General features: G+C 35.8%; 3 protein-coding genes and 1 long non-coding RNA gene across 5 annotated transcripts; 2 read left to right on the top strand and 2 right to left on the bottom strand.

Annotated features, from left to right (window-relative positions):
• The first annotated feature begins 10569 nt into the window (after positions 1-10569).
• Positions 10570-22151, top strand: LOC146158166 (cytochrome P450 1A1-like). 2 transcript variants are annotated; one of them, XM_083385537.1, is made up of 9 exons: positions 10570-10984; positions 14156-14354; positions 15077-15178; positions 16389-16542; positions 17384-17599; positions 18738-18927; positions 19561-19775; positions 20284-20499; positions 21146-22151. In XM_083385537.1, exons 1-9 carry the CDS (start codon positions 10834-10836, stop codon positions 21461-21463), a joined length of 1761 nt encoding a protein of 586 aa, XP_083241663.1. In that variant the 5' UTR covers positions 10570-10833; the 3' UTR covers positions 21464-22151. The 2 variants fall into 2 exon arrangements, with proteins under 2 accessions (XP_083241663.1, XP_083241664.1); XM_083385538.1 differs by lacking the exon at positions 15077-15178.
• A 5464-nt stretch (positions 22152-27615) lies between these two features.
• Positions 27616-69349, bottom strand: LOC146158167 (ubiquitin carboxyl-terminal hydrolase 47-like). Its single transcript, XM_083383982.1, has 32 exons — positions 67135-69349; positions 59325-59509; positions 56164-56306; positions 55513-55620; positions 54510-54631; positions 54077-54189; positions 53521-53653; positions 52658-52727; positions 51492-51605; positions 50734-50930; positions 49417-49539; positions 48693-48784; positions 47900-47955; positions 47110-47228; positions 46152-46278; positions 45175-45300; positions 44690-44787; positions 43701-43802; positions 43063-43182; positions 42040-42181; positions 41131-41388; positions 39914-40114; positions 38906-39034; positions 36785-37687; positions 36376-36497; positions 35664-35798; positions 34825-34943; positions 33515-33647; positions 32753-32941; positions 32082-32212; positions 30385-30494; positions 27616-29278 (listed from the first exon to the last, which is right to left on the bottom strand). Exons 1-32 carry the CDS (start codon positions 69301-69303, stop codon positions 29163-29165), a joined length of 7005 nt encoding a protein of 2334 aa, XP_083240108.1. The 5' UTR covers positions 69304-69349; the 3' UTR covers positions 27616-29162.
• Positions 69350-74250: 4901 nt separating this feature from the next.
• LOC146158168 (exosome complex component RRP43-like) lies at positions 74251-85091 on the bottom strand. The gene is made up of 8 exons (XM_083384037.1): positions 84927-85091; positions 84791-84854; positions 84373-84492; positions 83786-83891; positions 83246-83388; positions 82731-82851; positions 81775-81881; positions 74251-75345 (listed from the first exon to the last, which is right to left on the bottom strand). The coding sequence occupies exons 1-8, from the start codon at positions 84978-84980 to the stop codon at positions 75242-75244; spliced, it is 819 nt and encodes a 272-aa protein (XP_083240163.1). The 5' UTR covers positions 84981-85091; the 3' UTR covers positions 74251-75241.
• A 956-nt stretch (positions 85092-86047) lies between these two features.
• LOC146158169 (uncharacterized) lies at positions 86048-87312 on the top strand. Its single transcript, XR_014494729.1, has 2 exons — positions 86048-86610; positions 86683-87312. It is a non-coding gene; the product is annotated as an uncharacterized LOC146158169 (long non-coding RNA).
• Positions 87313-118311: the final 30999 nt, after the last annotated feature.

Here is a 118311-nt window from a genome sequence, read left to right on the forward strand (position 1 = left end):
TCAACTGTTGGAGTGACGACATATCCTTTGGATGAACCCGGGGTCGACCTGGCTTCCCACGCGGGTCGGATCCTTCCAAACATCGATCTGCAAACAAAGAAACAAACAAAACATATTCGATTTTTCATTGTGACGTCACGATTGTTGCTTTGTGGTTTGGTGACATCACAAAAAATAAAATGTTATTCTTTAGTTTTTGCGCTAATTGTCGAGTTTTGAAGAATTACATCAGAATAAAGACACAAAAAATATTCGATTTTTCATTGTGACATCACGATTGTTGCTTTGTGGTTCGGTGATATGACAAAATAATAAATGCTATTCTTTAATGTTTAAGCTAATTGTCGAGTTTTGAAGAATTACATCACAATAAACACACACAAAATATTAGTTTTTAGCTAAAGTACCAACTAAGTTCATTTTGTTTATTAATTCGAAATATTTGTTTGTCATTAACGCACATTTATTTTATTTAAGGGACATGATGAAAGAAGGTTTATTTTATTTTGTTTTGCCAGTTGGGTTAATCACACAGTTTATAATGTGACGTCAATGAATTGTTACGTAACACTTTACGTCATAGTGCACATTTGAGGTCAGAGATTTGATAAAACTTAGCTGGTCTTCATTTTTCGGAGTAAAGCTCCATACCTGGTGCCTGCAAACACAATTCAGCATTGTTACAAACATGATCCAGCATTATAGGGCCATTTAGTGGTTAGCTTAAAACCCATTAATCACATCATCGTAAAAACATGCGAGGGTTAATAATTAACTGGTTTTATAACCCGTTTTTTGGTTTCCATGGTTTGTTATATGGCGCGGCACCTGTTACGTGTGTATCAACACAGTAAACACCTAAACTTGTTAATTGTCACAAGCATATAATCTCAAAGTTCCACTATCATTAGGAGTTATTACGAATTGTTAAATAGGTTTTAAGACGGCGATAATTCTAAAGTGTTTTTGTATTTCGAAATTAATGTAGTTATTGTCTGTTTCTTTCTATCTTTTTCAGGTGTACATTACCACGACTTTATTTCGGTCATTTAGAGCATACAATGTTAATGTAGCCTGTGCGTTGCGAGCGACATTCGCTGCCCGAAGCGATGGCCACTCGGGCGAGATAAGTGGGCGCCAAGTCCAGTGTACTGTTTATCTTAGAAAATTCCTGCTGGCCTGGTCTGCAGGTCTTTGAACGACTGATGGACTTTTTTGTGTTTCTAAATTACCAACTTGGCCAGAAGTAGAATTGTTAGCGTGATGACTTTGCTAAATTGTATTGCATTTTGTGCTATATATTTGAGAACGATTCGGTTCTACTATGCCAGTTTTGATTCGTGGTTATTGCAGTAACATGTTATGATTTGACAATAATATTGTAAGTAGATTTGTGTAATGCTGATATTAATGCTAACTCTTGTTTGTGATAGTTATTAACGCTCATCTTTTACACTTAACCCAATATATACTAAAGAGATACATTTGTGTTGTTTGATTATTCCTAAGGACAGAATAGAATTTATAATTACCCGGATAGAACTCACTTAGCGACTTTAGGTTTTGTTACTTATTAAACGAATATAGGATACTACCATAAGTTTCTCAACATAACCAAAAAGTCGCTACATTTAATTGGTGCCCTCGAGTCTTTGGTTGTTTTTGAAACACTAATTGGAATTCGGGTAATATTGTGCAATTGAAGGTTGAAATTTTTGGAAAAAAAGTGCGAAAATTTCGTGGTTTTTGTGTTTGTTGAAAATTGAGTTTTTGTTCACTCTGTTTTTGCAAAGTCATGGAAAAGTCAAGTTCAATTTTGTCATCGCTAAAGAAGTCGATTGTGTCGAGCGATCATTTGCCAAGCGTTTCAATGCAGGAACAAAAAGTTCAAAGTTTGATAGCAGAATTCGAGCAAAGCAATCTCGTTGTTTGTTTAAAATGTTTTTGGACAGATTTTTCGAAATCATTGATAAGAATTAAAACGAAAGAAAAATTGATCATATTGTTTTAAATTTTTTGAGTTTTTGTAAGAAAGCATTGGTTTTTGAGTTAAGATTGTTGTTTAAAAAATAATTTGGAATATTTTTGCGTTGTTGCAGTTTGATTATTTGAGTTTCAGAATAAGATATGATAGAAACAAATACTGTTTTCGTTTATTGTTTTTTTTCAAATTGGGTCCAAGGTTTGTCGGACCGTTTAAAATTGCAAAGCTATAAAGATAAAAATAATTGAAGATTGGGAATACATAGGTTTACAATCAGCATCGCGACCTTGCGATAGCAATAACGATTTGCGCTGTCTTTTGGTGCAATGAATATAAACCGATTTTCGAAATTGAAGTTGAAACGCCGATCGTGAGATCTGTCAAATCGTAAGTGTTTTCTGTTTGTGAGTTGTTTGTTTTGTCTTGTCGAAATTGTTTTTGTGTTCGTCAATGGTGTCGGGTCGTTGCCCCCCATATAAATTAAAAAAAAAGGTTGAAAATACTTTCCCTTTCAAATAAAAAAATATAGCCGTAGGAAGGACTAGGGAAGTTCCTTTAGCGGCGAAGGAGGTCGACATATCCCTCCTAAATTGTAGTGCGGCGGAAGGGTTGAAAGGATCCCCTTAGACGCGCACTATCTTTTTGCATATTTATGTGGTAGGGCCGATAGCCTCACATGTGTTAAAATAAGAGATGGAATATTCCTCTTAGTAATTAAGTGTCGAAGACGATGACGGGAATTCCATCTGACGACAATAGGACAGGGATTGTCCTCTTAAGACTTAAATGTCTGATACTCGTGGGCGAGTTTGAAAACGTGACAAATTTATGAGCGGTTGAAGTCCTCTAGATGTCTGACGAGACGTCGTTTTTTTTTAGAAGGGATGGATTATGCCCCTTTAGAAATGAGGTCGTGGACAGGTGAAGGGTTAAGCCACCTGACGACTAGATAAAAAAACGTGACAGCTGTAGATTTGTGAATTTTGTATAGTAGAGAAAATGCTCAAACAGGTTCTTTTGCATCCTGAAAGTTTTGACCTAAGGCCTGATCAACCTTTTGTAAAAGCGTAGGGAGCAAGCGTAACCTGAGCAATATAAAAATATAAACTGATATTAAAAATAAAAATATAAACTGTATAAATGTACGATAAATGTATCTTTGTTTCGGGCATGACGGAGTCGCTGACCCCGTGTGTCCATGATATAATCACTTGTTTTGTTTGGCAGTTTTCGTCTATGAAGAAGGTTTTGTTTTCAGAATAGGGGTGGTTTTAAATATCAGCACAGCAGCCATTTACAAATGTGACGGTCGCCGATGCGTCAAGCTTTCATGCATTGAAGATGACAGCAAGAAAAAATTCTAAGTGCGGTGCTCGAATCTTACTTTCATTTGACTTGCGACAGCCTTATACAGGTCGCACGAGTTAAAGACTTTCTTTCAGACATTTTTGTCATCTTTAAGTCAATTGCCAGGAGGTGGACTGAAGTTCATCATCAAAAGGGAATTACAATGCTACAATAGACAACGCCAATTTGTCAAATTCCAGTTGGGTGAAAACAATAAACGGTGTCATCAAGACAGCAAATATTGCATGTGAACAATTAAAATTCAACTATTTTTGATTCTAGAGAATGGTCAACATATAAATAAGCTTTACATGGTGATGTAGAAAGCTATCGATGTAAAATTATGAAGATAGAAATATTTTCTAGTGGTGTTGATTTCAAAGGGATAAGGGATAAATAAACATTTGCGCTAGGAATTTAATGTTTAAAGAACAGCTTGATAACTTGTAATTTTAATTGTGTTTTGTTTTTTGTTTAAAAGAAGTTCTGCTTAATGTTTAATTATTAAAATCTGTTTATATATTTCATTGGTAAAGGTAAAGAGTAACTTGTTTATGCAGATTTATGTTAAAAATCATTGTGTTAATTCCACGATTAATATTTTCATGTCAAATGTTTTCTTAAATTGCAAAAATTGTTTGTTTTTCAGAAGTATTCGTACACTTTGGATTAGTCCAGTGGACTACGCCGCGTCTAAACCACTGCAACCTCAACTAGTCGCTAAATTCACCAGGTTGCAGCCTTTTTTCATTTGCGGATATACTCACTGAGTATATAAAAACATCGGGACTTTGAGATTGCTTGGCAATAAACCCCCAAGGTTCGGTTGCAATTGAGATTGGCAGCTATACAGCTCAACCCTCAACCCCCAACGAACACAAGCCGTGAACGAATTTAAACACCAGTCGAGTGTGCACTTCTACAGCAGCTGGTTCGAGACATTTTTGTCGCTTGAGGCCATCAGCGTTGGACGAACATGGCCTTGGCTCCCATTCGCTGAACAGGAGGCCATTCGTCATTCCAATTAAAGAAGTTGATCTCGTGTACAGTTGGAATCGCTGCAGGAATCTTTGGGAAAACCTACTCACGGTTTTCGCCAAATATGGAGCACCGGCTGCGACCATCGTCATGCTTTTTGTACGACTAAGATGCAACCAGACTTTTTCGTCCAAGAGACAATATCACATATTACGCGACATGTAATATGCATTTTCGGCAAAGGTTATTTTTTAGACGGCAATAGTGTTACGTGTGTATCAACACAGTAAACACCTAAACTTGTTAATTGTCACAAGCATATAATCTCAAAGTTCCACTATCATTAGGAGTTATTACGAATTGTTAAATAGGTTTTAAGACGGCGATAATTCTAAAGTGTTTTTGTATTTCGAAATTAATGTAGTTATTGTCTGTTTCTTTCTATCTTTTTCAGGTGTACATTACCACGACTTTATTTCGGTCATTTAGAGCATACAATGTTAATGTAGCCTGTGCGTGCGAGCGACATTCGCTGCCCGAAGCGATGGCCACTCGGGCGAGATAAGTGGGCGCCAAGTCCAGTGTACTGTTTATCTTAGAAAATTCCTGCTGGCCTGGTCTGCAGGTCTTTGAACGACTGATGGACTTTTTTGTGTTTCTAAATTACCAACTTGGCCAGAAGTAAAATTGTTAGCGTGATGACTTTGCTAAATTGTATTGCATTTTGTGCTATATATTTGAGAACGATTCGGTTCTAATATGCCAGTTTTGATTCGTGGTTATTGCAGTAACATGTTATGATTTGACAATAATATTGTAAGTAGATTTGTGTAATGCCGATATTAATGCTAACTCTTGTTTGTGATAGTTATTAACGCTCATCTTTTACACTTAACCCAATATATACTAAAGAGATACATTTGTTGTGTTTGATTATTCCTAAGGACAGAATAGAATTTATAATTACCCGGATAGAACTCACTTAGCGACTTTAGGTTTTGTTACTTATTAAACGAATATAGGATACTACCATAAGTTTCTCAACATAACCAAAAAGTCGCTACAGCACCTACCCATCAAATCTCGACAGGCTTTCAACATATGAAGTCGAAATCACCAAACAAATTATTACCAAGAGCTTCATCTTTTCTCCTACAAACCTTAAAATGGACAATGTCGATTTAAAATATTGTTAATTTGTACGATTAGGCAATGCCTGAAACGTAACTTGTATACGACGAAGATACTTTTACCGAAATTAAACTGAAGGTTTGTTAAAATTTAGGAAATTTTTCACGGGCTAGTTTAATTAGAAAAATAACAACAAAGTAACGACAATTAAAAACTCAGACTTCTCAGCCCTTCTGCGTTGGCTTCATTATGCCGACTTTGAGCTATTTTAGGATATATAAACTCACGATAGAGATATAGCAAACGAGACAAAAGTGCTCCAGTACAATAAAGTTAGCCTCTATAAATGTTGTAAACAAGTCATTATGAAATGACTTGAAACCCAAGTTAATATACTCGTACGATTCTAGTCAAAAACTCAACTCAAACTAAAAAGTAACATAAACGAAACACAAATAACGCAAATTGTTTCATGTGCGAAAATTAGGACAAATTACCCATTTTATTAAAACAAAAGTCTGAATAAAAACACCTTATTTCAACCCAAATCATTCGTCCGAAAGTCTTAAGTCAAGTTACGTCATTTTACTCAAAAGTCTTAAGTCAAGTCTTTGACTTAAGTCATTACAACCTTGGTCTCTATCTATGCCAACGGTTATAGTGAACTCTATATGCAACGAATATGTAAACTTAACTTTTCTGCTTTAAAGCTTTCACTAAACACTTAAACCACACCAAAAACAGTGTTTCACAAACAATTTGCGTTTTACTTAGCCTTCTTAGGTCTCAAAACGCTGAAGTTGGCAGCAAATTAGTCTTATGCAATATCGCAGCCAAACCTTTTTTGGTCTGTCCCTCTCTTTGTACAACGCGTTTGCCAAACAGGCGGAATGCGCGATTTCCTAAACGGCGATAAACATTGGCACACACTAAAAAAAGGAGGCCCTTTCATTCTAGCCATTGTACTTTACCTGTTGACCAATAGATTTAGTGCAAGTAACGTGCGGCAGTTTTCAATGGCGAGATGTAGTTAAATTGAAAACTTGACGCGCGCCACATTGCTTTTATAAAGAACAAATTCAGAAATATATAGTTTTACTGTATACTGCAAGAATCGCACTAGAGCAAATTTGAAATAAAATGGTTGTTTGACAAATACCTTCACATTACACAACAAATATGCAAAGTATAAATGTAATGTATATGACAAGTTGAAGACAAGTTTTGTCAGGACTATTTACATTTTTCAAATTCGCATTTTGAAATACTCTATGACGCTACAATTGACACTCTATGACGCTACAATTGTGTAGAATCTAAATCTACTCACTGTAGATTGTATTATAGAACATCTCTATACCTTTACCTAGCGATAAGTATTGCTCTTACTGGCCAACACAAACAAACTGGGCGGTTTCATTTGTTTTGTGAAGTAAAGTCAAACTGCAAATCACTTTCTCTGTGCATTTTTTTGGTTTTATTTTTGGTATTGTCGTCGTCTGTATGATTTCACAACAACTAGTCACCACTTTATGCAACCAAAGTTTATAAACCTACCTTTACTACTGTTAAGATTCTACTAAAAACTAAAAGCTCGTCAAGGGCAAAGAAAAACAAGTAAATTCAAAGAAAATTCGCACTTGACTTCGCGCATCTTCGGTGGCGTTTCCTTGTATGCTTTTAGTCTAGTTAAAGCAGTTTCTTCAACCTTTTTTGGCGGCGACCAAATTTTAAGCGACACATTCGGTAAATATTAAAAAAAAAATTAGCAAAAATTCCTAATTACTTTGTACTTTAAGTGTCGCACAAATAGACTTTTGAAAAAGGAAATGTTCGCGTAAATAACCTTCAAAAGTTAAACACAAACTCCGTCAGGAATATTTACATTTTTCCAATTCGCATTTGTAAATAACAAAATCACTCTTTTAAAATAACCATAATTTCATCTCAAACGCTAAATACACGCTATGGCGCTACAATGGTGTAGATCGGTGGTTTACTTTTATGTTTCGTGGCCCCCTTTGATAGACTCTCAACCCTCGTGACCCCCTACTTATAAAAAATACCTAGAATTGTATTTAAGTATTTTTACTTGTTTTGCTTCTCCACGTTTGTAACAAATACAGCCATTAAATTAAGTCCAGCGAATGAATGCACTTCCTACTTTCTAATACATTAACAGATATATATTTCACTTCAAATTATCTTAACTAGTAGTCATTGCAAAGCTCATTTTTGTACTTCGCCAAGGTATTTTGTTTTCCGCTCTGTTTTACTTTGAGCCAAGCGAGTGTCATAACATAGTTACACGTCGAGACGATTTGTGGATTTTGTTTTTTGCACGCGTGATCAGAAAAAACCCAACTTGGCAAAGATAGTTATATCTGCGAATTAAACGCGCATTACGACAGCCTTCTTGCTGAGTAGTGTGTACGAATCTCGAATAGACACAAAAAACTGGAGTCAGCTTCATTACTCAGCATCATTGCAGTCGTAAAAGTGAAAGTCTTTGTTTTACAACACCTGACGTATTCACGCCGATCGAAGGTTTGTATTTTTCCGCGAGAAGCTATCCATAGTAGCCTTCTCCTAGCAATAATCCAACAAAGTTAACTGGCGAGTATGGATCTGCAAAGTAGAATCCAAAGGTATTCTACAATAATAGTTTTCGAATCTAGAATAACGAATTCAGAATATCGAATCACAAAAAGCTTTGAAAAAAAATATTTTACTTCTTTTTCGGGGGGGATTGACAAATCAGCAATTAATTGTTAATCTAATTGATAACATAATTGTAATCGAAAAATTAAATCAAACTCAAAAATAAACAATAACATAAAACAAATTATATAGGCCTAAACCAGATTTGTGAGTGCAATGAAAACAACTTTGTGTTTTAGTTATTTAAAAAATGTGATTTGTTAATTAGGCAGTTAAATAATATGCTGCAAAGAATACAAAGTTGATGCGTTAGTATGACTTGACAATTACGCTGTGCATAACCTCGCTGAATATTGACTTTAAGTTGACCTTAAGCGAACTTTTACGACGGAATGTTTGTTTTGCAACGCTCTCAAAGGAAATCTCTGTACCCGGCATGACAGGTTAGTTGCTCGCCCAACAGCATTTGACGAACACCTACTGATTAGGTGAAGGTTATATCGGCCAGTAATGACCGCCCGAAAAACGCTAGCGAGATATTTTTCCAACTTAATGAATTAGATTAAAATGCGACTAATTCTAACTTAATTTGTATTTAACCAAAAATGTTACTTTGTCCAACGGCGTTTTCGATCTTTCAGTCGAATAAAGAATTCGAATTAATACTTTTTGGTTGAACGACTTTACCGTGTCAACTAGAATTGAAGGTCTCCGATTCCTTACGAAATGCAATTTCCGCCAAAATATTTCATAAATGCGATTACCTATCAAGCTTTGCATCTTGAGCAACATCCACCCAACTTTTAAAACAATATAAATGCAATGTATGCTTTTTGCGCTTCGTTCGAATTTCCTACTTTATTCCAGTGCAGCCATTTATACAGAGCCCTTATTTTAAGCGGCCAATGCGTCAATTATCCTTCTAAGGCAGAGGTAGGCTACTTAACCTTTTTTCTTGCTACACCCCATTTAAAAAAATCTCGCGACCCCTTCGAGAAATGCTAAAATAACAAAACCATTGTAATTTTAGTTTTATACAAGTAACAGATAACACAGTAACACAATACCAAATGTGGGTTAGTTTTACATTTAACTGAGCAAATAAATAAATTACAGTAATACATTTGTCCCCCTGGGAAGTTTTTCAAGGTCCTGTTTTGAAGCAAAGGTTTTAACAACTGAGCCAAATAACCACATTTTTTACGCACTTTTGCGTTATTTACTTCAGCTTTAGTTACAATAGCACAAAAGTGGTATCGATAACAACACTAAGGATTACTCGAGTTATTGAGTCACCTTATGATGTTAACTGTGACTTAATATGTAAGTTTTTTATGCCCTTCTCTTCGGGTCCGCCCCTGCAACATTTTGCCGCTGTGAGAAGTTATTTTTTGCTGGTGGTTTGCGGCAAAATATAGTTGGACCATGTCCTAATTGAGCTCAAAACGAACGAAAAGAGTTTCGTGCGAAGCAGCTTATTGCGGTTTGCAAACACGGGATTTCCCCCACATTCTTTATTCTGCGGTTAACAAACCAGTTGCTTATTCCTTCTGTTCACACGCACAAAGAAAACAGACAAGTTTTTATATGCTGGATGAACATTGTATTGAGAATATCCAGATTCACAGTAACTCATTTACTATTTAACTAGTTGACGTTTTTACAAAGATACAAGATTAAACCAGCCAGTTGTTAAACAGATAGAATGGAAATCTAGCAATTTAGGTCAGACACTATTAAAAGATCTTAAAAGACCAATTTGAATGAGATATCGGACGATGCCTTTGTTGTCGAAATATATATAGATATCTTTTAGGATCTTTTAATAGTGTCTGACTCGATTTTACTAGAGTATTCTGAAGTTGCTGATCAGGAATTAAGGTCAACGTTTATCTTGCAAGGGTCAAGGTGATTTCCATTATGACATATTCAGTGCAACATTGTTAAACGGGTTTCAGGAGAATAAAGTCAAGCTATAATATATATGACGGTATGCTGTGATTGCTGAATTACATTTTAGCAAACCAGCTGCTTATTGCAGATGTTAAGACTGTAAAGATTGAAATACGCTTTATTGAGTTCACTACAGTTGGCAAGTTTCCTTGCAAAACGTATAACAATAATGCGAGCCTGGTTACTGGCCAAGTTTAGTTATGCAGACTTGCCTGCCGATACAGACAGAGCTGTGGTTTGTCAAAGCCTAGTTTTACAAAACGCTGTTATCAAGTTTTGTGTACTGTGCGTCGTAGGCTTACGACAACATGTTCAAACACGCTGGTTTACATTCAGTAAATAGTAATAGTTCAGAGCGTGGAGTTGATTTTTATGAATTGGTGCTGCAATATGCACAGTCAAAAAAGACAGTTTATGTTTGAGTTTTGCAACGTTTTGTTTAGTGATTATTTTGCATTTTAATATCACAGACGTTGACTTTATTTTTCTACGCATATAGCCTGCAGCTTGTTTAAGTCTGGTTAACGCTAAATATTGTAGACGTGACGTTTGTTGTAGGTATGTTTACAAAACAATTATATTAAAAACAAACAAGTTATATGAAACAATGTAGCATAGGAACTTTTTGATATATTACCGGCGTAAAAAAACCTTGTAAAAAAAGGTTTTACGATTGAACTGACTGGAAGTTCAGTCATTGCATAATAAATTGTTTACAGCACTAGTTATACGTTTAGCAAACAGTGATATTAGGTGAGTTTAATTCTTAACTAGTACCAATGCAGTCAAGGGCATATGAAATTATAAAAGATGCTCTCTATTTCTGGTGCGATCCGGCAAACCTACTTATAACTGGAGTACTTTTACCCGCCATATTTTTGCTGTTCTTCTGGAAAAAGTTGAGACCCACTGACAATGACGTGTTCGAAAGTGAGTATATTCCGAACCATTGGCCTGAAACAATGTATCGGCATGTTTAAGCTTTAAACCAGGGAGTCGAACCGAATTCAAACCGCAACTTTATGAACCGATTTTTCATCAATTTTTCTCAAACAGTAATCGAACCTTAACCATTTTTTGGCGGACTTCCTGCTTTAAAGAGATGATAACGGACTATAGATTTTACCGAACCTGATTTGGGTGTAACTTTATTGTTTTTCAAATTGCCCTAAAAACCAACACTGATTGTGAGATTGGTTTTACGCGATATTACTAAACGATTAATTGGTGGCTTTATACTCGTGGTTCTCAAACTGGGGTCCGCGAGGCACCTAACAAAAAATCAAAACGACACTCCTGAAGAACAAAATTTTGTGCAATACAAGTTTCTGGTAACTTTTTAAAACCAAGCTGATGAGTTGTTTATTCACGTTATGGCACGCTTTAAGTTAAACTGTCCATTGTGACGTCATAGTGTTGCGTTGTGCTAATGAGAGTCACGTTTTTACAGCTTGCTGCGCTGTCACTGTGGGCTGTACGGTCACGGTTTTAAAACTGTTCGTGATTGCTTCACACAAATAAAGTGATTCGTTAGAGGTTAACATAGCCGAACTTATAGCAAAGAAGCAAGTGCACCCATCCTATTGATACCATTAAAAACAAATGTTATTTTGTGTATATTTTTAAGGGACCGTGAGCAAATTAAAAAGTTGCTGAGGGACCGTTGCGCAACTTTTCTGAAAAAGTTTAAGAACCACTGCTTTACACATTACTAAAACCACTCATTGTAGCCCGTTACAAAGTCAATAAACTTTGTAGTCAGTTGTTCAACAATAAAATAGGCGTCGAACAATATTAACACATAAAAAACTCGCCATATATAGTGACAAATGTAAACATGTGTTCGAAAGTTCAACGGTACATATCAAATTAATGCTTTGATTAAAGATCTTATTGCTGGTTCAAATTTTCACAATAAAAACTATAGGCTAAGTTTTGTCGGTCTGATGATAATATATAGCGTATATGTCTTCTGCACTGAAATAACGTATGACATCGCCGTAGGCAAGAAACGAGTGCCTAATTTCCACTTATCCTTGTCATTGTAAGCTCATGTAGTTTCCAGCCAAAACAAAAAAGTAATGTTGGGAATCGTTGCAGAAGTGTAACTTGAAACTGTATTAATGTATAGGTTAAGCCAGTGGTTCTCAACCGCCGGTCCGCGGACCGGTGCCGGTCCGCGTCAACTTTCCTGCCGGTCCGCCAAATATATTGCGATCTTAAATCTCAACTACAAAATGCAAGATGCTGAAGGCTTGTCCATCAAATTTAGAACTTCGCCAGCTTCGTAATTTGCAACATTGTGACGTAACATAGAGTTAATGGTCTACGTTGGACTTTATCGCAGGACAGGGGTGTCCAACAAGCGGCACGCGACCTAATAAAAAATGGCACGTCCCCCTAAAATTACTTAATTTGTTATTCAGCCAATTATCAAAAAATACCTAACTTTTATGCATTCAATTGCCATTGTTTAATCACAATATAAAACAATCGCTGCAATCACGACCTAACAATTACTTCTAATACTATAACATTATATTGTAGTGGAGAATAGCATTCACATAACTATAAAGTTTGGTGTGAAATAACAAAAAGCAAAAGTCAGCTCACCGACGGACATTTAGATGCAGTAATGCGCACTGCTAACTACACGTTTTTATTATTTGTAAAAAAAATGCTTTTATTATTAGAAAGAATTTGTTACTAAATCGTGGCACGGGAAGAAGTTATAGGTTAAAAATTGGCACGCCGGTATGTTTGAGTCGGACGTCCCTATCGTAGGACACAATGCAAGTGTTGTGCCCAACTGTCAACCATGTATAACACGTATGATATCAAAGAGACAGCAGCAAATTGCTCATTGAATTTAAGTTTCTATTCTTTGCTTTTAAGTTGCATACCTTTGTCATATTTGCATTTTGGGTTGATTTTGATTTTTGAAGGTCCACCGGTCCGCAAAATTTGTTTTGAAATTTTACCGGTCCGTAAGATAAAAAAGGTTGAGAACCACTGGGTTAAGCCATATTTCCCTATTTTTAGGTTTTACGAATTACAAACATGGTTTATAGATTCTTAACAGAACATTTTGATATGTATTCTTAATTTTGTAAAACTTGTGGAGAAAGATACACAGCATCATTTTTGAAATAGCCGTTCGTTAAAAATGTGACAGGTATGTTAAAAATGTTTTTGTGTGTCTTTAAAACTGAACTTAATCAATGTAGAGACATATTCTACATTTTGATGCTACATCACTCTTAAATGTAAGTCTTTAACAAGGTACAGTTGTGTTTTAATTGGTTAACTCAGCAATCAATCTCAAAACGTTATAATGTTAACCGACATAAATCTCCATAAACGCCATCTCGAACCAATCATATTTTATTAGCAATGACTAAGGGGATTATTTTTTGACATGTCAAAAAAAGTCAAAACTTTGTCAAAACTTACGAACGGTATACACAAGCTTGCAGAGTTAACCACCCAGGCCTAGTTCATCGCATTAGGTTCATAATAATAAGCATTTTCATAAGTTTTGCATAAAATCGAGGAAAAATATCTGAGTTGTGTTCGACCGGTATAGTCAGTAAAACATCTAAAAAGTGTGGTTGACGACGCGAAGACACTTATACAGTACATCAAACAACAATATGTTGTCAAACAACAATATAATAACAATATGTTGTTTGAATCAATGCATTTCTACTATGTCAAAATTTTGTCAAAAAAATATATTTCTAGGTCAAAATTTGTTAAAAGTTCTAATTTTTAAGTCAAAATTTCTCATTTTTCAGGTCAAAAATAATCGCCCCAATAATGATAAATTATTGTGCATACAAATTTTCTTTTCTTCGAATTTTCACTAAACCATAAACCGGTGTATAACAGTTTAAAAAACATTGATCAATGTGCAAAATAATAAAATAAACACCAATCTGCGTGCATAAAACTTAAAAATAAAACACAAACCGGTATGAACTAAATCTTAATTGAACACGGACCGGTGTGAATAAAAACCTAAATAAACCAAAACCGGTGTAAATAAAACCTTAAATTAACACGAACCGTTGTGAAACATTTTATATTTCCCGCACATAGGTCACGTGAGCGATGAACCGCTGACGCACTTTCAGGACCTGCCCTCTCCACGGGGATTTCCCGTGCTTGGGAACGCGGCGCAGTTGGGCGCCGAACCGTACCGCAAGTTGGCCGAGTGGGCCGAAACCCTGGGACCCCTGTTCCGGATCAGACTGGGGCAATCGGATGTCTTGGTAGTGACCGGACTCGACCTAATAAGGTGAGAGGTGGTTAGTTGTAGTTTCAGTTTTGTTAATGACTTATGGGACTCCAGTCATAAGACCGACATTATAACAACATCAACGTTCGAATGAAACACAGTTCAGAATAAGACGAAAATGGTCAACGTAAGGCGTATACAACCTTTTCCTTAACCCCAAACCCCACTCATACCCCTTTACTAACGAAGCAAATAATTTTAACCCGAACCCAATTTTTAACCCCGTCCAAAACCCACCCCAACCCAAAACCGCAAAAAACAATCCGATGTCAAAACAGCTGCACCATAACTAGTTACTAGGGCAGCCAAAACTCGTCACCAAAAAGCTGATGCCAGATGGGTGTCCGCAAATAGTCACATAACCTTCCTCCGCAGTTTTACTAATTGTTTTGTCCATTTAGTTCTTATTCCGAAGAATTTTGGACTAATCCCGACACGTTTAGGGCTTATTTAGACGATTTTCTGTCGTGGATATTACTGCGTTTTTGGCTTGACTATGTCGTTTTCAAATTACAGATGTAATTTTCACCGTGGGCATAAAGCGGTAAGCACAAAATGAAAATAAAATTAAAATTTTTTTACCAGATAAAGCTATATATATATATACCATGTATATTATATAAGAACAACCCAGTTAGGGAGGTCTTATTAAAACTGGTGAACCTAAGAGTATTAGCTTAAAGGGTTTATACTGATGTTTTGTTTTTTCTTTTATTGAGTAGAAAAGCAACAACAAAGCAGTCCAGCAACTTTGCAGGAAGACCAGGACTTGAAACCACCAAATTGATTGCCTCTATTCAGAGCATTACCTTCGTTGATTACAGGTGCTTGTTGTCCCAAACGCAATGTTGTGAACAAGCTGTTGTAGTCCAGGCATTTAAAAACTAACTCAAATAACAAAGTTAAGTATTTTGTGAAATAACTTCAAGTCAAATAGTTTGTAAAACCAACAAGTCAAGTCGAAGTCAAAGTCATCAATTTGTCAAGTCATTATTCGTGCAAGTCAGCTTCCAGTCAAGTGATTGACAAAATTAACTATTAAAATTGGTAAACTCATCCGTGTATGAGAAATATCTCAATTAAAACTACCACAAACGCCACATATAGCTATCATAGTGGGAACATCAAAGCCAATACAGAATCAGGGCTGTGGAGTCGGTTAAAAATAATCCGAGTCCGACTCCGGTCAAAAAATAAACCTGACTCCGATTCCGGTCAAATGTGCGATTTTGTCGAGTCCCAAGTCCGGCCCTGACTCTACAGCCTGTCAATTCACGCAACTAAAATAACGTGGATATTCAGCAATTCACTTATGCAGTGGTTCTCAAATTTTTTAAAAAAAATTACGCAATGGTCCCTCAGCAACTTTTAATTGCTCACGGTCCCTAAAAATATACACAAATAAACTCAAAATAACACGTTGTTTTTAATTGTATCAATGGGACGGGTGCACTTGCTTCTTTGCTATCAGTTATCTTAACCTCTAATTTACGAATCGCTTTATTTGAGTCTAGCAATCACGAACAGTTTTAAAACCGTGACCGTTCAACCCACAGTGGCAGCGCAGCAAGCTGTAAAAACGTAATTCTCACTAGCACAACGCAACACTATGACGTCACAATGGACAATTTAACGTAAATGAACAACTAATCAGTTTGGTTTGGAAAAGTAAGTTGCCTGAAAGTTTTATTGCCCAAAAAATTATCTTCTTTAGGAGAGTCGTGTTGATTTTTTTGTTAGGTGCTTCGCGGTCCCAGAAAATTGTCTCGCGGACCCCAAAAGGACCGCGGACCCCAGTTTGAGAACCACTGACTTATAGGGATGTCATATAATTCATCCACTCACTATACATGGTTGGAAATGCTCACCATGCTATTCCACCTTTACAAATCAGTTTAAAAAATTTGGTACTGCGCATGCGCATACCGGACTCGGGACTCTGGTAGTTTTACTTGGTCTTCCTCGAGTCCCGAGACCGACTCCGACTCCGTAGCCCTGATAAAAACGCTCTTTTGTGTTATTTTTTTTAAACAGTGAGCGATTGATGAGGAACAAGAAATGTGCCATTGAGGCCCTTAAGCTTTACACAACGGGAAGGGATCCAACAAAGCGAAGCGTTATGGAAGAATGTGTGTTAAAACACGCAAACAACATGGTCGATCAATTGCTGAAGCAAGCTTCCAAGCAGGTAATGACTAAGCAAAAGGTATTGACACAAATTATTCCATTGCATTGTTTAAAATAAAAACTAAGAAACGTGGAACTATATAACCAGTCTTGTATTGATATCTTTACAGGCTAATCTTGGCCCGAGGGCCGTAGTTTAGTGAACCCTGATTTAGGTCATTGAGTTGTCCCTTCTACACCTTAGTGAATGTTTTGACTTGAAATGACTTAAATATTTTGGTTAAATTAATTTGACTTGGACTTACCTAATCTGGCTAAATAGTAGCACGGGTGACGTTTAAAATTGATTTGTTATTTAAAATATGTACACTGTAAGCGTTTGTCTAATATTTTTTTTTTTTTTTTATGTTTATACTGAAAAACATACACGTTAGACACCTAATTGTCAATAATTTTCAAACCTGTAAATTGGCACACGGGATAAAGTAAGTAACAAAAGACAAAAATAAGTTTGTTTAACTTTAAAAAATGATCAGGCATTTAACTAGTTCTTTAAGGTTCCTTATTTTTAAATACCGTATTAACTGTGGTGATGACGTTTTGTAAGTTGCCAAGGTCAAGTCTTTTTTTTAATACTTTGGTGTTACTTGGATCTTTTTAACAAGTAATTTGGTCTTGACGAATTAGATTATATTTTGCAAAATGACGCAACTTACAACAACACTGCAAAATAATTTTAATTAGGTTTTGTCACTTGGAATGGGACTAGTCATGCTCACTCGTTGACATATATTGAGGTTATGCGCAGATAACAAGTATATTTAAGTATTTTTTAACTGCCTTAACAACGACTAAAATAAATTTTGTTATTTATTAACAAAACAAAATCTGGAACCTTCTAGAAAGGTAATGCTGTCGATCCCCAACCTTCCGTTATGAAGGACTCGATCAACGCAATCAGCGAGATTTGCTTCGGTCACTGGTTTGACCTTGACGATCCGACCTTTGATATGTTCATCAACATGAGCAAGGAGTTCGACAGGGCGATGGGTGAAGCTCAGCTGGTCAACTTCTGGCCCTTTTTGAAACACGTTCCTTTGCTGGGAAGAGGCTTTGCGGTACGTTTATGCTTTGTGTTTGTGCAATAAAAGTTTGTTTGATTGCCATACAGTTTTGTATAACGAGTCAATTTTTGAATATCTAAATCACTGCCTAGTCAATTGCGAACTAACTGAACTGTATTTGTGAACTGTATTGGTGCAATAAAGGTAAGTTTGATTGCTATACAGCAGTGGTTCTTCAACTGGGGGGCGTGTGAGGTTCACGAAGGGGGCGCGAAAAATTGACAAACTCTGTATGAATTACTAAACATTAAGGCAAAGTAATATTTCCCTGCTACTAATCCTCGAATTAAACATTTGACATCCAAAAAACAGTTACATCCTGCGCATTAATGCAACTTACCTGGAAATAAATTGCTGTATCGCTTTATGCTTTTCGATTTTGAAACAAGGTGGGGCGCGAGTTTTGTTAAAATTGTGAAAGGGGGCGTGCATTAAAAAAGTTTAAGAACCACTGTTATACAGTGTTGTAAAATAGGCAGTGTTGCAAGCAAGCCAATTTGAGAATACTCAAGTCCCAGCCAAGTAAATTGTGAACTAACTTAAGTCTAAGTATTTTTTTACGAAAAATTGTAGGTCAAGTCTTAATCCAAGTCAAGACAAGCAAGTCAAGACAAATTGTGGTAATGTCACTTAAAAAAACCAAAAATAGTAAACTAATAAAACTGCTAAACTCGTCTGATTAAGAGCAATAACTCAACCGAAAAGCAACGTATAGCAAGTAAATAGTTTTATGCGCAAAAATTGAGATAAATAGCTCAATTTTACAATAAAATGTTAAAAAAAACACCTAACTTCAACCTAAGTCATTTGACATACTGACCAAAACGCCAAGTTAAGTCATTGGCCAAAAGACATAAGTCAAGTCAGGTCATTTTACCAAAAATTAAAAAAAAACATTGACTTAGGTGTACTTAAATTAAGTCACTGACTTAAGTCATTACACTAATGTTGCTATCTAAGGAAGAATTCCATCCATAGTATGGCTGTAAGAAAAAGTTTTACAAAAATAGCCCAACTTATTACAATCAAAAGGATTCTGCTTATCTTGGTTAGCCAAAATTAATCGTATATTTACCTTCACTCCAGTAAAAAAAAGCTGTAAATGGTGTTAAAACTAATTTTTCGTCAGCAGAATCTAAAAAAGATCTATGATGAATACACCAAATTCATTTTTAAACTTTTGGAAGATCACTGGCGTACTTACAACCCTAATAAACTGCGAGATCTTGTCGACTGTCTCAAGTATCAAAGCGAACTGCTTACTTCTGGAAAAGAAATTTATAATGCTGAGGGTGCTGCTTCTGATGATGAAGACACAGAAGGTTAGTGGGTTCCTCATTTTGTTGTGAATTTTGTGCAAATTAGGATATGCTTCTAGTTTTTTGATGCGATCTCGTATTTATTATAACATTCGACCAATTGAAATCAAAGTTTTGTCTCTCTTCAGTTAAGAACATTGTTCAAAGTAACAAAGAAAACTTACATTTTTGATGTGTGTCCTAGATCCCTAGACATCGAACAAAATGTTTCAAGCATGAATGCATTTTTGAAAACGATAAACAAACTGGTTTATTGTTTAAATCGTCTCTACCGAACGTGAGGCATTTTTAGATCGATAATCCTAGTATCAAACAGTAACAGCATTAACAGGCCAAAATTGGTCGTTTGTTGTACAACATTCACCATAAAACTATCTTTTTAATTGAAACAAATTTAAATGCGACTGTTTGAAGTTGGGTGCTGATGTATAAACTTTGCTTCCAATGTTGTTTGGTTACAATATTGCTCTATTAATAGATTCCTTTGTTTATAACCATAATTACGCCATGATTAAAAATTCTACTTTAATATTAAGTGCAAACAAAATACGGCTTACATCCTGATAATCTTCGTCGCATTTCTGCTGCCAATTATGCTAATGCACCGTTCTAATAAAATATATTTTTACAATCAAGACAAGGCTTCTAGACCAAGTCAAGACGCAACTACAAACCTTATATCACGTGACACGTCGGAAAACACTCAAAGTCAGCAACAATGCTCTAGCCTCCTGGATAAAAACGCCAACTTCGCGGCAGTCGACCTTTTCGGTGCCGGCTTCGATACTGTCCACGTGACAATCATTTGGGCCTTTTTCTATCTTGCAGCGTACCCTGAAACTCAGACAAAGGTAGAATTTATTCAGGCCAAGTCGATTTCAGCTGTTCATTATATCACCAAATTTTTTTAGGATCCTCTTTTCACACTTCATTGCACTGTAGTCAAAATAGTCTCTAACTCTTTTTATGAATAATACCCTACGTTGTAAACAAGTGATTGCAAAATGACTTGAGTCCCAGTTAAGCCATTCCGAGTCAAGTCAAGTCCTTGTTATAGAAAGTAAAGATCACCCTACTGAAACTAACTCGATTACGAGCAATACCTCAACTAAAAACTATTAAAAAAACTCAACATATAGCAAGCAAATTGTTTTATGGAGAGCAATTAAGATACTTAACCGAGTTTTATAAAAAATGCTTAATGAAAACACCCCATTTTAACTCAAGGTATTTGTTCGAAATACTTTAGTCAAGTCAAGTCAATTGAAAACAGTGAATTGATTGACTTAAGTCATTACAACACTAATGATAACCAACCACAGTATTTAGACTTTGTCTTACCGCCACCTTGCGGTTTAGATACGAGATGAGCTTAGCCGCGCGGTGGCGCCAGACGAGGATCCGACGTTAAGCAAGCACGGTCGTCTCTGTCCTTACACCATGGCTTGGATATACGAGGTGCTTCGTCATGTCGCTATAGTTCCCTTGTTCGTTCCACATCAGACCACCAAGGCAACCGTGCTGGAAAACTGCTTTGTACCGAAGGGAGTCATGGTCATGTTCAACTTTTGGCAGGTTTACCATATTTTAGTCTCTTTGAACAAACAAACGTTAATTCGGTTAGTTTACAGCAGTAGTTCTCAAATTTTAACAGACCGTCTGGAGGTGTACTGACTAACGATAACGCCACATATAGCATGAATAACTTACCGAAGTACAGTATGGTCGAGGTCAAACCTCACCTCAGGCCAGTTGTTCTTCTAGCCTGGCCTTGCTTGCATCATATCCTGAATAAGATGACTGGTTTCGTTAAGCCAGGGGTTCTTAAACTGGGGTCCATGGACCCCCTGGTGGTCCGTGAAGTAGTGTAAGGTGGTCCATGAAGGCCTAATTGAAATATTAGTGTACATTTAAGAATTAGTTTTTAAAAAGGGTTAAATTAATAATAATAAAACGGTTTTGCACTGAATGTAGACTCCATTACACTTTCACATTTTTTCAGCGGAATCAGCAGATTTCTAAAGTTTATTTGTAACATTACGGCAATTTATGACGTCATCTCTGAAAATTGCCTGACAACTGTGGTTCACGCTAAGCAAGAAAACAACCTTAGGGGTCCGCGGTAAAAAAAGTTTAAGAATCCCTGCGTTAAAGCTTTACAGTGCTTGCAGTATACCAAGTTGACCATTTAACGTTTACAGTTGTGCCTTTTGCTCAACAGACAACGCGTGACCCCAACTTATGGGAAAACCCCGAGGAATTTCGGCCCCAGCGATTCCTCTACACCGACCCCGAGACTGGGGGCTTCAAATTGAGGGGTGAAGCCACCAACAGGGTGATTGCCTGGGGCCTGGGGCTACGTCAGTGCCCGGGGGCCCAGTTGTCCCGGCACCAGATCTTCATAATGCTTGCGACCATCGTGAGGCGGTGTCTGGTCACTCAGTCAAGGCCGGGATTCGAACCCGCGCACCCTTGGAAGATCGAGCTGGGTTTGTCGCGAAAGGCGGCGCCGTTTAGAGTCAGCATTATACCTTTGTAAATACGCATTTGCAGGAGAGGCTTTCTAAAGAACAAAAATAAACAAGCTTGTGGGTTAAATGTTCACTTCGGTAGACTTTTCTGCTTTTTATGCTACCATTAATATTGTAGTTCAGTTGGGGCTCGAAATAATTCATTAACTGAACTCTAAAACATACTTTTGCTAACAATGTTAAAAATACCACTGAATATAAACTGTGCTTGAACTGCAACGGTGCAACATTTTTCGTTCCATGGATATTCGCGTTTATTCTAGAATCTATGAACCCTCTATATTCCAGTGGTTTTTAACGAGGGTTCACACGCCCTACTTTGAGTAATATCTATAACTATATGGTTTGAAAATTTCCCCAGTAGAAATTTAGTTAATTTTGGAAACAAAGTAAATAAATCTGCTTGACAATGTCCATCGGGATACTTTTTGATAGCGAAACGTGGTAATAAAGCCTTAATTTTTACAATTGGTCACCCCGAAACAAGCAGTCAAAGTCATCAGTTACCCAGTCATGTAGTTATCAGAACAACTACTGCGTATTTGGCTTTATTATGTCGCTAGTCTTACTACTATAGTGTTGTAGATTTTTTCCGCTTAAGGTATTGCTGCTTTTTAGGTCTTATTGTGTGCTCCCTTGGCGGCGACACAACCCCATTTGAACAGGCCGATTGCATAACGTCCGTTTGTATGTATGTCGACTAACACTTGCAGAACAGCGTACATAGCGAAACTTGCGAAAACTTATTTACCCGTGAGTCGTAAAAATAAAAAATAAAAAGTTGTAAAAGTCACGTGATGTTTGTGTATTGCACCTGTAGGCTGCACAACAAAGGGGTCTCTTTATTCAGAGAGTAGACACCTCTTTAAGCAGAGCGTGAAACCCAATGAACGTAAACTCCATTTTATTGCTGCGTCTACCCCAATGTTTGGTAAGAGTCCGGTCAAAACAGGAATGTATTCCAGAGTTAGCAATAAGATGTTTTATAAGAAAAAAATCGAAATACAAAAACAGGAAAAGGTTTCGAGCAGTATGGTTGGAGGTTGTAGTAAGACTAAGAAATATTAAACGTTCAAAATGATGCCTACTTATGTATGGTTGCACTGAATATGTGAATAATGGAAATCACCTTGACCCTTGCAAGATAAATGTCGACCTTAATTCCTGATCAGTAACAGCAAAATACTCTAGCAAAGCTAGCAATTCAGGTCAGACACAATTAACAGTTCTTAAAAGAAATATGTGTATATACGAATGAATCATTCGAATTAAGATATACTGACGATGCCTTTGTTGATGAAATGTATAGATATCTTTTAGGATCTGTTAATTGTATCTGCCCAGAATTGCTAGCTTTGCTGAAGTATTTTGCTGTTGATTAACTAGTGATATAATTCTCCAGTAAAAAGCGTTTATATAATATGCATAAAGAAATACTGGCGGCGTGTTTGCGATAAAATATGGTTTGTATTGCAGTGGATTAGATAAGCCATTTTAAAAAGACTTAAGTTCCACCTCAAGTCATTTGTTAAACAACTTAAGTCCAAGTCGAGTCTTTTTGACTAAACAGGAAGCCAAGTCAGGGCACAATTAGAGCAAGTCAAGGCCTTGTTATAAAAGTCAAACGTTAAAGTAGGAACACTTTAACGTTATATTTGTACTTAAACCGCTTTTGATTCCATTATCTTGGTTATTAACGCAGTATTCATAAATATAAACTACATCACCGTTGCTGCATCTTTGACGCTTATTTACTTCTCTGAAGCCTCGTCTCTTAGACCTTTGCTCGGACCCATTGCTTTGTGGCAAGCCATCTCATTGTGGATCGCTCGAGCGTAGTCCTTGTTTATCTGTTCAAATTTGTAAAATGCTAGGTTAACACAAAAAATGTGACCACACCTCGGTATAGGGTGTAGGACACTGTTTCTCAACCTTTTTTCTTTCGTGGACCATTTACGTTGCAAAAAAATTCTGTGGCCCAATAAATTTTTATGAAAATAAAAACTGTAAAATAGGTTTAGAACAAAACACAGCAGAAAGTATTGCAAAACAGATTATTTATTTAACCGTGCATTAGTGAGATACTTGTGGCTGAACAATTTACATTCCTTATAATTTCCTCCCCAAGCCATTATTCCTGTAAAATTAAATATAGTGACACAAATTAAACCTAGTCTAGCTTTTTTATTAAATTGGTCTGTGGCCCACCTTAAATGTTATGGCCCACTGGTTGAGCCATGGCCCACTTGTTGAGAACCGCTGGTGTAGGATATTATTAGTTTGTATAAGTGATAGCCCATACCTGGGACTATCGAAACTTGACCGATACTTAAGTTATATCGGTGGAAATCTGATATTATATAAATGACGTTTTTGACAAAAATACATAAAATACATCATGCATTTTGCATCACGTTTAATGGGTTTACTTTATTGAATAGAAGGAAACATGTTTTTAGTTAGGTAAGAATCCTGAAGCACCCAAACTGTATTTTTCCCCTTTTTGTTAACTATACGTAGGCATAAAGGCAACAAATGTTTAGCGCTCCGCACGAATATTGAGTAATGTTCTAAAAACTATTCTTCAAGTTGAAATACTCACATCGGTGCTTTAACTGTTTTCTCCGTTTAAAACCTTTAACAACCTATTATTACCTTCGTTCAACCCAGAAATAGAAATGCACAAAAAATGAAAGAACGTCACAAATTTACGTCATACGTGAAAAGAATCGTAAGTGCTAAAGAAATCGAACCTAAATGCATTCGAGGGAGAACGTTCGCGCGAACCGCCAATTTTTTTGCATTTATTACGTTTATATTGACAAATTATTTATTTCGAGTAGCCGTGAAATACTAACCATATGGCAAACAAGTTGTGAGCTATTTACCCATGCCAACAGCCGTACGGTTCGTCAAAAACCATCGTACAGGTTTGCACCAAGCACAAGAATCATATAATGACCTTATCTATCTTAAACTTTCAAGTTGTAGATGTGTCAGTTACCATATAAAGTCAGGATCTTGCGAAATGGTCTTTAGCAGGAAGAGGTTTTCTCAATTTGTGTCAACCTATAAACAATAATATATGATTCATGGGAAAATAATTTGTGTTGACATAGTTTAAACAGGCAAACATTATACATTATAGAGGGGGTGGCCGTGTGCTCACCTTAGATAGGCCTATGCCGTGTACAGAAAGTAAAAACACTAATAAGTAGTTGCTTTGTAAAGTGATATAATTGTTAGGATTTTATGTGTGACTTCAAAAAGAGCTCTATCGGGGACTTTGCCCTGCTGAAAGCTTAAAACATACAACTTAGGTTAGCATAATTCAAACGTATGTACTGTATATTCTACAATTGTGCCACACTAATGTTAAACTAATTTACATAAATCCCGTATACCGTTTGTTCGGTTTAGATCTGCTATACACTTGGTATATGATATACCCGGTTGAAGAACACTGATTTAGATTAGACTTGGACAACAAGATTTGTCTTGGCTTTTTAAAATTATATTATAATTAAAATTAAATTATTTTTGTTTTCCTAAATTAGATTGGAATTAGACCTAATCCTTGAAAACCAGAATTATGAAATAAAATTACATATTATTATTCACAATGAATTTAGTTTAATCACTTTAATATTTGTGCGCTTATTTTTTATACGTTTTAGCATAGCATATATGCTTTCCAGACTAGAAAAATTCCGTTGGACAAAATAGCATTTTTGGTAAGACTTGAAATTTGATTAGAACTAGCAATTCCCAAACTAGATTAGAATTAGCCGCATTTTGCTCTAATTCATTAAATTAAAAAATTAGAATTTTCTAGTTGTCTAAGTCTGCTAACGATTAAACCAAGTACAGAAATTAGTAAACGGAAAATCAGTTTGTCTGCATGTTATATGACAAATATATTTCGCTACTAAAAGCATCATCAGTATCTAAAAACAGAACACAAAACAAATCTAGATGTAAAAAATTAATCCAACAGTAAAAACTCAATTCACAGTTGATTTGAGTTTTATTTTCAGGAACGGAATATGTTTATCATATTTAAACATCCAAACAAACTGATTTACGGATTAAGTTCTGCACTAAATTTAATCTTTATCATTGATGTGCAACCAGAATCGTTTGTTTTTCACCAGTCATTCGGATTCAGGCAGATTCTGTTATTCGAACGAAAATTCAGGTTATGTCCGATAATACCAAACCGGAACCAATATCGGTACCAAGTGACAGTCAGTGACGTAGCCAGCCGAAAATTTTGAGGTGGGCCAAAAAGTTTGAAATTTTTTGTTTAGCTTTTGTCATTGTATTAACTGCCGTAACGAACACAAATAACAATGCTAGCAAACCGTTTCGAGCAGCAACTGACTGAGTGTTAACGCAATACTAAAATACAGTCAAAGAGGAAAAACTGTCTAAAAGTAGTAAAAGTACATTAATGTATAGTAAACGTAATATTAACTACATCGTTTGTGACGTAACAATGCATGACAATTACAGTGTGGCATGCCTGTGATCAAATGTTGTGGTACTGCTCCTAAATGCTACAAAACAAATTATTCAGAGTAAAATATTTATAAATTTTGGGGGGCCATGGCCCCTCAGGCCCCCCCCTGGCTACGCCTATGGTGACAGTATCGGTACTCGCCCGATACTAGGGTGGTATCGGTGCCGATCCAGTATAAATATAATATTGGATTTTAGAATCGGCGTTCGGATCTCATTTTGCTTAAAATACAAAAACCTGTTACAGTTATCAATATTTTATCGCACAGCTTTGAAACAGACGTAACATTTCTAAAAACATGGCAGGCCTAGATTTAAATTAATAAATTATTTCTGCTTTAGACGTAAAGCAAATGCAAGTCTCTTAAGCACGATTTGTTTGTTTGCGCACAAAGCTTAGTGACATGTCGCGCGTTTATTGGCCAGAACAATTTTCAAAACACGGGAGGCGGAAAAAAGGAAAACGACACTTTTACGAGAAAAATGAGCGAAGAAAAGCGGCCGACGGTTCAAGCTACGCGCACCCTATCTTACAACAGTGTGACGTAACAATACAAAGGCAGGTTCTGGAATTCCCAACAAAGGAAAATTCGCTTGATGCATTTAAACTTTTTCGAATGCTACTCTTCAAAAATAGGGCTGTGGCAAATAAGAATTAAGCTACCACAAAGCTGATTAAATAAAACAAAAAGAAATAGGAGTTGTTTGAATGTTACAATAGTTACATTTTAAAGATTTAAATTGATATATTTAAGATTTTGCTCGGTACTGTTGGTAAAAAAGTACAAATCACACATTTTATGAACTTTTTGTGATATAATCATGGCTCCAGCGTTAAAGTTTCAGCAAACACAATCGCCAAAACGGGATGCTGCAAGTTTTTTTTCTGTTCAAAACTGTATCTACAGGAAAATGCATAGCACTGCTAAAGCAACATTGGGAAAGTCCATTTTGTGACGATTACGAGCTACGTATTTCAGTTGGTTAACTCAACCAGCGGTTCTTAACCTGGGGCAATTGGGCCCCGAAGGGTTAAAGGCAATTTTAAGTAAATTTGAAAATATTATAACTGTTTTTCACCAGGGAAACGCACAAACAATAGCAAAGCCTTCAAAAACCTTAAATTTTTACAACTTGAATGTGAAGTATTGTGACAACTGAGTTGTTTTAGTATTAATTGATTGTAGGTCATTACCCTTTAATTTTTGGGTAAGGGAAAAAAAAAACGTTAAGAGCCACTCGACTCAACAAAGCAGGTACAACTCACTAAGCGTGGTATTTTTAAAATTGCCTCTTTCAAAATCACCTGTTTGTGACGTAACAGACCGACGTGGCGACCAATGGCTGGAGAGAATATACAGGGCGTGAAAAGTGTTTTCGCGGCAAAAGAACGCACGAGCAAGTAAAGAATACGGGTTGGACAAAGCTGGAAATAACACAAACAGCAAAAAAAACAAACAAGTTTGCTGCGAAGTAAAGGCGTCGGCGAGGGGAATATTACAGCAACAAAAAAAACTAGCTTTATCAGCCGAAAAAATCAACAAACAAAAAAACACTGGAAGTACGTTTTGGTCGTATTTTTTGGTTTGTAAGTTGAACGCAAGGTTGTTGGTTAACAGGCGAACTGTAGTAATGTGCACATTCGTATAAACCAGTGGTTCCCAAACTTAAATTTTTACCTGGCGGACCCCTATTTGCTTCCTTAAATGACGGAGAAAGCCATTTGTTTATTAATTGAAAAAACTAACAGAGCACCATCTTTTACGTTTTACAGTACTCGTACAAACACTTACATCATATGTTATATTACTCACTATTATTAAAACCCAATAATAAAGATCAGCCCCTGGTAATATAATCCACCAGCCCATGAATTTAGAAGATGTTACGAGGTAAACTACCTCACGGTTCCCAGTTTGAGAACCACCGGTATTAGCTGTCAGACCATCAACTGATTCAATGAAATTATGCTGCCCCTTAAATTTACACCAAACAAACACAGGGCCGAGCGAAATTGCGACCAGAATGGGAAAAAAAGGTTTTAAACGACTTTTAAACCCTACTAATATCAACGAATCTTCCATAACAATGTATCTTTAATCTTTTTAAAGATTTATTTGTATATTTCACAAAAACTGTTACGGTACTTTATGTTGCTAATTCCATTGTGTTATAATCGCAAAGACCCGTTTTCCAGTTTTGTTTTTTTCATTACTGAGGTCTGAGCAATTAAACTTTCACATTATATGTGGAAATTCAGCAGGATGTTGGAGAAACAAATGTAAAAAATATATGCACCTGCTTTAAATTCATTTGCGTCTCTTGTATATGAGAAAAAATATTCTGCTGATTAATTCGGCTTGGCGCAATTTATTCATAAATGATAGAGAAATTATGGAAGGCATGTTATCAATGATTACACAATTTATGAGTTGTACATAGCAATCCTTCAACTTTATAAATCTATAGTTTTTACAAATTAGAAAGTGCATTTTAAATTCATTTCCAAAACATTTATAGAATAAGATTTAAGTATTCATGAATACTTCGGAAATCGTTTTTTGATTTATAAACGAAAGATTTTAGGCAAATTTGAAAACAGACTAAACATCGTTTTTCTTCGGTCATTCATGAAACACAAAAAACATCTTTTCTGCAGCCAAAAAGTCGGCACAGATATTTTTAGGTGGACGGAACAATTAGCACTGGGTGCATATGATCAAGTATCACGTGAGAACAAACCATTCACAAAGGGTGACAGCTGTCGTGTGATCACGAATTATACCACGAAAACACAATGTTGCGTGTTCGTGAAAGCTATGGTGTCTTCACGAAACATAAGATATGAAGCAATTGCGCGATCCCGAACTCGCGTCTCATGAGTCACGCATGTTGTCACTCACTAAATCTGTCACGTATTTCACAAAACCATCACGAAAAACAACATGTGAAGAGCAAAGCCATCACAAAATTACGAAAGCTGCTACGTAATTAGCAACCATTACGTCACCTTGTGATTAGCAAGCCATCAGGTCATCACGAAAACTATCGCGTGATTGGCAACTATTACGCCAATCACAAAATCTGTCACGTGATTAGCAAAGCCATCACGTAATCACGAAAGCTGTCACGTGAACACGACTTGTGTTTAGGGACCAACAAAGTAATTTAGCTGTCTCATGTAGGTCATAGTTCAGTGGTGACGTCACGTTTTTTTGGAGTCGGTGACGTATCGACCGTGTAAATCTTCAGCGCCCTCTCGCGACGATATGAGATCGGACGAGTCGGAGATGACGGTGCACCTGGAAAACAAATTTGGATGACGTCACAAATGTAGCAAAGTATTTCGGTGACGTCACACGAATGACAAGGCATTTGAATGGCGTAACAACTATACAAGACCTGGGCAAAATCCGGCCCGCGTAGCAATTTAATACGGCCCGCGGCTTACTTTTTATCAAACATTTTTAATAAAAATATTTCTTGTTTTCGTAATTTTAGAATATTTTATTGAATAAACTATACATGCAAGGCATCCTCACTTATTCCTATACTCTTACCAGCTTGTCAAAACTAAAATATTTGCAGTTATCTTTCCAACGGAATAATACTTTATGGTGTGTGTATTTCAAATCCCTTAGACTTGATCCGGCCCGGCAAGACATTTTTTATCTTTCATGCGGCCCCTTGTAAAAATGAATTGCCCACCCCTGAACGATACAAACAAATTTAATGAAATTCGACGTTCAACATGGAACCTGTCTGGCATCACAAGTTAAACAAAGGTTGGGTTACTTTGACGCGTAAGTTTCCGTAACCCTAAACTGCACAAGGTTGGGAAAAAGGCAAATAAAAAATAAAAAAACGACCGACTTTCCTTTTAGAATCAACCTGGAATAAGAAGTTTCTTTCCAACAACAGAAACCTACTGTTCATCAATATGGTGAAAAACAAACGATTCTGGTTGTACATTAATGATAAAGATTAAACTAATTACAGAGCTTATAGTAAACCGAAAATCAGTTTGTTTGGATGCCATATGATAAAAATATCTCGCTATTAAATCATTATCTTATGCGAGTTATGTACTTAGTTAAATCTTCATCAACTTGGGATCTTTAACATATATTTTGTGTTTTATTCTTAAAAAATCGACACCATTTGGACAAGCAACTTTAAAAAACGCTCGATTACTCAATATACGACTTTGCATCACTTTGCCACAGAGCACGTGGTACCTTGCTTCCATATGGATCAAAGTATAACTTAACTCCAAACTAGGATTTTTTTTTAAAATGCCTAAATAAGGCAAGAGGTTAGCCAAAAACTGCCTTTATAAAAGAAAAAAAAACACACAGCGGAAAGACGCTTGAGAACTGGCATAATAAAAATAAGCAAATATACTTACTTGAAGATCGCTTGCTGCTAACGCAACTTGTCGAGTCAGACTTCAACTCTTCACTCTTAATACGATTCCTTTCTTCTTCGGGACATTCCCTCAATTCCTCAGTCTTATCCCTAAAATAGCAAAACGGGAATTCAGTAAAAAAATTTTTTTTTACGCATTTGCATATCTGGTAATAAAAAATCCAAATACGCAGTAATAGCCACGATAGACTAAGATCTAAATCGTCTGAATAAGACCTAAATAGACAAAATAACGCCTGAAACTGTATGACGAGGGACGTTTAGAGGACGTCGGCCTTGTATCGGTCACTTTTTGGGATTCAGTCAAAAATAAGTTTTCAGGCTTAGGGATATCTGGTAATATCGGATCATATCCCATATCCGATACTGAGTGGTAGTATCGGTACTTGTCCGATACTAGGCTGGTAAAATAGTAGAACGGCAATTCAGTCAGAGATAAGTTTTCAGGAATTTGGATATTGGTAATATCGGATCGGAGCCGATACCAAGTGATATAGTATTGATACTTGTCCTATACTAGACTGGAACGGGATTTTGTCACAGTTGAGTTTTCAGGGTTATTGATATCCGATAATATCTGATCGAGACCGATAATCGATAACCGATGCCACGTTGAGCTTTTTTCGTCCGATACTAGGGAGGTGTAGGTACCGATCCGATTTTAAACTTTCATGAGCATTTTATTCAAAGTTCTTTGGTCTGTGAAGAATTAATTTTATTTTTTTAGAAAATAGATTGAAAACAACAAAACGCAACTACACTTCTTAACGCTGAAGCGCAAATATGGCTTAATTAACACAAAAAATTTTGTCCTAAATCATTTTTTATCGGCATAAAAACGAATTGTCGGACATTCCGTTTCAGGTTATTCCTAATTTACAGCGTGTTTTTGTACCGCGGGTATTTTTTTTTTAGTCTCGCTATTCTGACGCGAAAATCTTTGAAGGGCTTCGCAAGCCTTCCTAAGGTACCCGGTGTATATATTAATGGGTGCTGTTCTTTGGAAACTATGGTATTCGAGGGTTGCCATACTATTATATGAAAAAATAACTATACATTTAAAGATCTTTCATAGAAAAGTTGTATGTTTTTTTTTAAGACACTCGACAATTTTGTTCGAAAACAAAAAAGTATAAATGCCATAGTCAATACAAATAAAAATATTTTTATTTTTTTTTACTGGACTTTCAAAACACATAATTCAAGCTGAAGATAAAACAAAATAAAAACTTTTTTAAAGACTTTTCAATAGGTAAATCAAGTAAAAGACATTCAAAAACTTTTAAAGATTCAAAGACTTCGCGGCCTGTATTCAGTTTTTTGATAGACTTGTTTAATATTTGTAATGCTGTCGACTCATTTTTGAACTTATAATATAAAAAATAATTTTAGTGATGAAAAAGGCATTGATCATAAAACAAAAAACAACATAATTATTTCAGAAATATTATACAGTTGACCTAAGGCTCTGTCAGAAAACAACAAGGAGTTTTCTAATCTCTACAAAATACCTCCGGCCGCATTAAAAACAATAATAAAAGCTGTTGGTCTTAAAACCATCAACAATATAACTATTTGCGAAGTACTGTATATATGTTGAAGCTAAGAAACAACAAGGAGTTTTCTAGTATCTACAAAAACAGTTTTAAGATAACAATAGCAGCAGTTGCCACTTACTTGTAGAAGACCACAGTCCCATCGTCCGTGAGGTGCAATGAGTAGGTGTGTGGCTTGCGTTCTGTGGGAACCCAGTCCAACTCTTTGTGGGCGTCCAAAACACTGATGCGGTAAGGGAACATGCCGCGACCCTAAGGGAGAACGTTTGACTTGGTCATTAGAAATCGTAAAAAAGGTCGTTTCTCTTTTGATTATTTCATTTTGCTCAATTTAATTTTACTTGGTCATTAAAAAATGCAAAATAGCGTTTAACATGGTCATTGCAAATCGCAAAAATAAATTATTAGCTATGATACACAAATTAAAACAAAAGTTAGGTTTGAATTTTTTGTATGAATTTTTAACACGCACAGTATTACAACATGAAAAAAGTTGAAATGTCATAACTGTGTTATATAACAGAATGCATGTCTGTTAAAAAAAACAGCAATGAAAAAAATGCCCTGTAATTCCTCAGATTCTTAATACAGCAAATAACACAATTAAACCAAAAAAATGGAAAATTAATTTTTCAATTAAAGACTGTAAAGTGTACACTTGTACAGGCTCTTAAAACTGTGCATAGTTTTACCCAAATACATAAAAATAAATAAAAAAAGTGGCATGCATTGCACTCAAAAGTACTAAGCATACGACATTTTAGGCACCTTGTTGCAATAAAAAAACCTTACCTTCGCAACTTGAATATTCTCTTTTTCAATGCCGCTATGTTCGGCCAGTCTTTCGCGCACGTGGTCTGCGGTGTAACCGAGGTAGGACTGGGACGGGTCCTCGTTTAAAACTACTTCGTGGAAATCGTCGAACTGGAGTTCTGTAGGACGCCATCGTCTACACAACAGGACTAGCTGGGAACGCTGCGTCTAAATGTTACAAAAATAAAAATACACATATCTAATAAACCATTAACTAGAAACCCTGTGTCCGCGAAACAGAGTTGTAACTCTGTATATTTTGTATGTTAAATTCAAGCAAATAGCACAGTTCGAAATTTGCTAACATTTATTTAATGTATTACTTTCCTTTTGCGCAACTCGGTTTGGGCAGGGTATGAGTTCGAATCTTACCAGAGGTTAGTTTCACGAACAGGATGCTGCAGGCAACAGTGCTATGGTTGTTTCTCCACTGCTCCCCTATTCATCTTTTTGAACCACTAGACCTGTACGCATATGATTCTAAAACTTACCGACCTAAATTTTATGGCTTTGCAGTTTGTGTTGAAACGGGTATTGAGTTGTTATTTAGGTTCGGTTCGGTTCGGTTAGATTTTTATTGATTCTTTACGAACAAGGATAAAAGTTTAATCTAACGATTAAAAAAACGTTCCCCTAGGCTGGTTAAATAAAGCAAGCGTACACTGTATAAGTTAACCTGGTGATTTGGCAATATAAGTCGAAAAATTGGCATAATAATAAAGTCACGCTCCAAATCAGTACCTTAGGTTCAGGTCCGCTTAAGAACTCCACGAAAAACTCTAGGGATCCGTAAAGACTGATGTCGACTCCAAAGCGGTCTTCTGACAGGAAAACCTGACCTGGACTCCTCCAGGACTTTTTGCGGATTCGGAGTCTGGTGGAAAGAATATTTCGAATATGATTTATGGTGTGTGTTTTATATAAAGTCACTTTTTAGTCAAAATAGCCTGGCAAACCGCCACAACACTAGTTGCACGCTTACAGAGCAACATTGGGCTACGAAATTCTGCACAAGTTCTGGGCATACATTTTTAAGTTAAACTAGTGTACGAACTTCACATAAAATGTAAATAAAGTGCAGTAGGTTCTCAAGCCCCGTGCAGCTGGAAAAAAATACGCTTTGGAGCGATTTTCACGCTTTGCTAAACTCAAGCCCAGTGCAGCTATAGAAACACGTTACGTTTTGGGGCGATTTTTACGCCCAGCTTGGCTCAGCGCAGCTGTAGTGAAAACAATTTCACGCCTAGTGCAGCTCAGATCCGCTAAGTGCAGCTGTAGTGTAAACGGGTCCTAAGCCTAGGTACAGACTTTCCAGTAAATGGCCTGTCTTGCGTTTAGGTCAACAGACGATTCTAAATCACGTCGAAGTTTCGACGTTATATACCAGGGGTGGGCAAATGTATTCAATGGAAGAGCCATTTGCAGAAAATACAAGTACCAGAGAGCCTCAAAAATATTTCAATACAAAAACGCAAAATAATGCAAGTTCAGCAATAATAACAAAATTGTAATATTACAACACGGTAATAACAAAACAATACGCACAATATTTATCAATACCAGTCTTTTGTTTGATTTGCTAATCTCTGAAATATTAGCAATGAAATTGCTTGACTTGCAACTAACTTCAGATTCTATGTCTAGTGTTACGTCATAATCGAAATACTGGCCTAAGTAAAGAAATAAAAAAGAGAAACGTTTATAAACGGTACTCTTGGTAGCCTTAACAATTTTTTTTGAATTTTACGATTGGACTAGAAAAGCCACAAAAAACATGCCGAAGAGCCGCATGTGGCGCAGTTTGCCCACCCCTGATATATACGTTACATGCATGACCCGTTTTGCAACTCTGTAAAAACTAGCTCTACAATCTACATTAAAACCAATTCAGTAAAAGTTTGGTAACTTACAATTTCTTTAAACTAGTTATGGCCGAAGTAAAGTAATGTTATTGTACGGTTGTGCGGCATTACCCCGTGTTGCAATACCCAACAGCCATAAGCTCAAAACATTGAGAACCACTGATCTACAAGGAGTTCACGAGTATTCACCTGTCTGGGTTTGTTCCCTGGATGTCGCATTGCTCAGCGAGATCGTTACAAAGTTGTTTTCTCGCCTCTTCGATCGTCATATCGCGTTGGACGATCCAGTTCATCAGAGGCTTGGCAGTCTTAAAGGAAAATGCAAGAGATTAGGGAACGAAAACTATTCAATGGTGCACGTGGATATCTGTAATCTGGCCTATTTTGGGTCGCACCAAACAACAAGACTGACACAACAATAAATTAAATTTATTTTTACAATATATTTGACAGTCGTTTAAATGTGGTATATGTAGTATTATTTCTAAATTCATTGGTTAAACAAGCAAAATTATCGTGTTATATTGCACAAACTGAAAACGATTTTAAAATTACTATTCCGTTTTTTTATAGTATAACACTGTTCAAATAAAGTCACTCTAGAACGGATGACCCACCAAATAATTACGCGATACTTGTGATTCGACCGAGCCGAGTGAACAAGCCCCAAACTAATCTATAGTCATGCTTACAGCGTAAAACCAAGGTGATACTTTAAAATGCTATCCAATTCAAGTTCGTCATGATAAGTTGCAACAAAACGAGTAACTCGGATACTTGTTACTCGCTCGAATAGAATATTTAGTGCCTTTGGCTTAAATTTAGAAAAACAGCTTAAAGCAACAATATCTGCCAATCGAAAAAACCCTACTCAAATTCTTGTTCTCATCATCATTTAATACTCGTAAATCGAGTAAAATAAATTGCAGCTCAAACAAGCAATATATCTGAAAAGAATTTAGTTTTACCTTTTTTGCATACAATGATATTTTAATAAACTATGGCTGTTACTCGCTATTTCTACTCACTTCTTCTTCGGCGAGTTCGAGTTGGAAGAGTTTACATCTATACTCGTCCTTGCAGAGTGCGCGGCCGAGTCGGACGATAAAGTGAGTTCCGTCGGTTACGAGTTTAAAGTCGTCGGTCAGAGTGAACATTTCAACCTGTGAGACGCAAAATTACGACGCCATTAATGATCCGATTCTGAAATATTTATTTTCCAAACAACATTTGAGGGTGATGCATTTGAAAGTGCTCTTACAGCTTTACTCAAATAATTGAACTGCAAAAAAATTGTTATCAACGAAAGAAAAAAATATGGAATACTTTTTCACCACTAGAATTTTTACTTAATACAAAATCAAAATTATATAAGTTGGGTTACCATTAAGTGCTTAAATTTATTATTTTTTATAAAATTTGGTTATTCTCCTAGTTTTTACACGTTAAACGACTTGCTCATTGCATATTGCGTGTTGGTTATTTTTAGTCGAGTTACTGTTCAGTGTTCATACTTAAAGGCATTTAACAATTTTATCAGTTGAACGTTTATTTTGATGTCAATGACTTAACTGAAAGTTGACTTGCTCCAATACCAACTTTGACTGAGACTTTAACTAGTGAGTTGTTTTTTTTTTGCAAAAGATTTTACTTGTATTTATAAAGTCATTTCAAAATAACTTGTTCAAGTCATTTTCAAAATAAGCGAGTTTAAATATTTTATTAAGTTTAAGGCCTTACCTCCTGTCCGCTTGCGTATTGCTTGTAGACACAAAACCTCCGCGTCGGTGTGTCCACTAAATACGCTAGGTGGCGCTTCAAGGCAAGGAGCGGCATCCGCTTGTCGATTTCAACCGTGAGCACTGGAGCGGAACACAACAATCGGTTTAAAATTTGAAGGTAAACATCGTAAACAACAAACGAGGTTTGCCAAAAATACACCGTGTTGGCAAAATTTAGATATTACAACGCAAAAAATAGTTGTTCAGTGCTGCATATTTTTTTACTTTGTTTTTATACTGCTTTTAGTTTTTCAATCATTTTTACAGAAAAATTAGCAATATAGAGTTTGAGCATACACTGTGAAAAGAACATCACACTCATCTACCTCGATTCAAGACCAGCAATAGCAAACAAGTGTAATATTCACCTTTGCACATGACGGTTTCCACCGCGTCTACATTCTTGGCCACCGACGCTTGCGAAGCCGCCACCACTTTAAAGAAGAAGCTCTTGTGGCTGGGGAAGTCCCCGGTGATCCCCCAGCCCTCGGACGAGTTTGAAATGGTTCTCTCCCGCAAGGTGGAGCTGTTGCGGTTCCGGTTCTTCGACTGGGGGTGAACGGGATCAAAGGCAGACCCCTGGGGCGATTTTACTCCTGTTGATGACGTAGAGGGACCACTGGGGGTCATTTCGTCCAAAAGCGGGACGATCGTGTCCATCGCTTCCCCGTTATCCGGGTCCGCTTCCGTTTCCGTAGTTTGCTCGTCGCCGTTTACCTGCTTCGGTGAATGACCAGGACTTGAAAAGGAAAAGGACTCTGGCTCCTTACTCGCGTCGAAGTCGTCGTACACGCCGCAGGATGGCGCACACGAGCTAGCGCACTGCGGCGTCTTTATGACGTCACTTTCGTCTACCCACGCGACGCTCTTCACCGGCTCTGACGTCACAATCGGCTTTTTCATGCATCCCTGAACCTTTTTCGCCGCCGGGGCGTCCCCTGTTCCCTTGCCGACGTCACCGTCTAGTGTGACGTCATCCGTTTTGTTGGTCGTGACGTCATTATTTTTGACGTCATCGGCGTAGAGCAGCGCCTTGTCGTAGTGTGAAGTTCCGGGCCTCGCGCACGCCACCGCGTGGCCGGGATAGCGCTTGGCACCGGGGCCGGGGGGAATCCCCGCGGGCTCGGGGTCCGTGTAGAAGATGTAGTTGGGGCCGAGGGGGTCGGGGGCCAGGGTGGGGAGACGGTCGGTGGTGTTGCAGAGGGTGTCGGTGCTGTCTAGGGTGGAACATGAAGTGCTGAGGCTGCTGCCTTCGCTAGGGTGGGAATCACCTGTGACGAGAAGTTAAGGGTGGATTTATTTGAGCGCAGAGAAGCGTAACGGGTTTACAATATGAGGACCACTGGCGTGAAGCTTAAGATCGGCATTGGGATTTGCAGGTCATGATTATTTTTCATATAAGTTTTTAAAAATGACTTGTTTACAACACTGCCACCCTCAACTTACTAATTAAGCTAGGGTTTAACAGCGACATTAAAAGTTATATTTAATTGCAATAAATCGACAATTCTATAAAATCTAAAATCTGCTTTTGTCAAAATTTAACAAAAATCAGAACCTACACCGGCGACAAACCGTTACAAGTGATATACACTTCTTAAAATTGACAACTTTAACAAAGCCCTGTTTGTTTGGGATCGCCAAAACTTCAGTGGTGGCAGTACACACCAACAACATTAAATTTAAAACTGCTGCCAAACTTTTAAATTTAAATCTTGTTCGTTGTCGTGGTTAAGCATGTTTGTTACAAAAAGATCACAAAAGTCCAACGTTTTCAAAGTATTAAAATTTAGCAGCCTTGCTAGGGTTGTTCTACTATCCACCCGACCTACTCAAACGTCGACCAAATTTTATAGCGACCCGTACTTTGAGAAACACTTGTATAAGACGCAACCAATTTACCGCCGTGTTTGTATGGGTGAAGATTCTACGAAATGTGAAATCTGCTTTTGTCAAAATCAGGGCTGCGGAGTCGGTTAAAAATAACCCGAGTCCGACTCCGGCCAAAAAAATAAACCCGAGTCCGACTCCGGCCAAATGTAAGATTTCGTCGAGTCCCGAGTCCAGCTCCGACTCTACAGCCTGTATTCCGCCAATGTACGCAACTAAATTAAGGAGGAGTTTCTGCAATACACTCATATTGGTGTCATAATCGACCCACCCGTATTACATGGTTTAAAAATATTTCACCATTTGCTATTACACTTTTACAACTTAAATTTTGCCGCCTTAATAGTTTGATACTGCGCATGCGCACGTCGGACTCGGGACTCGGGACTCGGGTAGTTTTACGCGGTCTTACTCGAGTCCCGAGTGCCGACTCCGGCTTCGCAGCACTGGTCAAAATTGAACAAAAAACAGAACGTACACCGTGGCAAACCGTTATAAATGCTGTACGGTTGTTTTTCAACTTATTTCACACTGAACTACACCGCACATGAGGAAAAATCACTATGACATCACACCACCTATGACGTCATCAATCTCACCTTGCGCGTCATCGTTGTCGCGTGACGTGTCGTCGTCGAAGTCTAGGTCAGTGGAGCCGGGTCCGGAATGGGTCGAGTCGCCATCTTCACAGCGAAGTGAGCTGGTTGGGGAACCCGCAAGTGCGTAACCTGAAGTACATTGAGATGTTAGACCAGGGACTTTTTTTTACCGAGGACCACTAAAATTTTTATTTGCTTCACGTGGACAATAGTAGCCAATAAATTTTAAGAAATTACGTCGCAATATAAATAGACTTCAAAAATCTGCTGCTCCGGCCAAAAAATGTGAAAGCGAAATGGAGTTCAGGTACATTCAGTGCAAAAATGGTTTATTTTTAATTAAACTTTTTTTATTAAAAAATAGATTACCTCTTAAATATACATCAATATTTCAATTGGGCCTTCATGGACCCCCTAAAACTAGTTCACAGACAGTTTAAAAGCCGCTGTGACCAGATCAGCGTTTCTCAACCGTACTCCTCGACTCATGTACGTGGACTTTTTTTTTAATTTATGACTTTAGTAAATATATCAAAATCGACAGGGGCTTGATGTAATAAAAAACACCTTACCCCGTAATTATTTTGTGATGTCCCAAGAAACACCTTATCGTGGCGTAATAACAAACACCTTATGATGACGTCATACAAACACTATATCGTAACGTTATATAAACACTATATAGTAATGTCATAAGGAACATCATATAGTAATGTCATAAGAAACACCTTGTCGTGATGTCATAGAAAACATTAACGTGGTGTAATGACAGACACCTTATGATGACTTCATAGAAACAATATGTTGTGACGTCATAAGAAACACCATATAGTGATGTCATTATATACACCTTACCATGACGTTATAATAGACACCTTATCGTGACGTCATAAGAAACAACTTATCGTGACGTCATAAGAAACAATTTATCGTGGTGTCATAAGAAACACCAGTAAAAGGTTTTGTCAAACATAATAAGTAAACACTCTTCCCCACAATTATCCTTACCTTCAAGTCTTTGTTGAAGCTGGCCTTGGAAGTCGGACGAGAGATGCGAGAATCCTGCTCCGTTGTCGTAGCTATTGTTCCTCCTTCTTTCGGGAGCCACGATATTCTCCTGGATGTCTCCTGGTGGAGGTCCGGAGCGGATCTCGCCCTCGCCCAGCTCCGGGGTCCTCCAGAAGCCCCTGATCTCGTTCTGAGACATACCTAGGGAAATTGGAAGAGTTGAGGCGCGAACCAGTGACCTTTGAAAATTGCACCAATGCATTGGTAAGGAGCGTCAGATAATGGAATTTACGAGAGTTGTGAGTTCAAATCTCGGCATGACATATATTTTATTAAGCAGATAACAAGGAATTGATACATTTTTTTAACAGAAATTACAATGGAATTATGCTTTTAAGGTATGTTCTTATGAGTGCCTCTGAAAGACAAAGTTTAATGGTATGTAGCTACCAAACGTACACCAGAATTTGTATTAGGCTTCTTGTGTAAAAAAAATCGGGCGTTATTAGCGTGAAACTATTTAAACTGGAAAATAAACTATGGCAGGTCCTATTAGATGTTGCTTATAATCGCCAACAATCAAAATAGGTTCAAATGACTATGAACAAGGCGAAAACGCGTGCAAATTAAGGTATAAAGTTTATTAGTTTAATTAGGTTATGTGTCAAGCACATATAAACAGCAGAAAGTTTCTTGTGTTAGTGAAACAGTTGTACACAACACCGCTTTATCAGGTCAAAGAAAGACTTACAATTATTTCGCATTTCGGTGTTGAAGTTAGGAAAACTTTGAAATCGCCATTTTGTGGTAAATCTTTACAGAGTTTGTCGTTTTATACTTTTACAATGCCTAAACTTCGGGTGAAAATTTTTGAAAAACGGCAATTTAAATTGAGCATATTTTAAAAAGTTTCCAGGTTGAAATAAACAATGGATTACAGGAGGCCTTACTTATAATTTTTTTTTCTTTTAAACGCTACAGGACCCAAGATTTAAAATTTTTACGGGGGATGTGACTTATGTAAGGATGTGACTTATGTATAAGTGGCAAAGGCAAAAAACACTGTTAAAATGAAGGCAGGTTGTAACCATTTCCAAATTTGCAAAAAAAAACACATGGGATGTTGCGAAATTTATAATAAACTTTTGCAGAATTTTTTCCCGGTCACACATTTTATTCAAACAACACTCCATGCAACAAAAAACATTTTTATTTACTGCAGTCGTTATTGGAATGGCACCCATCAGGTCCGTTGCCCCTTATGGGTGAAACAGGGGGTTCCGTGACCCCGTCGGGGGCAAATTCTTCGCTGCCGGGGGGAGGTGCCCCGTTGGCGCTGCTGCCACCTAGTGAGCCGACCCCCTCGTCGCTGGAGGAGCCAGAGAGGGTGCGAGCATCTGAAGAGGATTTGTCCTTGATGTCAGTGGTGGGAGATTGTTCGGTGTCTTTGGATGGCGAAACTGAATCGTTGTCTTCTGTTAAAGTAAAAAGAATACTGGGTTGTTTAAAAGAAAAAATGGCGAGTAGTTTTAAAACAAATCGGTCTGGGTAAATAAAAAAAGGTCGAGTCTTTTAAAACTAGAAAATACGAGTCACTCTAAACAAACATGACCGAGTTGTTTGAAAATTAACATGGTCAAGTAATTCAGTGTTGGGAGATTGCTCGATGTCTTAAATAGGGAAATTGAATCGTGGTCTTCTGTTAAAGTTAGGAAAAATACTGTGCTGTTTTTAAAAGCAAAATGGCGAGTAATTTAAAAATAAACCAGTCTGGGTAAATAAAAAAATGGACGAGTTATTTCAAGAAGGTCGAATCCTTTGAAACTCGAAAAGACCACGTAATTTAAAAACAGAAAAATCATACATATTTTACCTTGCAAAAGAGAAAGGCATTTTAGAATATTGGTTTAAAGAAAGGCATTTTACGATAATGGCTTTGTAATAAATACAAGATTGCTGAAAGTTATTCTCAATTATGGTATTTAGCGACCTTGAAAATAAATAAATAAATAAATAAATCGGGCATTGGTGTCGGTCCGAAAATCGATTTCGGTCGATCTCTAATATTTACACCAAGAGCCGAAATCATAAAGCAGAAGACACAAATGTGAAGAAGTAATGTTAACCTGCTGGAGGAAGTGCGATGTTGATGGTGATGATGTTCGCCATCCGATCAATGATCCCCCAGAGGATCGTGTCCTCCAGGTAGATGGGATGTTGCTCTCCCACCAGACGGGCGTCCTCTTCACTCAGGATGTCAACGAAGACCTGGAGGAGATAAAAGGAAGAAAGAATGAGATCCTTGAAAAATGGAAAAAGAATCATGCAGGAAGGCACAGCAAAACGAAAGCGATGGAAAACGAGGCGATAAAAGCATGAGATTTTGGAACAATGGGAATTATGCAGGATAATTGTTTTTTTTTCATACGAGAACACAACAAAACGAATGCGGTCGAAAAGAGGGTCAAGATAGAACACATGTCAGAAAGCGGTGATTTCGCAGGGAGGCATTTAAAGACAGCTCGGAATTCGGGCTTTCTTGAGATAAAAAAAGCATGAGATCTTGGGAGAATGGGAAGGGAGAAAAAACTGTTGTTGAAACTTTATGCCGGGGTACGATTTTCTCACCCGCTCAGCAATGCGAATGCAATTCGTTCTGGGCGAGTTCCCCTTAGGCTAAAATTAGTAACACTTTCGTACTATTTTTGCCCGTTTTCCCTATGAAAACCAGCCCAGCTTGTGGTGAGGTTCGAACTCACAACCTCTGCCATACCGGGATCGTCGCTCTACCAACTGAGCTGGGCAGGCTCCGAAGGTAGCACGTCCAGAAACTGCCATACGGTGAGGTTTGTCTAGCCTTGCTCAGGTTGGATGACAATTCCAAACTGATTTGGCAATAGCTTTCCTAAAGTCCAGTGCAACAAACGGCATCCTGAAACTATATTTCCCTATTGGTATGCTAGTAATCTTATAGATAGAACCAAGATTAAAATAGAATGTCGCCTAATAAAAAAAACTAATAATAAAATATACAAGTAATAAAAAGGTCTTAACCCTATTTATAAAATTGTTATTTTTCTTCTCAAGCCAGTTAATTCCTAATGCTACGTAGGAAGCTGTTGTTTGTTGCAGTAATACTAGAACCTTACCTTTGCGCTTCTGTAGAATCCCTCCTGCTTTAGGGTTCTGTTGATGGACTGCATGAGGTGACATTCACCGCTGTATTTCTCGTAAGCGACAAGCAAGCGGAGGGGTGAGCAACGAATTCGCTGCAAAGTAGATCGCGTATGACACAGTGTTGTAATGACTTAAGTCAATTACTTGACTTAAGTGCCCTTAAGACACTGTTTTCAAATGACTTGACTTGACATAAGGCGTTTGGACAAATTACTTGATTAGATTGAAGCCTTTTTGACCAAAATGACTTGACTTGAGTTAAGTCATTTCAACAAATTACTTGACTTGACTTAAGTCTTTTGAACAAATTACTTGACTTGACTTAAGTCTTTTCAACAATTACTTGACTTGACTTAAGTCTTTTGAACAAATTACTTGACTTGACAGTCTTTTTAAAAGCTTACAAGCAAAATTGCTAGAGCAGACAAAAATATATGTTGAGAAATTGAGCCACAATAGTTTTTAAGACTTGTGTGAGAAAAAATTGGATTTGGCAATATAATAAAATGCTTTTAGTGAAGCAAACCTCTCATCTATATGAGGAAAAGTTGTAAGTCACAAGGCTAAGCAAATAACATTTGTTTAAATGCAGAAAAAGAAGTCAACTTACCTGAGCGATGTTGCTCTTGAGTTGCATGACTGTGTGGCGCTCAGCCGCCCTTATTATGATTGGGTCGTAGAAACACATATTGTTGGGGTTGGCAACATAAACCTGGAAGATATAACAAGGATTGGGTTTAGTTGGGTTTATTTTCACTTCAGCAAGATCACCAAACTATGGCCCGCGGGGTCAATTATTCCGGCCGGCGGCATACTTCCTTAATGATGACGTAAAGTTGAATATTTTATTGTCTAACGCAATTCAAAACTAAATTTTAATGAAATTTAAAATTGTATGACAATTTATTAAGGTCAACTACAGTTGTTACTGCATAGCTGTTTACATTTCCTTCGTATGAGCATATTTAATGTAATAAAGTTAAAGATATGTTTTTATCCAGCCCGCGGTCGCAAATCCTAAAAGTTATCCAGCCCTCTTTATGAAAAAAGTTTAATGACCTCTGAGATCGAGCAGGGGTTCTTAAACGGGGGTCCAAAGACCCAGGTTGTTAAGTGGACTAGTGTTAAGAGGTCTATATCGGCCAAATAAAACCTTTTATTACTAAAAAAATTGAATAAATTAAAAAAGAAATTGCATTTTTCTCGAATACACTTAAACCAGTGGATCCTAACCTTCTTATAGCCGCGGACTCCTTCAACAAAAACCTTCGTGTAAAGATTCGTGTATAAACATTAAAAAATACCACAAAAAGAAGACGCTATATGTGAATTAATTGTGTCCTTTAGTCGTATTTCGGCAAAATTGTGTACTACTAATTTATTTCGGCAAAATTGTGTACTACTAATTTATTTCGGCAAAATTGTGTACTACTAATTTATTTCGGCAAAATTGTGTACTACCAGCGAATCGAAATTTACTATTCATTTAGGACTCTTCTGATTTAGCCGAAGAATATTGATGAAACAAAAAAACATTAAAAAATGCAAAAGGGGGAATTACTACAACATTTCTTCCACTCTCAAAATATTGTACTTTACCTTTACAGTGACGCCTCCCGGTTCGTAGATTTCGAATCTCTCACCAAGCTCCCTCGTCTCCAACAGAAGATCGAACAGGTACGCCGTGCGCACTCCACCTGTGACGTAACAAAACAGAAGCAGATAAAAAAAAGTAAGCACTCTATGAGGAGGTCTTAACAAGTTAAATAAGACCAAATTAAAGTAAGTATTCTATAAGCAGACAAAAAAACGTTCTATGAGCATTGAGCAGGTTTCAATGAGTTGAATAAGAGCAGATTAAAAAGGTATTCAATAAGCAGATTAAAAAAATAAGTGTACTATTAGCATTAAGCAGGTCTTAACGAGTTAAAGAAGAGCAGATTAAAAAAGAAAGTATTCTATAAGCAAATTGAAAAAAGTATGTATTCTATGAGCAGATTAGAAAAGTAAGTATTCTATGCAAAGATTTTAGTAAGTTACGTACGAGCAGATAAAACGATAGTTCAAAGGTGAAAGAGCCTTACCCAGCATCTGGCTGAAGGTGTTGTGTTCCATATCGTCCCTCCCGATATCGTACGACCGATCAAGAACGTCGTTGATGTGATCGTACTTGACAAGTCGGCATCGCTCCACCGGTACCACGTTCGGGTCTGTCGATATAAGTCAGTGACGTCAAGGGTATGACGTAATCATGGGCGGTTTATGACGTCAAACGTAATGGCGCTTGTGCTTAACGCGTTAGAATGGGAACTGTTTGGTCTATGTAACCAAGGTAATGAAAATCGAACATATTGTATGCAAATCAACACGATTTGGACACACTAACTAAAATACTGGAATATGTTTGCCATTTTTCCAGCTTAAAAAATGGTATACTGTTAAAAATTCCTCAAATGATTGGTTAGTATTAGAACGCTTAGTTCTGTTTCTGTTAAAATTTTGATGAGTTTTTTCAAAATCCTCCTCATATCCTATGTCTGAAAGCGTTTTTTCAACCATTCTAATTATGGGCTTGAAAGTTGTGAAAGCCACGAACAGTCTGTTTCCACCAACGTGGTTCGAAAAATTCGATCGGCCATCCATTATTTATTCGCTAAGCAGAACGCGCGAGTAAATTACAAGGACAAAATAAAACACTTGGCTAAAAAAAGGACGCAGCCTTTTTTGATTACGCTTCGTTTATGAAAAAACTAAGTATTGCCTTTGATGATTTCCAAAAAATATTATAAATTCCAAGAATTATTCTTTATACCTACTTCGTTCATAGATTGTGCTACGCTAATTCGTTTATCTTTGTTAGCCACAAGTTTAAAAACCACCGACTTCAAAACCTATAATAATAAGAAATAGGTCACCAAAGCTGTAAAACTAACACTATGTGTTTTGCCGCGAAAAAAAGGGATTGAGAAACACTGCTCGACAACGCCTTCAGATCATGGCGGCTATAAACTATCACAGAGATACCTTGGGTACTAGTAATGAGAGTTCACGCTTTTCTCACCTAGTTTGAGCAGCAGGTGAGCTTGCTTAACCGCTTCGTCGAGCTCAATGTCCTTGTGGAACTCGAACGTTTCTTCCACTATCGATTGAACTTGGCAGCGGAACAGAGAATGGTGGCGACAGAATAACTAAACAAAACAGATATAGTTTAAAGTATAATAGCTGGAGGTTGTAATTAGACGTAGTACGAATATCAAAGCCCATAAAGAAGTAGGAAACATTTTGTAAACGTTTCTAATAAATCTTAATGTAATGACTGGAGGTTGTAGTTGGATGTAGAATAAATATCAAAGCCCATAAAGAAGTAGGAAACATTTTGAAAACGTTTCTAATAAATCTTAATATAATGACTGGAGGTTGTAATTAGACGTAGTACGAGTATCCGATAAAGAATGACGACATTACTATGCTCGAACATTCAAAAAATGGATAAAATAGAATAAATATATTTTTAAAATACATACTTTTCGGTTGATTAAACATTGCATAAAGCGATTAGAAAATTTGATTTTGACCAAAATTTCGAAGAGAAAAACTAAAAAAACGAAACAAGGGGTCAGCATTAATTAAATTGTTTATTTGATTTATATAACTAGCTTTTACGAAATGTATTCAATTATTAAAGCACCTTTAAGTTAGGTCAAGTTATTCGCCTAAATGACTGAAGTCAAGTTAAGTCATTTGAAAACACTCTGTGAACATTTCAATTGTAATTTAGACATTATAGCTTAATCCAACTTTTACCAATGTTACCAGAAATTTCGCGCTGTGTGCATACATAAGCATTGTGTTGCTTTTTACATTTATAATTCAAATTTAAGAAACAATGACGGTTTGGAAGTACACCCATACTCGCGAACAACAGTTAGGATGCCTGGCATTGAGGAATTGCTCATATAACCCAAAAGTTTCTCTTATACCCGAACAGAGCACACCTTCCTCTCAGATTGGGGACTTACCCGTATAGAGCACATGTTCCTCTCTTGCTCGAGCCGCATCTTTCTGTTCTTTTCCTCTTGCTCTTCTTGTTCCATCATCAGCTTGATGTGCTTCGGAAGATTCTCCGTCCGAGTAAAGACTGGAAGAAAAAAGGGAAAAATAACATCACGAAACCGCTTACAAGGTCGTATTATGCGAGGATTAAGTTTTCAAGGTCAAATAATGTCAGTGGTAATATTTCAAGGTTATATAAATTCAGTGTTTAGTTTTTAAGGTCCTATCATGCCAGAGTTAAGTTTTCAAGGTCATATTATTTCAGGATTGACTTATCAAGGTCACATTATGTCGGGGTTAACTTTTCAAGGTTATATAATGTCAGTGGTGGGTTTTCAAGGTCTTACAAATTCAGTTTTAAGTTTTTAAGGTCCTATCATGCCAGAGTTAGGATTAACTTATCATCAAGGTCGTATTAGGCCATGATGTAGAGTTTTCAAGGTCATATTATTTCAGGGTTAAGCTTTCGAGGTCATGTAATGTCAGTGGCAAGTTTTTAAGGTCATTCGTTAAAAAAATTGAAAAACCCTGTGCCTCGGGGGGTTGCATACGTCAGATTTAAGATTTTATTAGGCCTACATTTAGATTTCAATGCAACAGTACAGTTAGTAGAGGAGCAAGTTTCCAGGTCGCCTTACGCCTAAGTTCAGCGTTTAAGGTCGAAAATTGATATTTTTTGTCAAATTCCGTTTAACGTTACGGTAAACTTGTCTTCAAATGTGCGTGAACTTGGCAAAGTTAGACAAGTTAACATACCAGCGTTGTCCAGTGGATCTATCTTTCTGTACATGAGCATGTAAGCGTTGGTGGAACTAAAAATAAACAGATAAATAATTATTAGATAAACTGAACGTACGAACTCTTTCGTAACAATCTTCGACGCACAAGCATAGCTTTGTACATATATTCCTGGTCGCGTTTTCCAACTGGCGTGGGTTCAAATCTCGCACAAGAAACTCTTTTTTATAGAAGCATATCGTAATTGCATTTTTCAATTTATATTAATTTGTCTAATGTTTATGATAATCAGCTTTAGCTATCGTCACAAAAAGAAAAACATTTCACAAAAAATGGTCAATTAAAAGCAGTCGGTCGTATTGTCCTAGGCTCGTAGGTTCAAATCTCGCACAAGCAAGGATATTAACAAAAAGCGTGCCGCATTATACGTTAATATAGGAGATAGCACGGTATAACCGACTGTTTTGTCGAAATTTTACAACAAAAATATTATATATCGTTTTCATAAAAACAATTTCTAAATTTTGTAATACGTCTACTCGTGTAGGCATCATGCAAAGTTAATACGCAGAAAAAGGGTTGTATAATAGTTAAAGTAGTTAAATAAACTGAATGCAATTTGAACTATAAACTGTGCGATAAATTAAAATTATTTTCGTGTACGGCGTATAAAAATTCGGCATAGATAACGGGTATTGCTTGTCAAAATCTTAATACAAAAATACGTTATCGGTATCGGTCGAATTCTAGTCACTATTTACAAATGTTAAATCGTTTGTATTCAATTTAAACCTATATAAGTCGCAAGTACCTTGAAAAGGACGAATAATATGAAGATGAACTTGGGTATGGGGAGCCGCCAAAGGTTTTCTCAATTTCAGAATGCGTCACCGGAGAAACAATCTAACGCAGAAATGAATTGTGGTTAGAACTAACAGTGCGATACATCAAAATACACCTGCTACAACGATATTAAGTAATGATTCTTGAAAAATACCCCTAACATTTTGGGGGGGTTCGCGTGGACCAGGTCCGGCAAGGAATTTGTAGAAATAACATCATAAAACAAGTAGACTGCTTAAGAAACCTGCTGTGCACAGAATAAATAATTGTCGGAAGAACCCTCTTTATAATTGCAATAAACAGTACGTGGAATACTGTTCGTTATTTTAAAAATGGGTAAAGGTAAGTGTTGTACGATTAAGACCAAAGCGCCCAAAGGACATAAAACACATGATGCCTTTACATTGTATTTATTCTTACGATAGTTGGTGTTACTACCTTGTCGCGGTAGAAACTTGTCTTGTAAGTTATTTGTAAGTATATGGAAATCACTGAGTTGCCGTAACATCATGTTTTAGATGTATTTACTATGCAAGTTGAGATATAAACGTAATTAGGTAACTTATTGCGCTGTTAAAAAAATTCTGCACACTGCTAAAGACTTTAGCATGAGATCTGCTTTTCAAATAAAAATTGGGTTAGCAATATCGCCATTGAACTGACGTTTAAATACTGTGTATTGTGTATATCACCTGGTCATTGAAGCTGTACCATCTTCCGTTTTCAAACGACTTAATGTAGGCGTAGTAATGGCCACCAGCGGCGCTACCGGAGTGCACCATTATTGAGAAGAGCTCGTAAACGAAAGGACCGTCCTAAGGTGGGAATATTAACTTGTTAATTTGTGTAGTAGGTTTAAGTTTATGGCCAAGGTCGTCTACACTCTACAGGTATATGGAAGCACGAACATGTGAACAATACACATATATAAACGAAAAAAATGTGTGTACAGACTGTACACGGTACGAATTTTAAAAATGTTGCTATTATCAAACGATGGAAAACTCCAATCAATCGTTATGAGCTCCTTGAGATTGGACACAGGAACCAGCGCAAAAAGTTGAAAGAATTTGATTTCACGGCCTCGTTGCGAACTCTTTGGAAATAAGGATGTTTCAATAAGGCCATGATAAGGAAATTTAAGAGGATAAATATAGTAGTTTTTCACTGGCTGTGGCATATTTGTTCGATGTTTACCTGGACGATTTTTAGGTATTAAACTAAACACAAACCTTTAAAAAACAGGTTTTAAAAAATATGTAAAAATGTGGTAGTAGTAGTAACTCGGTCAAATTATCGGATATATAAAAAAATGTTTTTAATGACTACCATAAAGCAAAAACAAGGTTAAAACTTCGTAAAAAATGTAAAAAAAAAGAATTTGGATTACAGATACGTGCAAAAAGTACCGACATTATACTCATAAAAACGCAAAAATCTCTGGCAGCAAAACCTTTAAGTTTACTATAAATTACAGAAAAAAATATTAAACTTAATTTAACTCGTATTTTGAAACGAATTATGTGAATTAATAGGTTTAGGTACATTACCGCGAAGGTTTAAACATAATTTACCTTAAAACGATTTCTTCACGATTTTCATGGACAATTGAGAGTCAGGAAGTATTAGACAAAATTTGGCTGCGACACATATTTATTACATATGACATAATTTAAAAAGTATTAAAAAAAACCTAAAGAGCTAACCGCTTAAAAGAGATGAAAAAGTTAAAAAAATTCCCTCCAATCTTTACAAGGTAATAAAAAGTTTAATTAATAACAAACACACAAAAAAGCAAATTTTAAAACTTCGTAGCAATAGAAAAATAATAATGCCTACGAAAAACATGTGACCATACAATCCAAGGCAGAAAACTTCCCTAAAAAAAGTGAAAACTTGTGTTAAATTTTGCCAGCCCTGTCGACATAAGCACAAATATTTGTAGGTTATTGAAACTTCACTAAAAAAATAAAAAAAACACAAGAGCGTTTTCCAAAGCTCTAACCAACCTTCATAAACTCCTGGATCTGTTCGTCGTCGTTCACCCACCAGGTGGCGCTGCTACGGTGTTTGCGGCGCGTCGTGGTCGCCATGGCAACGGAGGAAGACGAAGATGACTCGATGTCGATTCCCTCATCCACGCTACTTGCTTCTTCCTCACTGCTAGCCCTCTGGTCGCCATGGTTACCGTCGGAGGTTGCTCCTCCTGGAAGAATTTCCAACAAGAATAACTTTTAATACAAAAAATTTCGGATAAAAAAATTTCTTGCAAGAAGAATTTCTAACAAGAATTTCCAACAAGAATAGTTTTTATAACGAACAATTTTTAATAAGAAAAATTTGTTGCAAGAATTTCTTACAAGAAGAATTTCTAACAAGAAGAATTTCTAACAAGAAGAATTTCTAACAAGAAGAATTTACAACAAAGAATAATTTTAGCAAGAATAATTTTTATAAAAAATAATTATTAACACAAGAATTTTTGGCAAGAAAAATGTCTAACAAGAATCATTTCTAACAAGAAGAATTTCTAACAAGAAAAAATTCTAACAAGAAGAATTTTAACAAGAATTTCTAACAAAAGCAATTTCTAAAAAAAATAATTTTTAGCAAGAATAATTTTTATAAAAAATAATTTTCAACACAAAATTTCTGGCAAGAAAAATTTCTAACAAGAAGAGTTTCTAACAAAAAGAATTTCCAACAAAATTAATTTTCAGCACGAATAATGCTAAGTAAAAATAAACCAGAATTTCTAACAAGTTACCGTCGGAGGTTGCCCCTCCTGCTCCTGATGCTGTTCTTCCTCCTCCTCTTTGGGAAGAGTGGGCGTCAAGGTCGTGGCCGCTGTCGTGGCTGCTAGAGTCCTCGTCTGGAGGAACTGTTAAAGGAAGAAGAATGGGATTTTTAGACTCTTTCATTATTTATGTTTTGAAATCAGAGTTTGAGGATTTTTAAACATAATAAATTGCGAATTTCTAACAAGAATAATTTCTAACCCGAAGAATTTTTAGCAAGAAGAATTTCCAACAAGAAAAATTTCTAACCAAAAAAATGTTAAGAAAAACTTTAAAAATGACTTGGGAAGTTACACAAATAGAATACTTATCTCGTGCTACCTATTGTACCTTTCTAACAAATACGCGGCTTATGTTTTAGAAGATAAATCGCTTATTTGTATAAAAACAGTATATATATTTATTGTGCTACTTTGTTTGTATTGCTCTAACAAACACAGTATATGTGTTATTTAAGAAATCTAAAATGTTTGTCATAAAAATAAATGCCAAATTTATTCTGCTATAGAAAAAACGATGACAATAGTGATGTAAAAACTTTTTTCAGAACAAGTTTTACAACCATACATGTGGGTACCGTTGTATGCTTTTTATTTTTTTAAGGTGTTTTTATAAGCTAGAAAATACTGCTTTATATAGTTGAGCGTTGCAAATGACTGAAACTTACATAAATTTATTTTCCTACCAATACCCAAGACGTGATTACTAAAGTCTAAAAAGCTAAGTTAATTAAGTAAAATCGTGCAAAGGTAATGTCACCCAAATTTACTTTACAAAGTTGTGTTAGCTTTTATTATTTTTTCACAGAGAAGTTTACTAATAAAGGAAAAAATTACTATTAATTTGGATTTACTTAATGATAAACATTTGTAACATAACCTACATGTTTAACGTCGTTATTAATAATAATAAAAAACAATTAAACATAGATTTGGTTTAGAAAAAAAAACAAAGCAATTTTAATTTTTTCTACTACAGATTTTCATGTGCCAATGTATTGATTTTTACGTAAAGGTCGTTACAAGGGTTACACTGCTAGTTGAAATTGTCAAACAGCTGGTTAAATTGGCTCATTAAATTACCAAACCATGCTGGATTTTTCTAGAATTGCTCAAGAAAAACATGAATAACTTACCAGTTTGCGCGGCTGTGTCGATTTCATCTGAACCATCAAGTGGATCTTCTACACTCCCTTCATCAGAACCCTTAAAAAACATCAACAAAAGTTTGCATTTAATTATTAAAGCAAGAAAGGGTGTAGGAATCTACAGTAAGATAACAGCCAAATAAAGTGTTGCAATAACTTCAGTCAAGTGACTTGAATTAAGTGCACTTAAGTCACTGTTTTCAAATGACTTGACTTAACTTAAATCTTTTAAATAAATGACTTGGCTTGACATGACTTTAAGTCTCTTAGACAAATAAGGGGTTAGAATTAAGTGTTCAATAATTTTTTTTTTAATTATTTTTTTTATCTTAATATTGTTTTACATTACAAACACTCATTTTAGGTATTGCGTCCAAAAAATCAGTCAAAATATTTTTTAAATAGCTGAAATTAAAAATAGGAAGCTTGAGAATGTTTAAAAAAATATCCCTCAATTGGTAAACCCAAATCAAACTCAAACTACCACTCCATGTTAAAATGTTGAAATTGGTTAACTTGTTCATTGTTAAGCAATATATCAAAAAAAAAATAACAAAAATATAACAAGAATATTGTTTCACATGTAAAAACTGACATAAGTAACCATATTTTCCATGAAAACAATTTGAAAACACTTAATTTCAACCTAAGTTATTTAACACAATGACAAAAATCTAAAAGATTTAAGTTAAGTCAATTAAAAAAAAGTTACTTAAGTACACTTAGGCAATTCATTGACTTTAGTCATTCAAACCCTGGAACCTACTACATCTAGATTGATCCTAATTTTGCTTTTTTCAAAAAGTGTGTTATATTCTTTAACTAGTGAATTCCATTGAAACTGAACGTACCATTCCATCGTCAATGAAGCTGTTGAGATTGAGTATCTGCGGAAACCACATTCGGTCGTTGAGTTTGATGCGATGCATTGTCGAATAATCAAAGTCGAATCTCTTCAACTGTAAAGTTAGAAGATACGGGAACCTGTAGACGCAACAGATATGCGAATTGTGAGGGTCTGAAAATGCATTTTTTGGCACACTCTGCTGTTCATTATGTATATATTGAGTGATAAAATCGAGAACAACTGATGTACGAAAATTCGTAAAACCAATATAGTATGACCATTTACTAAAAAAAACATTCAAAAGTTTTTGCATGAGAATATGTTGATCTGACATGTAAGAAATAAATAGCTTAAAAATTTTATTATATACTATTATACATATTCTTTTACATCGCCTATTCTATACACTTAAGTATATACATCTACTAAAAAACAAATTTAACATTTGGATAAAAATAAGAAAAAGTTTTCTGTATGATTACTTGGTCTTATAACATAAATAGTCCATAAAATAGTCATTTTATTAATTATGTGCATGCAATTTTTTTTGTGCAATTTACTTGGTAAACTTGAGTCCTTTCTTTGCATCACACTTCTTTTCGCATTTCTCGCAGTAATACTGGTTTGTCTCGTCCAATGTCTCCGGTTCCACGAATGCGTTTAAACCTTCCATCTGTTGCGATAAATTTTACTTAAAAGTTGATCCATTAAATGGTGGACACCAGCTTGGCAATGTGGGTCAGAACGTCAGATATATTAAAAAATTAATAATTTGAAAAATATAAATTCAATAAATTAAATATTGCTAATTGAAAAACACAAAGGAATTCATTTAATGAAAACTATGGTGACCTTTATGAAATAGTTGGCCAGCTTTAAATATAATAAAAATTTTATAAAAAAAATAAAATAAAAAATTGGTATAAAAAACAAAAATTCCATCAAATTTTTTTTAATTTTTGGACTGTGGTTAATTTGTTAACAAATACCCACCACTGATTTGTAGCTTTTAGTTGATCCAAACGGCTTAATTGTGATCGGAACATCGAGAAAAGTGTCGTCTCTTGCACTTTCGTGGCTGCATTCGCAACACTGGACATAGTCTTTCATCTTTCCTGAAAAAAACAAATAAAAACATGTAAAAACATATTTGCTATAGGTCAACTTGCATAACAGGGTTAATAATAAATTAAAATTTACACTCACCAGTAGGGCGAGTTATTAACACAAATAATACTTGCCCAAAATTTATACACATCCTACAAAATTTTTATCGAACCTCACTGTTTTTAAAAAATGATTAAACCTTTATTTGTATTTTAGTGTGTTTACATAGTTCTTGTATGACCAGTCGGACTATTGAATGCGTAGGACTTTTACCTTGTGCAATACGTTTGTTTAGTTATGTAACAAATAAAACATGTAAGTTTATTCATTAAAATATATATGTGGTTTGCAAAGATGTTTTACACATTCACATGCTACAAGATTTTTGCCAACTAAATATGCTAGACACAAAAATACAAATCCGCTTTGGGTCAAATGAAAAGTACTGCAGTTATTATAGGTTAAAATTACCAAAAATGGTTGAGTTATAGCACAGGGGTGGGCGACATATGGCCCGCAAACGCAAACCATGTGGCCTGCGACCTTATTTTACAAACTGGGCACAACAAGGGCTATTTTAACTAAGTAAAAGCATCATTTTTGTTCCTTTAACGATGGTAACATGTAGTTAGACCCGTTTTAAATTGCAAAATACCCTAGTTTTATTCCTGAATAACAGTCATTGCTGTTGTTGTTTTAAAAAAATGCGTATAAAGTCTACACAGTTAAAATTTTACGGCTTGCACAGACCTTTCTTTATTTGATTGTGGCCTGTGACTAGAAAAATGTTACCCACCCCTGTTATAGCAGCACTGATATCCAGATGAAATAATAAAGTTGGTTGTCATAACAAAAAAAGTAATTGATGAATATCAACTTAGTCACAAACCTTCATAAAGAACCTTTATAAGTTCAGCCTGCTCCGTTCCTTCAAACTTTTTCTCCAGCGCATCAAACATTACTCTGCATAGCTCCTGTATATCGTGCTGTTGCCAGGCTACAATGAAAAACTTAAGTTATCTATGTTCTAGAAAATAATAGACATTAGATTGAATTTGGAATGGGATTGGAAGCTATATCACCTCGTTATGAATATTGCCACTTGGTACTATTTACTACCTGGCTATACCTGGAAATGATAAATGGCTTAACATTAAGTTTTTAGGATATTACAAGTTATTAAGAGATGAGGAAGGATTTTTTTTAAACTTTTAGGCAAGTCCATTTCATCTTGGCAGAAATGACAAAATTGTTTTGCTGTTCAATCAGGAAAGGAGCGTAAATCAGTGTTGTAACAAGTCATTTTGAAATAACTAAGTCCCAGTCAAGCCATTCGTAAATAAACTTAAGTCCAAGTCAAGTCTTTTGTAAAAAAAAAAAAAAAAACAGGTCTAAATAACCCTGTGTTTTTTTTAAATCTTTGAATTTTTTTGAATTTATCTACATTTGAAGTCTCTAGATAACCCTATGGTGAAACCTGAAAAACCCGAAAAGACATAGATTCATCGAATTTATGGCAATACTGTATTTCCTGTTTTACCTTCACTGCTATCCCAACCAAAACTTCCAGTCAACCCAGTTGTCTCCACAGACTGCTTTGGTGTAGTTTGTAAGAGAAGAAACAACTTTTGTAGTTGGTATGGTATGTTGGTGGATAACTTGTCACTGCAATTGTATTCCCATCTGAAGCAGGAAATAAACACAAATTTAAGCACATTTTGAAATGTTAATTACAAACACAGATAATAATGTTTTATCCACCGAAAATATTTAGTTAGGGCAGCGTTTTTCCACCTTTTTTTACAGCGACCTGAGCACAAAGCATAAATTTAACAGTGACATTTTGGCAACCGAATTTGTTGAACTTTTTAAGTGAGCAAAACAAAAGACAAATAGCATAAATTCAAAATTAATATTATAAGCCATGGCATTGTATTTCTCAGTTTTCTCAGGTTTTAAAGACATCTTGCTTTGAACCGACCTCAATAAATATAACCATGTGAACTACAACAGCCGGTGATCCAACCAAATTAAATGACGACATTAGTGCCTTTGATATTTATTTAAAATTAAACTTAAACTACTATAGTTTTGCCCATAAATATGTTCACAGTCACAACAATAGTGTAAAGATTGCCTTCTATTAACACATAATGATAAACAACTATATAATTGTTGTATTGGGCTTTTGTACTGATTGTCAAATTTTAATTTAGTTATTAAAAAAATAGAATGTAATTAGAAGAGTTAAACTACTTTTTAGACACCAATGCTTCAATGATTGAAACTACTAAGTTATTTTGTGTGTAAACATATAACAAAACTAAAGAGCCAATTATGTTAATAACATTAGACTTTGTAAGTTTTGACATATTTCCCAGTTTGTATGTGTTGGGAAGAAGAAAAAAATTGGCATTAGTCTGCATTGTTAATTATTAACAAAATACATGGACTTTCCTGTGTTTACCAAATCTATGCATACAGTTTTCACTTAATGTTACAATTAGTTCCGCTCATAAATTGGCACAAGATATGCAAAAAACAGTTAGTCAGCAGCTTGTAAATAATTAAAAAGTTGGCACGCGATTTGCATCAGTGTATCAAAACATGCATACATAATTGTATATTTATTGATTTTAACATAGCGTGTCACTAAGACTCATGTCTGACTGAACTGCTGTCTGGGAATTCTTTTGGGATTAAAAAGATAAGACAGGCAATTGTGTAAGTATAAAAACAAATGCTGCAGCTTAGAACAAAGAGAAATAAATCTACACACATCTGAGGAAATCACACAAATAACAAATATTTCAAAATCATAAAATAATGAATTACATTGAACCAAATACTTAATTTTTTTTAACAATTTAGCAATACTAAAAAATACATAAAACCCTACCATTAGCTGTCCATAGTTAAATAAGATGTCAAGTAAATATTTAATTTTGCATTTGCATTTATATTGTTGGTAAAACTTGTTGTTAAACGAATAATTGACTATAAACATCATCTAAAACAAACTGCATATATATATATATACATTAACACTTGCATTTTAACAAGAAATTCCACTAAACAACACTATTTCTTTAAATACATACACATAAAATGGACATTAGCAGAAGAATAATAAAATGGACATTAGCTCTACACTATCTAATCAACTCTCTTGTAATTATGGAAAATAAATTCTGTAACAAGCATTTGATTTATCAACAAATCCTCTTAATCCTTTCCACAGGTTTCAATTATAAGTAAATGCTGGCGACTTGGCGACCATGTCGGCCGAAAAATTAGCCATGAAACCGAAGAAATTAGTGCACAAAAAATTTCAGTAAAAAAAACAATTACAAATTTTTTTTTTTTTTAGAAATTTTTTTTTTAAAGATCCATTTTACAAAATACCTTGTGGTTGTTTTCACATATTTATTCACATCCCATTTTTGAAATACAGAATATGTAATACCATTACACACTACAATTGGCAGAAATTAATTTTGTTGTGCCATTTTGAAAATAGTAAGTGTGAAGCCTGTTGTTTAGTGAGAAAAAGCCAGTGCTAGGCATATAGATTGTTTATTATTTTAAAAAGTACTCAATTTAGATCATAGAGTTGCTATGTGTTTGAAGTTTTACGTATTCCTATATTGAGTTGAATTCTTGTATATTGAGTTGAATTCCCCATACCTGACAAATGTACAGGTATAAAATTCACATTGGCATATTGAAGATGTACCAGTCTATGCTCTCCGCGCCTAAGGCCTAAACTATATTTTTGGTTGTTTTAATTACGCAAGCGCAAAAATATTTGTGCTTCGCTCAAACTTTCACATGGTTTTCCTAGGTTTAAGAAGCGTCTTCGTTTTAAACAAATCCATCTATAATGCATACTATGTGGCATAGTTGCACTGTGACTGTGACAATTTATATTAATTTGTATTAAAAAAAATCATTATTTATAGCAAAATAAATTGAAAATTTATCCAAAGATAATTTTTTCGTGCTGTCAATCTTTGAGCTGCATGTTTGCACACACGTTCGCACAAAAATGGCTTATCTAAGTAACAGTTTTGGAGTAAGAAAAGCAGACATGTACAACCCAAGACCCCAGGTTGTACTTTCGCATGTCCCTTATGTATTTGTTAATGACTTAATGTCACATAAAATTTTGCACCTTCGGCGCAACATTGTGTTATCTTATTTAAGTATTAATAGCCTTGTTTATCGCCAAAACATGGCAAGGTTGATACATTCCTTTTAGGCGAACACATAATTTAAGTTTAGAGCCGCGACCACAAACCAAAAAATTTAGGCCAAAAATGAATTCTGCCAGCCTGAGTAACTGGATACTTAGTTACCTCCATTGTTACCACGCAACACTAGCACTGGGTATCGACTGCATTACAATATTTTTGGAAATCCCTAATGGAAACTCTCGAGCTTGTTACAGATAAATTGAAAAAAAAAGCTACTGACATCTGTATCAAGTGTTTCATCAAAAATAAATAATCTAATTTAGATTATTTAAAAGCTTAAACTGCTTTAAGACAGGCCTGTAAGACAGGATAATAAAACTGGAAAATATGACAAATTTAACTTTAGTCCAACCATTATCCTAATGAAAGCTTGCCACAAATTCAGCAAAAAATATCACCGAACATTCTAAATGGCAACTCCGAGCTTAACTATAAAGAAACGTACTTGTAGAGTGCATTTCTAAACTCCGGCGTCATGTAGAGGGTTTGTATCAAGCTGTTGAGGTAACATGTCATTGCTTGATTGACGAGGCCGACGTAACGGAGATTGCTAGTAGGAATCACGTCGTCAGCGGCAACCGGGCTGTTGAAACGGTTCAGGATTTCATCGCTCTTTTTCTTGATAAATTCCTGCTGGAAGAGGTGAGACAAAATGTGAGAATCGCAAGTGGTTACTAACAATAGACAAAATAGACTAACCAATGAGAATTAGTCTCTAAGTTTTTAACTCGGCTTTGGCGATTGTTTTTTAACATTTAGACCACGTTTTAAATGTATCTGTCATTATTATTAGTCTGTAGTTATGGTGTGTTCTATGATGTCTCTTCCGGCACCTATTATGCTGTAGGTCTACTACCTGCTATTAGCGAATCATTCACATTAGTTAGAAAGAATCAGGAATGCATTAGTGTACTACAAGAAACATGGGTCAACTACTCAACTGACCCTTGAATTTTTACAGGGCTGCGAATTATCCAAATAATAAAAGGGTCCACCAGGCAAAATGTTTGGAAAAGTTTGAGAACCGCTGCTATAGAGCATTATAAACATCTAGTATATTATTTTATTATCTGGGAACTTTCGCTGGAGGAGCGAATCGCAAGTGGTGACTAACTACGAATAAAGAAAATTAACCAGTGTTTGTTTGGAAGAAGGTTTCCAGAGTATTTTTAAAGGAGTATAGAGTATTTTTGTAATTCTAGAATACAAAGTATTAAAAAATGATTAAATCATACATATTAAGTTTGCAACAGAATTTGACAATTAGAAGTTGTGACTACAATGGACAAAGACGATCAACCAGGGCTGGTTTACATTATGTTTTGAATCTAGAAAAAAGGTAGATTTTTGGAAATCTAGAATCCAGAATATTAGAAAAAATGAATATTTTCTTCTTAGTGAATTCCTGCTAGAGGAGTTTGTGACAAATTTAAGGATGAAAGGTAATGACTAACAATGGAAAACATGATTAAGCGTGACTGGCTTATAGTAAGTTATGAATCTAGAAAAAGGGGTATAGAATATTTTTTAACTCTAGAATCCAGAGTTTAAAAAAATCAAGTATATTTTCTTATTTTGATGAATTCCGGCTTGCTAAAGTTTGAGACAAATGCACAAATGATCACTAATGATAGACAAGAGGATTAACCATGGCTGGTTTACAGTAGATAAAAGCAAAGTGAAATTTGCAAATAGAAACATTCAAAACATTGGTGTTAAAAACATTTTAAATAGCTACATTGTAGAAGAATGTATTAATTTTAGTAGCTTGTTATACATTATATGTAACCTAACTACTGGCCTTAAAAAAGTCAGGAAATTAAAAAATCAGGTTTTATTGAACACAGAGTAATGTTAAAAAAGAAGGAGAACATTATAAAACCATAACAAGAAAATATGTTCTTGCCAGTAAAATTTCTAAAATGAATCCATGAAGTTACAAAATAACGCTTAAATTTATTTAGCCTCGGGCCAGACTTTGTTGACTCAATATGCCACTGCCAGATTTTGAAATACACAACTTGCCAAAATCTGTGCAGGAAGAAATATTTCAAAAACAACTGATCTTTTTTTCATTTTAAACCTATGACATAAAATATATACCTTTGTACAATATATACACAGAAATATCGTTGTACAATATATATATATATCAGAACATACACATTACAAAAAATGAATGTCTTAATGTACAGATTAAATGTTTATAAATATATATATATATATATTTAATTTCTAAAATGTTTTATTAAAAAAGTAACAAACTAAACAAACATTAAGACTTGCAGTGTCTACAGTGGAGACCGCCATTTTCCTCTGGTGACCCCTCTGGGATGGGGCTGTAAGGGGTTGGGCTGGGGGTGGGGGTGGTATCATCAGGTCAACGTCGTCAGACTGAAAAATAACAGGTATAAATATTACAGGTGAATTTGAAAAACAGGTTCATGTTAATTAAGGGCAACATTTTGTTAAATAGCATAACATATATCTGTGAGGTGCAATGATAGGGATAAACTGATTTAGACAAATAATGATTTTGATAAAATATAGCGAAACTTTGGCAAGTACTAATTCAGATCCGCTACGTTTAAAAGTATATTGCGCTTAAACCTAACTTTTATGTTAATAGATATTTATAGAGATTAAAAAGCACTTTTTGAAAAAATCACAAAAAAGAATTATTCGGCCCAGTGGAAGTTACCTTTGGAGCAAGGCTGTGATATTCTTACTAAGTTTAAGTCACCCCTAAAGTTAATGTTTTGGTTAGTAGCTAGATTTTATCTAGTTTATGGGCAATTTGTACAAGATTTTAGTTTGTTAAATAAAATATAAGGCAGCAAGATTAGGTAAATCAGTCTCTAAAATAACTAGAGAGTTTAATAAAGTTTAACAGAAAAGTTTTACAATAAAGTTCATTTTTAAAATGGATATATATATATATAAATCTATGAGTTGATTTTAGAGCATAATGGTTGGAGGTTGTAGTAAGACGTAATAAGAATATCAAAGCCCATACAGAAGTAGGTATCATTTTGAACATTTTGAATATACTTTATTCATTTTCAACATATGAGTTGATTGTTCTCAATTTTAACTTAGGATTGTTTAAGAGATATGATTAGGTAAAGAATAATTAGGGGCATAACAATAGGAAAGTTGGAAAATTTAAAGTTCACATAAATGTAAACATTGTTCAAATAGCAACCTATGAAGGGCAAGGTAAAGATATCAAACTGTTGAAGGTAAATATTGAATAGGTGTGATTAGGTAAATAAAGGCATTTCCAGGACATTCTCTAGGTATTTTTGGTTACTATCAATAGTTGGTTAGATTGAAGTAGTGTGTAATCACACTTTTAATTATTAAATGCTTGAAACAAATAATAATTTAAGCCAAACTACTTAAGATTTAGAATTTGTAAATGGAAACAAGGCTAAGTACAAAATTATGTGTTGCTATTTTCCAATACATGAAGATATGAAGTAAGTCTATAATCTTCTTAATACGGGGGATAAGCTTTTGACATTATGACAAACCAATTTAAGCAGACCAATGAGCTTAGATTGTCTGGTGGTTTATAATGAAATACATCGTTGTGCAAAACAGAGATTTAATACCTAATTAAAATGAACCTCAAATTACAAAAACAGATATCTATAGTTTGTTATTTGGCTTTAAACCTAAGCTAATGTAATTTGAAACTTGTTTCAATAAACATTGTCGATCCAAACACAGGGTAAAAAAATGAATTGTAAGAATTTAAACCAGTGGTTTTTAGCCTAACTAATATTGTTACATTTAGAAAGATTTTATAAGATTAAGTCATTGTTTTCAAACAACTTTACTTTACTTGAGTCTTTTGACTAAAAATACTTGAATTTTGGACAAATGACTTGACGTATAACTTTGTTTTAAGTCAAGTGTTTTTATTCAACATTTTTAAATAAAATCGAGTTATTTATCTCAATTTTCGCATGTAAAATAATTTCCCTACTGTATATTGCATTTCTGTTGTTTTAGTTGTATTATTGCCCATAATCGGACAACTACACCAATGTTAAGTTAAACTTTTAATATTTTATGTCAATGACCTGACTTGAAGAGAACTTGCTCTCATATAATGCCTTGCTGGGACTTAACTTAGACTGAGATATGGGACTGAAATTTGACTTATTATTTTTGCAAAACACTTTACGTTGGACTTATTTTCCCAATGACTTGACCAGGATGTAACTTGTTTTTTAAAATGACTTATTTACACCTCTGGAATCAGTCCAAAATTATAAGAGCGGTCGATGTTGGATAATTTTTATCGGTGTTTTTATTAATTTTATCAAAATCACCAGAATAAAATTGTTGAATACTCATCCGGGTGTAATTTACTACAAGATAAAAAACCACCAATTTCAACAAAAAAATGGTATACAAATAAAACTCGTAGATTAAAATTAAACACTCACGCTTCTAGCAGGTCGAACGATTTCAACTGCTTCACCATCTCGCTCTCGAACCTGGAGCATATTCTTCTGATTCGGCTTGAATCCGATAGAGAACAGGCTGGTTTCAGTGTTGGTTTCGTCCACACTGATATCTGACAGGTGCTTGTTGTCCTTGGTCAATTCACTTGGTGAAAAGACCAAGTCGAAGCTGCCCTTCACATAACCACATTTGGCGCACACATCCTAGAAATAAGAGAGAAATTATTCATTATAGCAGTGTTCTCCTTTTTCAATCTTTTGTGAGCCACGGCAATGTTTTATGCATTAAAATAATTTTGCAGGATATCTTTTTTAAGTAATATATAGTGCATGAAAAGATACAAAACAACAGCAATTTTATTCACTTTTTTGGTGTAGCAGCTCCATGCAATTTAAATCCTATTAAAAGCAAAGAGTCTTAACATTACATAACAAAAAGAAAAAATCACAAATAGAAATTCAAGATTTTAGTTATGGATAATTTATTTTCAGATAAAAACTACCTAAAACCATTGTGTTAAACAAGTGATTTTCGGCTCCTGGTGTTTTCTATGGAACATTTGTAAAATTAAAGAATTTCTTGTTAAACACCTTGGACGATCTTTCACAGAACACCGTTTGAAAATAACTGCATTGTAAAGATGGGCACACAGATAACAATTAACTTCTTTCTACTAGGGTGATTATTTTCTACCTAAAAAATGAGATATTTTGACCTAAAAATATATATTTTTCGACAAAACTTTGACTTATTAGAAATACATTGATTTAAATAACATATTGTTGTTTGAAATACTGCATAAGTGTCTTTGCGTTGTCAACCACATGTTTCTGATGTTTTGCTGACTAACGATCGAACACAAATCAGTTATTTTTTTGGGTTTATACAAAACTCATAAAAATGCTTAGTTGATATTTTTGTCCTTTGAAAACTGACTTTTGTTCGGTAAAAAATAAACCAGCCAAAGCTAACCTTCACAGAACAGTACTTTAAACAGACACCCAAATAAAAAAGTAATATACCCTCATAAGTAAAAGTGCAATGTGTTCCCAGTATGGCACAATGCTGGCGACTTGGCGACTATGTCGGCCGAAGGATGAGCCAAGAAATTGGTCCAAAAAAAATATTAAAAATAAAAAAACTGTTGTTTCTGCAAACATTTAGCCACATATATTTTAGAATATGCAGGAACATTAGGCACTACAATTGGCAGGAATTAATTTTGAGCCATTCTAAGTTATGGAAGTGCGAAGCACGGTGTTTAGTAAGAAAAACTTAGGCACATAGATTGTTTATTATTTTTTTAAAAATAATAGATTTCAATTATAGAATTGAGATGTGTTTGTATTTCTTACTCTACGTACGTGTTGTTTTCAACAAGGGTCAAAGTCTATCAAGACTTGTAAAATTTGTTTTATGGTTTAAGACCCTTTTACAGTGTCGTGTTTTGTTGTGCATTGCAAATAATAAAGAAATAAAATGAAGCATATCTACATCTCAGTGGATTCAGGAGAAAAATCACAAAAAGCAAAAAGGCAGAGTACAAAAAAACAAAACCACCATGAAAAAATACCAATATCTTTAATAAAGTGTAAATTAGACGAAGTCAGAAGTAGTACCTAAATAATCAGAATAAGATTTAAACAGCATTTGACCTAACTCCAAATTCAATCACCAACTTCATCACTAACTCAACTAATAACTTAAAGTTTCCCATCGCCCACCATTGCCCACCACTAATATTAAACAGTCAATAAACAGTTTGATGGCTTTATATGGTAATTAGGCTCTGAACGACTTATTCCAATGGGTTTGGGTCTCATTTCTTTGTTTGATGGTGCTGTTTGTCCTAATACTATGTATTATATATACATTTTAGTAAAACTTCAATTTAAAAAAAAAAAGTTGAAAAAGATTATAAAAATTCATGCAGAATTATTTGAAACACTAGAAATATACTACCTACTGATTTATTGGCTTCGATATTCATTTATCTAGCTACAACTATTAATCTTTAAAGTAAAAAAAATAGTTATCTTAAAACAGCAAAGCAAATCAAAAATACATGACTCTTAAGCATTTTTATGTGAATAGATTGTTACAAGGTCATAGATAATTTTTGGTTAAACTATAATTGCTTCAGAACTTACCGCATACAGCTGGGCTTGGGAAGTGGATACTGGTACTTTGAGGATAAATCTGCAATTTTCTGTGTTTATTGTGTCTTTAACAATACAGGTGCAGTGCTCAGTTGGATAAGACTCCTCCTGCAACAGAAAAAACAGCTTTTTGTATCAGGCAAATTTATCTTACCAGAAATCTTTCATACACAGAAGTTATACCTATACCTCAAACTTTGGTCCTTAGGGTTAAATGTTTTTCAGAAATATATCAGCAATGAGAAACGGATAGAGAAAAAATGGCAAAATGTTAAGGTAAACGACTGTGTACAATTACTGAAATTTGAAACAAGACATCCTGGGATCTGAGTGGAAAACGATTGCTTTTGCTTAAGATAATTTTTTGCCTTGATCAACCCAATTGAATCTTTGCAAATATATTATTTTTAACTTCTCAAATGTGTATTTTTTGACACGAGTATGACAAACTGTTCCAAAGTGTCACAAGACAAACAAGTTTGAGAATTACTGAATAAAGGAATAGCGACATCATTTAATAGAAGCACTTTTTAGTCTGTAGAATGCCAGAATTTTAAATATAAATAAACTAGTTTAACATTTATCGAGTCTGCTATGCAATTAGTAACATACATTAGTTGCAACAACAGTTTTTTTAAAGTTGTTTTTCACAGTACAACAAAATTAAATTTAAATTAATACAAACATAAGGGTTGGCATTAAATTAAAATTAGCATTACCCAGTCAATTGGTCATTTTTTTGTTGCAGTTGTGAAAACGTATATTGTAAGCAATTAAACCAAATGACTGCCCTTCATTTTATTCACGGATTTAGTATTTTTTTTAGGAATTTGTTAAAGACTTTGAGCAGGTCTTAAAACAACAATCAGTTTTTGTTTAAGGGCACTCGCAAGTCGGGCCAAAATTGTGTCAATCAGCAATTAGCCAAAGCGCATCGCATTTGCATTGGCAAGCCGGACAGTGCAAAATCCAAACCAGTATGTTCTTACATACATAGATAAAAAACACATTATAATAGTATTTTAATCCCACTAACCTGGTTCGCAACAACAAGAGCCATGTCTTGCACAGCACTTTGGTTTTGCAATAATTCCTTTCTTGTTTTAAACTACATTACAAAATTTAAACCTTAACTTTCTGATTTAAAAGAGAAAAAAAACAATAATAATGCACAGTCAGTAAGGCAACCAAGACCTTTTACAAATAAAGCAAATATTTGGTAATTCAACTCCACTTTACATCTTAAGTATCCCTTAAAAAATTGAAACACTCATTAATAGTACAAAATGTACTCTTTCACCACTCACATAAATAGAAGGAAAATGCACATTTTACAAACATTCAATAGAAAGCAGCGATATAATATTAGACATTGGTCTGAGGGCAAGAAGTTTAATTTTGTAGGTATATCCGAAAAATACAAATGTAACAATTTACGTTATAGCAACTGTTTTGTGAGATTTCAAATTTTCGAGCAAAAAAGTCAGGAATCAAAATTTTGATAAAACTGAACAGAAAACACTAAATTAATTTTGCAAATTCCTCGTCGGAAACAGAGTTTCTTTTTTGCGAGTAGCTCGCGAGGGCAAGAGGGTAGGAGTCATCGGTACTGGAGACCAAACCAGACATGTGCTGGTAAAAATCTTCCTTCTCTACTTGAACAGTCACCGAACTGACATTTGCGGCACGAAAAACTGCCGAAACTTGCGACACAATACGCTGTTCGATGACGTGGGGGTTCACGAAGACGGTAATCACTGCCATTAGTTCGTCATCGGTGTGCTGCCATGCGCGACACGACCGTATGGCAGTCACACCCTCGATCGCTGTCACTTTAGAAATTGCTCTTTGCATTGAGGTTTCGACTTCTGGGGGAACGCAGAGCGTTAAGACCCTTGCGGAATCGCGCAGCAAAGGCCATACGGTGCTGAGTATTAGGGCACCCACCATTATTGTACATATCGGGTCAGCTATCAGCAAATCCCATCTGTCTATTATAAACGACGATATTATAACTCCGACGCTGCCAAGCAGATCTGCAAGCACATGGAGGTAAACCCCTTTTAAGTTAGAGTTTCCGTGATGATGATGATGATCGTGATTATGATGACCGTGATCATGATGGTGATGTCCGTGACCTTTCTGGTGAGCGTGATTATCGTGAGAGTGGTGATGATGATGTTGATGGCCGAACACAAACACACCGATCAGATTTACAAGGAGACCCATGATAGAAACGACCAGGAGTTTGTCAGTGTTTATTTTCGGAGGGTTCATTAGTCTCTCAAAAGCTTCGAGCAGCAAAAAGCAAGCAACGACAAGCAGAAACAAGCCGTTTACGAAGCCAGAAAGGACCTCAATTCTGCTATAGCCGTATGGGAATATTCTCGATGGTTTCCACTTTGCAATCACAGCTGCTATGAGTCCCAAAACCAAAGCGGTGCAGTCAAATAACATGTGAAAGCTGTCCGACACCAAGCCTAGAGAGTTGCTCCAAAGACCCCAGAACAGTTCGACGAACGCAAACGATAGGTTGATGCACAGGAAATAAAATATGTGCCGCGAGTCCTTTTCCTCCAAAACGCGAGACAAAAAACCTTGAGCAACCGCACCAAGCGACGTTTTTGAAGCACGGTTAAGCACATCACCGGCAAAACGATACAGCGGTGCTCCTTCAGATGAATATCCTATGAAGCTGCCCTTATGGCTTTTTGCCGATGGCCATGACAAAATGTCAGTGGCTAGACAAAGAAAAATGGTGCTGATGATTACTCCGCCTGATATTACATGTTCTTCAGTTCGAATTTTGCTGCCGTGCAACTTAGAGATGGCAACTGCAGCTGGATGGCTCCACTGAAATCCAACAATAAGCGCCGATACCGATATGAAGAAGTATCCCAGTCTTGAAACCTGTACAGGATCTAGTTTTCCCGTCAGCATCGATTGTCCATAGTAGTCGATGACGAAGACTGAAAGCGTTACAAACGCAAGGGGAAAAAAGTTTGCAATGATGCTAAGATTTGAAGACTCGGACATAGATAGCACTAGTACAGCTGGGAAAAGCATGGCAGCAGAAATAAACGTAGACAGCGCGTTTAGTCGCTTCACGCCTCCGACTAGAGCGCCGACCCTTTTCGAATATCCATTTTGCGCCACTTTAAACAGTAGGGTTATAACGAGGAGAACGATTCCACCTTTATGATCAGCGACACTGAAATAAGAAACCAGTGATGAAAGCCAGTGAGAAATGACACTCACGTGTTCACCTTCCGGATGAGCTGTAGCACTCACAACAGGGCTGTCATTGTCGAACATCAGCAGGCACAGGATTCCCAAAAAGAACATCAAAGTGCCTCTCGCCTTCGCATAGTTACCCTTGTGGCCGTTTGCGAATAGTCCAACAAACATGGCGATCAAAATTGCTTCGCCGTGTTCGAAGACAAGGATTGTACGTACCGGACCGCATAAAGTTAGACAGTATATCCACAGGACATTTGTCACCGTTCCTAGAATCGAATGTCTTAGAACGTAGGACCATTGTCTTTTGGTGAGTCTTTGTCCAGTCGAAAACGGCTTTTGCAAAAGCAGGTAAACGCCGGCGGAAAACAGTTTGACGAAAAAGACAAACTGAACAACATAAAGGGACTTGAGGAGATCGTAGCTCTCAAAAATACCAACACATCGAATGACTTTAATGACCAACAGAATGATCCCAAACTTGCCGACACCAGTGGAAGCTTGTGAATGAATTCTTCCCAGGCCATCTTGTTTCAACGAATCGGACATTGTTTGATTTGCTTTGGATCACATGGTAATCTTACATTTAAAAATAATTATCTGGAAATATACATGAAAATTGAATTTTTGCTATTATAAATCCCAATGCACATTATTTGGGTTAGGGTGCAGTTTAGCGTTGGGGTTCGGCTGGGTTAATATTATATTTGCTATTATATTTATTCTCGCAGTATGCAATTGCATTTTTTGCCAACTTTTTTGTCACTGTACTTCAACAAGAATGTTGCAGGATTGTAGACCACCGCCCAAACTAAAAACAATATACAACAATAAATCACGAAGAAATTTCATATGATAATAAAGTTTGGGCAACTGATATGTCCACCCAAAAAGCACGGCAGATCTCAACGAGAACTTCAAACGTGCACCTCGCCATCATAACATATGAAAAAAACGGGTGCATATTTATTTTCTAGGGGTGCAAGTTGAATTTGTTGAAAAAAAATTGAGGGTGGACTTTACTTTCAATAGTGGCTGATCTGATATGCAGGTCAAATATATTTTATTCATAAAGTAAACAGATTATAATCAGGCTCTGTTGAGTGTTCATTATTTTAATTGCCAATCAATCGTGATTTTTAACCAAACCATGTCAAACACTACCAAACTTTTGAATGGAACAATTCTGACCATGTGGCAGAAAACTTAACTTTACTTAAAAAAATAACAAAATTAAGGCAAAAAGATGTAAGTCCTTATGCATATCTTTTTGATAGATAGATAGATAGAATTAAATTTATTTCAGAACAACGGTACCGGTACATACATGCAAAATTTAAAATAATAAATAAGCGTCAGTAGTTCCCAGGGGGCGGCGAAAGACTGTTAAGTCATCTAGTCAGCTGCCCCCTGGCTGTAATTCAATTCAAGTTCACTATTTTTTCATATAAAAGAAAGAAATACGAATCAAGATAGGCTACATTACAAAAAGACTGTTCGTAAATACAAAACCAAATACATTATATTAAACACAATTAGCGTTACATTTGAAAACTTATTAAACTGGTACGCTGCGAGCCTACTGTGACTGGTACGCTGCGAGCCTACTGTGGGAGGATAGTTAAATAGATTTGAAACTGTTTGGGCACAACAGTATATAGGCCTATATGCAAAAACTAAAAAACCGTCCGTATAAGTACATCCAGAACAGAAATGACAAAACAAAATACATTATATTAAACACAATTAGCGTTAAGTTTGAAAACCTATTTAAAGACATAACTGAACCCTAAGCAAAATAGACAAGTGTGGCATTTTGTTTTGTTATCACGTCTTTAACATACAGAATGTTACCTTAATTTGGTTTAATTGAAAGTTTCACAACTAAAATGCGCGACATCAAGGATTTGTTAGAACGTTACAACTTCTAATAAATATTAGCCAAAATAACATGTGTTCAACTGTTACCACTAAATTAGGTTTGGATTGTGGTAACCCGGGAATTTGTCGCTAAAATTGATCACTTTTCAGGACAATTAACATCCGTTGAACGTAGTTCCGTCTATGAAACCTTTCTCCTAATCCAATAGCATTCCTCAATGAGTAATCTGCTTCTGGCTAAATTAAAGCGATTTTTCTGCAGTGAGTAACACAATTACAATCTAGCTTTTAAAATGCAAAGTATTGTAGTTCGATAAAGTACCGCAGTACAATTAAATTAAAACACTGATAAAAATCTGATTTTCTCTTTAAAGAAATCGAAAATAGAAAAACAAGAGCGGTCAAAATACGTCGAACTCAGAAGAAGTTGACACAGTTTTTCAACTGTGTCTTATTTCGGTCCTAATTGTTTAAATGCCTAGTTGAAATCAAAAGTATAAGCAGCACACTAATATATTTGTTATCGCCTTAAACATGACAAAATGGTATTAAAAGTTAGTCGTTATCACCGTTAACATACGGCGTACGACTTTTGTTTTCAACAAAGCATACGATTTCTATGAACTTTTCGATGTGGAGTGTTCTATTACGCACCCATTGATCGGTAAAATAACATGGACTGTAACAAGCGTTAACAACGAATAAAAAATGCGTGGGTTAAATGTGGACATAAGGAAACGTGTATTAAGGATAGTATGAACCACAACATTGTTAACCATTGTACAAGTTTCCAGGGACACAAAATACACTTTCTGTACTATGAAAGATAAAGCTTCGGACTCAAACTTAAGTCCTGGTATAATTCTTTACTTGATTAAGCTGTAGGCTAGTCTAGTGATCGCATGTAATAAGTTTGCCTTGTCGGGGATAACGATTTAGTCTACTTAGTTAGTTTATAGTTTGCGTTTTAAAAGCAATAATTTAACTTTAACTTCAGAGTAGGATTTCATTGTGTAAACGAATAAAATATTTCCACTAAGGGGAGCTAACGGACTACATTTGAAAAAATAACTTATGTCCTATTTAAAGGTTGGTTCACACCAAACACGATTTGCGTCTGGCATAAAACGCTAGCATCGTCCAATTCACCACCCCATCCGTCAGAAATCAGTGCAGTTCTAAGCAAAAAGGTCTACGACAATCAGTGCATTCAAAGGATCAAAAAGTCCGACTTTTAGACTTTGAGGTCTTGGACAATGCACTAATTTGCATTAACAAATGTGCATGAGAAGATTAAGTTTAACAATACTTGACCCAACCAAACCCAAACGCTAACCAGCGCCCTAACCCAAATAATGTGCGATAATTTAATAATTATAACGCTTCAGGCCCCAATACCTCAATTTGTGACGTAATAATCTTAAAAACAATGGACGAGAAACCATCTTATGCCCATCCGAGTTTGGGCTTTTTTCCCCAGCATTTAAAGAATTATTAAAATTACGCACATTATTTGGGTTAGGATTCGGGTTAGCGTTAGGGTTTAGGTGGGTCAAGTGTTATTAATCCTATCTCATATTTTTTGTTATCCTTTCGTTACTTTTAATGAATATTTTTAATTTATCTACGCCGGGAGTTTACCTAAAGGTCCAAATCAGTGCATTGCCAGGACCTCAAGGTCTAAAAGTCTAGACTTTTCTGCCATTGGATGCCCTGATTGTCGTAGACCTTTTTGCTTAGAAATGTACTGCTTTCTAACGGATCGGGTGAATTCACATATTACACGCTGCCCTGGTGAACGGCAAATTTTCTCGCTCCTAACCGAAAGCGTCAAACTTCAGCCGAAAGCGTTTTTTACACTTCAGGCGTAAACGTTTTCCGTTAACGCAAGTCAGTTTTTAAAGTACAATACTGATGATCATTAAAAACACATTTAATCGATATCTATCTAAAAATCAGGTTTTAATCAGTATGAAAGTAGCATAATTTTCTTACCAAAACGATTTTAAATTCTGCATTTGTCAGAAACGTCCAAAACAGAGCAACTAAAAGTTAAAACCAAGGCTACGGAGTCGGCTTAAAACAACCCGAGTCCGACTCCGGACAAATGTGCAAATTTTGCCGAGACCCGTTTCCGGACACAAGTCTACAGCCTGTTTTTTACCCATTTACTTAGCTGAAATATGATGGATATCATTATTTAGTAATCCACTTATATGGGTGTCACATAATTCACACAATCACAATACATGGTTGGAAAACATTCTACCGTCTAATCAGTTTCTAGATTTGGTATTGCGCATGCGCAGTCGCACTCGGTAGTTTTACTCGAGTAGGCCTACCGAGTCCGACTCCGCAGCCCTGGTTGAAACAACGAGTAGGCTAATCTAATTTTAGCGAAACATTTTGTTTACATTCTGAAAACAGCTTTCATTGAATACAAAAAATGTAGGCTATGTCATTCAATATCGAAGCCAAAACTCATTGCCGATGGATAGTATTGGTACTCGCATCCCAGTGTAATACCGACCAAATTCTATACTTGACGTGAGTCTTTTTCAAGGACTTGACTTGCGTCAGTGGAATGAAATGACTCGGACTTGAAAAATTAACGAAGGTTACTTGACAAACAATTCAAGAGTTTGAATGAACACATATGAGTAAAACTGCTTTATTTTCGTTAAATGTAAAAATCTTATCTTGCTTGTTACGTTTTTGGTGTTTTGCTGTTCCAAATATTGCTCAGTATATCGAACGTTTTCAAGTACGAATTCTGATCACTGCTATGGCGATGATTTGACTGGTACACGACTTAAGGAAATAATAACTTGGACTTGCTGTTTTAAAAAATGACTTAACTGGGACCTAATAATGACCTGTTTTTACAACATTGACTCGTCCAATATAGGTTACCAAAATAATTAAGCATTATATAGTGGTGGGGTTGATTTCATTACGCAAAAGCAAATTTCTTCAAATAACCCTGAAACTTATCATTTGAACTTTTTAATTTTATCAATATCGCTTAATTGATTATAATATAATGAAGTCAATTTGGTGCGGTATAAGGGAAAAATACCAAGTAGCGGATATCGGTTACAGTTAAAACTGAGGCCACTTTCGCTTTTACTTTTACCACTAGGGTTGCGTAGTCGCTTAAAACAACGAGAGAACGAAAATGAATCCGAATCCGACAAATTTCGTCGAGTCCCAAGTCTGGATCTGTCCTTACATCATTCTATTCTATTTATTCACGTAACTAAAATTAAGGTGGACATACAGCAAACCAGTCATAGGGTTATCATATAACTCATCTATTACCATAATACGTAGCCTATTAGGAAAATATTCCACCATATGCTATTTCAACATCACACCTAATAGTTTGGAGTTTATCAGGTTCGAATTTGCTACTGCGCATGCGTACTTCGGACCGGATAGTAATACTTACAGTAATACTCGAGTCCCGAGTTCAATTTCAGCTTAATAAACGACTCCAAAAAAAATCGATTCCCGATTCCGCAGCCTGGTCTTAATAGAAAAAAATACATCTTTAAAACCAAAAGCGGTACTACACGCAAATAAAACAATATAGAATGGTTTATGAAATTTGTATTGGCAGCAGCGTTCGACTGGCAAAACACATACGACATTTCACGGCAAGGAGTCAGCACCCAAAGGAAATAACCACAGCAATAAATGTAAGAACAGTGAAATAGAAACTGGTGGAAGTTACAGCAATTGATGAATTGGTAGTAGTGACAGCATGTAATAGTCAAAAAACAAGTTTTATAACACGAAAAGACAATGGTTTGTGAATATTAGCCCTTCTTGCAAGAAATAACAGTTTTAGGACATTTTACGCCCTCCAAACTGCTTAAAACCTATATGGCGGTCAAATGGATTTCAGGTTGACATTGCTAAGCAATGTCGCACCGCTGAATGTGTGACGTTATACCCCGTAAAGGTTACTTACGTAACAATATGCTACTGCTTAGCAATTACGTAGTGCTGAATAAAAGCGTGACGTCATATCCCTTAAGGGTAAATTACGTCACAATATACTCAGCAATAACAAACGCGAACTTGCAGGCAGTATAGGAGCATTTTTAGCAGCAACATACGAAATTGGAAAAATGTTAGTACACCGAAAGCCATCGCAGACTAACTGAATCTGTCGATTAATGATGTAAGCAAGGCAGGCTAGAAAAACAACTATAGCCTGTAGTGAGGTTCGAACTTACGAACTCGGTCATGCCGGGACCGTCGCTCTACCAACTGAACTACACATGCTCAGAGAGGAACGAGTCGAGAAACATCCATCAATTGATCGTCAGATTCGGTAAGTCTGCGATGGCTTTTCGGCGTACTATAATGATACGGAAGCCGCAATCGTTGGCCAAAGAGCAGCTTCCGAGGGGCTAGATCACAAGTGTTATTAAACACATATGTGAGTGTGTCTTTCATTGGAAAAAATTTACTGCGAAAGGGCTATCCACTTCAAACCAATCAAGGCCTCAGACAACGAAAAAGTACGTTCCTTCATGTAACTCCACAGCAATCAAATGGCGCTGTTGCAACCTAAGGAGCGCTTCGAATCATTTTTTCAAGTCGTCGCTATTTCCTTGTACAACACTTGCACCTCTTTACCACGCGATGTCGCCCGAGATATGCACGAACGCATTTTATCCGGGCTCAAGGAAACGCCGCCTACACAAAAAAACAGTGAATGGTTGAAACATTGTTCTAATCAATATTAGATAAAGGAATTTAAGCCTTTGTTAAATAACTACAGGTATTGAATAAATAAGGTTGTGAGTTCGAACCTCACCACAGGCATTTTCTTTTGCTTGCTTGTATGAAAAATATAATGACTAACATGTGACTTACGTTTGATACAGCAGCATTATTAGTATAAAAATGAGTAATTGAGTTGGTAATAAGACCTACCACTACACACATAGTGTCACATAAACAAAATATGTTATTTTTTCCGGGCCAACCAGCCTTTTTTAGGCTCTACTTAAGCTCAGATATAATTTTCTTATTTGTGCACGACATCGAGAGATAACAGTTACTTTGTGTCGTCATGCCTAAAATTCCAGAGTTCCAGTGGTAAAACCATTCTATGGAGCAGTGGTTCTCAGCCTTTATAGCTTACGGACCGGTAAAATTTTAAAAACAATTCTGCGGACCGATGGACCTTTAAAAATCAAAATCAACCCTAAATGTGATTTCGACAAAAGTATGCAACCTGAAAGCAAATAATGGAAACTTTAATTTAATGAGCAATATGCTGCTGTCGTTTTGGTATTATACGTGTTATAAGTTTTTGGCATACGACTGGTCTTAAAGGTTAAGACTTAAACGAGCTGTAGCCTACTTTTGAACAGTTGGGCACAACACTTGAAGCATTGTGACGTACAATAAGGTCCAAAGTAGACAATTCACTCTATGTAACGTCACAATGCTACAAATTATGGAGCTGGCGGAGTTCTAAATTTGATGGACAAGCTTTCAACATTTCGCATTTTGCAATTGAGATATAAAATTTTAATATATTTGGCAGACCCGCAGGAAAGTTGACGCGGACCGGCCGTTAAGAACCACTGCTATGGAGCACAAAGGTTGGTTGGAGGATTTAGTTTGACGATGGGCAAGATTTTAACGTTTCGAAGATCACTTTATTCACTTTCAACCCAAAATGTGCAAAAATCGAAATGTTCAAAATGTTACCTACTTCTATACGAGCTTTGACGTTCCTAATTAGTCTAAAATGATTCTACCTTGACCCTTGGGTTCAGTTAATTCAGTGGTTTTCAACCTGTGGTACGCGAAGTGATTTTGGGTGGTACGATGTACGCAGTATGTTTTTAAGTAAAATTACAGTTTTACCAAAAGGTTAAGCATTTTTTTTATTGTAATAATTCATCGTAATGTTTGCATAGCTAAATATTTTATGCTTCTTTAACGATAGGAACTAATATTTTTCCAGGACATCTATGCAAATTTATTTTATGACATCATAGCAAAACAACAAAGAATCATAAAACTTGACAACCAGTATCTTGCAAAGTTAAAAAATGGAAACTTTTCTGAGAGTAGTGGACTGCATTTGTTTTGAAATTTCCGGGCTAACTATTATAGCTAATCCACCCCTGTTACTAATCCTGTATACATTTTGAGTAAAGTTAAGTTTTTCGACAATTTGTTGGTACGCAACAAGATCATTGAAGCTCGAGGTGGTACGCAGAGAAAAAAAGGTTGAGAACCACTGAGTTAATTGGAAAGGTCAAAACGAACTGCCCCTTGCTTGCCCAAGAATGGCTCTTTAAATATTGTAGTGTTGCTGGTGTTTAAAGCAGGGAAACATATAGGGGCATTTTCTTGAAAATAGTTTTCAAACTGAAGATATATAACCAACCATATTTAAAACAGGAATTGTTAAGACTTTTACTACCTATTAATATAATTAATTAGGCAGCGAGCGTTCGGTAAATAAATCCGCTTTAAAAAGGACGTTGTGACGTATGAATCACAAGACAATGGCGGCATAATAGTCGTATGTGGGGCAAGCAGCTGTATCTCTTATCTGAACTACCGACATAATCACATGTGAACTTAAGTTTTGACGCGATAAAATTGAATGGAAGTAGGGCTGACATCTAAAATGTATAATATCACACGTGATATTGTTAATGTTAAGCCTACTTTACGCGTTTTGGCAACAAAATTACCTATTTCGCCAATATCAGCTCAATAAAAATCAATGTGTCGAGCACAAGGAATTTGTTGTGTGCCCAAACCGACAACAAACTTCACTATTTTCAAGTTGTCTCAGTGATATTTAATTGAGAATGCCGAATTGCTTTTCGCACAAGGCGAATTTTTATCAAAATTTGATGCGGCAAGACAAGATTACTCGGGAAAACAATGGTTCTAATCAGGGCTGCGGAGTCGGTTAAAAACAACCCGAGTCCGACTCCCGAGTCCAATTCCGGCCAAAAAAATACACCCGAGTCCCGAGTCCGACTCCGGCCGAATGGAAGATTTTGTTGAGTCCCGAGCCCAGCTCTGACTCTACAGCCTGCATTTTACCCATTTACGCAACTAAATTAAGGTGGATTTTCTGCAATTCACTCATATTGGTGCCATAATTAATCCACCCGCATTACATGGTTTAAAAATATTTCACCATTTGCTATTACACTTTTACAACTTACATTTTGCCGCCTTAACGGTTAAAAAAATTGATACTGCGCACGTCGGACTCGGGACTCCGGTAGTTTTACGCGGTCTTACTCGAGTCCCAAGTCCCGAGTCCGACTCCGGCAAAACAAACCGACTCCGTCGAGTCCCGAGTCCGACTCCGCAGCCCTGGTCCTAAGTACAGATGCTCGATCATATCGGATCGGAGCCGATACACGAGCATTTTTACCTTAAAATGTAAACCATTGGTATCAGATTAAACTGTCAAGTAACCGACACCCCTAGTCAAAAGTCAGCACAATAACAAATACAACGGTTTTTCTAAACACATAACTTCAGCTGCACATAAAATAAATTCAAAGATTTTGTAGGGGGGTTTAAAGACGTTCAATGCACAATTTAATTCAAAGACATTTAAATACTTTTTGGCAGCCCTAAATATTGCAGCACAGCAGTGATATTCATTCATTTAGCACTTAGGGGGAAAAAAGCTTAGCGTTCATATGAGAGAGGCTGGGAACATACATCAAGGTTTCTAATTACCGTCGAGGGCTATTACAGCAGCTGATTGCACTGTTTTGCAGGACGGGTTATCCGGGTCCAATGAAGGATCAATATCCTTCGCCAGCGGTGGCTAAACTGCGGCTTTACAGCCAGCTTTATACGGCTCTTAAGTTCAGGCTGTAGTTGGGTTTGTGGGATGTCCACGATACTGTTTAGTGTCAATTCTAATGTGTTTAATTAAATTTGCCTTTCCAATGTACTTGAATGCAAATTTTTCGCGCGAAACTTATTGTACTCAAAAAAAAAAAATCTCAAGCCTGTTTTGAGAAATTTTGTCATCATAAACACGCCATGTTAGTTTGCTGACATCGCCCTACACTTGAAAGCTTGTTTTCCGTTGCATATTTGCGCACGAGGCTTATTTTATGACGTCACGTTTTTACCATGTCACCTCAAAGAAAATTGCTGGGTCCACCATTTCGCAGATCTTGATTGCTATAATTATTCTTCATTGCTATAATTATATTCCAGCTTGACAAAGCAAGGTACTGTTAACTAGGTAGGAAATGTGAATTTCGGTATCTATAACTGATTGAATATCCCTGTAATACACAGTCGAAAAATTGTTGATTTATTCTTGATTCCTATAATTATATTCCTGCTTTCCAAAGCAATGCACTAAACACAATAGTAGATCACAATATTCAGATATGATGGCAATATTCAGACATGTCCACTATTCATGTGTTATAAATATACGGTTTTGTAAACAGTGTTCCGCCAATTTGACGTTATTGCAATGGTTAAACTTAATAAGACGTCATTGCAATGCTCAACTCAATATGACGTCATTGCTATGCTCAAACGAGAAAAATAGATTAGGAAAGGTTCAAAGGTAATACTTTTCAGAATATCAGGTCAAAACTTGGCCTAGCATTAAAAAGTTCAGTCACCCAATTTGTTGAAAAAATCCCTCAAAACGAAGAACCTCTGTGTTGGTTTAAAAATCGTGGCTGTAAATTCTAGGTTCCAGGTTTGGAGTTTGATCCGATATTACCAGACATACCAAGTCACAAAGTGAAAAAAACAGCGCTAAGGCGCAAATAACGACCCGGGGTGCATTTCCTGCAGACTAATCGCTAAAATCGATTAAAAGCTTTTTCAAGTTCTCGGCGGGCGCTTGTTTACGACTTACAGGATACAGCTGGCGGGGGGGGAAGGGGTTGTTTGCTTTCAAGCGGCGGTTTTTGCTCGGCTTGATAGCACAAGCACACGTGCCCGTCTGCGATAATGGACGCCGCTGTCTGCGTTTTGTTGTTTGGCTGGATCGAGATATTGGCTGGATCTGACGCCATTGGGTATCAAGTGCTTTGCGCAAAGATAATCCTACTTGAAAAGTTGGCAATTCTGTTTAATTAAAACCAGGCTGCGGAGTCTGTTAATTTGTCTATTATGTCGAGTCCCGATTCCGGCTCCGGTTGTGTGTACAGTGTACACTGTACAGCCCACCCATTTACTTTAACTAAAATATGGTCAATATACGGCAATTCACCCAATGGGATGTTATATAACTCATCCACACACAATACGTAGTTGGACAAATAATCCACCATATGCTTTGTTTATTTCACCTTTACAATTATCAGAATGCGGCCATATCAGTTTCAAAATGTGGTACTGCTCATACGTACATCGCACTGGAGACGCGGGTAGTCTTACGTTGTTTTACTAGAGCGCGAAATCGAACTCCAGCAAAACAAACCGACTCCTCGTGTCCCGATTCCGACTCCATACGCCTGGTATAAAGTCTGATTTATGTGTCAAGGCAAAACTTGAACTATTTTAAGCATGTGTGAAATTAATACCGCATCTGAAGTGATGGTATTGGTGGAAATACGAGGATGGTATCTATGCCAATTTAAACTTATCAGAACATTTCAGCCATATTTTTCGCCATATTACACAACGTTTTTAACTTCAAAAGGAGAATTTATCAATAACGCGAAACGAACAATCATGAATCACTACACTCTCTATGGATAAAGCGAACAGACACGGAAAACATTTTTTGTAGGTTTCAATTTAATTTGCCTATTGCTTTTTTCAATTTTGCCTATCGTACAATAGTAATGACGTCAATAGGTCAAAAGGCCGAACTGTTTACCCAAAATAACACGATTAAATACCTAAATTCGGACAAGCTTACAGATAAGACATTATATATTCCTTTGATGTAAAACAAACGTATTTTCCTGTGTTTTACTACGGTTGTTCACTTTGCTTGTATGAGCACCAGCGGAGCAGTGATCGACAAGCAGAAACCGGCGGTTGATGGTTTTAGGTTCCATAAAGATGCAGCTTTTAAAACTATATAAGCTTTGTCCCAAGGCTGTTTGGTTAATGCGTTTGCCCGTTGGTTAACTGCTAATTGTTGTTACGCAACAGTCACGTGAAAAAGAAGGCTGTTTTAATGGTTTGCTGACGTCAAGTTGTAAATCGTTCAGCTTGCAAAGGGACGTTACAGCTGCTATTGTCAGAAGTGCTAAGTCCCGTAAGAATTAGGTTAATCACAACCATGACAGAACTAAAAATGACACTTTTTATTTGAGAAATTTGGCTGGCATTCTCGGGACAATAATTTGATTTATTTTTACATCCAGGTTTTTGGATAAAAAAATAATAGAATGCTCCTCCAGCTACTTTAATTTTGGAACAAATCATGTGTTTTGCTTGGCATTAATAAACAATCACGTGCTTTGCTTTTAAACTGCATTAAAATAATTGAAAGGCACGACTATGGCTGAACAAGCACTAACATTATATGTTAGCTTGCGTTTAATTGACGATTTGTTTTGCTTCAAAATTTAGGTTTCAAATTACAAAACATCTTTCCAGTTATTGGCGTGGAAGCACAACAAACCTTTATGTTTAAAAGTTTTTAAATTAAAAGCATGGAGCGTCAAAACGAATGTCTAAGTAAGCCAAAGAGGTAACGTTTCGAAGAAAAAGGTTTCGAAATGCACTTGTATTATAATCTGAGTGAGACATGAATTTCAGTCACATTAACTGATAAAAAGCCTTTATTAGGATGATAGTGATTTCCTCGGCCTATATTTGGCTTTGACATAATTTTTCAAGCCACATTACAGATCCGTGCATAGTGCACCTAAAACATCGTATTTTTTTCGAGTAAATAGACGCCAAGACTTCGAAAACGCACTTGTATCCTAATCAGGTAATGAATAAGGTTTGAATAAATTTCAGTCGCATTAACTGATAATGATAAACACGTATATTTCATTCAAATTAATTGTTACGTCATTACTAAGATGATAGTGATTTACTCGGGAAATTTTTGTCTTTGACATTTATTTGTAGGCTACATTACAGATCCGTGCACAGTTCACTTAAACACACTGTGCTTACCTGGTCGTTCAACGTAAATCACTTTGTTGTTTTGATCGAGCACGATTGTAAGCTGGCCAGAAGTAAGTTCCTCCTCTGAATCGGTGGGATCCGAGATAAGATATTTTCTGACGGTAAAAATAACTCAATAAAGAAGATTTCACCTAGAGCTATCATTGAGTTTTCAGTGGATAAAATGAATTAAAAATATGAAAACAAATATTACTTCGCTACTTCACACATCAGTAAATTTAAGAAATTGGACTTAAGCATTTTTGGTCTTTTTCATTTTGCCTCCATTGAAGACACATAACTATAATAAATTTGTCTTTTTCAATGAACCTTTTTTACATCTTAAGGCACATTTTAAATCACAAATCTGAATAACCTAGAAAAGTTTTTCTTGGATTTTGTTATCTTGGTGGACCCTTTTTGAGTCTTAAAATGAATGGCGGAACCAATAATAAAATTTTCAACCTAACAATAATTAATGGAGCATTAAAATCACACTCATACAAATTACCCACTGTACACCTGCCACTGGTTTTAATAGTATTAGAATACAATGAAAGTGGCTAATATTATTTCCAAACATTTAAAAAAACCTTGAAACTTCTTCACAGACCACTGGGGGTCTGTGAAGCCCAGTTTGGAAAAAGAACCACTTAGTTTGCTAGTTGGTATTATTTCTTTTTACTGACTTACCCGGCACCTAAATTTCTGAAACAAGTGATTTATTTCAAACAACCCTGCAATATTTAGTGTAAAATTCAAATCACACTTATACAAACTACCGGCAGTACATAATCTGCTTAACTGTTTAATGTGATTAGAATGCAATGAATATGTTGTTGGTCTGCTAATATTATTTACAAACGATTTAAAAAAACCTTGAAACTTCCTTGGGGCCACCAGGGTCCATTTTAAGCAAGACCCACTGATTTAGTTAGTTTGGTATTACATATTTACTGACTTACCCATTAAACATGGTGAATGTGGTAGCTACTGGCAAGCAATTGATGTTTAGTTTGTGCTTCGATTCCAAATCTACGAGCGGTAGACCACTCTCGGCATCCAAAGTAACCCTCGGAAGCTTTACTGAAACAAACCAATAAATAAAAATCTTATTGAAATTTTTGTAAATTTGATTGCAATATTCATACAAGAGGGTAATTGGCCAATTTAAATAAAAAACACAAATATTAATAGTCATTTTTACAAGTAAACACTGTATGAAATTATTTTAGGTGGTCAACTATTGAAAGTTACTTTTAAAACAGTTAAATCAATTAAGGAAAAAAAATACTGCTAATGAATCCAATAAACAGAGACAATATAAAAGGATTTTAGTCACTTAAACAATTGTTATGTTCGCCTTAAGATTGCACATATTTTGAAGTAGTCAGAGCTTGTACCTTGTTATGTCACAAATAGCAAATAATGCACATTGCACTGTTGACTTGAGTCATCATAAAAAACAAAGCTTACTGACCATTTTGCAACGCTGCTGTCAGTGCAATAAGCGATGAGTCAGCGACATTTCCGTCATAGTTCAGGCAAACCAAGTCACAATACAGAACCCACACCAGCTGGCCTTTTTCAATGCAAAGGTCTTCAACGCTGATTAATCCTGTGCTAAATGAACAACATATATGTTGTGCAATTTAAATCGTGAAATCAAGCACAACAGTTAATCACACGTTAATCTGAAAATTGGCATATAGCAGGTTACTACAATTATCTTAAAATTTCACTGTGAAATTTTTCAATATCAGTTAAATGCTTTTATTATAAAGAAGCTACATTCTTGTTCAATATGTAAAAAAAATATTTTTTTAATTTCAATAAACATACATTAATTATCTCATAAACAGCTCCATCCTCAAGAATAATAAAACCCAAAAAACATTATCCCAAAACTCACATGCAATAACAATCAAAAAAACATATACCATTTTCCTTAGTGGTATCAAACAATATCTTTAACAAATCAAAAATTATCTAAACTATCAAGAGAAGCAACAAGAACTACCATTTCAAAATGTTGTCCAGGAATTTTGTAACGACTTGTGCTTGATCACATGGTGGGCCAGGTTTAATCTTTGGTGAGCAGAGCGGTGATAACTCCACATTTGGAACTGAAAATAAATGGTTTTACAAGTTTCAATAAGAATAGAGCAAGTCAAGTCCCAGTCCAAGTCATCGGTTGCCCAAGTCAAGTCATTATGAGAGCAAGTCAACTTCAAGTCATGTTATTGTCATAAAAGTAAACTGTTAAACCATTAAAATCGGTAAACTCGTACGATAATGAGCATCAATTTAACTAAAAATTTACACAAAGGAAACATGCAGCAATAAATTGTTGAGTGTGCAAAACTTGGGATACATTTTAATAAAAAACACTTAACTTAATCCCAAGATGTTTGACAGAATGACTCAAGTCCAAGTCAAGTCATTTGTCCAAAAGACTTTAAAAGTCAAGTCTAGTCATTCTGGCAAAAGACTCAAGTCAAGTCAAGTCATTTTAAAACAGAGACTTAAGTCAAGTCTGTGACTTAAGTCATTACAACACTGAAATTTGGTACATGAATTGAATATTTTTAAAGTTGTATTATATACCTATAATTCCCTTTTCTGGTTCATTTGTGGATGGAGTGGTCAGTTCTGCTTTTATTCCACAAACAATTGAAGTCTTTCCTAATTTTACCACAGAAGATCCATTTGCAGTTTTAATAGAACCTAGAAAAAATGACATAAAGATTACTCTTTAAGGAATAGATTTGCTTTGCCAACCTCAGCTCATAATATGCTTACATCACATACTCTTTGTTAAGGTCAACGTGTCAAAAAAAACAATAAAAGTAATTACTTTAAGTATATATACAATTTGTAATTACCAGTTAATGCAAATAGCTCACACTGTCGCAAGAAAAGCATTGTGTCTTAAACTCTCCATTACAACAGCATAAAAAAAATTCAACTACACTTTAAAAAATCCATACCGAAAAAAAAAATAATGTAACAGAAAGATGTTTACCTGCGGTAAGCACAACTTGTCGCATCTCCATGAGTTTTCTTCCATCTGGACGAATGCCTTCTTTCTGAGATGAAACCATACTAATAAAATTTATAATGATAGCTAATTTTTTACAAAAACCGAAAATAATACTAACCATATGCTCACTGTAAAACTCCTCTGGCTGTACTTTTATATGATCAACAGACATTCTATGTGTTGTCTATAAACTTGAACAACTAAATAAAATCCCAAAATCAATAAGTTAGCTCTTTTTTGTACAATAAAAGTACATAAAATTAAATACACTAATATACAAGTTTTTAATCCTCAAAAATGAAACAACACACATGCATCTTTAAAAAAAAATACCAAATAAAAGTGTATCTCATCTGTAGTGGCATCTGTAGTGGATGTAAAAATGGAAAGTACTTTATTTAGCAAACAAACTAAAAATGCAAGCCAATCTGGTAAACGAAAGTGGAACTATTACACACGTGATAGCTGTGTATGTGTGAACCCATTTGAACTGTCGTTTAGGTTCGTCAACAATCGATTCAAAACAGCACAATCGCGTATTGGAAAGGTGCTAAATTTTAGTTAAGACGTACACGGTCAATAATATTTGTTGTCCAATTCCTACATAAGTTGAAAGAACAATACAGGCGTTAATGTCAATGTTTACATTGTTGTTTTGCGTATGTACGGTAAAGATAACCGCCTAACTATTGGCCAGTGGACAGTCGTGTACAAATTGGCATTGCGACACAGCTGGGATTACTTTAATACGTGAAATTATTTAAAGTTTCGCAATGTTTGCAAAATAGCCCACGTAACTTTTGCGCAACGTCGAATGTACGTTTTTGTACGTGTTTCTGGTCAGCCACTCAGACATTTCTCGTTGTGACGCAATTCCTAATTTAGAAAAACAGCCGTGACGTCAAAATTGATCTGGATCGCCTGACCAATCACGAGCAGGCTGATCACTTACTGTAAAGTGTATCCATCCGCGACATTAATACAAAATTTAATATCATTTTAAATGCAATACTAAAACTTAAAATTAATACAATTGTGAAGATTAGTATTGTATCAACTTATTTTTGCTTTACTGATAGTAATATTGTAAGCTTGCTTACAGTAAAGTAGGTGCCAATTGGCGGATGAATATGTGACGTCACTCGTGCTTGTCAACAACCGGATTTTCTAGAAAGAAGAAGAAAAAAGCAAACTACTTTAAATGGCCGACGAATTTGATGCGTTGGCAGTTGCGTTGTTTTGATTGTTGGGAAGCGGATTCGCGCTAGTTGTTTCCGTGTAAAAGTACATTACATTAGATTTGTTTAAATGAAGTTATTTCAAGAAGATGTGAAGGCAAAGAAGAAGGAAGTACGGTAGGATGGTTTAAATTAAACAGACTTTTCGCTAATTTAGTTTTTGATAATTCAGAATTTACCTCTAGTTTCAAGTTTTTGTTAAAATACTGTTACCGGTTTCTGTCGTATGGATTGGTTAGAAAAGCATTTATGCTCTATATTTTGAATTGCGGATAATTGGTTATGGATGTGTAAACGTTTTAATTTTGTTTTTTTTTCGAAGTTTTTGCTGCTGTACATGTTGTGTATATCGAAACCTTTTATTTCAGGAGCGGTACAGGTTTGGTCTGAAGTGATGGGCTGAAATTGGTGTTTTAGTTGGTGGCAGTTGCCTTGAGTGGTTTTGTTGGTCTCAGTGCGGCGTTTCAGCGTTTCTTGTCCCACATTAGCGGCTTTTGTCAACCTGGCGTTATTATATAGCCACTAAAATTTCTGCTTAGGAAACAGTCCACGAAGTTACACACGGTTTGTGCATTTATAAACTGTATTTAAAAACTTGCTATTCAAAATCTTATCAACACAATTTTATTTTCATAGGTATCGCTAAAGTAGCCTACCCGGTACTGCGAAATCGCGCTTTAGTCAAAACATACCTTATCTCGCATAATGGTATAGACTAATTCGATTAAAAGAGATATGAGAGGAGAGGAGGATTTAAATTGGCAATGAGCGAAGTTCACGGAAATAGTGCTTTTAGGAGGCATTACCTTACCTTTTTCTACAGTCAACTTTTGGGGGGATTTTGGCACCGCATTTCGTCACAATTCACAATGCGCAGCAGAATGTTAGAAGAATGTGCATCAATGAAGTTTTGGATATACACGCGTTGCGTTGATGGATTATGAATTTCAAAACACTTTAAAATGACTGTATGGTTACAAACTATAAATATTTTTTATAATTAAAGCACATAGTTGCAAACACAATGATGAAGCTAGAAAAATTAGAGTTGGATTAAACATCCTTTAAGTGAATAGTTGTCTTGCTGGTTAAAACTAAACATACATAATTTGTATATCAAACCACATTTAATCTTTCATACATTTATAAATCGGCGTAAATTATTGTGGAACCTCTTTGATTCATTATTTTGTGTACAGGATATTTATGTTATCTGCTATGCTTGAATAAAGGACAAGTGGCAAGAAAAGTGAAAGTCACACAGGATATTATCTGGTTTTGTTGCAAGTATCATTTGTGTAAAGTGCTTGGAAAAGTTGTATAGGTTGTTTGTTTTGCAAAAAATGCTACATAATGTTCAGAAAGGAAAGAAAAAAAAAAACTATTTTTAACATTTTTCAATTGGCCTGAAGTCATGCTTTGCAAAGTTAAATATTTAGGAGAATAATCTGTTTTCCAGAGAATTTGTAAAATGATCACAGAGTTTTACTCCTCTGGAAGTACCATCATTCTCACTGGCACCTGCTTTAAAGAGGCATCACAAAAAAAAACTGCAAAATAATTGGTATAATATGTAACATATAGACTATTAAAGTATTAAGACACCTAATTATTACATAAAAGGAATAGCCCAGAGTGTTTGTTTCACTGACGATTTGTTTTTTTAAAATCGTGTTCGGATGAGCTTTCTTCAGTATTGTTAGTTTATTACACTAAACTTTTGAGATTCTAGGATTAACTTGTCCATCATAACCAAACTTTAGGGTTAATAGCTGTATTACAGATTTCAATAACGGTTTTAGAGATACATAAGTCTAGTGGAATGAAAACAAATATTGGGAAAGAAGCACACTTTATATGCGGAAATGACTTGTCTAATGTTTGAAACAATACAAGCGTTGTTTCCTTACCACTGTGACAACACGGTTTGACGATCCTGTTACTAACTCTTTTAAAAAAATATGTCAACAGTTTGTGTATCATAACTAATATTAGGGTTAAACAGCTGTTTTACAGGTTTAAAAGTGTATCAATAGAAAAGTCTGCAGAATATGACAATAATTGCATCTGCTGTATAAAATAATTTCAAACAACGACAACTGGGTAACTTTAAAGATTATCATTGTGCGAAACTTGGCATCGTTAACCATGTTTGACAGGTCTAATTTGAAAGTTTACCACTCCATGTATTCAAGCGACACTTTTCCTGCACCACCACACCATATCAACCAAAACGGTTTGAAGATGGTGTTTTTTTACAGTGTTTTAAATGTGACTGGCAGTTTGTATATCATAACCAAATTTAGGGTTAAAGAGCTGTTTTTCAGGTTTAAAAGCAGTTAAATAGAAAAAGTCTGCGGAATATGAAAGGAATTCCATCTGTAGGAGCATAATTTGAATGAGCGAGACTGCTGGGTAACATATAAAGAACATTATGCGAAACTTTGTAGCGTTAACCATGTTTGACAGGCTCTGTACAACTGTTCCCATTGCAATCGCCCATTCAAGCAACTTTTATCTACACAACACTGCACCACCATATTCCCTAAAAATGGTTTGAAGGCGCTGTTTTTGCTGACCCAATTTTTTCCTGTACATTAAAAGTTTATGGACAAAATAGTAAAATGACAAAGAGTTCTCACATTCTTAAAAAATTTTATTCATTTTTTTAAATAAATGTAAATGTTAAACAGTGTAATTCTAGAATTTAAATGATTTACCCAAGATCCATAGGACAAAGAGCTGTGTTTCAGGTTCCAAAAAGCTGATTATTAGATACAAAAATGTTGGATTAAAGACACATTGCATCACTAGAAGCTGTAATTGGATGCGGAGAATGCTTGAGTAACAGTTAAAAATATTGTGCGAAACTAGGTAGCTTTAACTATGTTTGACAGGCTCCTTCTGGCCAATTGCCAGTCCTATCGTAAATTCAAGCGATTTTTTTTTCCACAAAATTACTCCCAATTCCCCCAAAACAGCTTGGAAGTGTTAAAACCAATCCTACAAGACTACACCAGATCACCAAAAAAAACGGTTTGAAAATGTGTTAACAATAATCCTTGTCATTATGTCAAACCACGAAGAATCATTTTAATATCTTAAATTTGAACAGTTTGTGTACCATAACCAACTTTAGGGTTAAGAGCTGTATTACAGGTCACAAAAGAGGATTTATAGCTACAAAAGTGGCGGAATAATACCAGAATCGGATCAGCAGAAGCGTAATTAATCATGCAGAATACAATGGTTGGCTAACTAAAACACATTGGTGTGAAACTTTGTTGCGTTAACCATGTTTGACAGGCTCTATTTGGACGATTACCACTCCACCGCTATTGCAGTGATTTTTCCTTTGCTATTTTTTCTGTGCAATTTGTTTCAAATTTTTAAATTTGTTTTAAAGTTGCGGAATAGGACAAGAATCGGATCAGTAAGCGTAATCAATTGTGTAATAATTTTGGATAACTTTAACAGATATCGTTGTGCGAAATTTTGTTGTGTTAACCATGTTTGACAGGCTCAATTTAAGTCGACCCTACCACAACACCATTGACGAGATTTTTCTTAAGAAGGTGCTATTGTTGCATAACTGGTATTTTTCTACATATTTCGATCAATTTTGTTTCACTAGTTACAAAAATTTGTTTTGAAAACTGTGCAAAACTAGGTAGCAGTAACCATGTTTGACAGGCTTCATTTGTGCAAGTCCACTCCACCACAACAACCATTGACGCGATTTTTTTCTTACACACCACTATGCTTCGGCGTAATTGGATGCGGAGAATGCATGGGTAACAGTTAGTTAAGACATTGTGCGAAACTAGGTAGCTTTTAACTATGTTTGACAGGCTCCATATGGCCAATTGCCAGTCCTATCGTAAATTCAAGCGATTTTTTTTCCTACAAAACTACGCCAAATCCCCCAAAACGGCTTCAAGAAGTGCTAACCAGTCCTACACGACTACACCAGATCACCCAAAACGGTTTGAAGATGTGTTAAACCAGTTTTATCTTGTACACTCATGTAAATTTGAACAGTTTGTGTACCATAACCAACTTTAGGGTTAAGAGCTGTATTACAGGTCACAAAAGCGGATTTATAGCTACAAAAGTGGCGGGAATAATACCAGAATCGGATCAGCAGAGGCGTAATTAATCATGCGGAATGCAATGGTTGGCTAACTAAAACACATTAGTGTGAAACTTTGTTGCGTTAACCATGTTTGACAGGCTCTATTTGGACGATTACCACTCCACCACTATTGCAGTGATTTTTCCTTATACACCACTACGCCAAATTATAAGAAAACGGTTTGAAGATTCTATTGTTGCATAACTGTTATTTTTTCTGAGCAATTTGTTTTAAAGTTGCGGCATAGGACAAGAATCGGATCAGTAAGCGTAATCAATTGTGCCGAAGTTTTGGGTAACTTTAAAAGATATCGTTGTGCGAAATTTTGTTGCGTTAACCATGTTTGACAGGCTCAATTAAAGTCAACCCCACCACATCACCATTGACGAGATTTTTGTTTGCACACCACTATGCCACATTGTAAGAAAGCAGTTTGAAGGTGCTATTGTTGCATAACTGATATTTTTCTACATATTTTGATCAATTTTGTTTCACTAGTTACAAAAATTTGTTTTGAAATTAAATTTAGAGTTTTTTAAAAGAATTTTGCAAAAATAGGTAGCAATAACCATGTGTGATGTCAAAAACAGTGTGCTAAACAAGTCTTTTGTAGAGGCCTAATTAAAATGCGGAGATTGTTCTGGAAAATATTTAAAGATCCTTTTGTGCGAAACTTTGTATCGCTAACCATGTTTGACAGGTTCATTTTTGGACGATTACCACCCCACCACCCATTCAAGCGATTTTTCCCACGTAAGCTCACGATTGCACCCTATCACATATGGTTTGAATATCTGTTCCTATGTAACTAGTTTCACATTTTTGTTAAAAGCTTTGTTTCTCAAATTAAACATTAGGTATACAAAACAGTTTAAATTGAATTCATTTCAATGGTATTTATGATCTAAACGTTTTTACAATAATCAACTATAGGGTAGAATATTAAGAGCTGTGTTACAGGTTTTAAACGCTGTGTAATAGCAGAATATGACGAGAATTCTACACCCATTTACCTTGCTTCACTGCGCGAAATCATCATATGGTATTACACTTCTATATGTATGTCAGAACACTAATAGGTTTGCATTCAAATTATAGGATAACAATTCGTAATCATAACCAACTCTAGGGTTAAGAGCTGTTTTACAGGTTTAAAACAAATGTGGCTGAACTGCTAAACACGCATCAATTTCATCACTAGAATTTTTTTTCCTACAAAACTACCGCCAAATCCCCCAAAACGGCTTGAAGAAGAAATGTAATCCAGTCCTACATGACTACACCACATCACCCAAAACGGTTTGAAGAAGTGTTAACCAGTTTTATCTTATACACCTGTTAATAATCCTGGTCATTATGTCAAAACATGAAGAATCATTTTAATATTTTTAAATTTAAACAGTTTGTGTACCATAACCAACTTTAGGTTTAAGAGCTGTATTACAGGTCACCAAGGCGGATTTAAAGCTACAAAACTTTAAAACACATTGGTGTGAAACTTTGTTGCGTTAACCATGTTGGACAGGCTTTATTTGGACGATTACCACTCCACCGCTATTGCAGTGATTTTTCCTTATACACCACTACGCCAAATTATAAGAAAACGGTTTGAGGGTTCTATTGTTGCATAACTGCTATTTTTTATGAGCAATTTGTTTCAAATTTTTAAAACATTTGTTTTAAAGTTGCGGAATAGGACCAGAATCGGATCAGCAAGCGTATTTAATCATGGAAAAAATTTCGGGGTAGCTTTAAAGGATAACGTTGTGCGAAATTTTGTTGCGTTAACCATGTTTGACAGGCTCAATTTTAGTCAACCCTACCACAACACCATTGACAAGATTTTTCTTCAGGTGCTATTGTTGCTTAACTGGTATTTTTCTACATATTTCGATCAATTTTGTTTCACTAGTTACAAAAATTTGTTTTGAAAACTGTGCAAAACTAGGTAGCAGTAACCATGTTTGACAGGCTTCATTTGTGCAAGTCCACTCCACCACAACAACCATTAACGACGATTTTTTCTTACACACCACTATGCTTCGGCGTAATTGGATGCGGAGAATGCATGGGTAACAGTTAGTTAAGACATTGTACGAAACTAGGTAGCTTTTAACTATGTTTGACAGGCTCCATATGGCCAATTGCCAGTCCTATCGTAAATTCAAGCGATTTTTTTCCTACAAAACTACCGCCAAATCCCTCAAAACGGCTTCAAGAAGTGCTAACCAATCCTACACGACTACATCAGATCACCCAAAACGGTTTGAAAATGTGTTAACAATAATCCTTGTCATTATGTCAAAACACGAAGAATCATTTTAATATTCTTAAATTGAACAGTTTGTGTACGATAACCAACTTTAGGGTTAAAAGCTGTATTACAGATCACAAAAGCGGATTTATAGCTACAAAAGTGGCGAAATAATACCAGAATCGGATCAGCAGAAGCGTAATTAATCATGCGGAATACAATGGTTGGCTAACTAAAACACATTAGTGTGAAACTTTTGTTGCGTTAACCATGTTTGACAGGCTCTATTTGGACGATTACCACTCCACCGCTATTGCAGTGATTTTTCCTTATACACCACTATGCCAAATTAAAAGAAAACGGTTAACAGATTTTATTATGAAGTAAAACTGCTATTTTTCTGAGCAATTTGTTTCCAATTAAAACATTTGTTTTGAAGTTGCGGAGTAGCACCAGAAAATTTTGAGTAACTTTAAAAAAAGATATCGTTGTGCGAAATTTTGTTGCGTTAACCATGTTTGACAGGCTCCATTTATGCAAGTCCACTCCACCACAACAACCATTGACGAGACCACATTGTAAGAAAGCAGTTTTAAGGTGCTATTGTTGTAAAACTGGTATTTTTCTACATATTTCGATCGATTTTGTTTTGAAATTAAATTTTGGGAATTTTTGACAACAAACTGTGCAAAACTAGGTAGCAGTAACCATGTTTGACAGGCTCCATTTGTGCAAGTCCACTCCACCACAACACCATTGACGCGATTTTTTCTTACACACCACTATGCCACGGCGTAATGGGATGCGGAGAATGCATGGGTAACAGTTAGTTAAGACATTGTGCGAAACTAGGTAGCTTTTAACTATGTTTGACAGGCTCCATATGGCCAATTGCCAGTCCTATCGTAAATTCAAGCGATTTTTTTTCCTACAAAACTACGCCAAATCCCCCAAAACGGCTTGAAGAAGAAATGTAATCCAGTCCTACATGACTACACCACATCACCCAAAACGGTTTGAAGGAAGTTTTAACCAGTTTTATCTTATACACCTGTTAATAATCCTGGTCATTATGTCAAAACATAAAGAATCATTTTAATATTTTTAAATTTAAACAGTTTGTGTTCCATAACCAACTTTAGGTTTAAGAGCTGTATTACAGGTCACCAAGGCGGATTTATAGCTACACAAAACTTTAAAACACATTGGTGTGAAACTTTGTTGCGTTAACCATGTTGGACAGGCTTTATTTGGACGATTACCACTCCACCGCTATTGCAGTGATTTTTCCTTATACACCACTACGCCAAATTATAAGAAAACGGTTTGACGGTTCTATTGTTGCATAACTGCTATTTTTTCTGAGCAATTTGTTTCAAATTTTTAAATTTGTTTTAAAGTTGCGGAATAGGACCAGAATCGGATCAGTAACCGTAATTAATCGTGGAAAAAATTTTTGTAGCTTTAAAGGATATCGTTGTGCGAAATTTTGGTGCGTTAACCATGTTTGACAGGCTCAATTAAAGTCAACCCTACCACAACACCATTGACAAGATTTTTCTTAAGGTGCTATTGTTGCTTAACGGGTATTTTTCTACATATTTCGATCAATTTTGTTTCACTAGTTACAAAAATTTGTTTTGAAAACTGTGCAAAACTAGGTAGCAGTAACCATGTTTGACAGGCTTCATTTGTGCAAGTCCACTCCACCACAACAACCATTAACGACGATTTTTTCTTACACACCACTATGCTTCGGCGTAATTGGATGCGGAGAATGCATGGGTAACAGTTAGTTAAGACATTATACGAAACTAGGTAGCTTTTAACTATGTTTGACAGGCTCCATATGGCCAATTGCCAGTCCTATCGTAAATTCAAGCGTTTTTTTTTCCCACAAAACTACCGCCAAATCCCTCAAAACGGCTTCAAGAAGTGCTAACCAATCCTACACGACTACATCAGATCACCCAAAACGGTTTGAAAATGTGTTAACAATAATCCTGGTCATTATGTCAAAACACGAAGAATCATTTTAATATTCTTAAATTGAACAGTTTGTGTACGATAACCAACTTTAGGGTTAAAAGCTGTATTACAGATCACAAAAGCGGATTTATAGCTACAAAAGTGGCGGAAATAATACCAGAATCGGATCAGCAGAAGCGTAATTAATCATGCGGAATACAATGGTTGGCTAACTAAAACACATTGGTGTGAAACTTTGTTGCGTTAACCATGTTTGACAGGCTCTATTTGGACGATTACCACTCCACCGCTATTGCAGTGATTTTTCCTTATACACCACTATGCCAAATTATAAGAAAACGATTTGCAGATTTTATTATGAAGTAAAACTGCTATTTTTCTGAGCAATTTGTTTCCAATTAAAACATTTGTTTTGAAGTTGCGGAGTAGCACCAGAAAATTTTGAGTAACTTTAAAAAAAGATATCGTTGTGCGAAATTTTGTTGCTTAACCATGTTTGACAGGCTCCATTTATGCAAGTCCACTCCACCACAACAACCATTGACGAGACCACATTGTAAGAAAGCAGTTTTAAGGTGCTATTGTTGTATAACTGGTATTTTTCTACATATTTCGATCGATTTTGTTTCACTAGTTACAAAAATTTGTTTTGAAATTAAATTTTGGGAATTTTTGACAACAAACTGCAAAACTAGGTAGCAGTAACCATGTTTGACAGGCTCCATTTGTGCAAGTCCACTCCACCACAACAACCATTGACGCGATTTTTTCTTACACACCACTATGCCATGTCGTAATTGGATGCGGAGAATGCATGGGTAACAGTTAGTTAAGACATTGTGCGAAACTAGGTAGCTTTTAACTATGTTTGACAGGCTCCATATGGCCAATTGCCAGTCCTATCGTAAATTTAAGCGATTTTTTTTCCTACAAAACTACGCCAAATCCCCCAAAACGGCTTCAAGAAGTGCTAACCAGTCCTACACGACTACACCAGATCACCCAAAACGGTTTGAAGATGTGTTAAACCAGTTTTATCTTGTACACTCAAATAAATTTGAACAGTTTGTGTATCATAACCAACTTTAGGGTTAAGAGCTGTATTACAGGTCACAAAAGCGGATTTATAGCTACAAAAGTGGCGGAATAATACCAGAATCGGATCAGCAGAGGCGTAATTAATCGTGCAGAATACAATGGTTGGCTAACTAAAACACATTGGTGTGAAACTTTGTTGCGTTAACCATGTTTGACAGGCTCTATTTGGACGATTACCACTCCACCGCCATTGCAGTGATTTTTCCTTATACACCACTACGCCAAATTATAAGAAAACGGTTTGAAGGTTCTATTGTTGCATAACTGTTATTTTTTCTGAGCAATTTGTTTTAAAGTTGCGGCATAGGACAAGAATCGGATCAGTAAGCGTAATCAATTGTGCAGAAATTTTGGGTAACTTTAAAAGATATCGTTGTGCGAAATTTTGTTGCGTTAACCATGTTTGACAGGCTCAATTAAAGTCAACCCCACCACATCACCATTGACAAGATTTTTGTTTACACACCACTATGCCACATTGTAAGAAAGCAGTTTGAAGGTGCTATTGTTGCATAACTGGTATTTTTCTACATGTTTTGATCAATTTTGTTTCACTAGTTACTAAAATTTGTTTTGAAATTAAATTTAGAGTTTTTCAAAAGAATTTTGCAAAAATGGGTAGCAATAACCATGTGTGATGTCAAAAACAGTGTGCTAAACAAGTCTTTGTTAGAGGCCTAATTAGAATGCGGAGATTGTTCTGGAAAATATTTAAAGATCCTTTTGTGCGAAACTTTGTATCGCTAACCATGTTTGACAGGTTCATTTTTGGACGATTACCACCCCACCACCCATTCAAGCGATTTTTCCCATGTAAGCTCACGATTGCACCCTATCACATATGGTTTGAATATCTGTTCCTGTGTAATTAGTTTCACATTTTTGTTAAAAGCTTTGTTTCTCAAATTAAACATTAGGTATACAAAACAGTTTAAATTGAATTCATTTCAATGGTATTTATGATCTAAACATTTTTACAATAACCAACTATAGGGTAGAATATTAAGAGCTGTGTTACAGGTTTTAAACGCTGTGTAATAGCAGAATATGACGAGAATTCTACACCCATTTACCTTGCTTCACTGCGCGAAATCATCATATGGTATAACACTTCTATATGTATGTCAGAACACTAATAGGTTTGCATTCAAATTATAGAATAACAATTCGTAACCATAACCAACTCTAGGGTTAAGAGCTGTTTTACAGGTTTAAAACAAATGTGGCTGAACTGCTATAAAAACTGCTAAACATGCATCAATTTCATCACTAGAAGCGTAATTGGATGCAGAGAAAGCTTGGGTAACAGTTAAGACATTGTGCGAAACTAGGTAGCTTTTAACTATGTTTGACAGGCTCCATATGGCCAATTTCCAGTCCTATCGTAAATTCAAGCGATTTTTTTTCTACAAAACTACCGCCAAATCCCCCAAAACGGCTTGAAGAAGAAATGTAATCCAGTCCTACATGACTACACCACATCACCCAAAACGGTTTGAAGAAGTGTTAACCAGTTTTATCTTATACACCTGTTAATAATCCTGGTCATTATGTCAAAACATAAAGAATCATTTTAATATTTTCAAATTTAAACAGTTTGTGTTCCATAACCAACTTTAGGTTTAAGAGTTGTATTACAGGTCACCAAGGCTGATTTATAGCTACAAAACTTTAAAACACATTGGTGTGAAACTTAGTTGCGTTAACCATGTTGGACAGGCTTTATTTGGACGATTACCACTCCACCGCTATTGCAGTGATTTTTCCTTATACACCACTACGCCAAATTATAAGAAAACGGTTTGAAGGTTCTATTGTTGCATAACTGCTATTTTTTCTGAGCAATTTGTTTCAAATTTTTAAAACATTTGTTTTAAAGTTGCGGAATAGGACCAGAATCGGATCAGTAAGCGTATTTAATCATGGAAAAAATTTCGGGGTAGCTTTAAAGGATAACGTTGTGCGAAATTTTGTTGCGTTAACCCCTACCACAACACCATTGACAAGATTTTTCTTAAGGTGCTATTGTTGCTTAACGGGTATTTTTCTACATATTTCGATCAATTTTGTTTCACTAGTTACAAAAATTTGTTTTGAAAACTGTGCAAAACTAGGTAGCAGTAACCATGTTTGACAGGCTTCATTTGTGCAAGTCCACTCCACCACAACAACCATTAACGACGATTTTTTTCTTACACACCACTATGCTTCGGCGTAATTGGATGCGGAGAATGCATGGGTAACAGTTAGTTAAGACATTGTGCGAAACTAGGTAGCTTTTAACTATGTTTGACAGGCTCCATATGGCCAATTGCCAGTCCTATCGTTAATTCAAGCGATTTTTTTCCTACAAAACTACCGCCAAATCCCTCAAATCGGCTTCAAGAAGTGCTAACCAATCCTACACGACTACATCAGATCACCCAAAACGGTTTGAAAATGTGTTAACAATAATCCTTGTCATTATGTCAAAACACTTTACCACTCCACCGCTATTGCAGTGATTTTTCCTTATACACCACTATGCCAAATTATAAGAAAACGGTTTGCAGATTTTATTATGAAGTAAAACTGCTATTTTTCTGAGCAATTTGTTTCCAATTAAAACATTTGTTTTGAAGTTGCGGAGTAGCACCAGAAAATTTTGAGTAACTTTAAAAAAAGATGTCGTTGTGCAAAATGTTGTTGCGTTAACCATGTTTGACAGGCTCCATTTATGCAAGTCCACTCCACCACAACAACCATTGACGAGACCACATTGTAAGAAAGCAGTTTTAAGGTGCTATTGTTGTATAACTGGTATTTTTCTACATATTTCGATCGATTTTGTTTCACTAGTTACAAAAATTTGTTTTGAAATTAAATTTTGGGAATTTTTGACAACAAACTGTGCAAAACTAGGTAGCAGTAACCATGTTTGACAGGCTCCATTTGTGCAAGTCCACTCCACCACAACAACCATTGACGCGATTTTTTTCTTACACACCACTATGCCACGGCGTAATTGGATGCGGAGAATGCATGGGGAACAGTTAATTAAGACTTTGTGCGAAACTAGGTGGTAGCTTTTAACTATGTTTGACAGGCTCCATATGGCCAATTGCCAGTCCTATCGTAAATCCAATCGATTTTTTTCTACAAAACTACGTCAAATCATCCCAAAACGGCTTGAAAAGTGTTAACCAGTTCTGCAGGACTATACCATATCACCGAAAATGGTTTTAAAATGTGAACAATAATCCTTGTCATACGATAACCAACTTTAGGGTTAATAGCTGTATTGCAGGTCACAAAAGCGGATTTATAGCTACAAAAGTGGCGGAATAATACCAGAATCGGATCAGCAGAAGCGTAATTAATCATGCGCAATATATGGTTGGCTAACTTTATAACACATTGTGTTGTGTGAAACCTTGTTGCGTTTACCATGTTTGACAGGCTTTATTTGGACGATAACCACTCCACCAACGGTTTGAAGGTTCTATTGTTGCATAACTGCTATTTTTTGTGCGCAATTTGTTTCAAATTTTTAAAACATTTGTTTTAAAGTTGCAGAATAGGACCAGAATCGGATCAGTAAGCGTAATTAATCGTGAAAAAAATTTTGCTTAACTTTAAAAGATATCGTTGTGCGAAATTTTGTTGCGTTAACCATGTTTGACAGGCTCAATTTAAGTCCACCCTACCACAAAACCATTGACGAGATTTTTCCTACACACCACTATGCAACATTGTAAGAAAGCGGTTTTAAGGTGCTATTGTTGCTTAACTGGTACTTTTCTACATATTTCAATTATTTTTGTTTCAACTAGTTACAAAAATTTGTTTTTAAATTAAATTTTTGAATTTTTGACAACAAATTGTGCCAAACTAGGTAGCAGTAACCATGTTTGACAGGCTCCATTTGTGCATGTGCAAGTCCACTCCCCACCACCCATTCAAGCGATTTTTCCCTCCCAAGCTCACCATTACAACCTATCACAAATGGTTTGAATATCTGTTTTTGCGTAACTAGTTTCACATTTTTGTTAAAGCTTTGTTTCCCAAATTAAACATTAGGTATACAAAGTATTTATGATCTAAACGTTTTTTTGTAGATTAAGAGCTGTGTTACAGGTTCAAATGCTGTGTAATAGCCGAATATGACAAGAATTGAATTTGTAGAAGCGCAAAATTTCATGCCGAAAATGCTTGGGTACCTTACAAAGATGTAATTGTGCGTAACTTGGTCAGCTTTAACAAGTTTGACGGGCTCAATTTGGACATAACAACTCCTTCACCCACTTTCCTTGCTTCACTGCGCGAAATCATCATATCCCACTTGTATGACACTTAAAATACGTATGCCAATACACTATAATAGGTTTAATTTTAGAATTGTTTACCATAACCAACTTTAGAGTTAAGAGCTGTTTTACAGGTTTAAAAAAAAGTGGATGAATAGCTATAAAAACTGGGAACACGTCATGAATTGCATCATTAGAAGCGTAATTGGTTGTGAAAAATGCTCTTAAGACAATTTGCGAAACTAGGTGTCTTTCAGCTATGCTTTGCAGGCTCCATTTTGTCAATTGCCATCCCCATCATAAATTCAAGTGATTTTTTGCTACACCAACTCACCAAAAACGGTTTGAAGATGTGTTAACCAGTTTTACCTTGTACACTCATGTGAATAATCCTTGTCATTATGTCAAAACCTGAAGAATCATTTTAAAGTTCTTAAAATAAAAAGTTTGCCTACCATAATCAACTTAGGGTTAAGGCCTGTTTTTCAGGTCGCAAAATTGGACTTTTTCACAACAAAAGTGGCCAAATAAGGCTGAATCGGATCAGCAGAAGTGTAATTAATCATGCAGAAAATGGTTGGGTAACTTTATAACATAATTGTGTGAAACTTTGGCGCTTAACATGTTTGACAGGCTCGATTTGGACGCTTACATCACTGCGCCATATCACCTTGAATGGGAATGGTTTCAATATATCTCATTGCATAACCAGTTGGAAAACAAATACCTTGGAGAGGAAGCACACTTTTGATATGCCTAAAATGGCAGCATTAAAATCAGTTTAAACCGCATGCGAGAGGCTTGCTCACTTGCTAACATCAACTGTATTAATATTCTGGGATAACAGTTTGTGTGCCGTAACCAACTTTAGGTTAAGAGCTGTGTTACAGGTTTCAAAGCTGTGTAATAGCGGAAAATGACGGAATTGGATTAAAGCGCAAATAATCAAGAAAATGCTTTGGTAATGTTAAAAGATATCATTGTGCGAAACTTTGTTGCGGTAATCTTGGTTTGAGCTCAATTTGGACGATTACCACTCCTATCGTAAATTCAAGTGATTTTTCCTATGCAAGTACAACAAATCACCCAAGATGGTTTCATAGTGTTTTAGCCAGTTTCTTCTACACTCTGTCAATAATCCTTAAAATTATGTCAAAAACACTTAATTTAAAAAAAATTTAAAATTATATAAATAGTTTGCCTAACATAACCAACTGTAGGGTTAAGGGCTGTATTTCAGGTCGCAAAAATGGACTTTTCACAACAAAAGTGGCCAAATAAGACTGAATCGGATCAGCAGAAAATGGTTGGGTAACTTTATAACATAATTGTGCGAAACTTTGTAGCGTTAACCATGTTTGACAGGCTCAATTTGGACAGTTACCACTCGCCACCCATTCAAGCGATTTTTTTCCTACATCACTGCGCCATGACACCATAATCACCTTAAACAGTTCAAATATATATGTTATTGAGTAACCAGTTTCTTCAGAAAAGGAATAGTCTGGACAGAAAGCACCTTTAAAATGCGGAATCAATTAAGTTCGGTTCAGGTTCAATTTGGTCTTTGTTATTTATTATGAATTTCAAGAACCCTAATTTTAATTGTCCTGATATTCTGGGATTGCAGTTTGTGTGCCATAACCAACTTTAGGTTAAGAGCTGTGTTACAGGTGTTGAAAAAGTGCAATTAATCAGAAAAATGCTTTTGTAATGTTGAAAGATATCATTATGCGTAACTTTGTCGCCTTAATCATGTTCAACAGGCTCTATTTGTACAAATATCACCATTCCACCCACTTATGCAAACAATTTTTCCATACACGACTGCGAGAAATCATCCTATCATGGTTCTTACTCATATCACACTTCTATGTATGCCACCACCAATAAGTTTCAATTTTATTTTAAGAGTTTGTGTTCGATAACAAACTTTAGGGTTAAGAGCTGTGTTTCAGGTCGCAAGAGTGGGCTTATAGATACAAAAGTGGCGGAAAAAGACCAGAATCGGCTCGGCAAAAGCGTAATTATTAAAACCATATTTGACAGGCTCGATTGGGGCACGTCCACTCCACCACAACAACCATTAACGCCAGTTTTCCTACACCACTATGCCACATCTTAAGAAAGCGGTTTCAAGGTGCCATTGTTGTATAATTGTTTTTTTTTCTGAGCAATTCCGTTTAACCAGTAACAAAATTGATTTTGGAGTTTTAATTGTGATTTGGCAGACTTTCTGTACATGTGTGTATCATAACCAACTCTAGGGCTAAGAGATCTTTTACAGGTTTACAAAGCAGTTTAATATATGAAAAAAATCTGTGGAATAAGGTCAATAATCGCGTCAGTAAAAGCGTTGTTGAATGCGGAGAATGTCTGGGTAACATTGTGGTAACTTTGTGCAAAACTAGGTATCAATAATTTGTGCGAAACTTTGTTGCGCTAACATTGTTTGACAGGCTCTACTAAAACTCCACCCCACCACCATTTTTTCCCTGCACACCACTTCCAGCGCTTTTTTCCTACTCAACCACAAGCCACCCGAAACGGTTTGAAGATGTGTGTTGACCATCATTGTCATTATGTAAAACCACATAAGAATAATTTTAATAGCATAACCAACTTTAGGATTAAGAGCTGTATTTCAGGTCGCGGAGAAGTTACGGAATAGGACCAGAATCGGATCAGTAAAAAGCGTTATTAATCATGCCGGTTATTTTGAAGTATCTTTGAAAAATATCTTTATCAGAAATTTCATTGCATTATTTGATGACATTATTGTGGTTTGTTGCGTTAACCATGTTTGACAGCCTTAATTTGGGCAAGTCCACACCACCTTTGCGATTTTTTCCCTTGCACACCACTTAAGGCACATCATAAGAAAGCGTTTTGGTCTGAATTTTTAGAGACTGCAATATCAAGATCCCAGTAACCAGCTTTCCACACCGCTACCTCTTCTTCACTTTAATTACCAGACCTACAATCCACTAATGCTCTTGTATGTATGTCATAAACATAAAATATTATTATTAGTACTTTAGGATAACCTGTTGTGCATCATAACCATCTCTAGGGTTAACAGCTGTTTTACAGGTTTACAAAGCGGTTTAATGTATGAAAAAATCTGCGGAATAATGTCAAGAATTGCATCGGAAAAGCGTAGTTGAATGCTGAGAATGTCTTGGTAACAAGGTAGCAATAACCTGCGAAACTTAGTTGCGTTAACCATGTTTGACAGGCTCTTATTAAAAGTCTACCCCGCAACAGCAACCACTGACGGGATGTTTTTCTTACACATCACATGCCACAGCGTAAACAAGCAGTTTAAAGGTGCTATTGTTACTTAACAGATATTTTTTCTACACAGTTTCTATCAATATTTGTTTCACCTGTTACAAATTTGTCTTGGAATATTTAAGTTTTAAAATAAAAAGTACTTGGCAAAGAAATGCAGAGAATGCTTGAATAACTTTGTGCAAAACTAGGTAGCAATACCATAGCTGTGCGAAGCTTTGTTGCGTTAACGCTTTTTAACAGGCTCTTAAAAGTCCACCCCACCAGCATTTTTTCCCTTGCACACCACTTTACAAGCGTTTTTCCTACACAACCACAAGTCACCCGAAACGGTTTGTTGTGACCGGCTGAATTTGGGCAAGTCCACCACACCATCATTGACGCGTTTTTTCTTTCCACACGACTATGTCGCATCGTAAGAAAGCAGTTTGAAGGTGCTATCGTTTCATAAGTGATATTTTTTCTATGTAGTTTCATTCAATTTTGTTTCACCAGTTACAACACTTTGTTTTTATATTAATTTAGAGCTTATTACAGCAAGTGTGCAAAACTAGGTAGCATTAACCATGTTTGACAGGTTCAAATTGGACGTTTGCCTCTCCCATCAAAAATTCAAGCGCATTTTTTCGACACAACCGCACCAGCCACCCAAGACGGTTTGCCAATTCGTTAACCATCCTTGTCATTATGTAAAACCACTAAGAATATTTTTAATACCATAACCAACTGTAGGATTAAGAGCTGAGCTGTATTTCAGGTCGCCAAAGCAGATGCAAAAGTTGCGGAATAGGACCAGAATTGATCAGTACAAACGTAATTAATCATGCCGAAAATTTTGGTAAAACTTGAAAGACATTGTTGTGCGTTTGTTGTAAACTTGTTTGGCAGGTTCTATTTAAAGTGAACCCCACCGCAACGCTATTGACGCTATTTTTCCTTACACATCACTATGCTACATCGTAAGAAAGCAATTTGAAGGTGTTATTGTTGCATAATAAGTATTTTTTCTACGTAATTTCTTTCAACATTGGTTTCACCAGTTACAAAAGTTTGATTTTATATTAAATTCGGGAGTTTTTCAGAGCAAATTTTTGTTGTGTGTTTTGTCTGATGTTTTTTGCAGACTGAAATATCAAGATCTCAGTAACCAGCTTTATACACTTTGATCCACACTGCTACGTCCATATTTGATACCGGAACTGCATTCCACTAATGCACTTGTATGTATGTCAAAAACAGAAAATAATATTATTAGTACTTTAGGATAACCGTTTGTGCACCATAACCATATCTAGGGTTAGAGCTGTTTTACAGGTTTACAAAGCGGTTTAATAAATGAAAAAGTCTGCGGAATAAGGTCAAGAATTGCATCGGAAAAGCGTAGTTGAATGCTGAGAATGTCTTAATAACATCTTAATAACTTTGTGCAAAACTAGGTAACAATAACCTTAGTTGTGCAAAAGTTTGTTGCGTTAACGCTGTTTAACAGGCTCTTAAAATCCACCACACCACCATTTTTTCCCTTGCTCATCACTTCACCAAGCGTTTTTCCTACACAACCGCAAGTCACCCGAAACGGTTTGAAGATGTATTAACCATCATTGTTTATGTATAGCCACTAAGAATATTTTTATTACCATAACCAACTTTAGGATTAAGGGCTGTATTTCAGGTCGCAAAAGCCGATTTAAAAGTTGCGGAATAGAACCAGAAACAGATCAGTAAAAGCATTACTAATCACCCTGGAAAGAGTATTGTTAAGAATATCTTTATATGAAATTTTGTTGTGTAATTTGCTAGACATTATTGTGCGTCTGTTGCGTTAACCATGTAAGTCCACACCACAATTGCTGCGATTTTTACCTTGCACACCACTAAGGCACATCGTAAGTGTTTTGATCGGTATTTTTGGAGACTGCAATATTAAGATCTTAGTAACCAGCTTTATCCACGCTGCTACCTTCACTTTAATTACCAGACCAACAATCCACCTAATGCTCTTGTGTGTGTGTGTATGTATGTCAAAAACATAGAGTAAAATTAATTCTGCTTTAGGATAACTGTTTGTGCACCATAACCATCTCTAGGTTTAGAGCTGTTTTACAGGTTTACAAAGCGGTTTAATAAATGAAAAAGTCTGCGGAATAAGGTCAAGAATTGCATCGGAAAAGCGTAGTTGAATGCAGAGAATGTCTTGGTAACATTTAGGTAACAATCACCTTGGTTGTGCGAAACTTTGTTGCGCTAACCATGTTTGACAGGCTCAATTTGAACAAGTCCACCCCACCACAACACCATTAATGCCATTTTTCCTACACCACAATGCCACATCATAAGAAACCGGAAGGTGCTATTGTTGTATAACTGGTATTTTTCTGAGCAATTTGTTTCACCAGTAACATAATTGATTTTGGTAGTTTTAATAGCAAATTTTTTGCATGTGTGTATCATAACCAACTCTAGGGTTAAGAGCTGTTTTACAGGTTTACAGAACGGTTTATTATATGAAAACATCTGCAGAATATATCAAGAATTGCATGCGTTAACCATGTTCGACAGGCTCAATTTTGGCAAGTCCACCATAACAACCACTGACAAGATTTTCCTTTAACATTTTATCAAGTTTTAAAGTAAAAAGTACTGGCAAAGAAATGCGGAGAATGCCTGGTTTGGAATATATGATAACCATCCTGTCAAAGCACTAAGAGCAATTTCAATTTTCTTAACTTGAAACAGTTTGCCTACCATAACCGCCTTTAGGATTAGGAGCTGTATTTCAGGTTGCAAAGGTGGATTTAAAAGTTGCTGAATAGAATCGGTCAAGGCGTAATTAATCATGGAAAAATTTTGGTAACTTTGAAAAATATCATTGTGCGAAACTTTGTTGCGATTACCATCTTTGACGGACTCAATTTGGACTATTACCATTCCACATAACCACCATTGACGTGATTTTTTCCTTATACGCGACTATGCCACATCTTAAAGCAGTTTGAAGGTGCTATTGTTGCATAAATGATATTTTTTCTAAACCATTTCTATCAATATTTGTTTCACCTGTTACAAATTTGTTTTAAAATTAAATTTGCAAATTTTGATAATCCCGGAAATACCTGGTTAACATTTAGGTAGCAGTAACCATGTTTGATAGGTTTAATTTGGACGAATACCACCCAACTACAAATTAAAGCGATTTTTCCTCCAACTATACCAAGCCACTCAAAACAGTTTAAAGATGTGCTAACCATCATTGCGTCAAAACAATAAGATCCTGGAACAAAACATTTTGCCATTACCAACTTTAGGATTAAGAGCTGTATTTCAGGTCACAAAAGCGGATTTAAAAGTTGTGGAGTATGGTGAGAATCGCATCAGTAGAAGCGTGTGCAAAACTTTGTTGCGTTAACCATGCTTGACAGGCGCTATTTCCGCAAGTCCACCCCACAACAACACCATTAACGAGATGTTTGAAGCCTCTATTTTTTGCATGACTGGTATTTTTTCTACATAATTTCTTTCAATATTTCTTTTTACCAGTTTTTACATTAAATTTTGTAGTTTTTGGTGCTGAACTAGGTAGCAGTAACCGTGTTCGACAGGTTTATTTTGGACGTTTACCACTCTCATCTTAATTCAAGTGTTTCTTCCTACACAACCACACAAAGTCACCCAAAACGGTTTGAAGATATGTTAACCATCCTTGTCATTATGTAAAACACTAAGGATAGTTTTAGTACCATTACCAACTTTAGAATTAAAAGCTATATTTCAGTTCACAAATGTGTAGTTCAACTGGGAGAATGTCTGGGTAACATTTTGATAACTTTGTGCACAACTAGGTAGCAGTAACCTTAGTTGTGCGAAACTTTGCTTTATCCATGTTTAACAGGCTGTCTACCACCATTGATGAGATTTTTCCTTGCAAACCACTATGCCACATCGTAAGAAAGCGATTTGAAGGTGCTATTAGACAGGTTAAATTTGGACGAATACCACCCCACAATAAATTCAAGCGATTTTTCCTACACAAGTATACCAAGTCACCCAAAACGGTTTAAAGATGCGTTGATGGAACTAAAACAGTTCGCCCACCCTTACCAACTTTAGGATTAGGAGCTGTATTTCAGGTTTAAAAGTTGCGGAATATGGTGAGAATTGAATTGAGTAGAAGCGTAATCATGCAGAAAAATTTTTGGTAACTTTAAAAAGTGTATCATTGTCCAAAAGTTTGTTGCGTTAACCATGTTTGACAGACTCAATTTTGGCAAAATCGTCTCCACCATAGGAAAGCGCTTTGAAGATGTTGTTGTCACATAAGCTGGTATTTTTTCCCCGCTATTTTTTTAAAATGTACTTCAACTGTGCTGCTAAATCATCATCAAGTTCCCAGTAACCAGTCCTTATCAACCTCTAAAGAATTGCCAGTACTACAATCCACTCATGTGACCTTGGTATACATGACTAAGCAGTAAGAATAATTTTCTGTTTTTGTAGGATAACAGTTTGTCTACCATAACCAACTTTAGGGTTAGGAGCTGTTTTACAGGTTTAAAAGGCGATTTAATTAAAGCATATTTGGAATACGGAATATATTTAAGTAACATTTAAATATCAACATTGTGCAAAACTTGGCCATGTAACGGGCTCCATTTCAACGATTGCCACATATATTCAACTGATTTTCCTACTACAAATAATCCCATACGGTTTGACTATGCTGTTATTATAGAATAGTTTACACTGATATTTTCATAAACCTAAACTTTTTAGCTAATTAACTTAGGGGTAACAGCTCTATTACAGATTGCAAAAGCTATGCAAGTCCTGCGAAATATTAAAACAAGTAAGGGAAAGGAAGTATATGATTTTGAAAAATTTATATCAGAATCGCTTTGTTTTCGCAATTGGTCAAAATGTTTGCACAACAAAAGGATTTCCTTATATCCAATTATGGGCGTTTTGGAGCGATTTTATGATTTTTGGCAATGTTTTTTACGGACCACATTGTGCTTTCATCTGTTGATAGAACTGCCATCCACTTACAGCCTTTTTTTGTCAAAACAGTAAGGATTTTTAGTTAAATGATTACCCCTGTCGATAATCCTTATCATTGTGTCTAATTCGACTTAATAATTTGCCTACCATAACAAACTTTAGGGGTTAAAAGATGTATTACAGGTTCCAAAAGCGGGTTAGCAAATACAGTTCATTTACGGAATAAGAAAATAAACTTATCATTAGAAGCGCAATTGGTATGCCGAAGATCGAGATTGATTTGAACATGTTTTTATTTCACAACCTGTTTTTGCTGTTGGAAATTGGAGCTGTTTTCACAAATATTCGCACAACATAATGATTTACATGGAATTTGCAATTTTGAGCTGCATTTTGCGTTGTGTGTTTTGGTTGACATTTTTCAGAAAGTATGTTTGTCAAAAACAGTAAGAATTTGTGAATTTTACTTTTTAATGGCTTTATTCCAGGTTGCAAAAAGTGGTTATTTGCAGGATAATGCGAGAATTTCATTGGTTATATAGTGTTCACAATACTAAATGTTAAATGTTATTAATGGACCACATTAATGAACTGTACAAAACTTGTTATTCAGGGCAGTATTTTAAAAACCTATTTAGCTTGCTGTATTGTTTTTTTGGCACCAAAAAGTTTTTCTTTCAGGCTTAATCCTAGCATTTTGAACGCTGTGAAGTGTTTGCTCAATATAGTTCCGGGAATTGAATGTTAATTGGTGGCTTTGCTCTGCACAATTTGGTAGCTTCGCGGAATAAAATTTTAAACTCTGTGGAGAGATGTCTATTTCACTGTTTTTTTGATGCTATAATGCCAATTTTAAGCTGTATTTTTGTGGTTTCAAGTTTCATTTCGAATTTCTGTCTTACCATATTTGAAAAGAGCACAGTAAGTAAAAAACCTTTCACTTATTACTATCCTTTTTACCATGCTATTTTCCTATGTTGACAGGTAAACCTAGCCATGCTGTGTAGCAATGTCTTGCTCAAAAAAGGGTATGCGTTTATAGTTGTGTGTAAAGTATGTCTGTACTGTACGCATCTCTTGATATCTGTGTACTAAACATGTGTCCAACTGAGATTTGTTTGACCTAAATGGAGAAAATGCAATCTTTACGGTGTCAGATATATCTTCCAAAATCAATAATTAGATTCTTTGAGCTTATTTTAGCAAAAAAACTTGATCATATGGAGTTTATTTTGTGGTATGCATGTTTTGACATTCAGTGTTTTTAATTGGATGCTTTTAATTAACTCCTATTTTCCGAAAAATCTAAATATTAACACCATTTTTTAAAAAAGTTCAATTTGTAATTTGATTTAAATTGTCAATGTCAAGTTTATACTGTGTTTTTACATAAATTAATTTTGTATTCAACATATTAAATTGTTAGTTTGGTATTTTGTTCATCATCAATTAAAAAATGATTTTTGTTTATAGATGCTATTGAGATATGGTTTCTCCCTTTTTTGGCGACGCTATTTAGAATTGGAGTTCTATTTTTTATTTCCTTCAATCATTCGTGGTGTGCTTCATCTAGTATGTTTTGTATGAAATTATTTTGCTATGATGTCTGTTAGGGACTACCTGCTTTGTTTTATTCGCTTGTGGCAATTAGTTGTTCTGCTGCTCAAAGCTCCTACAAAACATCAACTGAAAACGATTCGCTGCAGGATCAAGCATGTTTTTTTTTTAAATTAAAACATAAAAGCAAATTTACTTGTGTGGAAATATTCCCTTAATCTTTTAATTTAGTTTGACAACTTAACCTGTTTTCAAATGTAGCAGTGCACAAATTTTAGTAAATAATGGACCATACTTTACCCTGGTGGTGCATTCTTGTGTGTATCTGAATTGCTTCTAATATACTGCAACCTGCATTTAAGATCATTTTAGCTTCCACAATTGTTCAAACTCCTTTCTAAAAATCTTACTTACATTGTGTTGTTTTGCGGCCACTTAATGTCTGGTTGGAGCTATTAATTTACCATTTTGTTTCATCTCTTCTAATTAAATGTAAATTGCAATATGCGTTTGTTGGTGGCCTGTGGTTCATGGGTAATTATTGTTGCACACAAAATACCCTTTAATGCTGCCATTAATCACTGGTAACTTGCTAATTACCTTTTAGTGTTTTCTATTTACCAAGTCAAAATGTTTTGTTTCATGGCATGATTAATGCAGTATTTTGCATGTATAGTAAATAGCAGTGCTAACCCTTCACACCTTTCACAATTGTTTAATGTTTGGTAGGTTTATTTTTATCATTTGCTCTCCTAAAAAATCCCAAAAACACATCGTGTTGTTAATGAAAAATTACATAAAAGTTGTTTTATTGCAGCCTTTGCGCTACCACCTTATTTGCGTTAATTTTTTTTAGTTAAACGCGAGATTGTTTATGGTTCCTTTTTCGCGTTGTGCAAGTCCAGCGTTGTCATTCTTGGTTGCTGTCCGTCACGTTTTTTTTTTTCGTGTGGTATAAACATCTTTACAATATGGTAGGTCAGTTTTTTCAACATTCCTTTATTTCTATAACCTGCTTTACTCGATTCTGTGTGGTTGGCTACAAAGTTAATCTTTATGTATATTTACATCCTGTAATTTTCTTTACTTCTGCGAGAGATTGTTTAGTTCCTTTTTTTCACGTTGTGTGAGTACAGCAGTGTTGTCAAATTCTTGTTTGCAGTCTGTTTTTTTCGTGTGGTAACATTTTTAAAGAATAAAAATGGAATGTCAGTGTTAAACATTTCTAAATTGTTCAACCCTAAAAGGCAACCCGTATCTGTGTGGTGTTGATGCTTCTTGTGGTTGGGTACAAAAGATTACCTTTATGTATATCTGCATACTATAATTTTTTTTAGTTCAATGGGAAATTTATATTGTTCCTTTGTTTGCAGTTCGTCACAGTTTTCGCATTTCGTGTGGTATAAACATTTTTACAGTATGGTATGTCAGTGTTTTCAACATTTCTAATTTCTTAAACCTGCGTTACTCGTACTGTGTTGTGGTTTGGTACAAAATTTTAGGTTTATGTATATCTGCATACAATACTTTTTTTTAGCAATGCGAGATTGATTTCGTTTCTTTTTTCACGTTGTGAAAGTACAGCGGTGTTGTCATTCTTGTTTGCAAACCTTTACGGTTTCGTGTATGTTTGCATTAAAAGCTGTGGTTAGGGCCAGTCTCTTTTCCCTGCACACCGATATGTGTCTATGTGTGCAGGGGTTTCTCCTGGCTGCTCGTTAAATGCGGCACAAAGAGAAACCCACTGCAATGGCTGGTACCTTGACGTTGGTGCAGTGGCTTCACACTAAATCCAGTCGACACAACTCTAGGCAGGAATTTTTACCTTAAATCTAATGTAAAAGCGACTACGTCCAAAAAAATAAACCTCTAGTCCGGCTCCGACTAGACAGCTGTATTTACCCATTTATACAAGTAAAATAAGATGGCCTATAATTCCATGTTTTCCATTATTTGCTTTTACAGACCTTTCAAAATCTGTTCTGATCCGCTTTTGCAAGGTGGTAAAATTTCCAAGTATAATCCATTTATACAAGTAAAATAAGATGGATTTAAAGCAATCCTCTCTAAAGAGATGGCCTATAATTCCATGTTTTCCATTATTTGCTTTTACAGCCCTTTCGAAATCTGATCTGATCCGCTTTTGCAAGGTGGTAAAATTTCAAAGTATTTGGCCGGCAGCAGAAGTTTTAGGTTTTGCGATTTTAAAAGAATCTAGAATTTTCCTAAATCCTCCTCTTTTTCTGTGGGCAGCCTAGAATTTTGTTGTCTTTATGTATATATATATATATTATATCGTAGGTGCGCCGCCAAAAAGTGATGTTCATTTGTGCAGTTAGAAACTGAATTTTTATCAACGCTAAAAACAGAACGAAAAATTCTATTATATAAACGCATTTGTAGCTAAAGTATATAAAAAAATAAATAAAACCAACTAAAAAACAAGAGTGCCGACTTTGTTGTTCTCCTAGTCTGTTTCTTTATTTTGAGTTTACTTTAATGCTAAAGGTAATGTGTGTATATCATTTAAAAAAAGAAAATAGCCATTTTTAAAAAAGTAAAAAAGAAATACAGCCATTATGTTTGCCGTTTGGTTACTGTAAAGTCAAGTGCAGATAAAAATCGGAATGTGTTTTAGTGTCTCGTTTGTAAGTGCGAAGGAAGTGTGGACTTTTCGTTTGTGCAAAACCCTGCACTGTTTGGCCTTTGAAGTGGTCTTTGCCCATACCTTGACCAATATTTGACCCTAAACCAGGGGTTTCCAACAAGCGGCACGCGACCAAATAAATGGCACGCAAACCCCCTAAATTAGTTAATTTGCTATTCAGCCAATTGTAAAAAAATACCTAATTTTTTAAACAGTAACTTGCCATTGTTTATTCACAATACAAAACAATCGCTGCAATCACGACAACTAACAATTACTTCTAATACTATTAACATTATATTGTAGTGGAGGCTAGCATTCACATAATATATAGTTTGGTGTAAAGAAACAAAAAGTCAGCTTACCGACGGACATTTAGATGCAGTAATGCGTATTATAGGATAAAAATTGGCACGCCGGCATGTTTGAGTTGGACACCCCTGCCCTAAACTAAAACTTTTAGTCAAATTCCATCAAATCTGATTGGCCCTCCACCCAGGATTAAAGAAAACTCGCAACTAGGATCACAGAAGTATCACTTGGCATGGGTGTTACTCAACCATTTTTCGCGGCGACTTAAATACTATGCTACGAGGCTTGGCGACACAATTCTCTTTACTAAAGACAAGAGCATATGAAATCGAATTTGATTATTGTCAATAATTTTATTTAACTTTAAGAATGATCTTCATAAAACATACATAATTGAATGTCATTTTGAACGTTGTATTTATTGTTGTTCTGAATAGGCTTCGACACTCTTCCTACAACCTCCAACCATTATTCTCCGTAGTTTCTTAGAACCAACCAAACAAATTTAACCTCATGTACTACTGCGCTCGGCGATTTACGGCACCCATAGGCTGAGAAACAGCTGGCATAAAAAACATCAAGAATTCTATGGGCTAAAATAAATAACACAATTGAAACGGTTTTATTCAAACACATGCTTACAAATATGTCCACGAAAGTAAAAAAATAAGCGCGCAAACTGCATGATTGAATTGATATTTCTATCAACTGATTGGTTTTCAAGAGAAGATGTGCGTTGATGCATTGACAAGTTTCTATCATGACACTGTAAAACAAGAAATAGTTTGTCGGCTTCAAATTAAAATCTTTGTTTCGCGTACCGAAGTAATTTTTTTCGCGCCACGCGAACCTTTTCCATTTATACTTGGTTGTGTATTGTTTAATAAAATCTATATTAACCCTAAAATTATGGCATGTTGTGCAGTGTGAACACATAACTCGAAATTGGAGGTAAATTAAACAAAATGCCGCTATTTCGGGCAATATACGAATCTATTTCGGGCAATGACAGTTTTACACTAAACGATTTTCACAAAACTAATCAACGATTTGGACTTCATGCCTGTTTCTCGTAGGAAGTTTTTTTTCAAAATTGCAAAACAATTCGCAGCACATTAGAGCAGGAGTCTTTTCATTTCGACCCGTAAGTATAAGTCATAAAGTCGTGCTTTCCACATATTTTTAGAATTATATAACTGATTGGTGACATAAGTGTTTAATTAAAAGAATATCAATTTAATAATCAACGATGACAAACCTTTAGCAACTGCTTCCGATTTCCGTTTTTTTTCCTGTTGCATAATTTTCCATCTTCTTTTTCTGCGTTCCCTGACTTCTTGGTACAAGCGTTTATTTTCGTGCAGTTTCCTGAAGCGTTGCATAAAGCACATGCCTAGTATTCCGGCGACGGGAACGAATGCAAAAAGACAGGTAGCGATGTTTATAGGAATTCCAGCTGCTTCAAACGAAGCCTGCGTCGTCCAGCTGCTCAAAGACTGATTTGAAGTTGAAATGTTGCTAAAATGGGGAGGTGTAGTTGTAAGGATTTGCTAAAATAAGCAGTTAGCGTTTTTCCAGTATTGTAATTCAGTCATTGGCAAAATAACTATTTTCGAAATATTGCATTTTGAAAGCTTTTTTGAAAGTTTCTGTTACCACATCGCAAAAAAGCGAAATTATTTTTGAAGAATATCCATAAAATTAAAAACATGCCTCGAATAGCTGCTGAAAGAAGGAGTTGACGTTGAGAAATTTGTGAAATGTGCAGTTTGCGGTGTAGAAATGGTAAAATTCGACGTCAGCTGCTGGGTTGAAAAGTTGCTAAAAGATAGAGTTTGCTGCATTGTGGAATTGCTGAATGGCGGAGTTTGCGTTAAAGCAACGGGTAAAGGTGGCGTTTGCTCCGTTTCGGACTTAAGTAGTGTAAGAATGCTCACCCCCCCAGTTCGCCTCGTGAACCATATCACGGCTATCACGCAATCCTCGACCAGTATCACGAACATGAGTTTAAGCACACCGCTTAACAATTTGGGATCCGGATTCTGCATCCCAACTGGGAGACTGAAGTTGACCACGTATCTGCAAAACAAAACAGGGTAGTGTTGTATGGATTCTTTACGAAATGATTTAGGTTTGGATCGAGTCATCCGCAAAACAACTCAAATCGAAGTAAAGTCACTCGCAATACAACTCAAGTTCAAGTAAAGTCATTTAAAAACAACTCAAGTTTAAGTCAGGTCATTCGCAAAACAACTTAAGTTCAAAACAACTATTTTTTTAGAAAAACAACTTAAGTTCAAGTAAAGTCATTTAACAACCTAGGTATAAGTCAAGTCCGTAGCAAATTACCTTAAGTCCAATCAGGTCACTCATAAAATAACTTTAGTTTAAGATCATTCGCAAAACAACATAGGTTCACGTCAAGTCATTCGCAAGACAGGTTAATTTTCAGTTGATTCACTCACAAAACAACTTAAGACAAGGACAACTCAAGACAAGGACAACTCAAGACAAGCTATTCATAAAGCAATTTAAGTCAAAGTAAGGTCCTTCGCAGTCGACATAAGTTCACGTCAAGTCATTCGAAAAACACCTTAAGTCCAAGTCAAGTCTTTCGCAAAACAACTAGAGTCCAAGTCAAGTCATTCGCAAAACAACTAGAGTCCAAGTCAAGTCATTCGCAAAACAACTTAGACCCAAGTCAAGTCATTTGCAAAACAACTTAGACCCAAGTCAAGTCATTTGCAAAACAACTAGAGTCCAAGTCAAGTCATTCGCAAAACAACTAGAGTCCAAGTCAAGTCATTCGCAAAACAACTAGAGTCCAAGTCAAGTCATCTGCAAAACAACTAGAGTCCAAGTCAAGTCATTCGCAAAACAACTAGAGTCCAAGTCAAGTCATTCGCAAAACAACTAGAGTCCAAGTCAAGTCATTCGCAAAACAACTAGAGTCCAAGTCAAGTCATCTGCAAAACAACTAGAGTCCAAGTCAAGTCATTCGCAAAACAACTTAGACCCAAGTCAAGTCATTCGCAAAACAACTAGAGTCCAAGTCAAGTCATTCGCAAAACAACTAGAGTCCAAGTCAAGTCATTCGCAAAACAACTTAGACCCAAGTCAAGTCATTTGCAAAACAACTAGAGTCCAACAGTCAAGTCATTCGCAAAACAACTAGAGTCCAAGTTAAGTCATTCGCAAAACAACTAGAGTCCAAGTTAAGTCATTCGCAAAACAACTAGAGTCCAAGTCAAGTCATTCGCAAAACAACTTAGACCCAAGTCAAGTCATTCGCAAAACAACTAGAGTCCAAGTCAAGTCATTCGCAAAACAACTAGAGTCCAAGTCAAGTCATCTGCAAAACAACTAGAGTCCAAGTCAAGTCATTCGCAAAACACCTTAGACCCAAGTCAAGTCATTCGCAAAACAACTAGAGTCCAAAGTCAAGTCATTCGGAAAGCAACTTAGATCCAAGTCAAGTCATTCGCAAAACAACTAGAGTCCAAGTCAAGTCATTCGCAAAACAACTAGAGTCCAAGTCAAGTCATTCGCAAAACAACTAGAGTCCAAGTCAAGTCATTCGCAAAACAACTAGAGTCCAAGTCAAGTCATTCGCAAAGCGACTTAGATCCAAGTCAAGTCATTTAAAAAATCGGATGAGCACCGTTATAACCAGTTGACACCGGGTATCGTCCGATATTATCCAATATTATTATCAACCGATCCGATATTATCGGTAAACCTACTATCAAGCATAATTCAACCAATCAAATTTTGTCTAGTGTTTCATTAATTTTACCTACAAGCACTCAAAACAAAAGAGCGCGGTCATTTTTGCTTACCCCATCGCGATCGCTTGTAGAATGTGCTTGGTCCCGTCAGCGAAGGCAAAAAACACGACGATTAATAACCAGTGAGCCAGAAAAAGACCGAGCCAAGCCCATACATTGATGTTTATAAGAAGGGCGTAAGCCAGCACCTTTAAGCACATAAAAGTTACTTGCAAAACAATAAATATGCTGTTGATACCAGGCATAGTATACTGTATATTGAAAATAAATTACATTTCCCAGCCTTGCCAAAAAGTCATTTTGAAATGACTTTAGTCCCAGTCAGGTCATTTGAAAAATAACTTAAGTCCAAGTCAAGTCTTTTGCAAAAATAACAAGTCAAGTCCCAGTCAAGTCAATATGAGATAAAGTCAATTTTAAGTCATGTTACTTGCATAAAAGTAAACTTTTAAACCATTAAAATTGGTAGACTCGTCCGCTTATGAGCAACAATTTAACTAAAAAAATAACAAAAACGCAATACACAACAATAAAATTGTTTAATATGCAAAACTTGAGATACATTTTAATGAAAAACACTGAAATTTATCCCAAGATAATTGACAACATAAGTTAGTCCACGTGAAGTCAAGTCATTACAACACTGACATTTCCTGATGAAGGCATCCTGTATAGGTAGCCGAAACGTCGGGTAAAACAAATCAGTACCGGAAGAAATTATTGTCAGTGCTTTCCCAAAAAAAAAAGTACACGGTAAGGGTTGTCCAAAAGTATTACGCCTATACTGTTACCTACCCTTGAAAGCATGGTGAAGGATTGGTAAGGAACGTAGCAAACGGTCTCGTGTATTGAGGTGTCTTCAACCTCTTCGCTTAAGTTTTCCTCCGATAAGACATCGAAATTTCTCATTGACATCGATAAACCGGCGATGGAGCCAAGGCAAGATAATACTGGAAGCGAAAACAGTTGTGTTATGTCAGAGGTTGGCAATTGCTTCTGAAAGGGGCCGCACAGTTTAAACAAGTCATTTTGAAATACCTCAAGTCCCAGTCAAGTCATTTGTGAATGAGCTTATGTCAAAGTCAAGTTTTTTCAAAAAAGGGCAAGTCAAGTCCCAGTTCAAGTCACCAGGTGTCCAAATCAAGTCAATGTTAGAGCAAGTTACTAGCTTCACCGATTTAAAAATACGACGTTAAACTATTTAAATTGGTTTAAGGCGATAAGCTATTAAACGCCCAAGTCAAGTCCTTTGTAAAATCATTAAAGTCAAGGTCAACTATTGTTTAATGAATTTTAAATCAAGTCATAATTAGCGCATGTCAATTACAAATCAAGTCCTTGTCCAAAAAATTAAGCATTAAACTATAAGAATAGGTGAATTCGTCTGATTGAGCAATTACTTACCTAGTAAATAACCCAGTTTAAAAAAAAAAATCCTAAAGAAAACATTTCATTTGAACCAAAGTCTTTTGTCCCAAAGTCTGAAGTCAAGTGAAGTTATTTTGTTCCAAGACGTAATTTAAGTAAAATCATTTGAAAACAGGAACTTAGTAAGCTTAAGTCAAGCCATTGAGTCATTACCACACTAGGGCCGCTTAATTATAAGAAATAACTTGGTGGGCCGGGTCAAAATTTTTTGCAGTGTTTTAAACAATTCACTTTAAAATGACTTTATTTTTTCTATTTTCTATAATGCGCTTCTGAAAACGTAATATGCTTCAAAACTCAGTGGATATCCAAATTATTGCGATCAGTTGATGATTGCTAACAAAGATAGGTTGTTTATTACGATTACGATAGCATACCCAACGTTTTGTAAAACATGTACCCGATCCAATTCAAAACAAAATTATTTCATTACCATGGCAAAACAAACTAACTTGATCAAATCAACAACGGCAATGATATTT

This window comes from Ascidiella aspersa, chromosome 3, assembly GCF_963924565.1.
Source record: "Ascidiella aspersa chromosome 3, kaAscAspe10.2, whole genome shotgun sequence".
Lineage (NCBI taxonomy): Eukaryota > Metazoa > Chordata > Ascidiacea > Phlebobranchia > Ascidiidae > Ascidiella > Ascidiella aspersa.

What these genes read in the sequence shown, in the direction of transcription:
- LOC146158166 (XM_083385537.1), top strand. Translation starts at nt 10,834, where the DNA reads ATGCAGTCAAGGGCATATGAAATTATAAAAGATGCTCTCTATTTCTGG. An exon ending in ATTACCTTCGTTGATTACAG is followed by an intron (nt 15,179 to 16,388) that starts GTGCTTGTTGTC and finishes TTTTTTAAACAG; the next exon opens with TGAGCGATTGATGAGGAACA. An exon ending in TGCTGGGAAGAGGCTTTGCG is followed by an intron (nt 17,600 to 18,737) that starts GTACGTTTATGC and finishes TTTCGTCAGCAG; the next exon opens with AATCTAAAAAAGATCTATGA.
- LOC146158167 (XM_083383982.1), bottom strand. Translation starts at nt 69,303, where the DNA reads ATGTCCGATTCGTTGAAACAAGATGGCCTGGGAAGAATTCATTCACAA. An exon ending in TCACCTGCTGCTCAAACTAG is followed by an intron (nt 45,301 to 46,151) that starts GTGAGAAAAGCG and finishes TTATATCGACAG; the next exon opens with ACCCGAACGTGGTACCGGTG. An exon ending in CGACAACGATGACGCGCAAG is followed by an intron (nt 37,688 to 38,905) that starts GTGAGATTGATG and finishes TTCTCGTCACAG; the next exon opens with GTGATTCCCACCCTAGCGAA.
- LOC146158168 (XM_083384037.1), bottom strand. Translation starts at nt 84,980, where the DNA reads ATGTCTGTTGATCATATAAAAGTACAGCCAGAGGAGTTTTACAGTGAG. An exon ending in AGTTTTACAGTGAGCATATG is followed by an intron (nt 84,855 to 84,926) that starts GTTAGTATTATT and finishes GTTTCATCTCAG; the next exon opens with AAAGAAGGCATTCGTCCAGA. An exon ending in GATTTACGTTGAACGACCAG is followed by an intron (nt 75,346 to 81,774) that starts GTAAGCACAGTG and finishes TTTTTTGTGTAG; the next exon opens with GCGGCGTTTCCTTGAGCCCG.